General features: G+C 43.1%; 3 protein-coding genes across 5 annotated transcripts in view; 2 read left to right on the plus strand and 1 right to left on the minus strand.

Moving 5' to 3' along the window:
* The window catches only part of POLR2C (RNA polymerase II subunit C), a 12,110-nt gene extending 10,048 nt beyond the window's left edge, over positions 1–2,062 (minus strand). Inside the window, exons 1-2 of the mRNA XM_063312964.1 lie at positions 1,918–2,062; positions 59–108 (exon numbers count right to left, since the gene is read on the minus strand). Coding sequence (XP_063169034.1) covers positions 59–108; positions 1,918–2,003 — 136 coding nt within the window. The 5' untranslated portion in view covers positions 2,004–2,062. The remainder of the gene's footprint in view (positions 1–58; positions 109–1,917) is intronic.
* A 2,104-nt stretch (positions 2,063–4,166) lies between these two features.
* Positions 4,167–89,390, plus strand: NUP93 (nucleoporin 93). 3 transcript variants are annotated; one of them, XM_063312675.1, is made up of 22 exons: positions 4,167–4,283; positions 14,010–14,196; positions 16,166–16,283; positions 55,440–55,502; positions 60,792–60,920; positions 65,927–66,001; positions 67,147–67,236; positions 68,346–68,485; positions 69,274–69,406; positions 71,503–71,660; positions 72,247–72,412; positions 73,611–73,704; positions 74,430–74,621; positions 76,819–76,945; positions 77,049–77,121; positions 79,404–79,448; positions 81,927–82,043; positions 83,452–83,570; positions 85,556–85,673; positions 87,140–87,223; positions 87,540–87,668; positions 89,206–89,390. In XM_063312675.1, exons 2-22 carry the CDS (start codon positions 14,018–14,020, stop codon positions 89,314–89,316), a joined length of 2,460 nt encoding a protein of 819 aa, XP_063168745.1. In that variant the 5' UTR covers positions 4,167–4,283; positions 14,010–14,017; the 3' UTR covers positions 89,317–89,390. The 3 variants fall into 3 exon arrangements, with proteins under 3 accessions (XP_063168745.1, XP_063168744.1, XP_063168743.1); XM_063312674.1 differs by lacking the exon at positions 4,167–4,283 and adding an exon at positions 4,295–4,467 and having other exon boundaries at positions 14,003–14,196; XM_063312673.1 differs by lacking the exon at positions 4,167–4,283 and adding an exon at positions 9,181–9,201 and having other exon boundaries at positions 14,003–14,196.
* Positions 89,391–98,795: 9,405 nt separating this feature from the next.
* SLC12A3 (solute carrier family 12 member 3) lies at positions 98,796–137,832 on the plus strand. The gene is made up of 26 exons (XM_063312672.1): positions 98,796–99,146; positions 102,160–102,300; positions 102,937–103,012; positions 103,767–103,862; positions 104,301–104,440; positions 105,102–105,212; positions 106,057–106,168; positions 106,588–106,718; positions 107,879–107,963; positions 108,627–108,781; positions 110,492–110,599; positions 113,213–113,336; positions 114,550–114,651; positions 115,133–115,288; positions 116,952–117,051; positions 118,028–118,139; positions 120,714–120,854; positions 123,097–123,203; positions 124,592–124,674; positions 125,510–125,575; positions 126,580–126,681; positions 128,608–128,719; positions 131,268–131,354; positions 135,336–135,471; positions 136,467–136,534; positions 137,318–137,832. The coding sequence occupies exons 1-26, from the start codon at positions 98,823–98,825 to the stop codon at positions 137,457–137,459; spliced, it is 3,117 nt and encodes a 1,038-aa protein (XP_063168742.1). The 5' UTR covers positions 98,796–98,822; the 3' UTR covers positions 137,460–137,832.
* Positions 137,833–143,869: the final 6,037 nt, after the last annotated feature.

Here is a 143,869-nt window from a genome sequence, read left to right on the forward strand (position 1 = left end):
ATTAATGCAAAGAGAAAGCAAACGAATGAGAGAATGTAACAAACGCCGGGGACATTACCTATGATGGGAACTTCTGCTATGAACACTCTCCTGATGGAATTTGCGACTCTGGAATTAAAAAAAGCACAGTATTTACAGCACCTAAATGGCATTACCTGAATTGTATTTCTGAGTATTATAACATTATATCGCAACATTGCAGAATATCGTCATTATATAATAATTTCGTATTTCAGAGGTGTCAAAAAAAGCCATCTTCTTTCTCAGCCTGCAGACTAATTACAATTTGTAATTACAATTACAAACTAGAGAGCCAGTTTGGCATAGTGGTGAAGGTGCTGGCCTAGAAACCAGGAGACGGTGAGTTCTAGGCCTCCCTTAGGCATGAAAGCCAGCTGGGTGATTCTGGGCCAGTCCTTCTCTCTGAGCTCAACCCACCTCACAGGGTTGTTGTTGTGGGGGAAAATAGGAGGCATCTACTTTTTAATCTATTCACTATTTTTCTTTCATTTATTTTTTCTCTAAACGTTGTATTGCTTTTACCTAGTCAAAAGTCTCTTTAATAAAAATTATACATATACGTATATCTACACTGAAACCCTGTGAGTAAAATAAACCATCCAACCAATCGACTGCCCGAGCAATTCCCCCCGAGCCCCAAATCAGCCAAACACGTGTCAGCCCCCTGTGCGAACGCTGCCGGACTCCACGCCGTTTCACCCCGGAGCAGAGAGAGCTGTGCTTAGGAGCGCTGCTCTGGCCCTGTTTGAGGCGTAAGACAAGACCCGGTTGGCTCTTAAGGGGAAGACCGGGAGTTCTTGCAGCGTTTTCAATTTCTTTCTTTCTTTAGTGGATTTATTTCCTTATTTATTTACAGGGCTTACGCGGCCACCTATCTCATAGAATGGCTCTAGGCAGCTCACAACAATCCATAAAACACAGTAAGCCCAGGAGTTCTTGCAGCGTTTCCTATTTATTTATTGATCCCACTCATTTAGCATTTCCTATCTATCTATCTATTTATTTACCTCCTTACAGGACTTATATGGCCACCTATCTCGTACAGTGACTCTAGACCTCTCACAACAGTCCATTTTTTTAAAAAACCGTTCAGTTGTGTTGGGTTCTCGGAGACTGCCTGGACATGGTCCTGCAGTTTTCTTGGCCAGGTTTTTCAAAGGTGGTTGGCCATTGCCTCCTTCCTGGGGCTGAGAGAGAGAGAAGTCACGGTCTCCCGGTTTCCAGCCTGGTGCCTTCACCATACAGCAAACCATAAAACATGGTTAAAACCATACCCTTCTCCCAGGCATCAGACCAAATGGCCTCCCAGCTAAACGCCCGCCCCCAGCCCGATGCTTGGGGGAAGAGCCAGGTCTTCACAGCCCTCGGCAGGCTAAAAGGGTAGGGGTCCCTCTGATCGCCGGAGGGAGGCTGTTCCAAAGGACGGGGGTCCCAGCAGGACCCCCCGAGGTCCCATCAAGTGGCAACGTTTAAGGGAGGGGGCCCGGTGCGCACCCACCCTATCTGGCCTAGTGGGACGGGCAGGTACGCCCAGGGAGAGGCGGTCCATCAAGTCACCTGGCCCCGTGCCACGGAGGACCTTAAAGGTGAGGACTAGCGCCTTGAATTGCCCCCGGAGAGCACCTGGAAGCCAGGGCGGCTCGGAGGAACGGCGGGACCCCCCCCCCCAACCGCGCCTCCCCAATCCGCCCTCGGGCTAAAGCCGCCTTGCCTTCCCTTCCCTTCCGCGGAGGAAGGAGCCGGGCGGGCGCCTGTACGCGCCGCAGCCGCAGCGAGGGCCCGGCGGAGCGGCTGGCTCGCTTCTTTCCCCACGCGCGGGGGGCGCCCGCCTGCCCGGGCCCAGAGAGCCGCTCCCCGGGGAAGGGGCGCCCCGCACGGCCCGCGCCCGCTGCTCACGCCAGGTCGGTGTTCTCGATGATGAACTTGACGTTGTCGTCGCTCAGCTCCGTGATGCGCACCGTGGGCTGGTTGGCGTACGGCATGGCCGGGCAGGGGCGCCTCTGCTGCCGCCGCCGCCGCCGCCGCCGCGCCTCCTCGCCAGGGCCGGCCGGCCGGCCTGGCGCGCGCCTGCCGCCCAGCGGCCGGGAGGACCCGGCGCAGCACGCCCGGCCCACCCCGGGGCGCCCTTTCGCCGGCTCGCCCCGGGCGCCAGGGTGCGCGCCGCTTCAGCCGGGCCTTGCCGGTGGCTCTCGCGCCTGGGTGAATCCCCAGCTGGGGTTAGTTAGGAAATGCGTTTCTGTCTTAATTCAGTCGACGGGTGGCCTGGGTCCCCCCGACGCCCTAAGCTTGGGGTGAGAACGGGCAGAAAGTGGGGAGAAGGGAAACCTGCTGTAGAATATGCCAGTGTTTCTCAGCCTTGGCAACTGGAAGAGGGGTGGACTTCATCTCCCAGAATTCCCCAGCCAGCTGGCTGGCTGGGGAGTTCTGGGAGATGAAGTCCACCCCTCTTCCAGTTGCCAAGGCTGAGAAACACTGGAATAGCTGGCTGGGGAGTTCTGGGAGATGAAGTCCACCCCTCTTCCAGTTGCCAAGGCTGAGAAACACTGGAATAGCTGGCTGGGGAGTTCTGGGAGATGAAGTCCACCCCTCTTCCAGTTGCCAAGGTTGAGAAACACTGGAAAATGTCTATAACTGCTGTGAAAATCGGAAGTGGCTTCTTTTGCTGTTTTCTTTCACTCCCCCTACCCCTCTTTATGGCATTAACCTTTTTTTTTTCTTTCTCTTTCCTAGCTCTTTCGTCATATTGTTTTGTGTTTACCGTTTTTAACTTTCTAAAACATTCTTCAATAACAATTATAAAAAGAGAAGAAAATGTATTTATTTATTCCATTGGTGCAGCTGCCCATCGCCCTTAGAGGACTCGGGGAGGCTCCCAAGAAGGAAGGACCCCAGCGACCCAACACAATACAAGCATGAAGAAAGGTAACACACATACAACCTTATGAAACGCGCCACCAAAATGCAATTGCTGTTTGCAGAACTTGTGGGGTCCTGACAGAGAAGACTTCTGAAGGCTTCAGGGGGTGTCTTGGTTCCTCCTGTGCCTGGGTTCCCCCCAAGATGCTGAACCCCAACCTACTAAGTGGCCAATTTTAGTGCAGTTCAGTGTTGAAAGAGGATTCAGGGTTGTGGGAATCCTGCCTAGAGTGGTTTGCAAACCATGGTTTATCATGTAGTAGAGTCAACGATCCCTGCCACTTGGATTTGCCCAACACACCAATCTACAAACAAACCCATGTGGTTAGTTTAGGCATCTATTTCCTGAGGTGTAAACCCGTGTTTCCCAAGCTTGGCAACTTTAAGATGTGTGGACTTCAACTCCCAGAATTCCCCAGCAAGATGGCTGGGGAATTCTGGGAGTCGAAGTCCACACATCTTAAAGTTGCCAAGCTTGAGAAACACTGGATAAACCACGGATAAGCATGTCATTGGATAAAATTTGATAAATTAAATAAATAATAATAATAAATATGAAGTATTATTATTGTTGTTTTGTAGTTAATTAAATGGGTTATGTACACCTACTCTGGGTGGCTTTTTCTTGGCAAAAATGCTTTAATGGTTCCCACTGTCGTCTTTGGGGATTCTTTTTGGATTTCCCACTCTCAGCCACCCTTCTGGGATTTCCCGGTGGTCTCCCATTCAAGGACTAATCAAGCCCAAATTGTTTCCACCTGCTGGGTATTAAAACAAAGGCTACCATTTGTGGCCTAGCAATGATTGTACGGACACATCCTCATTTTTCTTGGCCACATTTCTTGGCTTTTTTTTTTTTAACTCTTGTACAGGTTGGGACTTCCTGGTGGTCTTCCTACCAGTTTACCACCCGGCTCCCCCCCCTCCCCGCGCTTAGATTTTCCGTGGCCAGCCAGTGTTCGAAAGCTGTAGGCCCTCCTGTCTCCATGGCAACGAAGCCTGGCTAGTGGTGATTTAGGGAGGTGTCCCATGGCCGCCACCCAGATTTCATTCCCATTCCATGTGGTGGGAAGGAAAACGCGGAGAGAGAGGAAAGAAAGAACGAAAGAAAAGCAAGTATTTCCCACGTGGGCAACTCTCATTTTTATTTCATATTATTTGTGCACTGCATTTCCGACACGACCCCGCCCTCTCAAGCGCCATGAGGGCGGGGGCGGGGCCAGCTTTGCGCGCCGTCACAAGGGCTGCTGGGAGAAACCTGACTCTCCACCAATCGTTGCGCGCGGCGGGGAGCGGCACGCCGTCGACGTGACAGCGGCGCCGGCGGAACGAGGGAGACGGTAAGTGTGGCCGCGCTGAGGCGGAATTTGCGGCTTCTTTCGCGAGCCGGCTGGATAATCTCCCCCGTGCTTTCCGGAATGCGGCGCCGGAGCTCGAAGTGCCCCCGTGGGTCCGTTTTCCTTCCAGCTGTCCGCAAGCAGCGGTTTTCTTTAAACCCTTTGGACTTCAACTCCCAGAATTCTCTAAGTGGTGAGGCCAATGGCTGAGTGGTGTAGGGAATTCTGGGGGTTGAAGTCTCAATGTATATGGAGGTGGAAGAGGGTATGGGTTAGAGATTTTGCCTACCCGTGAAGATACGAGCTCCGCTTCTAACTTTGCTGGGCCACGACCAACAGGTGTCTGACCCTCCAGAGGCTTGTTTCCCTTACGAGTCTTGGGGCAGGAAAGTGACAGCCCTTTCTCCTTGCTGCATCTGGTAGAGCATCTCTCCTGGCTTTTCTGTCCCGTGGCTAACTAGCCTTTAGAACAGTGTTTCTCAGCCCTGGAAAGTTTACGACAGGTGAACTTCAACTCCCAGAACTTCCGAGCCAGCATTGCTGGGGAATTCTGGGAGTTGAGGTCCACACATCTTAAAGTTGCCAAGCTTGGGAAACACTAATTTAGAAGAAGAGCACTCTGACTGGAAGGGCTATTCAGCTATTACTGATTATTACAGTATTATATTAGAGCCAGTTTGGTGTAGTGGTCAAGGCAAAAGGTCAGAAACCGGGAGGCCGGGAGTTCTAGTCCCTCCTTAGGCACAAAGCCAGCTGGGGAACCTTGGGTCAGTCACACACTCCCAGCCCTAGGAAGGAGGCAATGGCAAACCACTTCTGAAAACCTTGCCAAGAAAATTGCAGGGACTTGTCCAGGCAGTCTCCAAGAATCGGACACAATTGAACAAATTAGAACAACAAAACAGTATTATATGGGAGCTAGTCCCATTAAATTCAGCGGTCCTCCTTTCTGAGCAACATCTGTCGGTTTGTGCGATAGAACCATTAAGTGTACTGTAATTGGTAGACCTCTGCTCCTTGGATCTCAACAAATTCTTACTTAAGCTGCTAGCTCTGTTTGTTTATACCTCACCTTGATTTGTACAAACAAATCAGGGCACTGTGTATAATGCTCCTGCTGCTATCTTCCCTACAACAACAACCCTGGGAGGTCAGTCAGGCTGAGAGAGAAGGCCTGGCCCAAAGTGGCGCCAACTTTACTATCTGGCTTTTCCAGCTTAAAAAGATCAGGTAATTGGTGGTGAATAAACCTTTTCTTGACTCTGAAGAGTGGGACTCAGGACAAGTAAGAATTAGTTGGGAGGGTAGAAGAATTACATGTTCTTGGAATGTGTATCTTTTCTAGTTAGTCTTCATCGGTTTCTTCTGGCTAAATGGGTGTGTGATTTCGCTGTTCGGTTTCAGTCCTAAACGTCTGCAGAATGAGCAGGGCTACGCTGCAGATCCGCAGTCCTCTGTACACTTACTGTTCACTTCTGAACACTTACCTGCTTCTAAGAACATAAGAAAGGCTGGATCAGGGCTAAGCTGCTCCAGCTCAGCATTCTTTTCCCATAGTGGTAAAGCAGAGCCTTGAGGCCTAGAGGTTGCGTTTACACAACAAGTGGAGTCATGACTGATGGAATTACTCCAGTTTCCTGGGTTAACACAATAAAGCGATCCATAAATGAACTATGCAGATTAGGTTTGCATAATAGTTAGCCTTAAATGTGGTTGGCTAATTTGTGGTTTCGTACCTTGTGGGGAATACAGTATACTGAACACGCTAAAGCAATTCAGGTTTTGAACTAGGCCTGGGGAGATAGGTAAAGTTCATCCGTACAATTTGAAGTTTCCCAGTATGATTTTGAGATAGTCATCGTTTACGCTAACCAACTTCAGGATCTGGGATTTTTTGGGGTGGGGGGAAATCAAGGAATTCATACAATGTACAGTATGTAATATTGCTGTCCTCGAGGACATATGTCATAGAAATTGAACTAATAATGATGGTCTCTTTTGTTCTCCCTTCCATGTATGTTTTATTATTTTGGTTGTGCTTCTGCTTCTTTGGAATTCTTTAGTATCCTTTTTTTTAGAATAGCCCATTGTTTTAAGTTTATTAGCAATTTTGGTTTTCCTTTAAAATAACATGTAAGTTTTTAATAAACCACTGCATATATAGAGTTTAAGTTTGAGAAATATGTTAGCAAATCCTATTATGGTGGTAATTTTGTCCTTATTCTCCTGATCCCTCCAATCATATTGTGCTTTTCAACATGTATTTTTTTAAAGAAATCCTACCTTTCCAATGTAAGAGTTGAGGCAGCAAACAATATCAAAAAATGCAAAATTAAAATAATTAAACCTGAAAAACCAAAAAGGTGATCTGTCAGAAAGATACACCTGAAGGCAGCATATAAAAATGGCTAATGAAACAAAATTGTCTTCCCAATATGGTGGAACTTCAAGCATAAATGGATTAATCAGTGACTACTTTATCTTGTCTGGAACGGGTTCAGTGTGGCATATTCCTTTTCTCTGTGGGAGTATCTCAAAGTGTATTAAGCCACTAATTCAATTCTATTCTGTTGCATGTTATGTTACATTACCAAAAATGATAGTCCTTCCCCCCCATCCCTCCTGCTTTCTTCTACTGAACTTCATAAATAATTTTTGCTTAAAAAGGTTTTGTATGCAGTGATGAATTTCAGACAGCTGGAGTAAACAATTCTTTTTCCAATATTTTCATGCCAGTCCTCTCCATGAGAGCTTGCTTGTTTCTGCTCAGATGCCTTTAGTGTCTAACAGTGAATCCCGCACTGTTAATTGGGAAGCTTTTAACATTTGTTTTAGAGCACACTGTTTGAATTTTCTTGGACCATAAGGACTATAGGTTTGCAGATGCAGCTCTTATAATGCTTGAAGATCTCTGTAATTAGGAGATGCGTAGCTTCAGAAAATATTACATAGCACCAATGGACTGTTTTTCTTCTTCCTGTGCACAGGGCTATGCATTCAAGCCACACAGGGCGTTCTTTCTTTCTTTTACTTCTTGGGCTTGTTTGCATTGCAAATATGCATTGACCACTGGCAATTATACATGTTTACCAGGTAGACCTGCATTGCAGAGCTGGATTCTGATGAATCCTAAATTGTGTGGGCAATGCATAGTGCTTATTAGAATGTATACATTCCTTTTTCATCACAGCAAACTGGTTGGCTGCTGTGCATCTTCTCTGTTTTGCTGCGACAGTTCTTTAAGTTGGGAAGTTTGGTATTTCACATGCAACCCACTTCCCAAATATGGATTTGTAAGACCTGTGGCACTATAACTAACATAAACCTTTTGTGAATGACAGGCATGATTCATTTCTTTGTTGGGTTTCATTCAAGAACAGAAGGCAGCAAACTTCGCACTCCCTCCTCGCATTTTCCCCTGCAATAACACTGTGAGTTGGACTGGGCTGAAAGAGAGTGACCTGTTCAAAGTCACCCAGTGAGCTTTCATGGTTGAGTCTGTGGTTGGGTCTTTCACGGGTGAGCTTCTGTGGTTGGGTCTACTGAACACTAGTCTTAACACCTTAACTGCCACAGCATGTCATCTTTCACCTTAACTACAGTGTAACCTCAGTCAGTATAAGCATGCCATGGCTTTATATTGTCTAACTAGTTTTTCCTGTTTCACTGGAGTTTGAGCAGGACCTCCAGAACTGGACCCTCATGCTTTCCCCATATTCAGCTTATTCATGCATTTCTTTTCTGTCTGTCTTTGATGCTCCTTTCCCCCCAGCAATGATTGAGGACTTTGATCTCATACTTGTGTGCCTTTTTCTTTTCTTCCAACATCCTTTTCAGGGTCCAGAACTTTACCAGAGTTGAAAGTACAATGGATTGTGTTGTCTCTCCACATTTGCTTTTACAGATCCTTCACTGGCCCAATAAGAAATAATTTTATCTGACCCATTGTTTCTTTCCATCTCCTTTCTTTTGGCTTAAATTCCAGAAGTGAGTGTGCTAATTAGTAAATAGAACTCAGCTATCTTTCCATTTTCATTTTCAAGAGAGCTGCAATGGATAATTTTGTTCTGGAGGATAATTTGTGGCTTAATTCAGCGACCATTACTGACAGATCATCAAGTTTTTTTTAAAAATGATCTTGCTTACCTGGATTTTGGATTGCTGTTTGATTGGGATTCAAATCCCTCCTCTCTCTCTGATCTGCGCTGCTGCACTTTCCACAGATATCCTGGCCTCATGACTCTGCTAATCTTCCCCATGCTGAGCAGCCACATTAAGAGTCTGTCTGCAGTCTCTTGAATGCAGTAAACTTTCCCCATGTGAAGATTCCATGTCTGTGCACTGATGGTGTGGAAAATATTTGAAAGCTGTCATTTTCAAAGAAAGGCTGTATTTCTTGATCAGTTGGGGGATAAATAGCCATTAGACGACAGAAGCGTGTTCACCAGAAACAATGGAAATTGTGCTCCAATACATTTGCTACTGTTTTTGAATGTTTGATCATTGAATCTGACACTTCTTCACCAGAATCTCCTTCCCCAATTCACTTCTGTCCATTCAAGTCAGCATTAAATCTAAAATGCTATATAATTTGGTACTATGGTGAAGGAGGTTATAATGCTCCTGTTTTTATTTTTATTTTAGTCCTATGTGGGTCTCATACTGATGCATATCAGTATTTTTAAGCCCTACGTAAAATGCATTTTAATATTTCCACATAAAGAAGCCCAGCTGTTTGGACCTTTCCTAACAAATGGATTCTGCTCTTTGATGGGGAGCTGAGACACTTTCAGGTTTTTAATAACATTTATAGTACAGCCATGCAGGCTTGGGCAGTGATTGTTACCCTTACCTAAAGAGTAACATCATTCCCATTTTTACAGGTTGGAAACTAAGGCTAATAATGATACGTGCTACATATAACCAGGTAGATGATATCCAAATCAAGATTTGCACCTTATCTTGTGTTTCAGCATTTTGTTTCTTCCACTGACTTTGCTAGATCAGATGCCTTGAATGAAAACATCCCCAATGTCTGCTGCGTTGATTCCGGTAGCTCCTGATAAACTTGACCTCTTATTCACATCCCATCTTAGCTAGATGTAATTATATACAGTCCTGGGAATATGTTCACCAAACTATGCACAGGTTTATAGTTTAGCTTCTTGGAAGACAGTATGTTACCCTAACATCAAAGAGCCAGTTCAGAAGACACTGTGGTATAGCCCCCCACATAATAAAGTCCTGCTGGATCAGGTCAGGACTTATTGTCGATGGGCATTAGATTTCTCACAGCATCCAGCTGGTGCTCACAAGCAGCAAATCCGGACACACCCTTCTTCCACCATTGTTCCCCTATAATTTATATTTGGAGGGAAGTTGCTACAAACCTGAAAAATTAACACTGTATCTCAAGATTCTGACTTCAGAATGTACAGGAGAAATAGTTTATGTGAAATGTATCCCTTCTAAACTGATCCTCTATGAAGATGTTTGACTGTATTGTACCTTTCTAGCAAATTTTTATTTTGAGAGTACCTGACATACAATACTGAACTCACAAAGAGTTACTTTAAAATACGAGATTGCCTGCTTCCAAATTGGATTAATCTCCAAAACAAAATAAATCTGTTCTATTTATTTATACTGACTTAATCACTTTTCTGTTTCGTTGAGTATGTGTAGCCCGAGCAAGCATCTTAGCATTCTTCGTTTTTAATACGTTTTTAGCCAAAATCTTTGAATGTATTTATCCTACTACCCTGACACTGTCAATTTAATTTTGAATATTTGCACACTGATTTCCTTGTGCTAGTTAATGACTACAATAAAGTTTTTCATTTTATTTCATTTATATTTACAAATTAATTTTACTGTTTTTTTCTCACTGAATCATGTTTACATTCTATAAGTAACGCAGAAGGTTGGATAATTGTAGGATGTGCATAAAATGTTCTGAGGATGTTGATTGTATTGCTGTATCCCATTTTAATTTTGTTTTGTTTTCAAATATAACTGGGGGCGGAGGGGCATTCTGAAATACTAATTTATATCAAAAGTGGGTAACTCAGACTCTTCTGCTCAAGATTATTCTGCTGAAATTTGGTTACAAAGTGCTAAAGAGTGACAACATAATTTTCTGCTAGTTTTCATCAGGCAACAAAATAAAATTTTATACTGTTGTAGAGCTTTTAGATAGGCTCAACACTCCTAAAAGTTGAAGAATAGCTAATTTAAACAGACAAAATGGAGGAAGACAACGATGACCACTCTTTGAATCCTTCTCTCCTAGAAACGTTTTTTTTAAATCCTGACTCCAGCCCCGAACATGGTGTGCTGTTGAGTTAATTTATAATCGTATTTTTATGGAACTGACCTTGCTTGCTAGGAGCACAATGCCTTTTTTTTAAAAAAGATTAATTCAATGTATCCTGTCCCAACTTGGTGTTTTTCATATGTGCTTGGATTAAAGCTCCTGTACTGTGCTTGTTTATTCCACTTCTTATATGCCAAATAATATACTGTTGCCTCAAGGTGGTATATAATGATAGTCCACAGTTAAAATACCCACAATATCGCGCTTGCCAACTTTTATCTTTATGTTTTACAGTATTGCAAATCGAGCAGCATGCAAGTTTAATAAATTATTTTTTGAATTATTATTAAAAGCCCACAATAAAAATTATAGTGTAAAGGCATAAAAAAGAGCACACTCAGCCAATTAATAAAGATAAAGGCAATATGGGTGACTTGTAGTCCCAATTCATTTGAGGGATGACTAGTTGAGGATGGTTAGCTTTGGATATGCTAAATAATTGCTCTGATTTTCTTTGTTTTCTGTCTCTTGCTCTCAGTTGGATAAGCATATAGGCAGCTGAGTAGCCACCCTGTGTCTCGCAACTTCCCCTGAATTTTCTCTGACATTTGCTGGCTTAATCATTCCAGCTTGAACTGCCATTTGTATGATTTGGCTTCCCGGGGGTGCCTTTTTAAAAGTGAGCAAGAAAGTGCCCTTGCAGAAGCAACCCTCAGAGCATGCTTTGCTGTGCCTTCTTTTTTTTTTTTTTTCCCCAGCATTGTCAGTGTACATGAAGTTTGCTGCTGTTGTGCTGATGTGTTTCCAGCATGGTAGTTAATGGAAAAAAGTGAACCAGATCAAAGCAGCATCTGCCATTCTTGCAGTCGTAGCCAGACGCGCTGCTGCTGCTGCTTCTCAAATTGGCAGGCACAGCCTTATCTGCGCGGGAGTGTGACTGCTTTGGTCCCTGTCTGCCAGCAGAGGCTGTTCTTCTTTGCCAGAGGGGAAACGGCTTGCAAGGAGATGCCGAAGCAGCATCCTTACTGCATTGCAGGGCATGAAAATGCTTTTTCTCCATGGCTGTGCTCCCTTCCTGGCACATGCTGTTTATTGGCTTATCCAAGGCTGCTGGTGGTTAGTGCTAAGAGTATGCTGGCTTGTGTTGAGGGAAGATTCATGTGCTCTCTGTTGTTTTGAGCCAACCTGATACTTTGCAGTTTAATGTGTGTGTGACATTCTGGGGAAAAAATACTAGGTTTTGCCTTTCCCTAACAAAATACCTATCATGATGAACAGTGGGCTCACCATGAGAGGCCATGTATGTTCCCACAAAGTCCAGCACCCAGTAAGCAGATTGCAGATTTCTGTAGTCCTTGCCAGGGAGGGCCATGCTACCCAGAGATACAGAGCAATTTTTACATTTATTGCAGTAATATCCCTTGTGTTTAGCAGATGACTTTCTGACCACTCCTATGGCTTGATGTTATACCAGTGAGCTTTTGGCTTCTATGTTCCTGGCCATATATCCGTGTTTTGCAATTCTGCTTCAGAGAGCTGAAGCAAATTACCATTTGCTGATTTTGGAGTCTGAGATACAAATACACTGTAATTCATTTCACACACCACCCTGGTTTGTTTAAGCAGTATTTGCTAAAAAAAAACCAACCCAGTATAGCTATACAGCACACTAAAACCAGACCAATCCAAACCAATCATGTTATGGCTTAATGCACATTTGTTATGAGCCATGGTTTGCACAGTCATGGTTAATTGAATAAAATTGAATAAACCACAGATTCACATGATACATAAAACCATAAATGGCTCAGCTCATATAGTGTACTAAATCGAAACAAATCATCTTATAGTTTAGTATAATGTGCAACCTCAACCCTATATCAAAGTTAAATGAGGGAGGAGTGGGTATGCAAGCACGCAGAGCTTAGATAACACCCAGTGGTGGCTTATATGTTGTGTATCTGCTTGGCTGATCGATAGCGGGGCAAAAGTATTGAGAAGTTTTCTGCCCATACCGACCTCAACTGTTGAGACACCATCCCAGGTCATTCCCATTTCTTGTTCATTTTTGAATGTGAAGGAACGTTGGGAAAGGGAGTTTTATGCAAGTCTCTTACCATTTTGTCTGACTTGTCAAATATGCTCTCAGTTCCTATTCTATTAGTGAAATGTTTTCCTTAACACAATGGAGGAGAGGCTGGCTCAAATGCCTTGAGAATTCTTCAGAATTGCCAAATTAGTCAAACTTCGCATGACAATAAACTATCACAGAGAAGACAGCTGATCGGAAGTGAAAAGTAAATCTACAGTATGAGTCTGGCTTGGTGAATATAAAAGCCTCGTAAATTTGGCTTTTAAAGCACTTAGCAGATTGCTGCTTGTTTTGGCACAACTTCTCTGAGAGTACTCTGAAATGACTCCTACGCAGGAATAGTTGTGAAAAGTGTTAATGCTGGAATGGAAGCCCCTTGCGGATTTTCTGGAAGAAATTGTGATCGGATTACTAAATTTCTGGCCAATCCTTGCCTGCTGGTCTTTCCTCAAAAATCACAACAGTTTTAAGCATAACTGAACTAGCTCTATAGCTGAGGTATGGAGCTTTCGAAATGAGAACCAAGACTAGTATGTGTCTTTCTTCTGCAGAAGCGGTCTGCAAAATTTCTGACCTTCCTGGATTCTTCAGACATGGATGCCTAGAAGCCAATATGAAAAATCCACCTGTCCTGCCTGGTACCAGGTCCCCTCATGTAGAGTAAACTCATCGGCCCCTAGACTTGGGCCCTAAAATAAGAGGCAGGGCCTCATGTTATATCATGCCATATTGGCCTTTAATCTTGGTCTAGTCTTGAATTTGTGTCCTTTTGTAACATGCCACTGCGTCTTAGTTTGGTTTTATGTGGCATCTTTCATACACTTGTATGAAGACCGTTAGCAGGGGATATTTACGAAAGAGAGACCATGGGGTATTTTGAAAAATTAACGATTTAAATGAAAAACGGTGTTTCACTTTGAGCAGCAAGTGGTTTGGGGATGCATGCCTGAAACCTGCCCTTGTATAATATTCCCTCTAAATTTCCAAGAGCGTGATAAGGTGGCCTTCTCTTCGCATTGACTCCTGAGCAGTTCCATTACTAATTTTTAGTTATCCTTCCATTAACCTTTTATTGATGCTAAATCTCTAGGACTGCCGTTCACCGATATATGGCTGCATGCCAGAAAGCAGACTTGCCGGTAAAATTCCTTGCAGTCTAGCAGATAGTTTGATTGATGAAGCCGGTCATGGTCTCCATCGTTTCTGTTCTGTTTCCAGGTGACCATCAGAAACGGTAGATTAGGCAAGTGATTGCCTTTTCAGTCTGACTTGATGATGAGCTTTACTCTTCCTGCTTGCTTCTTCAGGATTTCCACCTAGCGATCAGGCGCGCAGATGGATGCAGAAGGGTTTGGCGAGCTTCTGCAGCAGGCAGAGCAGCTTGCAGCGGAGACAGAAGGCATTGCAGAACTTCCTCACGTTGAACGCAATCTCCAGGAGATCCAACAGGCAGGGGAGCGCTTGCGTTCCCGGACACTAACCCGCACCTCACAAGAGACAGCAGACGTCAAGGCGTAAGTCCCTGAGTTGCTTGAAACCTCTGTCGGTGGCTGCTGGAGCGGCATTGCTGGGGAGTAAACCCCAGTGCGTGTGGGACTACGATGCATAGAGTTCCGCTGTAGGATGGCACAAAGGTCTTCAGCTTCATCATGAAAAGCCCTGTGCTGTCTGGTCTCTACTACGGCTGGATGGGAATGGCCTTTCGAAATTCACCCAGTTCACGTGCAGAAACATTTTATGGATGAGTTTTCCAGTGGAAACAAAAGGCCCCAGCCATGTCCTAACAGCCAGGAACCACGCTGAGACAAGGAATAGGTCTCTAGTGTTTTATTACTGCTACATAAACAGAAAACCCTAACAAACTGAAGAAGCGTGGGAAAAACCCAGACAGATAAACCCCAAAAGTCAAGGTGGGCCCGATCTGTGTCTCTTTGAATGGCTACCTAATTCCTCAGTACTATGCATGCGCTTTACAGCCTGGATAGAGGCCCCTTCCTGCTCGCCATCAGTACTCATGACATCCCACTTCCCAAGGGGAGACCTTGGCTTCAGAGCTGGTACTGAAAATGGCCAGTACGAAGATGCCTTTGGCCCCGTTTGATCTCCTCTTTGGGGATTTGATGGGAGTGTAGGGAGTCAGGGATGTTGCAGGCTTCCAGAGAAAGGATGGTAGAGAGAGACTGAGGGCTCTCCCCACAGCAACATACATAGTCATCAGACTCCTCCTTTTTGGGGTACGTGATGGTATGTGAAATACAAGAGAAGTGTAAGATAATAATGAACAAAAGAAATTAAGAGCAAGTGATAAGAGAAAAGGACATTGAATCTAGTTTGCAGTGTGGCACAGCAGTTCAGGTGTTGGGCTGGCACTGAGGAAACTCCGATTCAAGTCTGCCCTCAGCCATGGAAGTTCCTTGGATGACTGAGGGCTAGTCCCTCTTTCTTTGCCCAGCCTGCTTCTCAGGGTGGTGGTTGTGGGGAAAAATAGGAGGAAGGACTAGCAATGAAAAAGGAAGCTATAGACCAACCAAATAAATAATAAACACCTCTCCTTACTCTTCTACCTTTATAAACCAGCCTTGCTTCCCTCGCACCAGACTCCACATCCTACATTGACTTTTGTTCTTCAAAGTTCTCACCTCTTTTTTTTTTTTTCTCATCAGCTCTATCCAACCACAACTTTTTTTGGTTTTATTCTTCCTCTCAGTCCATTCATTCTTTCATGCTCTATGTATTTGTTGCAATTTAATCTTAATTCACTCTTTCTACATGACTAAACTACCTCGATGTACTTCTTTCATACTGGGTACTGATTTTTGCAATCAATCCGTCACCCATTCATTCTGGAACACATCTCTTCTTGTCTTACCACACATATTTCTTAAGTATACCATTTCTTCTGTGTTCAACTTAATTTTATGTTTTTCCTGTCATCCCCAACTCTCATTTCCATATGATTATTACTATTTATCTCAGTTTATATCCCTTCTTTCTGCCTGTAAGGCATTTTACCATTCATCGATAAAAAAAGCACCAAATTTTTCCCATGGGAATTCCTTGGAAATTCTCTCCTCCGCTGAAATAATTTCTAAAGCAGATTTTCCTTCATCAGATTGAATGAGAATAGTTAGAAGAAAAATGCCAGAGAAAATGGCTGTTGATACATTGACGCACATGTGGGTGTCAAATTCAGATGTGGTCATTTTTTTTGGAACTTGTGCATGCTGTCAGTCAGCAGATACTGAAAAATATTTTAAAAGTCTATCAACACTGTTCTCCTTGATTGATGGCTTTGTCGCTTGATGGGCCATTTGACCAAAAGTTGTCCCATGTTTGTTTGAACAAGTTTTGCGTAAGTTCTAAGATCAGAAGTTAGTAGTGTGCTATTCAGGTCTCTGGAATTAGATTCTATTTTGAAATGGCTGTGTTGCCTTGTTCTGGTATCTCTGTGCTTTTCATCCTCTGTTTTCATCTTTCTTCCAGATCAGTTCTTCTGGGGTCCAGAGGGCTTGATATATCCCACATATCTCAGCGGTTGGAGAGCCTTAGTGCTGCGACAACATTTGAACCTCTAGAGCCTGTAAAAGACACAGATATACAGGTCAGGGCCACGTGTAACAAAAATGGTGTTAAGTTAATCAAAGAAGCACATGTATTTGGCAGTGCTTTATGTATGCATGCACTAGGACGTGTTCACAGTTTCTCATTCAGAGAAAGAATGCAAGGAATGGGGAGAAGGCGCTCATTTGCTAATGAACAATTATTAGCAAACGAGGGCCTTCTCCTCATTGCTTGCATTCTTTCTCTGAATGAGAAGCTGTGAATATTTCCTAGTAAAGGCAAGAGTAAAGGCTTGCATTCTGCATTTAACGTTTAAGTGGCTTGATGTTTCAGATATTGGAATACTCTTCTGTGCATGTAATTGTTTTCAGTGGAGGTGCTGTTGAAAGACTGTTCTATACATTGGCTTGTTTACTCACTAAAATAGCTGGTACATATTCAAAGGGCAACACTGCAGTAATCTCAATTTACAGACTTTCTGTGTTTACTTTAGTTGTTTCTTCTAGCTAAATTTTAAGGGAAGGGCTCTAACGCGGTAATAAACTGCGTATTTCCTTACAACGTAGCCTGAGTTTGATTCCTGGGAACGCTGAGAAAGAATTCTGTCTGCAACCCAGTAAATTTGCTGTCGTTCAGCAACTGGCTTACTTATTTCATTGGCTCACAGTGTGCTTTCTTTCATTTTGAAAGAAGTGAAACCAGTTCTTGTGCTTTGTGAACTAGAGGTTATGGGGTAGTGTGATTTGTGTGGTGCAAAAAAACACTGAACTTAATGGACAACTGGTTTAACTTGATCTAAGGCAGTGTCCTGTATTCCTCTGTTCTGCTATGACAATCCAGTTCCCGCTCCCTAATTTTCAGCATAAAATCTGAGTATTTCATGGGCTGAATTTTGAATATGACTAAAGTACAACCTGTTCTGCTTGTAACATTATGTTCCTTGCTTTGCTGAATCTGACCTTTTCCTTTCTTTTCCTATCTATCCCAGTGGTATATAATGGTAGGTGAGGTGGTTTTATCAGATGGGATTCTAGCCTTTCAGTGCAAGGTGAGCAGTATCATATCCAGGACATCCTTACTTATTTTTGCTTTCCTATATATCAGCAGTGCACAGCCTTGTTTTAAAAATTTAATACAATAACATTATATTTATCCTTATGTAGTTAACTGTTTCATCTTCAGTCATGTTTAGAATTTTTACATTCTAGAAATTGACAATTTTTTTGTGGGGTTCTGAGGGTCTGCAGTTTCAGCTGTGTAGGCTGCAATTTGTGTACTTTTGCTATAGGAACAAGAATTTGAACCCACAAACAATACCTATGTGTTCACTGTCTTTCAACCTTGTTGCCGTTGTGATAATTAGTTGGGTGTCTTTTCTCTGAAACTGTTTTTTTTTAATCTTCAGATTTTAGTGCTGATTAAGGAGGGGCATGCCAATTTACGTCTTAATTTTGTGAATTATTTAGTAGCAATAACACTTAGGTGACAGTTAGAATAAGAGGAAATATATGTCTCCCATTGGATCTTGTAATTGATTCCGGCCCTGGAATGTGTGATTCATGTTATGTTTGGAAAAGAGAATTATCCTCGTTGTATTAGATCAGGATTCATCAGGTCCCCTTCTGGAAGAATTGTAAGGAAGATAGGGATCTTCCTTGAGGGTCTTCTCTGGAAGCCTAAGAGTGGGCATTTTTGAGAGGTTCTTTGGGGATTGTGTGAACATATGTAGAATACTCATAAAATGGCTGCTACAGCAGACATGGTTATTTCATTTATCAGAAGGCAGAAGTGAGAGTGGTCTTCCCTATCTCTCCTTGGTGCCCTTTAGATGTTCTCTCTTCCACCCCCAGGCCCCCCAGCTTAGCTTTGACTCTTTTTCAGACAGACACTCTTTTTTATTTCCTAAGGACACTAGTGGGATTTTGTAAATGAAGATCTTGCTGGAGGTCAGCACTGTGTAGTATATTATTTATCTATTTTATTTATTTATCATATTTTTATGACCGCCCATCTCCCCTGCGCAGGGGACTCTGGGCGGTTCACAATAAAAGCAATTTAAAATTCGATAAAATCATAAATAATACCAGTGGTCAATAAATATATATAAATATATATTAGCTTTCCATTACAGGTAGTCCTTGTTTAGTGATCATAATTGGGACCAGCAACTTGGTCATTAAGCGACGGGGTCGCTAAGTGAAACCACGACTGTGCTTATGATCTTACTTCAGCTTTCCTTTGCTTTACAGGCCTGCAAAGGTTGTAAATGTGAGGATTGGTCACAAAGTTACTTTTTCATCATCATCATAACTGCGAATGGTTACTAAACAAGGACTACTTGTACTTTTTTTAAAATTAAAAATGTTTTTAAAAAAATCCAAGGAGGCTGGTCTGCACATTGACACATCAGGCCAGTCCCTAATTGTGAAGATGAAGTACATGCATCCAAGTATCGTCACTAATATCAGCTTTTGAATTGTCATGTCTATCTCCTCTGTTTCCTTGAAGGTGATTCATTATTTCCATTAAGCAAATATTAAAGAAGCCAACATGTATTTTTTTTTTAAAGCTATTTGCCTCTTGGAAATTGTTTGTTAGTTATTGAGAAGGGAAACAAAGGACCTTTTTCACTTATGAAGTTACTGACAGTAAATGCCATCATGGAACCTAAAGGTTTCATGCAGTATTTCCCAGTCTTGATAACTTCTGGATGTTATACCTCAAGCCCCAAATTCTGCAATCAGCACGGCTGTTGATGAGAATTCTGGCTTCTCCTTGTCCTCAGAGGCTCCACTGTCCAGGACTTGACGCAGGGTCACCAGTTTCTGCCATACATAAAATAATGCATTTTAGGCAGACACACTTTTGAGATTTTAGATGGGAAATGTAGGCAGAAATAAACTGATAAATATATGCTAATATTGAACTGAGTTACGATGGCTGTGTAGCTTACCAGTTTACTGAAAAACAAGAGGGAGTTACCTGCAGGCTCACAGTGGGGAAAATCTATAGATACAGAAAAAAACCTCCAGAAAAAAATGTACAGAGCCCCTCCCCCACCCCCAGCACAGTGCAATTTGAACATGTTTCCTGGGTACACAAAGCTGAATGCTTGTTGGCAATGTGGAAAAAGAATGGAAAACCATCAGCAACAGAGGGTGTGGAGTGCCTAAAAAAAGACATGGCTTGCTGAAAGGTTGAACAAGAATTTATTATTAAATGTATATTCTGCTTTTCTCTGCTGATAAATGCTCAGAGCAGCTTTCAGTAATAAAAACTCATTAATTCTTCACATTCTCAGCCTTGTGATAATGCAAATAGAACCTATGCTTTCTCCAGGGATATTTCAATCTCTGAATGCTTTGAATTTTGTTTTAAAGGCTTGCTGAACAAAAACAATTGGGGAAAAAAAAGATTGCTGAAGCAAGTTTTGCAAATTTGAGATTTTAAGCTTCTAGCTTGCCCCTGATGCTTCTGGAATCTGTAGCGTTAATGAAGAAGAATGCAGTAGTGATTAATGAAGAAAAATACTGCAGTTGTTGGCTACATATTATCTCTTAGCCTTTCCACAGTAATTGTTTTTGCTTGCTTTGGGTTTCATGCACTGGCTAAAGGAGTACATTAAGCATTTTTGTTGTGTGCATTATATCTGAGATCCAGTTTGCTCTGGCTGATTAAAGAGGCACAAGACTTTTGGTGGCAACTAGAAGTGGGTTAAACCGAAAGACTGTTCCATCACTTTGTGCTGATTGCCCAAGATCAGCTTCGTATGTTCTCTGGTGATAGAACTGATTTTGCTACCACTAGGATGCTTAGCCCAACTACCGGATGATTATAAAGCAGTCCTATGCTGTCCAAGAATCATGGGATTTGTAGTGTGAACCATATGGAAGCTATTGGATTGGGAAAGGCTGATCTAAGACCTCATTCGGATGAAATGCTGAAATACAGCTTGGTTTTGGGAAGCCGGTTTGCTTCTCCTCCACTGCCATTGTAAGGAGTTGAGAAACTTTTATTTTAATGTCCAAATCCAAACAAAAGGTGTTAAATTTTAACTATACTTTGTTGAAACAAGATAGCTTTAAACTGTAACTTATGAAGCTTGGGTTGTTGGAGCAAACTGTAATTTAGGCATTGTATGCCTTGTTAATCTATGGCTAATCTAAAGTGGAAGCAAAAGGTTGAGAATATTTGGAGCGTTCTGCTTCCATTCAGATTAATCATAATTTAGCATGCTTTTTGGAAGGCTGATTGAGCCCCATAATCTTGAGGAAGACCTTACCTGATGAGATTCTAGGAAATGCATTGGAATTAACCTCTAGAAGGGCTTCTGATTCACTCTCAGTTCTAGCAAGCTCTGACACTGAAGGCACACACTTAGAGGCCCAGGTTCTAATTCTCCCTTAAGCATGGAAGCCAGCTGGGTGACCTTGGGCCAGTCACTCTTCTTAGCCCTAATCACCATCAAGCTCTGTGACAAAACAGCTAAGGAACAAAACTCCTTGTTGCATTTTATACCGATAGCTTCGCTGTAAAAACTAGGTGAGCGCAGTGCAAGACAAGGAGACCTGGCACTAAGCAGGACAAATGCTAAGAACAAGAACCTCCAGTGAAAGAGGGCCTTCAAAGCCTGGAGAAGTCTGGAGGATGTCTTTGAGAATAATGCACTTCTCCTAATCACTTACACAGAGGTGGACTTGTTCAGACCAGCCTTTAAAAACCTTCAGTTGAAATTGAGTATCTGTTTCCACTTCCAGGAGGTTGGTGTAATCTTGCATCCTGGTTTTCAAGCGTGCTTCTAAAACGTATTACTTGTACTGTAGAATTTGGATGTGGAAAAGCATTCCAAGTAGCAGAGCAAAGAGGCCTTAGCTTTCGCATACTAATGTTTTTTGTCTTGTAATGTTAACTTGATTTTGTACTGTCATCTCTGCTAAATGTTGTGTATTAATCTGTACTGGAAACCATTCCCACTTAATCTTCCTAGCATTCATGATGACACATCCCGTAAACGTGAACGCATCTGTAATAATACGAACAGAGATGTTTTCTGGAGCTGCTTTAGTGATAACAGTGAATCAGCAGTCTTTTCTACTTTGAAGTCTTTAGCTTTAGTATTGCCAATAAGATGATGGGTCTTAATGGCATTATGTAAGATTGGATACCCTGATCTATGCGTTTGGGGGTTATTTCTCTGTAGTTAAATTTGCAAGGAAGCCGCTCTGTTCTCAGAAAGAACCTCTGAACTACAAAATTCTCAAGTATTGTTTTAAACATGCATTCTATTTATTCTCATTCAGTAGAAAGATTGTTTCTGGGGGGGAAAAAAACCCCTAGCTTTCAAACAGTTCTGGTAGGAAATAGTGACCAGATTAATGCATCGCTCTTAGACATGGTTTGTTGAATAAATCATAATTGGCTGGGGTCACACGACATGCTGAGCCATAAAAGCTTGGTTTACAAAGCATGATTGGGTTCACACATTATACCAAGCCACAAACAAGCAAACCATGGCTTGCTTTAGAATCATCTGTGCATCATCATTTCAAGCAGTGGAGAGTAGTCAGTGGTAAGTGTGTATCTGGTTATATATGAGATGGCCAGATACCTGCAAACTGAATCTGGTACACAAGGCAGCACTGTTGCCCCTTGGAAGGACCACAACATTCATTGTGGTAAAACTTTGCTTTTCAAATGCAGTTTCATTGTAATTAACAGAACACATAGCCCTGCACAAATGTTCAGGAAGCACACTGGAAGCCAGTGCCTGATCCCTCCCAGTTCAGTGCCCCTCCATCTGTTAATTGTTTAAGGATCTCTGATTTGTTCCTCTCTTAAAAGGGAGACAATTGAGCAATACATTTCAGCAAGCTGGCCCACTCCTGATAAGCCAGAATTATTATTTTCTGGCTTAGAATGATTTCCAAACCAGATCTCTGCTTGCACCGCAATTTATTTTGCTCTCTGGCTGTCTTTTGCCCACTCTAGGAGCAAAGGAGCAGTGCCAGTTTTGTTCTTGCAGAGAGTTTGGGAAGGATATTTGTTCCTCAACTTATCAGAGCTGTCTGAGAGCTAACACTCACATCCCAAAAGAAGTCAGGGGCAGGAACCTGGAGATTGATTTGCAGGAGTTCTCCCCTGGAACAGTTTGCTGCCTCTGAGTTTAGATGTGCTCCTGAGTGGGTGATGTTTCAGAAAATGATGAAAACAGCCCTCTTTAAGGGAGCGTTCAGACTTTTTTACATTATTTATAGTTTCTAGTTGTTCTATTTATTATTATTGGTTTTATGGATGGATTTTATTAATAGTTTTTCTCACATATTGTAAGTTAGAATTGGAAATGTAGGTGTATATATTCTGCTCAATCGTGCTGGATTCTCAAAGACTGCCTGGACAACTCCCTGCAGTTTTCTTGGCAAGGTTTTTCAGAAGTGGTTTGCCATTGCCTCCTTCCTAGGGCTGGGAGAGAGGGACTGGCCCAAGGTCACCCAGCTAGGTTTGTGCCTAAGGTGGGACTAGGAGTCACGGTCTCCCGGTTTCTAGCCTGATGCCTTAACCACTACACCAAACTGGCTCTCTAGGTGGCATATACATTTCAGTAAATAGATGATACATAAATAAATACCTGTGGTGGGGAGAAAAAGGGTTCAGCCTTGCAGGTAGCAGTGTTGAAAAGCAGTTTTAATTCCCATGCAACCAACCACCCTCTCCCCTTTCTCCATTTCAAGCATAATATAGATTGTTCTACCAGGCCAGCATTTCCGGCTGGGCTATTTTTCAAGGCCATGGAAGGACCAAGTGTTGATCCTGAAAGAGAGAAGTCTGTGTGGCAGCCAATTTAGCTGTCTTAGCAACATCTCAGTCCATCCAGGTTCCTCAATATCACCTTTGGCATTATCCTGACATAATTCGGGCGTGCTTTTGACATATTGTTTATGCAGGTTTTTTTTCCTAAAGTGATTTTTAAAAAAACATAGCTCTTATGGTGTCCAAAGTTCTTTACTGCTATTGAGAGGCATATCTGCAGCATGGAAAGGTTCCAAGGTTTAGAGTTTGGGGAAGAATCCCTCTGCTCTATATAATGATCTGGCCTTGGACTTCCCTGCTGATTTACTCAGGGAGATGTTTCAATCTGAATAATGTAGTAGCACCTTCAAAACTTTAAGCAGTTTGTTCATGAACACTTATGCCCTTGTTTAGTCTTCAAAGTGCTACCAGACTCCATGTCTACTTTTTTAATTGATTAACTTGGATTTTCCCTCCTAGCTCCACTATGAAAGGTTTCAGTCTGAATTACTTTTGAATAGATTCCTTCATAACTAAATATGGTGATCTTCTGGTCCCTTGATGATTTTACCTTTCTCCCCAAGTGATTGTTCAAGCATCATATCTCTTCCTGGGACTAAGAGATTCTTCTTGAAAGAGGTTCCATACTTCTCTTTTGAAAAAAATATTGAACTTTTAGATATTTCCCATATTGATAACCACAGATGATTAAAGAAGGTGGTTCTGATTCTTTTACTTTAGGTTCTTTTGGAAGTCAGTATGCAGGGATGGGATCTTTGGTACACAGGTTGTTTAAAAAAATCAAAGAGATTAAGGAATCAACAATACAATCTGAAAATGTGGTTCACTCTCATGTTATTCCTTTGCAGAAATTTTCTGACAGTGTTGTTTGGCCAGCCTTGTAATTTTCCAGTATCGATGGTTCAATAATTGCTCCTCATTGACTTTGGATTATCCAAGTGATAAATTAAATTTTTAGTCCTAATGCTCTGAGACAGACTCATTCCATTTTGGCCAAGCTGGTGTGTTTATTAAGGCATCAACAGGCTCTGATTTAAATTCCAGTCTTGTTTAGTCCCTTGGTAAGAAAGCCAGTGTTTGGAAATGCCAGTTGATGAAACTGTGGCACCAAACAGTGCTGTTGTCTTACTCGTAAATGCTAATGCTTTTTATTGGGTGGCGGAATGTACGTGCTCAACTTGTTTGAAAGAAAAGCAGCAGCAGTGCCTTCACAGAGAGCCGGCCAAAATTTTGTAGCCATAGCCTCACTACTGCAGGAGGACACAGGGATCGATGTATGCCGCTAGTTTCCTGCTCTTCAGCTTTTCCTGAGAAGAGCTCAGTCTTTCCTATCTGAGCATCCTCAAAGTATGTTGGACTATAACTCCTATCCCTCCCACTCAGATTATTGGAATTATAGGCCTTGTAGTCCAGCACATCTGAAGGGGCCCAGATTAGGGATGGCCACTAAGGTCTTAAATAGTTGCACTAAGCTTTGGCAAGCCCTCTAGCTCACATTCAGATGTGCTGGACTACAAGGCCTGTAATTCCAGTCGTCTGCAGGCCAGTACTAGAATTGGATTACCACCCCAGGAAATAGCTGCTAGTTCCCAGAATGTAAGGATTGGGCCTGAAGCCACTAATTGACACCCTGCAGTTATCTGAAAAGAAGCCAAATGAAGTTAAGATGATCACTGCCCAACGGAAGGGCAGTTAGGAAAAAAAAATTATAAACCTAGACAAAACATTTTTGCAATGCTCTGTTTTTCCCAGCTTGTTATCTGAAAGTTGCCAACTGCAGCTGAAACCAGTCCTGGCAATTCTCCCCTCCCATAACGCGACCATTTGTATATGTGCATATCTGTGTGTGTGACTGCTGGAAGCTCCGTGCCAAAAAATGAATTTGTATTAATTGAACTGATGCAAGTCAACTGAAATTAATTGCCTATAAAAGGATATAGGTGCCTGGACTTGTGCAGTATTGAAACACAATGCCCGTCACTGACCCTCCAGCCCATGCTCCTATGTGCACCCCCTCTCCATCTTGCTTATGCTGGCTAATCTTCGAAGGCACCCATACTTTCAGGAGGAAGCTCTGCAGTCATTTTTTACTTCTTGCCCATTCCTTTTGTTTTAATAGCCTTTTCTATTCTTATCAGGGACTCTCCAAGTGACAGAAAATTACCCGGAGGGGAGAAAACTTCCTTCAAGAACTACTCTGACATTAAAATTTCTTGATACTGTACAGACAGGCTGAGCTCCCAGGCTGCCTTCTCAAAGACAGGACAATTGATGGAGCAGAGAGCTCAGAAGGCCAAATCTGGGAAAACTGGGCTCAGTAGCAATTCAGGCCAGCAGAAATAAGTTATTCTCCCATATCCCAGACAGAATGGCTGATGGCAGCTTATTTTACTTCTGGTATTCCTGAGAGGAAGACCTTTCTTTGTTGTCTTTAAAAGTAGGGAGAGGGAAAAAACATGCATTGAATTTTTATCCTGCTTTTCCATCAAACACTGTGTTTGAGACCATAGGTGTCCAGCACAAATTGTGATGATGTGAAAATAACGAAATACGTGTACTGCAACATCACAATTGGGTATAAGTATATCCACAGCACTCATACCAGCTTCATTGTCAAAGGCCCTTTGGAAGGAAGGGAACCTGCTTAGAAGCCACCATCACAAAGGCTTTCTCTTGCGTTTTCATCACAGCATGCCTGGCTGGGCATAACTATAAAGCTTTATTCTTCTAGAACAGCCTTTCTCAACCTTTTGACCCTGGGGGAACCCTTGAAATATTTTCCAGGCCTTGGGGGACCCCTGCACATCCAGGCTCAAATACAGGCCAGAAATTACAAAGTTGTTATATTCGTTTCATGGGTAGGCCTATATATGTGGATTAATAGTGTTCTTAAGCTAAAAATAAAGAATGAAACTTACCTTTATAATGTGAAGTTGCCCAGATTTGAAATAATTTTTAAAATAAATCATGATCTCCCAGGGAACCCCTAGTGATCTCTTGTGGAACCCTAATTGAGAAACCCTGTTCTAGAAATTTAGCCTTGTATTGAGCCCAGGAAGTTCTAGGACTTATTGCGAGATAGACTGTTTTATTGCAAATAAGAAATAAGTCATATGTAGGGTTACCAGATGTCTGGCAAAGGGAGGCACAGACGTAAAATGAAACAGTGTCTGGCTTTTTGAGTATCTAACAAGCTTTCCGTTCCTGAGCAGCTTTTTTCCCTAGGGCAGGCTTCCCTAATAAGTGGTAACTGCAAGTTAAGAAGCTTTGCTTGGTGACCATAATTAGTTGATTAGGGTTTCTGCCTGAAACTGACAAGACCACAGTGCTGGAGGCTTTTGCCTCCTAACTGGCTCTAGCACATTCCTACCTTGAAAAACCAGTCTTTCTGGTGCTGGAAAAAGTAATTTGATATACATGTAGGCCTAAGTACTCTTTCCTTTTTGCAGTCTTTCACTGTGATTTTTGTTGTGGATGCCATGAAAGTTAGACAGTATGTCCTCCTTTCCCCCCATTTGTCCTCCTTTGCCTGTTCTGATATCTGGTAATTCTAGTCATGTTTACCAGAAGATCTGCTCCATGTTTACACAGTAGTTCTTTCTGCTGTGAGCAGTGCTGGTTCTCTTTCCACCCGGGTTCAGCTTTCCAAAAGCAGAGCTAGGCTGACAGCTTTTTGAAATGCAAGGTAGGGATAGGACTCCGCATTTGTCCAAAAAGTAGGCTTTTGCACACTGAGGTACTTCATTAGGATTTAATGTAATGTTCTTGGCTGACAAGACAACCAGTTTTTTTCAGAGTGATATGTCTCAAGTTTCTTCACCTTGAAATCTTTTTTTTAAAAAAAGAGCTTCTATTTGCTGTCCAGCCAGACGTGTTAAACAGTAGTTCTCTGCTTCTGAATATTTTTGATGGCTGAAGCCATTGTAGGTCATGTCTTCAATAGCTCTTGATACTGTACCTTTGTTCCAGGACAGTTATCCAGCAAAGCAACAACAGTGATACTTCACTGTATTTCTAATTTATAAATTCTAAAATGGAAGAACTGTATGTTGTTCTGGATTCATTTTAACTGTTCTTAATTAGTACATTACAGATAGTCCTTGTGACTGTTCAGTGACATTCAGTGACTGTTTGAAATTATGATGGTGCTGAAAAGTGAAACTTAGAGCTGGTCCTCGAAATTGAGATCATTGCAATGTCCCCACAGTCATGTGATCAAGATTCAGGAGTTTGACAACCAGCTCACATTTATGATGGTCGCAGCGTCCCACAGTCACGTGATCGACATTTGTGACCTTCACTGCCGGCTTCTGACAAGCAAAGTCAGTGGGGAAGTCGGTAGGAAGTCGCAAGCTACGGTCGTGTGACATTGTGTTTAACAACCTGCTGTGATTTGCTTAATGACTGAGCTGGAAGTGATGTCGTAAGATGTCGCAGTCACATGACATCACCCTTAATGAACGTGCCACTTAGCGACGGAGTTGCTGGTTAGTGCGGTCTGTAAGTGAGGACTTCCTGTACCTCTGGTTCCCTCTAGTGTCCAGTGTTCAAATTCCCATCTTACTATGTTTTCTTTGAAGAATTCAAAACAACAGCATTTTCCCACAGGAAGGATTCTTATAATTTCAGAATCTTTTTTCAAATCCATCTGGACCCTTAGTCCATTTATAACTTTTCAAAATCAGCATTCTTATCACCTTTTTGCTGTTCATTAAAAAAAAGATATATATTTTTATGTCCTTAAACTTATCTTTAAAACTTATTTCGCTAAAGATTAAAGGGAACTCACCTGGTGCGTATTATAGAGCTTGTCTATCAAAAGGTTCTTAATAGTTGAAAAGCAGTTAAGCAATTTCCAAAAATGATTAAGAAAGGAGGCTCAGCAGAACTTTGTCTCCATTATATAGGCTACATTGCAGCTGTGAGGTTGGTGGAAATCCTTTGACTCCCAGCCGCTCAACTCATGAGCCAACTGCAGAAACCTCAGTTCCTGCAGTTTGCTCATGAGGAGCAGGAAAATCTCTTTCCTGAGAGATTTCGCTGGCTGGAATTCACCTTCTAGCTGCTGATCTCACCGCAATGCCATCTTCACTCCTTTGGGGATGTCTAGTTCACCATGAATCCTCACTGGAAGTTTGGGACTGCTGGGATTGTCGCTAAGCAATGCAGTCAGGTGATGTTGCGCTTTAAGCCCACATTGCATTACTTTGTGACAGCAATCCTGGTCCCAATTGCCATCGTAACCTGAGGACTACCTGTATGTGCATAGGTAAAGGTAAAGGTTTCCCTTGACGTAAAGTCCAGTCGTGTCCGACTCTAGGGGGCGGTGCTCATCTCCGTTTCTAAGCCTTTAGAGCCGGCATTGTCCATAGGACACTTCCGGGTCATGTGGCCAGCATGACTCACGGAATGCCGTTACCTTCCCGCCGAAGCGGTACCTATTGATCTAGCAATGGGAACTCACCCCGCCACGCGGTTTCGAACCGCCGACCTTCCGATCGACAGCTCAGCGGTTTAACCCGCAACGCCACCGCATCCCTATGTGCATACTTGGGGACAAATAAGTTTTCTGTCTTAGTCTTATTCAGGGAGGATGTAGGCTTGATTTCAGTAAGTCAACAAAGGGCTCTTCCACACAACACCCTTTCTACTCTACAGTTCCTCCCAAGCAGTTTGAAGCCAACCTGCCTTAATCTTTCCTCTTGCTGACCTTGAAATGTTGAGAACACTAGGAGCCAGTCAGTGTTCTCCTTTCAGCTGCTGACCAATGGAAATGTGCACTACATTTATTGGTGGAGCGCTGTGTCCAACCTACTTCTGATCCTGGAGCATCAAAAGTCCTATCGCCTCCTCTCTGCCAAAAAAAAAAAAAAAAAGGAAATGAAACAAATGCTTATGGCCTCCTCTGACTTTAACACATGTTTCACTACTTGTGGTGTTCATTTATCTAGTTACTTACACACACAAAAATCTGAGTGCTCATATGGGATGAAGCTGCATGGCTACCAAACCACCATTTCTCCTGCCTTAAGGATTCCTTTGGGAGTCATGAAGATTATGTGATATCCTGTTATCAGTTTTGCAACTAGGCACTTTTCTCAATGCCTGTTTCAGCGGAGCGGAGCTCCTTATTACTATAATGGCAGTCTCGATGACAGGCTTTCATGTTACCTACAGTAATTCCTTTTTAACCTTTCTGTCCTGTGCCAGACAACATTTTCACTGGTCAGACTCAGGTAAAGTATGAGTGATTCCACCACATCTTGTACAATGAGAGAAAGTCTATACGTCAAGGCCCGGATAGAGAAAACATTGTACATGTCTTATTTGAGTGCCAATCATATGCCCCAACCACAGCCCAGTATTTATAACCCTTACTTGACGAAACGGCCTTTTGGGACCTTAAACAACAGATTGTCCTACCTCCTTCAGGGCACTAATAAATATGTAGCCACAGAACTGCCAAGTTTATAGTCCAAGCTCTTCAGCTGAGAGCTCTCTAGAACAGATCAACGTCACATGTAAAGGTGATGCCTTGATCTGAATATACTTTGTTCTATACTTTGGCATATTTGTATCTATTTTATCCTTTTGTTAGTTGACACTGCATCTTGATACAATCAATTGACTAATCAATAAATTAACTAACTAACTAGCTTAATACTGGCCAGACTCATTGTTTTGCAAATTGATCATTCTTTGTGTGTTGTACATGCATGTAATGACTGGAGGGAGGGTGCTAGGTTCCAAACAAGTACATACTTTTTAAGATGCAGGATTTGAAATTCATAAGGCCACTTTTACATCATCCATCAGCACCATTTTTACTGCACTGGAGTAACTAAAATCTGCTCCATATAAAGGGGATGCTTTGGATGCCTGCTGGTCCCATGTCAAAGAAAGGGGAGAAACAGACAGTTGTCTTGTCAGTTTCATCTCTGCTTCCTTCTTGTGGCTCCTGAGGAAGAGCTGCAAACCCTCCTGCAAGCATTCTCCTTAAAGGACCTGCTAAGGCAGCTGAAGCTTGGGATTTGGGAAGAATCAAGAGTTTCCTCCAGTGGAAAAAGAAATCTAAAAACTCTTCAGGGCTTCACTCTTGCCATAAGATTCCTTCGTGGTTTGGGTTATACTGTACCTAAGCTGGAAGTAACTATCTCAGTACCAGTCTCAGCCAATGCTGTGGGATCACTAAAGCTGTTTTTGAACGTGTACAACGTCCCTGTATAGAAGCGCCTAATGTAAACAGAGCTGTGTTCTTAGGACTTGATTGAATTTGTGTATATCACTTTTTAAAAAACCGTTTTCACACCCCTCAGATTTGGAAATGGCACAGAAACCATGTGTTTTTGCATTTTAGTTTAAGCAGCAGTTTGTTTGTTTTTTTAATAAAAGGGGGCTTCTTGAATTACATGCTTAACCATTTGTCTTTTTTTGTCTACTTGTTGAGCTGCCATGTTACTTCGCTTTTTTTTAAAATACTGTTGTGTTTTTACTCTTTGGCTTGTAGTGTCCATAGGGCACTTGATAAAAAAATGTCCTTTGCAGCAATTAAAGCATTTTGTGGACTAGGAAAATAAATCTGTCTTGATGCCTGTGAAAATAAGTTGAATTTCAGTTTTCCATAGCATTTCTGTTGCTTTGTTTGAAACTCAGGTGGGGTTTTAATGGAGAACAGATTTCAACCGTGAATCATATCTTACAGTAATACTGAAGCATTGATTGTTGCCTTACTCATAGGCATTAACACAAAACTATTTCCTTACTTGTGCCTTGAGCATCCATTAACGTTTTGGCTTTGGGCCAGTATAAGTTGCAGTTTTATAGTTTATATTGTACATTGGCTATCTATCCCAGAGTACTAATGTAGGTTTAATTTTAAAAGTAGATGAAGCCTGCAGTTTCTTTTGTTTTAATATTTATTGCTCTGCCAATATGGGGAAAGAGGGCTCTTTAATGTACTTTACTCAGGGTTGTCCTGTGAAAATAGGCTATCGAGTGGAAGATCAAGGCATCCTATTCCATGCGGTGCAGACCTCCCCAACCCAGGGCTCTCCAGCTATGCACATATATACGGTACATGCATACTCTTGTTCCTTGGGTAAGCAACGTTGTGCAGAGCTTAGAAAAGGTGAAATAGATTGTAAACAAAAGAGATTAAAAGCATGAAATAAAAAGGGAGATCTAACTAACTTTAGTTTGCACCAATCGCATTCTACCTTTCCGTTGTACAGGAGAACCATAACAGCATCCTTCCAGTTCCCAGCCCAGTCTTCGACAACTTGCATAGCCCTTCCATGAGCAAACCACATCCACATTTTAACTATTCAGACCATGGACCGTTGCAGCCTCGTTGTTTTTCAATATTGTCATGGCATTCATGTCTGTTACGATTTTTTCTTGGACGGTAACATTTGTAGCTTTAGGGCTGGTTTTGTCAAGTATCACCGTCTTCCAATTCAGGTCTCTCAAATACTTCTTCTAGTGTTCCCTCACTTCAGTTTCATCCCAAATCATTTATTTTTAGTTCTTTTCACCCTACCGGAGGCGCCTCATTTAGCCTCTTCACCCACGTTGGAATTTTTTTTTAAAATTTCCATCAAAATAACTCTACAAATCTTAATTATTCCTTGCTCTTTTTGACTACATACTTTGCAACAATCTTTTTCTTTTCTAGGCATCATCCAACACCTTCCATCATTTTTTTGCAGCAATAATTCTCAAAGGTGTTTTTCCCCTGTCCACAGGCTCTTTCACATCATGATTTCACCAAGCATCCTTTTTCATCTTTCTTATGGCTATGCCCATATCTATCAGGAGAAACCGGATCCTTAGAGTATGCTTTTTTATGGTGTAAATTTATGTCTGCATGCCAAGCTACTCCAGCCTTTATTTAAAAAATAGCCTGGCAAAACAGATGGATTTTTACGTATGGAACATCTCCTCGCAGACAGAAACCTTAAATGTATTTATTTAATTGCAGAATTTTGCTTTTTACCAACCAGGATGTGCCACATCAGTGTTAATGCAGTGAGATAACGACCTAGTCTGATACTGGCAGCAGCTACATACTTTTGTTGCATTTATTATTTTTCCACTTGCAACCAAGGACTTCTGCATCCACTTCCTTTCATTACTTTGGAAGATTAATCTGCCTTCTAATACTTTTTCATAGAAGACTCATTTTTTCCTCCTGCAGTCAGCTTACTTTTATTCTTGTGACTTTCACTTCTTTGCTTTTCTTTCATATCCATTTTTTCCCACAAGTCTGCTCTTGACGCTGCCCTCGCAAAATGGCCTCATCATGCTTGTACCCTTCACCATTCTTCTTGTTATAAACAAACAACTCAATCACGCTTTTAGGTTTATATTCATTCTTTTGTTGTGGATTTGTATGAATAGACTTATACTTAAGCCAGATATTTGAAACAACTTTCTAAGAAGCTTTAAGTCAAACTTCTAGTTCCTTCTAGGTATCAAAATAGCCTAGTCACTTTCCTGTAGTCTCTCAGACTGAAAATGCTACATAATAATAAACCTCCACACTCTGCTGATCTTCATCATGATGAAGAGTTTTGTCAACTCTAAGAATAATTCATGGAAAACCTTATTCATTCTTAATTAGAAGTTGAACCCTGTTTCTAGCCTTAGTTTGGATTTGGCTGTAAGAGGAAATTGGAAGAGGTGGAGGAAATGTGGACATTTCTAAATGTAATTTGAGGGATTGGGAGAGTGACATCTGTCTTGGCCCTTACATAGAACTCAGTTTCCTTGTCTGTAAGGTACAAATCATAGTTGTCTGTCTTCCCACAATGATAAAGCATTTTCCATTGTAATGAGATTAACGCTGCAGTCCTCATCTTATTTGAATTGTAAAATTATGTGTTTCACTGACTCATTATCAGTTGCCTTTATGCTGGCTTTTCAGAATGACTTACAAGTAGCAGTAAAGATTTTTGAATACTGAAAAGTTGGGATTGTCACCATCTTGCCAAGAGTCTTAGGGTTATGGGATTTCTTTTACAACATTCTAAGGCTTATCTTCATCCACTCCAATTTTTCTTTAATTTTTAAGATTTTATGTCTCTCACTTTGAAAGAAAGTTAATAACCTGCTTGTGGATTTATTTTCAATGGAACCTAAAACAGTTGCTTAGGTTCCCTCTTTGGAAGTTATTTAGCTGCCACATTAAATGAGAATCACCAACATGTAACTAACAAAGAATGCTATAGCATAAGGCAATTTATAGTTTTCATCAGCTACACATTTTTGGTATTTCATTACATTCACCACAGTTTCTTTTCCAATCTTTTCCCCTGCCACTGAATTCAGTCCTCAGTGTGTTGTACTTTTTCCTGATTTTTTTCTCATTGCCCTGAAATTGGTGACACCTCCCTTTTACTTCCAGTAAGCCACCTAACTCAACACTTCAGTGTATAGCAGGGGATGACAGCATTTTCAGTTGCTCATTTCCACTCAATGGCATAGGAACTAAATAAATATTGTCATCTTAGCTTCCAAGATCTAGTGTGATCTTGCATAGGAACCTTACCAGATTTCAGTATTCTTATTTTATCAGATTTTAGCATTCTGCTTAAAATCTTGCAAAACACAGGGGAAATATGCAAATCTTGTGAGATTTGCTGGTTAGTGGCCTTTTGGCCAGTTGAAACAATTTTTATAAGAATTTTAAAAAATCGTACTTAATTTTGCGACCTTGCGTTTACCTTGAGCCTGTGGATGCTATGTTGTTGATCCTCCTATAATATGATTAAAAGTGTGTTTAAAAATGAGATACTTGTACTTTTAAAACAATTAAAGATTAACATATTCTAGGCAATGATCACTTTTGGTGATTAAATTCTTTTATATGTGTGCAATAAATATTTAAATGAAAAAAGGCAGTGTTTTACTTCAGAAGACTGAATTTCTTTTTGGACTGCTTGTAGATGTGATATTTCTTGAATAAAGCATGGAATATAATTTTGTCATCACAGCATATCAGCTGGACAGCACTAACGATAACAGTTCAGAAAAGAAAGCAACTCTTAAAATAACCACAGTGGCAATAATTAAAAAAAAACCTGAATCTGTGCAGCATTGATTTAAACAATACACATAAACTTTCTTAACCCAAAATTGGAACTAAACGGGGGAAAAAAACCCTTAATACACAATAGACTGCACACCGTGCAAAATTGAACTCTCTTTCACAAAAGTAACATGGGATTTTCTATAATTAACCTACTTATAGGCTGGGAGTGCACAATATGCTTAATTTAGTGGTGATTGTTATTAATTTTATTTATACACTGCTCTTCCTCCCAAAGGGAGCCTGAATTGACCCATTTTCAGGATTCCCACAATATGTTCAACCATAGATTAACCTAAATGGGCTAGGTTTATACAATATATTAAACCACAAAAAGGGAACCAAGGTCAATGCTAGTCAAGCTTAGCATGCTTATATATTCATTTGTTAAGAGTTATGAAGTGGTTTTTCTACAGGAACTGTTGTGTCTTTAACTTGCTTAAGCATGTTGCATGAATCAGCCATAGTGTTTGGTAGCCCTGTCTCGTACGTAGTTCTTCCTTCTTCCCAACTCTTGTCTGAATCCCTTCGAGACCTTCACGTCCCAGATAAAATTGCAAGCGCTTCTTCAAACCTCCTATTTCCCCCTGCCTCCCCCCACCAATCTTTTAAAATTATTCTTCAATAGTTGTGTACCTGCATATCTCTCCTTGAGTAGATTCAAGGAGAAGGAAAGTTTGCAACCAGGAGAGCATGTCAGTTCTGTGGAACCATCACATAATATGATTGTGATGCTCTTAGAGTGGATGGAAGTTATTTGGAATATTGGAAAACAGGTCGTGCAAGGAGGATTCAGGATGGTTGCTGCCATCAAATGCAGTGATGGACATCAGCTTAGAAGGAAATTGGATAAATTTATGGGGGGGGTCAAGCTATTGATGGCTCCTATTTTTAACAATTGTAAACCGTCTGGAGAAAACAAGGTACTTTAAATATGAGTTGTTAGAGAGCAACAGAGGAAGAAGGGTCTTTCTTTCATGGTCTTGCTTCCTAAATGTGTCTGGTTGGACACTGTGTAATACAGGGTGTTAGTCTAATAAGGCCCTTGGCTTAGTCCAACTTGGTTTTCCCTTCCTGCAATGACAGAGTACCTTTTGGAGTCAGTATTAAGTGGGTATGGGTGGGCTTCCATAGGATCCATCAATGGCAATTGCTCTCTTCCACTGTTAATTATACAGTATCCCAGCCTTCCCCAAACCCTTTAGTTGCATTGGGCTTCCACTCTTCTCATTCCCAGATGGCATGGCTTAAAAGCATTGTTGGCTCGGAATTATAGGGATTGAAGTCCAATATTTGGAGGGCATTGGGTTGGGGTATGCTGCCACAGCATATAACATGCCAACATATTTCAGCATGGCATAGATTTTAGAAGCTGAAAAAAGGGGGCATTATCATACAGCGTAATAATTTATGCGGTGACCGTGACTATTTATAGACCTAAATAATTACTGTGCCAATTTGGGTCACTCTGCTCTACTTCTTTAGTTATTTGCTGTTGTAAGAGATAATAAACTGACTACAGGAGGGTGAATTAATAGGTATCTCATAGACCTCAGAGGGACAAGAATTTGATTGCATTCCTCAACCCCTTTTTCTGATTAAAATGGATTTCTATTACAGGGGTAGGCATTATTTTATTTTATTTTATTTTATTTTCTATCCCACCTTTATTATTTTTATAAATAACTCAAGGCGGCAAACATACCTAATATTCCTTCCTCCTCCTATTTTCCCCACAACAACCCTGTGAGGTGAGTTGGGCTGAGAGAGAGGTGACTGGCCCAGAGTCACCAACCCTTAGGCCAGTGTTTCTCAACCTTAGCCATTTTAAGGCAGGTGGACAACTTCCAGAATTCCCCAGGCAGCATGCTGCCTGGGGAATTCTGGGAGTTGAAGTCTACCCATCTTAAAATGGCCAAGATTAAGAAACACTGCTTTCAGCATATCCACCCTCCCTTATAGAAACTGATACGTGCCCTTTCCAGCTCAGGTTTACCAAGGTTGGTGGCTTAAGCCTGGAATATGAAAAAGGCGGAAGTACAGCAGGTAGACAGTACTGCTCTGTTGCCTAGCCAGGGCAGAAAGCCAAAGTACTAGAACTTACACCAGGCCTGGCTGATTCTTCTACTACTCAGCCTCAGGTGGCTCATTAGACTATGTCTAAAATCTTTGACACTCAAGGGCAGATATCCAAGTGACAAAACTGACAGGTTAATTTTGGAGGGCAGAAGAGGAGAACCAGGGTGTGAAGACCTTGTGTCTCCTGAGGCAAGAGGTTTAAAACGTCCAGCCTTCCACCTCATGGGCTCAGCTGTGCCACCGCCGTCTTGTGTACAAACACACAGATCTCCATATGGGTTAACACAATCCAGTGCATTGTTGGACCGTGTCTGAGGGATTATTTCAGTGGTAGATTAAGACCATTAACATGCTCTTGCTACCAGTCAGAAGAGTGGAAGGGAGGCTGGCTGGTCTGTCAGCTTCTGCTGCTGTGTGTAGACTCTACCTGACAAGTAATTTGTCATCAATGCTAAGGGAAGTCTTTATAACTATGCTTTAGTGCAGGCCCACCTCTTTGTTTCCCTCAGAAGCAGAGTCCTGAAGAGATGGAGCCACAGCCATCTAAAGTATGTATGTCTGTATTTAACATATTACGCATTAACCAACTCCCATCCATCAACTGTGATGGCTTGGGATGATGGGACTGAAGCAGAACACATATGGAAGGCAGCAGTTTGGGGAAGGCTTAGCTGCCTAAAACACACTGCAGTTTAAGTACACATTAAAACGTAATGTTCCTTTTCGTTGCTTTACCATATTGTAACGAGGCTTATCTTTATTCTGTTCTCTCAGTATCTGTGATGATGCGCCTTAAGATGCTTTTAAGACCGTGCATTGTTAAAGAGGATAGTTGGAATGAAAGTCTGTTCGGCAGTGGAAGTAACATTTGGGGTGTGTGTCATGTGTCTTGTTCTCCACATTAAAAGGATTTAGAATTTGAGCTTCAGGTTTGAATTTCATCCAAAATATCTAACTGCTTGCTTAGCATTGCTTAAAGAGAGATCCCAATTCAATTAGAGGACTTAGCAATTTCATTTGGAATATTGGTATCAGTTGGATTTTATAACTACTGGGATTTAAAAATTGTATGCTGCTTGTAATAAAATACTGTTTACTGAGACAGTTGTGTATGCCTGTGTGTGAGAGAGGAAGTGAGAGTGTGAGTGCATGGAGCCGCAGCAGCAGCATGCAAAAGCCCCTCACTCAAAAGACATAACCTATCGGAACAGTCCGACAACCGTTTTAATGTTTCAGTCACTTGATTTCTACAGGGAGTGCCTAGCCTTGCAGTGAGCCTACATTTTTTTCAAGAGAGATCCTAGTTTGGACATTTCTACCTCTGCAGATATTCTGGAAAAAGTTTATCGACCAGGCTAATTATCTGTATTAAAATACGCCAACGTACTGTAGATGGCATTAAATATTTTCACAGGGGATGTTTGCAGTGAGATTTGATTGGTGGTGCTACGTGTTAGACTTCCCATTTGATCTTATTCTGCATCTGCTAGCTGAGCAATCCCTACTGCATCGTGCTGTGTAGGACACCTCATGGTGAATGTGGCCAGTTGTATCTTGCTTCCTTCTGATGTTGAAGAAACCTGTCCCCCACCAGTATCCTGGTTTGTTTTTAGCCACCCTTGGCAAAAATACTTCTGAGACAAAATGGGACAAAATCTTTCATTGCGTTGGGTGGGAGTAGTCTAGACATTTTGTAAATGCCACACTGTATCGCTGGTTGAATGAAGGATCCAGATTTTAGTTTTCTTTCCTCCCTCCCTCCCCAAAACGCCAGTCTACAGCAGTTACATTTCAAGCCCTCCCATAATTTCCTGCAAGCCAGCCATTTAGTTTGGAGCTGATATTTTTAAAAGTGATCCATCTTCACTTTGTGTAGTTGCAGGAAAGGTTTTGCATATTCACAGCACCTCTTAATTTGGGAGGAAAAAATTCTGCCACCTGACAATTTGCTAGTAAGGCCAATCCTTTAAGAACAATGCCCTTTGGATAATGGACACTTGTTACTCTTTGTTTGATTACATCTCAATTATGACTTGATTGCAAGAGCACAGTTAATATCCTGGGTCGTTTGTTAAAAGGCTTCTAATTAAAACAGGTTCTTGCTTTTGCCTTGTGTGTATAAAAGCCGGCATTCTGTGAGATTGCTGAACTGTGAGCAAGTTCCATTCAGCTTGGGAAATGATACCATTAATTGGTGAGTGGGGTTTTCATGGCAGAGCCGGCAGAGCCCAAGCAAGTGCCAGTCTTTTCAGAGGCTTCCCACGATTCCCTGCTGCTGACAAAAGGGGAAAGCTCTCTCCTTTGATAGGGCTTGTTTATGCTGCAGTCCCCTGCACCACAGTCCTAAAAAATGTTGGTTTCCAGCATTGTCCTTGCCTTTAGACCCGGTCATCATGTCTTGCATGTTTTGCCAGAGACAGAGGGAATGCTCTCCATTCTGATTACGCAGCAATAGACTACTGTAAGCTTGCAAGAAAAAAAAGGCTCCGGGTGCTGATATTGATGTTAACTAGGCTATTTCTCCCCCCCTCGCCCCCGTGCCTCTTGCTTATTCCTCACCTTTTGCATTTAGTGCTGGAACTTCTTTGAACTTTCAACCCAAACGGACTTTGATTAATTTGATTAATTCATTTGGGTTTACAGTGGCTTAAGCAGAAATGTGTTTGGGTTAGCTTTCTGCATTCCAGAACACGTTGCTTATAATAGCTATGTGATGTGGGTGGATTCTTACGTTCCTGCATCTCTAGGTTGTGTTTATGAGCTTGCTGGATTATATGGTCACTGGTCTTTCTGAGCTGGCAATTTGTTTCCCTAGTTTATTAGACATAACTTCTGTGTGGGTTGATTGCTGTTGAAAAGTGTGTTTTATAATTGTGCATGACAACTGCATATTGTTTTTCAGCAGTTCCCGCTCCAGATTTTTTACATGGAGATTTTTTTTAGTTGATCTGTTTTTTTCTTTAAACAGATGCTTAGTCCAGTTTCCATACCAATGGTTGTCTAGTCTGCTGCTCTCCCTCCTGTCTCCCAAGGTCATTCCCACATGCCATTACAGTTCTCCACAGTGACCAATCAGGTGCTTCTGAGATACTGAATTAACAGGGCTTGAAAATTGGAGTCTTCCTGGCATGCTCCTACCTTGGCAATAATAATGTGGAACTGAGTCAAGCTGCTTCCCTTGGTAGCTCAGCGCTATCTGTACCAGTTCATGTTGCTGTCCAGGAATTTGAGTAGAGAGTACCCTGTCCTGATTTTAGAGTTTGAACCTGGGATATATGATAGAAACATAGGAGGCTACCTTGTGCCAGGAGAAATGGTTGGTCCATCCAGCTCTTTTGGTCAGGGCTGTACCACCTGTGATTCCAGGGCTACATGTGGCTCGCAAATAATTCACCAAATCCTCTTCAAAATCTGCTGCTTGCAATTTTTAATTGGAAAAAACAAGGAAATGATTAAATATGGGAGTAATCCATACTAATTGTATTTAATGCATTGCATTTTTATTTTAAGTGCAATTTAAATCAAATTTAGTTTGTATTGTGGCCTTGCCTACTTTTTGGAATAAAGACCTTAGTGTGGTACTCAGAGATCAAGCCTTCTCTCCTGAAATGGTCTGTGGGAATGACCTCGGGAGACAGGAGGAAGAGCCGCAGCCTAGACAGCCGTCATGCAAGAGGTATCTCAGCCCGCAGAAGGAAAAGGGGAGTGGGGAGCATCTCAGAAGGGACCCTCCCTAGTTTTCTGGAGAGTAAAAGTAAAGGAGGGGAGAAGTGCTTTCAGACTTGCATGATTCTGTTACCTGACAATAAAGGTAGTGTTAGTACTCATGGTTTGTGCTTCTTGTTTGGACTATCTTGAAGGGCTGACACCTTCAGAGTTTAAGCAACCAGGAATATCCTTGCTGGCAGCACCTCTCTGGGTTTCAGGCAGGAATTTTCCTCAACCCCATCTGCTGATCTGAGTTTTATAGCAGAAGACCTGACATTCAGCTGTAACGCTTTTCCAGCATAATTGATCTATTCGTTTTTACAAAAATCTTCCTTCTCTCTCTCTATCCCACATGCCTATGGTATTTGGTGTGTATATGTGCTAGATTTCTTACCCAGTAAGTGACGCTCTCTTCATATATGTCTTTTTGCTTGAATTTCCTGCAACCTACTTGCTGTCATATATTGGGCCCCGCAGTCTTGGGGAGAATTGAAATAAATCATGCAAAAAATGCAATGTGTTCATATTTGCTTTGTTTGCATAACTGATTCAGTTATCAAATTGCATAGAGTATAGTTGTCCTTGACACAGAAAACGGATTGTTTTGTGGTTTTTTTAATTGTTTGTTTGTATTACAACTTTTGAGCATGGGTTGATCGACATATACTACGGTAGATTACTAGTTCACTAACTAAATCAATCAGAATAAGAATAAGAAATACTCAGATTTTATTAAAGGAGAAACCTCTCTTCCTTTCTGTACACCAACTGTAACAGGGCAGCGTTTTGTGTTTTTTGGGAAAATGGTACCTAGCAGGATTCTCCTTTCACAAAGATCTGTGTAAGAGATCCACCATTCACCCTTGAGATTGCAAGAATAAGACCTGGCTTCTAAGCATTTTTTTTAATGTAAAATACAAAAGGTTTAAATTCTTGGGCTGATAAAGAGACTTCTTCCTCCAGGATTCTTCTTTATCACAGTAAAATGATGCAAGAATACATTTAAGTTTTGCTAATTTCAGAGGAATAAACTGCTAAGAGACCACTATGATTCAAGAGTCAATCTCAAGCTGGTGATGCCTTCCTTGGGTTTTGAAATGGAAGAAATGTCTATGTTACCAAAAGCATGTTATCACTTTATGATAAATAGGATACATGTTTTGAACATTCTATATTTTAATTTACAAATATGTTACAATCAGATTTAATCCTTTTTGTGTTGCATTAGCCTCCTAATTTGTCACTTTTTTTCTCCATCCCCCAGCATTTACAATTTAAAAACGATGACTTGATCATGAGCCTATATTGAACTTGGAATTGTACTTTGATTTCCAGGTTTAGCATTCTGCCTGCCTGCCTGCCTACTTATTAAGTTATGGCACCATTTATTTTTTTCCTTATAAAGTTGAGTTCCAGTCCCTCACGTTTTTTTCTTGCATGATGTTACATTGGCACTGTGGCATAATACCAGAAGCAGGTCATTATGTATCTGTACTTCATGTTGCAGTGTCTGTATTCACCAGAAGTCCTCAGTTTCCAGTTCCCCAAAATCTGGAAAGCTTTTGTAGAATGCATTTCCAATATGCAAAATGATCAAAATGTATTCACAGATATAGGGAAACCCAACTATACCTGATATTGTGTATATTTGTAAATACTCTTCAGAGGGTCAGGAGTGTTACAGAATAGCTGCTTTTTGCCTGTGTAATACTTGTACAAATGCACTGAAGGTAATTAACCAGCAAAAGGTTAAGTGTAGAATATATTCTGTAGAGCTAAGGAGGCTAGTTTGCTTCCCAAGAAGCATGGACATTAATTTCCCTTAATATTTGTGCAATTTCCCCCTGGCTGGACGTATACAGTATTTCTTTTTCTCTACACTTTCTGAATGCAGAATTCTACCCTATGCGGTATCTTTAGAGATGCTGACCATTTCTCTCTCTCTCTTTTTCTTCTGATGGGCCTTTATACTGGCAGTATGGATGCTAGTACCCACCCCCAGCATTCCATTATATATTTGTTAGTTTATTTATCATATTTATACCTGTCACATCGTAAGATTCTCAGTGGTTAAACCTTAAAGGTTATTGTATTCTAGAAGTAACTTGGAATAGGAAGTGTTTCCAAACTCCTGTGGGAATTAAAAAGAAGAAAAAGAAAGGAACTTCGATATTCATAAAGGAGTGCTAGAGACTGGGGTCCTGTATTGTCAAAATTGGTTGTTCCACCAAATATTTTACCTCCCATTTTTGCTTTAGTCAATTGAGATAATGATATATTGTTATAGCACAAAATCTCCAAGAGATTACTCTTACGGCTGTATGAGAATATTCAGTTCAGCAGATACATGTCCACAAGCCTCCAACGGAGATTGCTTAAAAGTAAGCGTATATTAGGACTCTTTTTTCCATGTCTTCATTAGCCTTATTTAATTCTCTGGAAACCATTTAATATGCTAGTTTTGACCCACTAAGCCTGAACTGGTCTTGATCCTTGTACGTTGTGCCTGCTTTAGTAATCATTTTAATGGAATAAATCCCTCAGTTTTTTTAGACCCGTTCCAGAACAAAGTCTCGTAGCGGTATTTTTGGCGGAAGAATATACGTGTGTGTGTGTGTGCGTGCGTGCGTATCTTTTAGCATAAATCCAGAGCACCGGAATCTGAACAGCTTGATTGGAAATGGCCTCTTTGCAACGGATCAGCCAACTTGTTCCCTGCAAGACAGTCTTGTTGCACAGCCCTTGCCCATCCGTGCCGTATGAAACAAATGAAAGACAATGCCAGCCGATCTTCGGGGCAGGCGAAGAGAGCTGCATCAATTATGAGCCTAATGCATTAATGGAGGACAGGGAGCCATTAGCCATGCTTTGTAAAACGCTTCCCCGTGGCCTTGCATCCGGCAGGTTTGCAGTTGCATCTGTTAACACTTTGGTGCTCCTTGGAGCCGGGGTGAGGCCGGGTGGGAAAGAGGGGGAGCACCCACTTCTCGATTGTTCTCTGGATTTCTGCATTGTCACGATGGTGCCATCACCTGACTCTCAGAACAGGCTGGCCTGACTTGAATCATGGGGTGACTGGCCATTTCAGCTTCTTCCTGGTTCTTTTCCATCCCCCTTCCCTTACGCTCCTGAACAGAAGTTCCTACTAATAACAGTGATAAACGTAGAGGGTTTTTTTTTTTTTCCATTTGTTAACTATCTGTATAACTTCCTCTTTTTTTTTTGGGTTACAGGCATATATTCTCCTTCTGTCCGGACGTTCTGTGTCTGCTGTATGTTACCCATGTGTTCATTTCATGCAGCAGTCTTAACTCCATGTTTTGTAACTATTGTTGCCTCCTATTTATGCTCCGTTCCTTTATGTACTGTATGCCTGAAATGCATGTGTGGGTATGCAAATTGTAAAAGGCAGGCATGCTCAGTACCGTATTTATTATTTGGCGTCGTTAGACCGCTGCTAAATTTGATCATGAATTGACCAACGTCGCATCTACGCCACAGAGAATGCAGACATCTTATTTTAATGAACAAAGGTGCCAATCTGTACACCAGCCATCACTGGGTGAATGTACACATTGTTTCAGGGACTTCTGTGACTCTTAAGATGGCAGAAGTGCTTTGCTATGTAGTATCGAGCGACCTCTTATTCCAGCTTCCTGCGCTGTGCAAAGCAAATTCATGGCGCCCTGTTAAGAGAATAGCTTCGCAAACTGGTGTTACAATCTGTGGCCACAGCCCTGCACCTCCAGTGCAGCAGACGCATTTTCCACATTAACCAAACACGACAGCTGAAATGGTTATTAAGCATGCAAGATGTCGGAAGTCATCAAAAATTCACATCAGAGTAATTGCAGTGGCTGGGGGGTAGTTGGGAGGAATGTAAGTCAAATCTTTCTCCTTGCTTGCGTCTCATCTCCTTTCCTTCTTCCCCCTCCCCACTCTTAAATCTTACATGGTACATTCCGCTGACAATAAAATATCCTTCTGTAACCTATAGACACCCTATTCCGTAACTGGTTTCACAGCAGCCCTGTCCTTGGTCTAGAACGCCCCCGAGCAAATGCCATAGATGCTTGGCTGCCAGTGGTGTTCATCTGTGAGAACAGCTGCCTTCTTATTGTTTTGCTGCCCTCTTTGCTGTCTCAGCTATATCAGAGCTTGAAGGTTTTTTTTTTCCCCCTTGAGAAGAAAAACTGAGCATTCGTACCAGAAGAGTCGAGCTGCCTAAGACCATATATCAGGCATTTAAAATATTGCAGCTGCAATAAAAGGTTTGTTATTTTTCAATTCTGTAATCCTCAAGTTAGTAATTTATTTACTTTTTTAACATTATGTATATTTAAAAGAAATTCTCAGTCTTTAACCGTTCAGCATCTTCCTCGTTACAGTTACAAAGAAACCCATTTAGAAGGTTTTGAAAGAGATTGGAAATTAATATAGAAAAATAGCCAATGGTGTATTTATACAGTCATGATTTTTCTGCTTTTGTTATTTTTTTCTTTTTAAAAGCTGCAGGGTGGGGCATCTGTTGTCTGCTTTTAAAAAAAACCCCACTGGACTTACCTTCTTAAATATCTGCTGCTAATGTTTTTAAAAATCTAGTAGAAGTCAGAAGTATCAAGTTTCTAGGTGATAACTTGCTGCCTTTATTAAAGATACTCCTGTAATTGGCTAAAGGGTGTAGCAAAGAGACATATTTGCAAAATGGGTTTACAACATGAGTTGTGGTAAAATGTGTACCATGTCTTTATTATTAGATAATCTTGCTTTATATTTTCAAAGCGTTGCTTGGAAATGTGAATAGAGGTCTTTAATTTTAAAACGTGAAGTTCATACCTGATCTTGAATTGTTTCTCGGTTTCCAAGAAAAGTAAATTGTCTTTTTCTTGCCTTTTATTAAGCAAAAACTATTTAAATAAATGGATGTGACGCTTGGTGATCAATAATAGTATTGGATGTAGGGCACAAACCAGTACTTTGAACTGTGGACTTCTGAGCCACGTAAAAGGACCAAAGGAATATATTATAAGTGCTGTGACCAGCTGATGTGTATATAGACACTAATTTATGACTGCTGTTGGACCAAGCAAATGTGTAATTTTGTTTCCTCCTTGACCTATTCTATCCTAATGAACAAACTGGACCGAAGGCAGTGTTTCCATTTTACACCTCCCCTGGTAAGATAAAAGACAGATTAGAACTATCACTTCACTGAAGAGATTCTGCTCCAGAGACATGGAAGGGGCAGACTTGAATGTTTTTTATCACCTTTCAGAGCACCTTTCCTTGTTCTGGAAAAAAACGTGACAGCTGGTTTGACAAACAGGTGCTTTGTGACCAAACAGTTTTATAGGTGTGTTTAGCCTGGTGGAAAAGGGCATTTCCAAAGAGGAGCCCCTCAATTTCACCAAAGAGAAAAGACAATGAAATGCACATGCAAAGATGGAGGAACTCCCTGCCACTGTCCCTTACGTGGGAGATGTCTCAGTTATTCCTGCAGCTTTTATGCTGTGTTTCTCCAAATTATTTTCCTTTGTTTGAAGACGGTGGGAAAGCGAATGAGCTTTGGAAACAAATATATGGCAGGGAAATCATGTACTCTCTTTTAGAATCACTGCTAGCAGCTTATTATAAAATCTCAACTGAAGGTCACAAGTGTCATTTTGTGTGTATTTAGCCTATTTCAGTTCGTATTTCTTTGTAATGTATCATGTGCACATTATGGAGGAAGGATTTTTTTAGTTTTGTTTAAGAAGCACATACATAGAGGGGTGTGGAGATGCATACTCTTAAGGGAGAAAATGGAAACCTTTTGTCTTTGGTAAGCTTTTTCCATATTGATCTTAAGTGGAAAAAGTTTAAATCTGCCATTTCATTATAGAAATTACATTTCTTTCCATAAAGCTTTTAGTATGTATATCATATCCTGGTTTGCTTGTATAAATCTTTTTAAAATAGGAATTGATAAAATGTGGGATTACTAGTAAATAAATGTTGTAGACTATTTTAAACAGTGGTATAGTATATTAAATTTCTCTGTACACGTAACAATTTATTCTATATGAAAAAAAGAATGTAATTTAGGAAATATCAGTGGAAGTATATGTACCAGTTTTAGAATTAATACTGTTGGTTTGTGGGTTTTTTTTTTTAAATCTAAGCTGACCACCATCTTTTTAAAACTTTTTTTTGACTGAAAGTGATTTTCCCACTTGATTGGAAGCAGTATTTATTTTACAAGCTATTCAGGTCAGTCTAACAGGCTAACTAATAATTTTCAACAATACTGTTGCAATAATCTATAATTGTTTGAATTTAAATTTTTCTTAGATGGCTTCACTGCAAAGCATGAAATAGCTTAAAATACCGTATTTTTAAAAAAATCTTTAGTGCTTTTGTTCTGGCTGCCTCTTTGTGGTACCTTTATTTCCACTGATCATAGCAGCCTAATAAAATAGATCTTTAGCTTCAAAAGTTTGATTATGCCAGAATCCCCCCAGCCCTTCCAATTTCCCAAAAGAATGCTCCACAAATGACATTGCCAAAAGTGCTGCAGTGGATCTATCTGGGTCCTGCATTTTGCCATCTTCATTTAACTTAGTTATCCCATTCAATGCTAGCAGTCGACGAAGGAGGCTTCACGGAACCAGGCGTTGCCCAGTCAGTGGGCGTTGATGTGTGCAGATGCTCAGCACTTGAGATGTGTGTGGTGGTGGTGGTGATGGGGGGAGCGTGCAAGTCGCCTTTTTCGCAAATATCTTGAGGGCTTCCAAGAAGAGAACTGCAGGCAGGTACACTGGACTCGGGGGGGAAAAGAAACACCATCTTTAAAACATCCATAAGCCTTTAAGCTTAAAGGAACAGAGCTTCTCTGGGCAAAAGGGAATGTAGTGTGGACCAGGAAAAAAACAGTGGGTTTTGAGCATATACGCACAACGTTTTTAAGTGGATGTGGGCTACGTGAAGTTCTTAACCCTGCGTACGTGCAGGAATATGCATGTGATAAAAATCAAGTCTGGGGAATTGATTCTTAAAAGGTGCAAAGTATTCCTCGGAGGACCCGAGGAGCTGGATCTTAAGAAGTGGGAGTGACACAGCAGAGAGTAAAGAGGGATTGCCTTTTAAATCTCAGAAATTGAGTAGGAGGTAGAGTTCTGCTGCAGTATTAATTGCCGGGTGGGTTTCCTAATGAATTAAATAGTAGGATGTTAGACGCCCCTGGACAAATCTGCAACAGTGGAGTGGCAAAGTCATGCCTAGATTCATTGGCTTCAAGGGAATACTATCGAATGCTAAGATTTCCTTAACAGCTAACTTGTTGGCATCTATACTATGAACAAAGAAACAAATGGCAGTAGTAAAATTTGGTACCAGTCTCTCCTGGGAAAGGCAAGAAATGAGAAATCAAGTAAAATGTTTCCATTTTCTTCTGATTAAAGGAATATTATGGTGGCACTGGGGTGGGAGGGAGAGATTCTTCCACTTTCGGTATTGCTGCATGAAGGATGTTCCCACTCATTTTGCCTATGTTTCTAAACCCTACTTGACTGCAGAGAATTAAGGCGGGGTCCTTGTAGTACACACACAGCCATGACTTTCTGTCCTGCAAACTTAACAGACCAGCAGAACTGAATACACTGGAGAAGCTCAAAAAGGAGATGATTTGTTTCAGTTCTTTTTTATTATTATTATTATTATTATTTTATAAAAAAAAACACCCAGGTAACTCTAATACTAAAATGGCAGCACAAAGCCATAAAATGGCATCACAACGACTTACGCTGATTTAGGGCGTTCCCCTGCTCATTTGGAGAAAGATGCTCTTTCTCGTTTGGACCACGTTCGCTCTAGATTCAAAAGAATTCCTTAAAAAAAACCAAAACCCTTTTGAGTATTGTTCAGGAAGGATGATTCTGGGAACCTCTTGAAATTATTACTCTAGTTTTGGCATTTCCCAGTTAATTTTGATTAGCAGCCTTATCAATCAAATTGTTATTATTTCTATCAATATTATCGTTTGGGTGGGGAAAGCTGAAGAAGTGGTAATTATGCCTGTGATTTTGCCCAAGGGTTATATTTTGTGGCCATGCATAAAACATGCGTTTCATTGAAAGTATAATATTAATGTCAAGATAACTAGCCCACAAGATATGAGGCATGTATTGCTTTGCATTTTCTGTTTACAGAGCATAGAGTCTAGAGTTACGAGACCTTTTGCAACCGGTTTAGATCTCCTCAGATTTCTGCATTTATCCCCATTGGGCAAAACTAATTGTAAGTGCTAGAAACATTTAACAGCTCACCTCATAGCAGTTTAATGTATTTCTGTTCAGAAATTTCTGAGCCAGCTTGAAAGCAGCAACTGAAATGGAATAGCATTTGGTTAATTATTTATTTTGTTGCTGATAATAATATATTATGTGGATTTACCCCAAATTTAGTTTTATATTCTATCGCACATTTAGGTCTGGACCATGAATTAAAGTTCAAGTGTGGACTCCAAATCTGTAGCTTTCCAGCCTAACTGTAGCAGATAAAATCTTTTTCTGAATTCCAAGCAACAAACATAAATGACATTTTAAAGCAATACTGTAGTCCTCAAGGACTGGGAAAAGTAGAAATTGGGAACTTTGGCTAAATGTATTTATTTAACTTTTACATAGCTCAACCTTTGAAATAGAAGTCCTTCGGTCTATAATTATAATGTCTCTCAGCCCAAGCTTCTTCACAGGGGTATTGTGGGAGAAAAATGAGGAGGGGGTATTAGTGTTTAAAGCTCACAAACAAAAATAGGATATAAGTCTTACAAATAAATAAAATTATTACTCTTTTTTTTAATCCATTCAATCATATCCGATTCCTGGAGACTGCCTGAACAAGTCCCTGCAGTTTTCTTGGCAAGATTTCAGAAGTGGTTTGCCATTGCTTCCTTCCTAGGGCTGAGAGAGAGAGACTGGCCTAAGGTCACCCAGCTGGCTTTGTGCCCAAGGTGGGACTAGAACTCCCAGTCTCCCGGTTTCTAGCCTGGTGCCTTAACCACTATATTAAACTGGCTCTCTATTATTGTCTGAAGCCGAGTATTAATGCAAAACTAAGCATATTGGAGTAAAATACATTTCCATAAATGGTTCTAAACAAATCCTTAACAGGCATTTGTACGCCCCATTCATGCACTGTGCACATTTATTTATTTATTCATTTATTTATCAAAATCTGTACAAATTCTGACTGAACAAAATTACAAGAGGAGGGAAATAAGATCAGAGACTGAATAATGTTATCAATTTTGCTTAAGTGAGATTAGAGATTTTAATTAGCCAATAAAATAAATCTATTTTATTTACAGCATTCTGATCCTACTTTTATCCAAAAAGGCCTCTTGAGCAGCTTAGATAAAATCAGTGAATAAAGTAAAGGAAATAAAGGTTAAAATGGCTTCATGCCATTGCTTCCACTGTGCCACCTAAGAATGATGCCCGGTGACAATTCAGATTAGTGCCACCTTCCGCTTCTTTTCGCCACACTTTTCCTGCAGTGGACACCCTTTGACATGACTTTATCTTGTGTGCCCAAGCAGTTTGGAGCGGCCGGCTCCATCGCTTTGGGCAGCTCAAGCCCTTCTTGGCTGACACAGACTGGTTGAAGTCTGAACTTAGTACTAGGGTTAAGCCAACGGGTCTTATTAGGTTGTGGCTAAATTTTTCATCTGTATATCTAAGGTCTACATCCAGACCTGACTTTGAATGGGATTTGCACAGGAGGAGTATAGGAGATTATTTCAAATAGGAGGAAGAACATGACTGTGGTGGAGCAACAGCGGCCAGGACCCCAAAGCGCAGAGCCAACGCACTAACTGTTGTTTGCCCTGGCAGCGGTTTCCAAAGCATATCAGCATAGCAGTGGGCAGAACCAAAAGCACGCTTGCTAATTCTTTCAAGGGATCCTGGCGTGCCCTTTGTACCAGTACAATACAAGGAAAGTATCAAAAAACACATCACTGGTACGCTCAAGGCATGAAGCGACAGCTCAACTGCCAAGGGTGAGCCACTGGACGGGCTGTTTTAGGGGTCCAGCCCTCTTTGGGATGTATGTCTCCTTATGGCCTGTCCATTAGTGGACACATTGCAGGATATGTAGTAGCTCAGCATCTGGAAATGAGGTGGGGAAAAAGTGGGAGATCCCCTGCACATCATCCACCCACAGAGAGCAGCTCCTTGTGTAGTGCCTGAGTTGCAGGCTTCCTAGTTTGTGCCTTCTGAAAAATTGGCCCGTTCTTCTGCCTCTTTCTTCCTTAATGGATGTTTTCATGGTTAAGGTTAGAGCCTGATGCAGCAGTAGGAAAACACGGAGTGTATCAGGGACATAGAAATGGTTGGGCCCTTTGTGAATCCTGCAAGGCAAAATAACTGCACAACAAAGAGATTCACCTGGAAGCACCTCAGGTCTTAGCTAAAGCTCTGCTAAAAAGCACATGGAGCGCACTGCATTCGTCCCTGATGGCTTCTGCCTCTTTTCTCTGCAACTTTCTCTCCATTCTCGTACACTTTTCTCCTTCTGTTGAGCTAAGTCCCAACATGTCCTCCCCCTCCAGGCTTCTCCGAAGCTGTTAATTTTAAATCCCCCTTGTTCTTCCACATCACTTGAGCTTCCAACAGAAGAAGCCATGTAATTGGTGAAGCACATTGCTTAGCAGAGAAGTCAAGCCTTGTTTCTCTCTGTGTTACCGAGAGAGGACTGCTGCTTTGTGCGTGCATTTATTATTCCTTTGCAAGCTGGCAGCCCTGCAGCACAGCATACGGAGATGTGGTATAGGGGTAACACCAAAGCATGGCTTGGTATGATGTGATGTGATGTGATCCAGCCTTTGAGGAGCCTTGGGATCATTTTTTAAATATTTTTTTTATCCCACCTTGTTTTTTATAAATCACAAAAGGCGGCTAACATACCTAATACTCCTTCCTCCTCTATTTTCCCCACAACAACAGCCCTGTGTGGTGAGTTGGGCTGAGAGAGAGCGACTGGCCCAAGGTCACCCAGCCAGCATTCACGCCTAAGGCGGGACTGGAACTCTCAGTCTCCTGGATTCTCGCCTGGTGCCATAACCACTAGACCAAACTGGCTCTTTTCTCCCTTCTTTTCTACCCTCACACCGTTCCTTCTCTCCTTTCCTGCTTCAAGGCAAGCCATATTTCCCTGTTTTGACCAACTTAGCCAGCAGTGGCTTTCATTTGTCCACAAACTAGGACAAATCAGTGAATTTAAATAAAGGGTTCCCTTCAGACTATAGCTTGTCAGAAACTGTTAGGGTGGTATGTGCCCAAGGCCCTTTGGAATAATGGGAAGCTACAATTACTCCCGTCCAGTGGCTCACCCTTGGCAGTGCAGCTGTAGCTTCATGTCTTGAGTGTATCAGTGGAATGTTTTTTGATACTTTCCTTGTATTGTACTGGTACAAAGTGCACACCAGGATCCCTTGCAAGAATCGGCAAGCTTGCTTTTGGTTCTGCCCACTGCTACGCTGGTATGCTTTGGAAAATGCTGCCACATCAAATAACAGTTTGTGGGTTGGCGCTACACTTTGAGGTCTTTGCAGCTGTTGTTTCACCACAGTCATGTTGTTCCTCCTATTTAAATAAATCTCCTGCGCATCTACCACCATATCATGGCCCAATGGGTCCAAATGCTGAAAGAATCAGGAGGTTGTAGGCAAATTCTTCATTTTCCATCTAGCTCCATTCAGAGACCAATCCCATTTTCCCTCTGCTGCTTCTGTTAATTCCCCCCCACCCCCTTTATCCTTCTATTATTGTTTTATACTCTTCCATCAGATATATGAGAAGGGCAGAAGTGCTCATGAGTTCATTGTTGCTGCTGTTATTGATTCTGCCTTTTAGAATATTATCAGCTCTTTAGCAAGCAATGCTAATGCTTCTTGTGTGGTATCTAGTGCTTGTATTTTGTACTTGTGAAAGGGCAGATTGAAAAACAATTCACATCTGAATTATCTGCTTGAATGCAGTTCTGAATTTTTCCGACCAAAAGCATTCCAACAGCGGATGTGACAGGCGGATCCTAGCTTCCCTGTGTTGGGAGATGTCCGTTCCCTTCTTTGCTTTACTGTATTTACTGCAGACTATCTGATAACGTGCCTGTCATGTAGAGTGTTAATTGGCTCTCTTCTGACACTTTAAAGGGTATAAATAGGAATGCCCAGAAAATCCTAGCTCTGTTGCAATAAATTAGTATCTTGAAATTGCAAGTTTCACTCCAAACCAGCGGCAGAGAGGAAGGAGACTTAAAGGAGGTTGTAGACTAATCATAAGAGCTGTATGAAAAGGAGAACATGATCAGAGGTGGTTAAAAGAGATATCTAAGTACTGTAAGGAAAAGGATATTTGCCATTGAACAAAGAAACTTTGTAGATGCTGCTTGCATGTTTTGCAAACTAGTGACCTGTTGGGCAGGTTAGATACTTGCTTTGTAAAATGCTGAGCTGCTGGATTCTAAAAACCAGAGAGTGCAGTAACATACAGATTTAAGTCGAGAGGAATGTATGAAACTTGTTCCTGAATTATACAGGCATGCTACTTAGAGCAGGTAAATGGGAAGTGAATCTTTGTGAATTACCAGGACTTGGGGGCGGGGTGGGGGGATACAGGGTGTGCTTGAATGCTTTGCATTTGAGCTTCTGCATGACATCCAGGTTATTGAGGCCAGGCCTCCCAGGTTTGGAACTAGGTGGCCATTTTGGTCCTTTCAACAAATATCCCATTGTGTGCTTCTTCCAAGGAATGGACAGGGTCCCCTGTCAGCAACTGCATATGGTTGCACATTGCAGAGGACTTTGAATTGCCTCAACGGAGTGCGTTCCAAAGAGTCGGTCCTTATTGTTGCAGACTCCCTGAGAAGCTTTTGAGGAACCTTGGGGTACCTCAGAACAGAGATGGAAAGCAACCCTGCTAATTTAAAAAAAAAATCAATCAGGTTGCAAGCTTTAAGTATTTTAAAAGCTTAATGTTGCACTTCCATTCTCAGGTTACTTTTGGTTTTACTGTAGGTGAAGAATGCCATTTACTTTTCTGTTCTTTCCATGTTTTTGCTGTTCCCCTAATGGCTTCCCAATTTCTGAAGCTCTCTGCCTTTCTCTTACATTTAGCTTTCCTCTAAATTTATTTTGTGTCTATTTTATTGCTTTAAAAAAAGAGAGAGACAGAAACAAGCAAAAAAAAAAGCACAAGAAAAGAAACACAGAATTAGGGAATTTACAGTATCTTCTGAATTTTACAGTATCCCCCATAATCCCTAGCTATGCTGGTTAACATTTCATTCAATCATTCAGTCATTCAATCATTCAGTTTATATAACTGCCCACTCCCTAGGTGACTCTGGTGGGTAACAAGGATTAAAACAATCAAATACAAAGGAAAATGGAAAAAAAACCCATAATAAAATAAAACATACTTCACCGGGGGCCAGACACACAATCCATATAGTTACAACTTTCCTCCTTAGTTGCATTATTAATTGGTTTTGTTACATATAAATCCTGCCTTTTCCCCCCATGAAGCTGAAGGCAGTTTATCTAGCAATCTTCATATGCTTATATACCTTCTTTTTTCAATATGGAGTAGAAGGGGGTCAATTATCTCTACACCATCCATTACTTCAGCTAAACCACAATCCCCAACTTGGGCTGGAGAACGCACTGGGATTTTGAGAGCACATTATAAGCACTCTCACACAGTTCCCATTTGGGTAGATTTATTTATTTATTTATTTAATAATTGAATGATTGCATAAATAAATAAGTGAGCCAGTTTGCTCTAGTAGTTAAGGTGCTGGGCTAGATACCAGGAGACTGAGAGTTCTAGTCCCACCTTAGGCATGAAAGCCGGCTGGGTGACCTTGGGCCGGTCCCTCTCTCTCAGCCCAACTCACCTCACAAGGTTGTCGTTGTGGGGAAAATAGGAGGAGGAAGGAGTATTAGGTATGTTCGCCACCTTGAGTTATTTATAAAAATAAAGGTGGGATAAAAATTAAATAAATAAATTTATTCCAATTATTTATTTATTCAATTTGTATGGCCACCCATCTCAAACCAGTGACTCTGGGCGGCTGAATATGTTACCACCACCTGCATCCCAAAAACAGTAGGCTGCAGCCATTCCATCTTCTGATTTACTAAAAATGCCTCTGGCACCTACATGGGTCTCAGAGACATTGTTGGCAATGCAAGCTAGGTTGAAGCAGGCGCTTCATTTTGCAGCATGCACGATTGCCATTCATTTTTTTAAAATTAAGAATTAAATTTGGTATGGCAGGGACCTTGCTGTGTGCCAAGGAACATATTGGTAGGCATATTATCACATCTCCTTGCCACCATATTGGAGCCCTGGTGAGTGAACAGAGAGTTAATGACTTGTCAGTGATCATGAAGGGCCATGTTTCCTACCTGGAATTCGTGTTTTATCTAAAAATCCTTCAGTCAGTGTCTCTCCTAAATCTGCTTCTGAGAGGAATATTGGCATCTTGGTTGCTCTGCTTCAATCAGACTAGCACGTGGGAGATGTGACAAAGGCAGCAAGTGAAAAAGGCTGGGCTCAGAAGAAATTGGCAGCCTCCTAGTTCTTTGCCTTAACCCTCACTTTGAATCTTGGTTTCTTGCATCTGAATTTCAGTACAGCAGCCACTGTGTCATACCAGCTTTGGATCTGAAGCATTTGTTCCATAGTCTGGTAATTGGGCTCTCTTATCCAAGATAAAGAAATAAAATCGATTCTGTTATTCTCCAAGGTGTAGGGCTGCCTCCTTACCTGGTATCGTCCTCTATAACTAAAGTGGAAAAGGAAGTGCATAAAATCAATGGCAAGCCATTTGGCCTTATCTGTAGAATTGGCTTGGGGGCTCAGTCTTTATTAAATTCTTCCAAAAAACGTGATAGTTTAATAACACAGAGCAAGAAAAGCAAAGCAGCTTTGGAGTTTAGCTTGGTAAAATGTTCGTTATGATTGTTTCTAGCTTCAGCAGTATAATCCATCCCCTTGCTGTTTGGCAGTTATATGTTCTGCAGGTAACTGTACGTCTAAGGACCCAGCCCGCTCCTTGGCCGAACCATTCTCTTCCATTTCTAATTAATTTAACATGCTTAGGCAAGCTTATTATCTCTGTTCATCAGCTGCCCTGCTACTTTTCATCAGGGTTCTTATATGTCGATGGAGAGGGGAAGCAGAATCCACGTCCAGAAGTAAGAGACAATGAAGTCAGGACACTGCCAAGAGTTCGTCTGCTTTTGTTTTGTACTTCATTGAAAGGAGATTAATGCATTTTGATGCCCACATACATCTTATTGGCATCTTTCTCTTGGTCTCAAGTGAAATAACATTCTCTTTGAAGCAAACTGAAGCAGAAAGTTGTCTGATCTTAATACAGAAGTTACACCAACTCTCTGGGAAGTGCTAAGCGTCCTTTCCACGTTAAGCTGATTTTTGATGGAAATTGTACTTCTCCCCACAGGGTTTCCTAAAAAATGAAAAGGACAACGCTTTGCTGTCTGCCATTGAGGAGTCCAGGAAACGGGTAAGTATTGAAAGTAATGTAAAATAATATTGAAATTGATGTATGTTAGGACAAAGGAGGGAAGACACCAAGCTTGCAAGGTGTCTTTCTTGTTTTGGAGAAGCTGATGACCCATCAATTGAAATTGGACTCAAATTGACTTGTGCTGAGAATTGGGGATGGGGTGCTTCTTAGTATACGTGGTGTGAAAGGTCCCCTGTGCCAGCACCGAGTCATGTCTGACCCTTTGGGGGGACGCTGCTTTCACAACATTTTCTTGGCAGACTATAGAGCGGGGTGGTTTGCCGTTGCCTTCCCCTGTCGTCCCCTTCCCCAGCGAGCCGGGTGCTCGTTTCACCGACCTCGGAAGGACGGAAGGCTGAGTCGACCTGAGCCGGCCACCCGAGAATCCACGTGGAGCCCGGGCGTTTTGGAGCATGGAACTGGAACTAAGTTCTTTCACACAAAAGATCCCTTTTGGGTTTTCTCCCAAGCATCCTTTTTCAGATCTTATTTGGGAGTTCGGTGTGTTTTTTTGAAGAGGGGTTGTCAGAAGTGCTTGTTGATTTCCTGCAAATCACCCAGATACTTTCCAATGTTTTTCCGTTGGCTTCTGTCTAATCCTGTATTAGATTTTTTTTTCTGGAGGGGTGGCACAACAGAATCTCATAGATTTTTCTCACAGCATATTGCAGAAGTATAAAATGGCTATGCCATGCTCTACAGCAGAGTTGAGTTGAATGTTGATTTAGGTGTCTTTTAAATCTTTGGATGATTTGAAGAAAATCAGGGATTTTGCTATTTCATTATCAATAATACAGGTAGTCCTCGCTTAACGATCATTCCTTTAGTTACGGTTCAGACTTACGACGGTGCTGAAAAATCTGATTTATGACTGGTCCTCTCACTTATGACCATTGCAGCGTCACTGTGGTCACATGATCACGATTTGGATACTTGGGAACTGGTTAGCATTTATGACTGTCGCAGCATCCCATGGTCACGTGTTTGCCATTTTTGACTGCCCTGGCTGGCTTCTGGCAAGCAAAATCAATAGGGAACCATGTGATTCACTTAATGACTATGCAGTTCGCTTAACGCCTGCAGTGATTCACTTAACAACTGCCGCAAAAAAGGCTGTAAAATCGGGTCAGATTTGCTTAATGACCACTTCGCTCAGCATCTGAAATTCCGGTCCCAATTGTGGTCATTAAACGAGGACTACCTGTAATTAAAAAAACCACAGCAGAAAATGATCTTCCTTTCAATGCAAGATTGTAATGCTGAAATGAAGAAAGCTTGTGGTCCCAGGGAATGGAAATTTGTACAGAATGATTAGGAGGGCTGCTTAAATCTGCTATTCAAGATACATTTCAAGAGTTCAGAATCCTTTGCTTCTATTTGGTGGATCTTCAGGTTCTAACAAACCTTGATCTCACAAGCTTGATGTCTTCCTGCCTTTCCTCTACAGCAGGGACAAGCAACCTCTAAGGGGGTTTGGGCCACAACAGAGCCTCCATCCTGCTAGTGATCTGCAAGAGGACTTCCAGTGAAGTGAAATCACCAGAAAAGGCAGGGATGAAAATTTTGGAAAGGAGTTAAGGCAGAGGGAGCATTTCCTCCTTTCGGGGGATGGGGGGGACAGAAAGCGATTGAGCTTTCTTTTAAATTGATTTTTGTTCCCTAAAACCCTTCTTCCAGACCCTAGAAACCTAATTTGGTGGCCTGTGTTACCTCACAGTTTCTGCAAGTTTTGCCCGCATACTTCAAGCATATCTTTGGGGTCATAATGATCAGAAATGTACCTTCCCAACACCCTCTTTATGAATAAAGCAGGCTTAAGCAAAGACAGTTACGGTCAGCACAGAGTGTATCAATGTGGCACAGGTGTTAAGGTGTTAGGATTTGGGAGACCCAGATTCAAGTTCCTCCTCAGTCATGGAAACTTCCTGCATGCTTTGGGCTTGTCACTTTCTCTCTGCCCAGCCTACTCCACAGGGTTGCTGTGGGATAAGATCAGGAGAAATCCCGAGATAAGACTTCCTGAAGTACCGGAGGAAAGGCAAGATCTAAAGCTAGCGAACAAAGCACTATCTAGCACGTTAATCTGCTTTTCAAGCACAAAATGGCATTTTGCCCATAGTGAAGTCAAATGGCCCTTCAGACTGTTGATTTATAATTATAAGAGCAGTTACCTGAAGGGGGGAAAAACAGATACAGTCATCAGTGAATGTGTAATAATAATAAAATTGAGAGGAAGGATGTTAAATACCTTTTTCAGTTGATTGCATGCTTGTGGATAATCTCTCTGAATTGTCCTGGTTGTTTTCTGTATTCCTATTTCGCATTATAGTGCAGTTGGCAATCTCTAAGCACAGCCTTCCCCAAGCTGGTTTGTCCTTGGATTTGTTAGGAGGCAGCTCTCAAAATTTCAGTTCTCAGAGTTTTAGCCTCAGCACCTCTGGAGCTGGTTCTGAGAACATGTGTTCTTATGCTGAGAACATCAAGAGTCTTATCAGTAGCAGGAAGTCTGTGCCTTCCCCGCTGAGAAAGTAACGTAATGTTGGTGGTGAATTTGGGCTCTGAGGATGTATTCTGCATGTAGCATTTCAATGTCAGTGACTTGTGGCTCTTTCAAATAGAGGTCAAATCAGTCATTCACGTACCTTGATGGACGTTACATTAGGCAACATAGATATGCTCATAAATGAGTGAAACTATGCTGGCAAAGTGATTCATGACCAAAAACTAAAGTTACAAAGGATATAAAGTTTTATGATGAGCAGCAGAAAGGGAAAATGCAAAAATTCAAGAGCAAACTACTTTTTAATGTATTTATATTTATTAATTTATATTTCAAGTTTCATCACTGCCCATCTCACTCAAAGAGTGACTCTGGGCAGTTGACAATGAAACTAAAATAAATGCAGGTTAAAATACAATAAAAACAGTATTCTTAAATAACAATATAAATACAAATATAAATATTAAATCCAGGATGGGGATGTTAAACAGTTCTTGATTAAATTCATACAATTCACGGGGGCGTCTTCAAGGTGCTACCCACCCCCGGAATTGGTTACCCCTCCTCCCTCCCCAAGCGAGATGGCAGAGCCAGTTCTTCACCCCTTTCCAGTTATTTTCAAAAAGATGCTAGGTGTCGTAGCCTCACTTCAGTCTTAAATTTGGATTTCAACAAAAAAACGTACACCCTTCACTGAAAACGTAATGAACATGCTGGCTTGAATTTTATTTAGTCAGTAGTAAAATACAACATTTAGAAAGAGATAATGTTGTTTGGGAGAGGTGACATTGCTGAATTTGGACAATGTTTTGTTCCTTTATTTTTTTATAGTATCTGCACAGAAGTCTTTCATTATTTACATAATCATTAAAAGCCTAAAATCAGATAAAGAATGCAATATAAGTAACATTACAGTAGCAGTTTAGATATACCAAATCTGAAACGTAATATTGATTCCTTTTCATTCAAAACAACTCATAGCATTTGGAATGCAAAAGACATCCAGTGGGTGTAAGTTGAGTAAAAGTTAGACATTTTATTAAGGCAACCTCATTCCTCTCCTGATTTTAAGAAATTACATTTAAAATGAGTTTGGAAAAAAGATATAAATGCATCCTGGTCCTTCTTTCTCTCCCTTTTCCCATTCCTTGATCACCCACATTTTTAAACATATGGAGAAATCAGGTCACTTTGAAGACAGAAGACTGTCTAGGATTTGATTATTCATGGGAATGGGCTAAATTGGAAATTTTAAAAAAATCCAGAAGAAGGCAGTGTCAAATTACTACTGTATGTGTTTGAAAAAAAGTATATATTCAGAGGACCTAGTCTCAAAACAAATACGTCAAGAAGTTTAGGAAGAGGATTTGCCCAATCTCCTTGGAACTCTGCATAGTGTAAAGTTCTTTTTAAAGCTATGTTGGCAAATAATCAGGAATTAACTAGAAACATAATTCATAGATGGTACTGTAACTCTTAAAATTGCATTGTATTTTTCTGTATTATTTTCGAAAGGCTGTAATTCCGTTGGTACATATAATCATCATTGCTAGAAACCAGGAGGCCGTGACTTCTAGTCCCGCCTTAGGCACGAAAGCCGGCTGGGTGACCTCGGGCCAGTCCCTCCCTCTCAGCCCAACCCACCTCACAGGGTTGTTGTTGTGGGGAAAATAGAGGAGGAAGGAGTATTAGGTATGTTCGCCGCCTTGAGTTATTTATAAAAATAATGAAGGCGGGATACTTAAATAAATAAATAAATAATGGCGACTTTGCAACAGAGGATGTATAATGAATTCCAAGCTTATAGGGAAAACCATTGGGGTACCACCTTCTTTAAAAACAAAGAAGTGAATGAAACTTCTGATTGGTTGTGGATGACTCCATGCGTCAGAGAAGAATAGGTGTTTTGGGGGCAGTTCTTTTGGTTTCATTCAGTTCACTTGCTGTATGTGAAGTGGGCAAGGTTCAGCCTGCTTTCTTCAGGGCAAAGGATTAGGCAGCCAGTGATGGGAATGACCATCGGAGCCCCCGAGGAGCTCCTGTCTCTCAGAGAGATGACTGTAGTGAAATAGATGAGCATAGACATCTGCCAGAAGTTTAAAACAGGGCTAGACGCTCCATACTTGGAGATAGTGTTTTTTTCTTTTCACCCCACAGAACTTCTTGATCTTCCCTTTGCCTCTCCAGCCCATCGATTCCCACAAGTCTTTGTCCCCCACTTTGGATTTCCTAAATCAGTTCAACATGGTTTTTAAGATAATGAATAGAATTATGGGTGAAAATCATATTTAGTGTAATTCTTCTTTCAGTGGTTTGAAAGTTTGACAGTGTCAGTGCCCAAGAGCCTCGGTTCCTGGGATTCGTCTTAATCCTAAAACTTTTGGGGAAATGGCGTCCAGGATCTGCCGAAGTGCCTGCAGTTCTAGTTTACAGAGAAATTGAGAAAGGAGATGGAGGGTGAAGTCCAAGATGATCATTTTCTAAGTGTAACAGAGATGCAGGGGGCAGGGGAACTTACTTTAGGCTGTGTTGGAACATTGCTCCATCTGTTCTGACAGGCAGTGACTCTTGAAATTAGAGAGGAGATGGGCACATTTGGGAACCTGGATTGGCTCCTTAGCCTCCAATTGCTAGGGCAGATAATTCTTGGCGTTCCTCAGCAGATGACACAGATGTATTTTATAGCCTCTTTGCAACCATTAGAGTTTCGTTATTCGTGACGTAAGGGATGTCTGCCCTCGGAGCTGGGATGATGGTTTGGCCTTTTCTCCATCAATTTCTCCTAGACCTTTGCTATGGCAGAAGAGTATCATCGAGAATCAATGCTGGTCGAGTGGGAACAGGTGAAGCAACGGATCCTTCATACCCTGCTGGCTTCCGGAGAAGACACGCTGGACTTCACCCAGGAAAATGAGGTATCTTTTGCAGTCTGGAGCAGTTACATTCCTAGAATTATTGGCTTTAATTAATTAACCAGCTTTTTGTTTCAGGTTTTTTTTTTAGTAATTTTGTGATTTGCAAGCTTTGTTGTCCTCTCTGAAATAAAATAATGAAATTCTCGGAATTCTACATCAAGAAAAGCTGAATTCTGTCCCTGCCTAACGCTGAGCATATTTTTCTTGACTTATTCTGCAGTTTTCCTTATTTTTGTGTGGCCTGGGGCTTGGCCTGGGAGAAGCCAGTAGCTTTACTTCCCAGCTTCTGAATCTTTTATTCTCTGTCACTTCTCTGCCCCTACGGTTCTAAGAGATCTTTTACGGAAATGCTTCACTCTTGGAAGTTGTTCTGCTGACAACTCACTGTACAGCCGCAGTTTTTTCAGTAATGGGAATGTAGATGAAATGGTGCTGGAAAGTAGGTATGATCACTGCAGTGGCTGAGCTTAATGGACTTGGCAAGCTATTCTGGAAAGCTTTCAGCTACTTCTGGGGGTTGTATGAACTTCGCTTTAACCTTCCTTTCAATCATACAATTCTGAGCTTCCTTCTGAACTGGTCACTTGTAGCTTGTCCTGGATGGTCAAATATTAAAAGGTCCCTTCCCTGCCACACTTGTAGGGATCGCAAAATCTCAGAGAAAGGGGGAAAATGTCATTGAGAAAGTTCCGTCTGTTAGATGCCACAAACGGTTAAAAAGATTGAAACGCGATCTGTCGTTCTGTTCTGTTTTACTCTCTTGTGCCATGCCTGGGATGATATTAGTGTGTCGCCGTGAGAGCATTAGAAACCCTTGATAGGTTGTTTTGTTCTCAGCTTCAGAGTCAAAGGCCTGGGAGGTTTGAAGTGCGTCTGCTGTGTTAAAAGCCGGTTGTTTAATGTCTCCATTGCAGATGGCACTTATTCCCCTTTTCAGCAAAAATGTCTGTGTGAGAGACAGGCTTATCCTTCAAATATAATAGGGCTTTAATTGATACCTTGGATATGGAGAATCAGCGGAAAGGCACAGATCCAAATGCAGCAGGAGGCAAGGTCAGCAAGAGAGCCAATTTCCAAGCTTTGGGCTGTTTTTTTTTTTTTTAGGAAACCCCCCCCCCCCACACACATTACACTTAAATAAAATCAATTACCAGGATGATCTTTGTAGTTCAAAGAAGGCAGCTTACAGATCCCACCTCCTTTGAAGTTTGCACAGCTCACTAAACTGAAGGGCGTACTAGCTGGGTAAAAGGAAAAAATATCAGAGAGTCAGTTTAGCTTTGTAGTCCACGAACGCACAGATCAAGAATCTACTTCTTGGATCCGCTTGCTTGTCTCAACTTCTTCCAATCATCTTCCTGGTTTTCCTCTCTACATTTTTTGTAATACAGGTGGTCCTTGACTTACAACCATTCGTTTAGCGACTGTTAGAAGTTACAATGGTGCTGAAAAGGTGACTTGTGACCGTTCCTCACACTTACGACCGTCACGGTGTCCCCTGCAGTCACGTGATCAAAATTTGGGTGCTTGGCAACTGGCGTGTATTTACAATGGTTGCAGCATCCCAGGGTCACGTGATCACCATTTGTGAGCTCCCCAGCCAGCTTCTGACAAGCAAAATCAATGGGGAACTGCGTGATTCACTTAATGACAGCAGTGATTTGCTTAACGACCACAAAAAATGTCGTGCAGTTGGGTGCAGTCACAGGATGCCTTGCTTAACGACTGCACTGCTTAAGGATGAATTTTCTGGTCCCTGTTGTGGTCGCAAGTCAAGGACTACCTGTAAAGCACAGTCGCGATCTATCCTGTTTCAGCAGCAGCTAAGGAGCAACAGTGTTTTTCTGTGGTGTCCCCAGAAGGTGGTGTCTCCAGTCTTCCTGCCCCTTTTGAGTACACTCAAGCAGAGGGGCTGAGCGAAAGCAGCAAGGGCGGTGTTGGCAGTGCCAATACTTGGCAGTGTTGTTTCTACTCATTTCCAAAAACTTGTGTGGATGGATAACCATGCCACTTGGCAAGGCTGTGGCTGTGCAATGCTTGTATGAATAAGGCATGTTTCGGTTCTTGCAGTGAAGCTAAGTAAAGGAGGGGCAGATGCGTTCTGGGTGGAGACTTTTTCTGCTGCTGAATTCTCCTTCAGTTAGCAGTGGAAAAGCCAACGGGCGAAATAGCTTGTCCCCAAAATTTCTTGTTTCTAAACTCATTTGTGATGGCTGAAAGTGAAGAGGAACTGAGGAGCCTTATGATGAAGGTGAAAGAAGAAAGTGCAAAAGCTGGCTTGCAGCTAAACCTCAAAAAAACCAAGATTATGGCAACCAGCTTGATTGATAACTGGCAAATAGAGGGAGAAAATGTAGAAGCAGTGAAAGACTTTGTATTCCTAGGTGTGAAGATTACTGCGGATGCTGACTGCAGTCAGGAAATCAGAAGACGCTTAATCCTTGGGAGAAGAGCAATGACAAATCTCAGTAAAATAGTTAAGAGCAGAGACATCACACTGACAACAAAGGTCCGCATAGTTAAAGCAATGGTGTTCCCCGTAGTGACATATGGCTGCGAGAGCTGGACCATAAGGAAGGCGGAGAGAAGGAAGATCGATGCTTTTGAACTGTTGTGCTGGAGGAAAATTCTGAGAGTGCCTTGGACTGCCAGAAGATCAAACCAGTCCATCCTCCAGGAAATAAAGCCAGACTGCTCACTTGAGGGAATGATATTAAAGGCAAAACTGAAATACTTTGGCCACATAATGAGAAGACAGGACACCCTGGAGAAGATGCTGATGCTAGGGAGAGTGGAGGGCAAAAGGAAGAGGGGCCGACCAAGGGCAAGGTGGATGGATGATATTCTAGAGGTGACGGACTTGTCCCTGGGGGAGCTGGGGGTGTTGACGACCGACAGGAAGCTCTGGCGTGGGCTGGTCCATGAAGTCACGAAGAGTCGGAAGCGACTAAACGAATAAACAACAACAAACTCATTTGACTACGCTTCAGGCTGTAATGGTTTACAGAATACTGCAACAATTGTCACTCGTGCAAAATCAAACGGCAGGGATATTTTTGCCGTGCTGCGATCTTTTCAATTGCGGGTCGATACGAGGCTGGGGGATGCTTTCATTTTTCATGTTGAGATGTTCGTACCGTGTATCATCGGGTTTGTACTGCGCAGTCCCGGCACATTGCTTAAGCACAGTAGAGCACCTGAGCTGGAACACCTGTGTGACTTAGTGGAGGCAGCTTCCCAGCACTTCTTCAATAGAACCGAAAGTCCTCTGTAATTTGGGCTTCCTTTCATTTGGTTTTCCCCTGGCGCCAATCCGCAGCTCCTGAAATCTTGTACTTTGCCAGGATTGTGCCTCAGCTGTGGAGGGCAAACTCGTGATCCTGGGAAAAGACACAAGTGCTTTAAGGATGTGCAAACAGGTACTATGCGAGCACCCCTGCGTGCCCCAAAGCACCTGTTTGCCTTATTGCATTGCTCCCGAATTATCTGCTTTTTGTTCTAACAAATTAGTGTCCTGTATTTTTTTCATCCTCAAAAACAGCTATATTCAACAAAGGCAATGTTCAGTACAGTTTTTTACGATTTGCATGCTATTTTTATAACTGTATATAGATTTAAAAAAAAAAATTCTAGATGTGATGACTTGAAAGTGTGTTGGATTTGTATGGGCAGAGAAGTAAAAATCGTAGAAGTTATAAAGAATAAAAATTTCAGAAGGCAAGGAAGCAGGATTTCTGGCTGGCCACTGCATAAATACTCGTCTTGTTTCATGTCAGAAATGCAGGAAATAGAAAGGGGGAGAGTATTAATTAAAATTTAAAATAAAATTTAAAATAAATTAAATTAAAATAAATACTGAAAACTGAAGACTGAATCATGTAAAATAAGAAGAGTATGCATAATTTTACCGGTTGCAGAATTCTACTTTTCTTAATTTGGAGATGCTTTGAGAATAAGTAAATGAGGTACTTTATTATGGACAGCATTCATAAATCAGGGTCTAAATATATACAAAATATCCTCCTTTCAGAGATGCACCTGCTGCTGGAGGGCGAGTAGGTACGATTTTTGCTGCTTTTCTAAAAGGAAACTCAGCATGTACTTAAGCTGTCATCAGCATTCTGTATGGAATAATTTGGGCATTTTTTCAACATGGTTCTAACTCAGAATTCCTAGGGGAATGTGTTTCCTCCTGCCCACAGCTGGTTATGTCTGTAACCCCCTTAGGCACTTCCCACAGCAGTCCATCGCAGAAGCCAGTAGCTATATGGGTGAGAAAGGAGTTGCATTAATTCAGCCTTGCCCATCACTGTGCCCAACTGAAGGTTCAAGTTTTGGAGGTACTCAAATTTGTGTACAGGCGGTCCTCGTTTAACAACAACTCGTTCAATGACTGTTCAAACTTACAGTGGTGCTGAACGAGTGGTAGTTACGACTGGTCCTCAAAGTTCCAGCTGTCACAATGCCCCTGCGGTCATGTGATTGTGATTTGTGACCTTCCCTGCTGGCTTCCCACAAGCAAGTCATTGGGGAAGTCAACAGGAAGTTGGAAGTCGCAGTCATTTGAGGTCCTTGCTGAACGATCCATGTGGTCCTTGTTTCCTTGTTTAACGACAGCAGTCAGGACTGCCTGAACTTCTGTCGCTGAGCGATGCAGTCATGTGGTTTTTCGACTTACGACAACATCGCTTAATGATGGAATTTCCAGTCCCAGTTAGTATAGTTAAATGAGGGCTACCTGTGTTGGGGTAGACTGCATTGAAGAATGCAATAATGCATCAGTGTCTGATACAAACCACAGTATGCCATGTGTGTCATGACATCACATAGGTGATGCATATTAATTTGCATCGAGTCACAGTCTCGTGCATTGTGGCATTGTGCTGAAGATGCAGATTACACAATGTATGTCATTTGCAAGACAACATCATGACTTGCATGTCACTCACCGCCTTCCCTGACCAAGAAACCCATGGGTGACCAGCCTTTTTGTCTTCTCTCAACAGCCTAGTTATGTCAGTGAGTTGCCACCACCAGGTCGCAGTTCATTGGATAACACAGAGATGGCATATGCCCGACAAGTGAGTACCCCATCTTTGTTATCTGAATCTCCCACTTTAGCCAAGAGCGGTTTTAGGAATTACTGGGGGTTTTCCTCCAACACAGATCTTTAAAATATGTGCCAATTACAGATTTGTGCCAAATGTAGCATGTATAAGAGAAGGGAAAGGCTTTGACTTCAGGGTTGGGGGCCACTGTCTTGACTTTTTTTACCCTTTCCCTGCAGTCTCCCCAAGTCTTGCTGTAACAAAACTCCTATGGCACCTTAAAGATTTTGTAGGTTTTGCAAAATAAAATCATACACATGTCCAGTCATTTTAAAAGGTCTGACACACTGGTCTGAAGGTCTAATTTCAGCCGGCCAAACTGCGCAAGTGACCCACAGCACTCCAGAAGCCCCATTTTATTTGAAGTTATGGCCATTGTGGATCATCACCATCTATGAATAGGCACTGTGAAATGATATGCTTTTGCGCTTAAGAGTATTTGGGATGTTAGAGTCATCAGAGCCCACAGTCATCCGCTGAAGCTTAATTCCAGTCTCCTTAAGGATATAAAACCTTAAAGATTTTTTCTTTTTCTTTTTTCTAATTTAATAAAATAAAATGCTTTTTGAACAACAGTCCTTGTTGGGGTAACTGCGGCAGGTTCTCCGAAGTTTCTAGATCTCAGGGAAATTAAGGAACTTTTCATCAATGCATTTGTATTATTTCTAGCAAGAAGTGTACAGGTGACACACTGGGGATTCTCTTTATTTTACTGTACTGTATCCCACTTTCAACCTGGCCCTGTAGTTAAAACACTCGTACAGATCCAAGAGTGTTGGGCTGCAGACAACCGCTTGACACTTTGAATTGGGATCACTGTCAGCCAGCAACTTCTCCTCGGTTGTCATTAGATCATCCATTCAAAACAGCAAGCAATACATTCTGTTTGGAATCGATGTGGAGGGGCATCCTGTTCCCTCTTCTTCCCCTGAGCCATCTTAGCTGCAAAATAGTGGGAATGAAGAAATACAGGAAAGCTCCCTCAAGATCATCCAGTGGATGTCTGGATCAAATTATCTTGCATTTAAGCATACAAGCGAGGAGGGTATTATGGGAGGGATGGGACTGATTTGTATTAATGGTATGGTGGAAATCTGCTTAGTGTTGCTCTGTTTTAGATTTATATGTATAATGAGAAGATTGTGAATGGACATCTTCAGCCCAATTTGGTAGACCTTTGTGCCGCTGTGGCCGAATTGGATGATAAGGTATTATTTATAATTTAGCCTGAGAAGTTATTCTGATTCTTTATTTAGTTTTGATTAGCACTCTGCCACTAAGGGCAAAGCTGGTTGGTTTTTAAACGTAAAGACCTGCAATGCAGATACCCTAGATCAAGATAAATTTATTCTGTTTATTAAGCCCTTCAGTAGATCAAAGTTCATGACAAGTCTTTGTTGCTGGATCTGGTGAACCAGCATTCTCGTCCATGACTTCCCCCAAATTCCCAGTTTTGTGAAAATATGCAACAGTCATTAACATAATGAGCCATTTGGACCTTTCATCTTCTGCTCTCTATTACCTTTTCTGACAATTAGCATCCATATGGGGATGGATGCTAAATGTGAACTTGCTTTGAGGAAACCGTATACTTGTGTTTATTCTGAGTATTTCCTGCATTAGGGAAGCCCCATAAATGGCAGGGGCATTAAAAAGCATTTGTAAGCTTTAGCTTTCTCTCAACTATTAATCTGTCAGATATTTTCCAGGCCCAGGCCTGTCTGTGTGTCGCACACACAGCACACACAAAAAACACGCGGAGTTCCAATTGCATCATTGCGGCTGTCATGTTGACTTTACTGAACACACCCTGCAGACACTCTTGGCCACAACAACTGCAGGCCAGTGATAGGACTCCTTAATAGGATGCCCCAGTTCCACCCCACCACTTAAATTCTTGAAGGACAAGAATGAAGCTAACTTGCTGATGGTTCAGAGTTGTAACGTAACCCTGGCTTGCAAAGATGAGGATGGTTAGCATTGTGGTTTTCAACCAGGACTGTGCCTCCTCTGAAAACACTTCGGAAAAGTTGTTTTGGATTGCTTACAAGCCCTGTGCCTTTCTGCTACTCAGTAAAACAACTGCTATTTTGCAGGCTTCCAGGTTAGCCTGAAAAAGGTTGTGTCTCCTTTAAGGAACCAACTCATCAGAGCTATTGCAGCTCAGGGAAGCCATGTGCACAGCCCTGGTTCTGGCCGGCGTGTGTATATGTGATGGAGCCTAGCCATCGCTAGCCCGTATTTTTTAAAAGCCATCCTGTACAGAGCTGTGTAGCCAGGTGGCCGCCTCTCTCATCTTCACTTGCTCTTGTTGTAGAACATTGCTGACTTGTGGGCCATGGTGAAGCAAATGACTGATGTTCTGCTGGTTCCTGCAAGCGATGCATTGAAAATACGGACAAGCATGGAGGTGCAGATGGAATTTGTAAGGCAGGCCTTGCAGTATCTTGAGCAAAGGTACAAGTCCTTAAATGAGGGGGAAAAAAAACCCAAGAATCTGCTATTTGTCTGCCATGACATGCTGCCCATCCTTTTTGAGGATCTGACATCCCTTCCGACTTTCCCTCGTTGGAATGACTGATTAACTCTGTGAATAATCAAAACCATCCAAATCCCTTCTGCATTTCAAAAGGCAGTGCAGTCAGAGGCATACCTTTGTTCCCACAGTGTCTGTTCTCCACCAGCGGTGCTTTCAGAAATTAAAAGCTCAGCAAGACTTTAGATACTCTTTGCGAGGGACCTTAAGCAAATCAGTTTCAGCCTGCGTTCATTCTCCTCTTCCTGAGGTAGCATAAAATGTACAAACGAAGTAAAAAAATGGGTGTTTAAGGTAGTCTGACAGTGACCCAGTCAGGAACGGCACAAAAGTGCACAACGGTGTATCATTCAAATTCCAAAATGCCTTGCCAGCGTACCGGGTATACTACCTTTTATTACACATTTTGGAGCACTGTTCCTCCCCACAAAGCTTAACCGCTTTGGAGACAGAGTTGCCGAAGTAACTCAGTGGCTCAGCTGCCTGGCTGGAGGCTAGGAGAAGCAGTGCTGAAGGCTGCTGAGAGGTGCCACCTGGCCGAGCAGGATCAGACATACTGTGGAAAGTAAAGGATAGCAAGGGACATAAATAACACTCGCAGTGTTGTTATTTTAAGAATTTCTGAGCTCTCTCTGCACATATTTTGAGTGAAACCGGTAAATGGGTGCACAGCCATCTTGACTGATCCTCCATGGCTGATTCCTTGCAGCTACAAGAACTACACCTTGATGACAGTCTTTGGAAATTTGCACCAAGCCCAGCTGGGTGGAGTACCTGGGACCTATCAGTTAGTCCGCAGTTTCTTGAACATCAAACTCCCCGTGTCTGTTCCGGGGCTCCAGGTGAGTGCATCCAGGACACCGTGGTCTTGGCATCCTTGCTTAACAGCGCTTCCTTACTCACTTAGCTGGACAGAAATGCAGTTATCAGGTGGAGAGTTTATGATGTTTGCAAATGTGCACTTTGCATTAGCTTTACAGACATTGCTAGGGGCTCTCTGTTCTTTTAAAAAGCATGCTGAAAATATTAATTGCGGTCTCAAACTCTCTCCCCAGAAGCAGCACTTACACAGCCTAAGATCATTAGAAGTGGATAGTTTTTAGGCCTTGCACGTATTTTTATGTATCATTTTGTTGTTTTTGGTTGTTATCCCTGTTGTGTTTGGTTTTGGTTTTATTCCTTGTTCACTGCTTAGAGTCACTGTACTGCGAGATGGGCAGCTCAAAAAATCGTTTAAATGAATGAATGAATGAATAAGTAAGTAAGTAAGTAAGTAAGTAACTGTTGCACCTTGGTCGCCACTTGTCAAGCTGCTTGTAGAATACCATTTCTAGGTCTGGGTGTCACATTTTAAAAAGACCACCTATGAGACACAAGAGAAACAGCCTGGCATTTTTAAGATGCCAAGGGGGAAAATGAACATTGGATAGGCCCAATACATAAAGAACGTTACCCTGAAAATATATCAGGTTTTTTCCCCTTGGTATCTTCAGAGAAAATCCTAGAATAAATACAGGTAGGCCTCAACTTACAATCACAGTTGGGACTGGAATTTCCATTGTAAGTCGTTGCGGTCATAAGTTGAGTCACTGGACCCGATTTTGTGACTGGACCCAATTTTACAGCCATTTTTACAGTGGTTGTTAAGTGAATTACAGGTCCTTAAGTGAATCACCATGGTTGTTAAGCAAATCCAGCTTCCCCAGTGTGGGTATGTATGTATGTATGTATGTATGTATTTTCTATCCCGCCTTTATTATTTTTATAAATAACTCAAGGCGGCAAACATACCTAATACTCCTTCTTCCTCCTATTTTCCCCACAACAACAACCCTGTGAGGTGGGTTGGGCTGACTGAGAGTGACTGGCCCAAGGTTACCCAGCCAGCTTTCATGCCTAAGGCGGGACTAGAACTCACAGACTCCTGGTTTCTAGCCATTGCCTTAACCACTAGACCAAACTGGCTTTCTGTGGAAATTGTTTTTTTGCTGGAAAATGGCAAAAATCGTTGCGAAACACAATCACATGATTGTAGGATGCTGCAACCAGTCCTAAATGCAAGCCGGTTGCCAAATGCCCCAAATGCAATTGTGACCGTGGGGAGTGCGATGCTTGGAAGTGCTTTACAGGCCGTAAAGCACCCATTCTGAGGCCATCGTAACTTCAGACCGTCATTAAATGAAGGGTCGTAAGTCAAGGACTACCTGTAGGTGGAAACTGCAAGGAACCAGATGTTGACTGAGCATTGGGAGAACATTTGTAAGAATAACATTGGTTTGATGGTGGATACTGTAAATTGTTTGACAAGGTAGTGAGTTTTTCTTCATTGGCAGAATATAAGCAAATGCAGGGAAGATGCTGTATTGAGTAGGCATTTCTGCTGTATAACCTCTAAGGCTTTTCCCAGTGTGATGATTCGGCGATGAAAAACTGCATCAAGAAAACATAATGGATGGTCTCTAGTGGTGTCTTTTCATTCACATAAAGGTATTTCCTGTAGTTAAGCCTTCCACAAATAAGGGAAGGGAGAGACTCTGTTCTCCAATTCCCTTCTGACCTGTATCATCTTCCATACCATTCTGAAGAATTCCCCATCTGTCTGGAGCACAAAGACATCAGTGGAAACGGAAATTTGCTAAAATGGCTCCCCGCATCTTTGGAAGCTCCTGATAGATGAAATTTGCATTCATGAATATGCAGAAATAATTTCTAAAAATATTTGCACATATAAAAGGACCTTTTCAAAGAGACAGCCAGGATTTCAACTTCACCAAGCCTGTTTTGTTTTTTGTCTGCAAGGCTTATTTTTATACAGCGAAACATTCAGTCAATGTACCACTTGCAGTTTAGGCGTATTTTTCCCATCTCTAAATTCAAGGTCTTAGTTACAATAACAAGTAAAATCTTTTCTGAACTTTTGCTGCTTCTGTTTTTTTAGGACGGGGAAGTAGAAGGTCATCCTGTCTGGGCCATCATTTACTATTGCGTGCGATGTGGGGACTTAATGGCAGCAATGCAAGTGGTCAATCTAGCTCAGCACCAGCTGGGAGATTTTAAAACCTGGTTCCAGGAATACATGCACAGCAAAGACAAAAGGTACTTGGGTAATGCCAGAAGAAGCCAGGCAAAAGTATGAGAGTCAGTGGGTGGCAGGAGGCAGAAGAATTAATTCCACAGAAAATCATGATTCTGCTTGGAACTTTAAATCCTGGGGATTTCTGCCCATCCCCTTATTAACTGGAAGAATAGATGGCTTCAAGTTTTCAAGTTGCCCACAAGAAATTTGATACCTTAAATTAATGAGTCGAGGCTCTCAGAAGGAACAGCCATTTGAAAAATGCACTTTATTTTTACTTCAAATGGAATGTATCCGATTTTAAAATTAACCTCTATCTTAACGTAACGCTGCATTATTTTGGTGGGGAAGGCTTTGGATCTGTTCTTTGAATCCATGTGATCACTCTGCTGGGTTACTGAAGTTATATTATTGGTTCTGTTCCTGACATGAGCAGTAGAGTTCAGTCCGCACAGGGGCATCGTGAAAAAAATCTCTCTGCTGCGGGGAAGCCGCTTGGCTTGAGAGACCACATCTGCAGCACGGGCAGCTGCTTCAAGGAGGAGAAAGCTCCGAGTTTGGCTGTTTAAAGATGCTCCATTTCAGCACCCCTTTTTTAAATTGTAGGCTTTCTCCTGTCACCGAGAACAAAGTTCGTCTCCATTACAGACGGGCTCTGCGAAACAACACCGACCCTTACAAAAGAGCCGTGTACTGTATTATAGGCCGGTGTGATATTGCTGATAACCACAGTGAAGTTGCTGATAAGACAGAAGATTATCTTTGGCTGAAGGTAATCAGCGGTCCTTCAAAATTTTTGAGCCGCCATTGTTTGTTGGTATTTATTTTTCTTCCTCCTCGTATAAACTCTAACTGAAGATGGCCATGCTATTGTATCTCCCAAGGTGATGGGTTTTAAACAAAAAAGACATGGGACTGAGCCTGCTCCAAGTGACTTCTGCTGTGTATCACCTGTGCAGTAGAGGTCACTGCTCCTAAAGATCTCCTAGTTGTGCATTTAGGTATTGGATCAAAACTTCCATTTTCCCATTCTGCTGAGTCATTGTAGTTACTTTTATAGGCACATCAGCAGGGTTCAACCATCATTCTAAGCCATGAGGTGATTGGTTTGATTTTGGCTTAATATATTACATGATTTCCCCTCCCCACTTGTGGTTTATAAACCATTTTTATGGTTCCATGTATTCTCTAAACCCTGCCATTTATGAAGTAATCAGAAAAACCTGGTTAATTAAACTAGCCATGGTTTAGGATGATACATGAACTACCGCGTCCATTTAGTTGATCTGTTCCCTGGATCTGTGTGGGTTGAGATGTCCTGACAACTCAAATATTGCTGGATGTGCCCCATACAACCAGTCAAGAGTATAGGTAGCTTGCTGGATGTTAATGCAGCCATTGCATTTTCTGGATTTAGACTCGTCTAATTAGCTCAAGGACAATGATATGAGATAGATTTTTTAGAGATTAAGAGATTTTGTTTTAGTAGCTTCATCTCCAGGGCGAATGGTCAAGTGGATACATCCGTTATTTTCCGCTGACTTAAAACTGACATTCTTGAGCGCAATTTTAATTATTCTATTGATTTCAGTGAAGTTACTCCTGTTTCCTTTATTTGGGTTACCTGGTTAAAAAATGGTAGTTCTGTCTTACAGCAGACTACAGCAACTCAGCGAGGTACAGCCTTATTATTCCTATTTCAAAGATTACAAATGGAGGCTGAAAAAGAACGTTTTGTCCCAGACTATCCTATTCATTTCTGACTGAGGCTAATGTGAGATTCAAGCTCCCCTGTGTATTAGTGGGAAAACATCTCTTTAAAGCTTCATACTTGGGTCTGTCATTGCTGTGGATTGCATCTTTGGTTTTTCCATGCATCCTTGGCTTCTGGAGAGAGGCTACGTATTGCGTGCATCCAGTGGGAAAGGAAAGAGCGATGCAGAAGTTAACTTTTTCCATCTTCTATCTAGCTGAACCAGGTATGCTTTGATGATAACGGTTCCAGTGCACCACAGGACAGGCTGACTTTGTCCCAGTTCCAGAAGCAACTGCTTGAAGATTACGGTAAGTTCATCTAAAGACAGTACCTGGAGGTTTTTTAAAATAAATTCTATTGTGCAAAAAGGTGATCCCAGATCTTGAGTTGCCCTGATGCTGGGACTGTTTAAAATGAGTTTGTCAAATAAGCTGACACGTCATAACAAAGGGAGCATTCTTGTACAAGAACGACATCTCGGCTTCAGTAGATAGTAAAGTCTCGGAAACTGGCAATTCATGACTTTTTCTTCAAAAGCCAGACTGATACCAATATCTAATGTTAGCAGTAATATTTTAAAAAACGTTTATGATTCCATCTGCCTTGAAACATGTTCTGCAGTTTTCCTGTTAAATCTGTCCAGCTATTAAGATGCCCTGTCAGGCTTCCGGAAGAGAGGAGAGATATAAATCAAATAAAGAAAAACTTCCTGCAACTCAGGAGAGGGTCTTCTCCTGCACTGCTCCAAGGTTATGCTGTCGGGAAGTCACAGTCCCTCTGTTACATCCAGTGTAAATTGTTGGAAGATTTTGACACTTGTGTCGCTGTTAATTTCAACCTGAGTTTTAAAGTTCTTCTGTTCTGCTTTTAAATACTGCCAGTTGGCTAGAGTGCTTTCCAGAGTAGAAAAGCAGAATACCAATAAAATAATTAGCAATATTTCTGGTTCCCTAACATGTTGTGACAAGGGAAGTCTGCGTTCCTGAGTATTGGCTGTAAAACATTTTCTCCCTTTTCTTGTGCTTTTCTTCAGGCGAATCGCATTTTGCGGTGAACCAGCAGCCGTTCCTCTACTTCCAAGTCCTGTTCCTGACCGCGCAGTTTGAAGCCGCCATTGCTTTCCTTTTCCGGACTGAACGCTTGCGTTGCCATGCTGTTCATGTGGCCCTGGTTCTTTTTGAACTGAAACTGCTGCTGAAATCTTCTGGGCAGAGTGCACAACTCTGTAAGTTTTGTCCGGCTGTTGGCCATGGTGCTCTTTGAATCCTTCACAGAATAGATGGCAAACCATCTGAACCGTAGACTGTCATATGATAGACATGAAGAAGAGCACAACACTTTTCGGGGATTAGATGGATGAATAGCTTTCTTGTACAGGTAGTCCTCTACTTACGACCACTTGTTTAGCGACTGTTAGAAGTTACAGCTTTGCTGAAAAAGTCATTTACGACTGGTCCTCGCGTTTACAACCACTGCAGTGTCTCCACGGTCACATAATCAAAATTCGGGCACTTGGCAACTGGCATGTATTTACAACGGTTGCTGCATCCTGGCATCACTTGATCACCACTTGCAACCTTCCCAGCTGGTTTCCAGCAAGCAAAATCAATGGGAAACCGTGTGATTCACTTAATGACTGTGTGGTCTGCTTAATGTCCACATAATTCACTTAACAACCACAGTGATTAACTTAATGACCGCCGCAAAAAATGTCATGAAATTGGGTGCGGTCATGTGATGCCTCGCTTAACAGCCGCACCACTTAACGATGAATTTTACGGTCCCTATGGTTGTCGTCAGTTGAGGACTACCTGTAAGTAGACCACTGGCATTCCAGTGGCTGAAAGGGAGATGTTATGGCTTCACAACAGCTGCATAAATTGTGTGGAATGGCTAATTCATAATCTTATAAGGCAGAGGTGAGCAATGGACAGGTGACACATACCTGCCAGAATTCTGCAGGATTGCGCTGCCAACGTTTGGCAGCATATTTAGTTTTCGGTACATAATTTTTTTCATTTTTTCCTAAATAAAATAAAGCTCAACATACCTAATTTGATAAATTAATGAGATTAGGCTTACCATACCTTTTTGAGAGATCAAATAAGGGCTGAAAATTTGGGGGATGTATCCCTTCCAATGATGTCCCTCTCTTATCAGCATTTTTCTTCTTAAGCGGCATGACTCCTGACTTTAAAAAGGAGTGACTCATGGGAGCAATTCATAGATCAAACTAATCCAATATTTTGTTCTTATCCTTGGTTTGCTGAGAGCACCCCTAAGAATTACGATACAGTGGCCTCCTGGTAACAACACTATATTGCCTGTCAAGGAAAGTTTTGTTTCTGGTTTCCTTGGCTCGTTCCATTGACAGCTGTTGCAGCTGTTATAAGTCACCAAGACTGGTGACTGTCACCACATTGTGGCAGAGAGCCAGATGAACAGCTGAGAAAAACAAAAAGAGCTTACTGTCCTGTTTTCACATGCGGGAGCAGATATGAACCTTCACCTAAAATCTTGTGAGCCCTAAATCTAAGAGCAAGAAGTCTAAAGTTGAAAGAACTCGCTTGTCTTCCCGGTAACCATTTTATCAGAAGCTGAAAGTTAGAGTGACATGTCACAACCCAGGCAGTTAGAGGTTGTTGTTACTCTCCTGGTTGTGGGTATTTTTTTCTTACTGTCTTTTTGTTGTTTAAAATCAATGGAATCCCATAAGCTCTGGGAGATGTCTACAGGATCTAGCTGCCTTGCTGCCTCTACTAAATCCTTTTCTGGTTTAGAAATTCTTTTTCTCCTCTACTTCTGTTTGTGGGTACCATGACTAGGTAGAACGTGGAAAAGATACAGGACAGCCACTTGGTTAACCTTTAAACAAGAAACAAATTGATATCTATTTAACTAACTTTAAATGGTTTCCAGACAGTTTCACTTGATTTTACAGTCAGTCAGTACTTGCCTAACCCTATCTCCCTGACAGAGATATTCCTAGCCTAGGACTCTGAGCTGTTTTAGACCTGTCCTTCCAACTACGCCTCCTAAATCCCTCTTCCTCCATCCTTCTGGAATTTAAACTGGAAGGAGGTGCCCCACGTTGCCATGCTTTGATTGGCATTTCAGCTGCCCAATCATCAGAGAGGGATATCTAGGTTTTGTAGAACATGGTGGTAGAAATCCTCCCAGCAAGGTCAGAATCTCTCTCTCACTGTCTTCCCAGTATCTTTTCTCTTCGGAAGTTGTCAAGTTAAGGCCTTTGGGGAGGTCTCCAAGTAGCTTAGGATGACGATATCGTTCTTTGCTTTCTGAGTCTCTGGGAACTGGAACAGGATTCCTTCTAAATGTAGATTTTGCCCTTCTGGGCACCCATCATTCTTCCTTGAGTGACATGGTCCTGTTGCATGACAATTCGTCTCATAATGTTCCAGTGAGCCATGAGGCCGGTGACCCTCCAGCCGTCCGGCGCCTGAATTTCGTTCGACTCCTGATGCTGTACACCCGCAAGTTTGAGTCTACCGATCCCCGTGAAGCTCTGCAGTACTTCTATTTTCTCAGGTTGGGTCTTGCACTCCGTAAGCAAAAGGTTGTCTCTGATTTGGACGACTGCAGCGGCAAAGTGGAATCCGCAGTACTGACTTCCTTGTGGTCTTTGCTTCAGGAACGAGAAGGACAGCCAAGGTGAAAACATGTTCCTGCGCTGTGTGAGCGAGCTGGTGATTGAAAGCCGAGAGGTATGCAGAGATAATCTGGTTGCTTTCCTCCCGTGGGTTGGAGTTCCTGCTGCTTCGCAAGAGAGTCACAAGAGAGTCTTCTTTGCAAGAGAATCTCACGCTGTGCTCTAGGGCAGGGTTCCTCAAGCTTGGCAACTCTAAGCTGTGCGGACTTCAACTCCCAGCAAAGCTGGCTGGGGAATTCTGGGAGTTGAAGTCCGCACAGCTTAGAGTTGCCAAGCTTGAGGAACCCTGCCCTAGGGAACCCTGATGTTCCTTACTAGAAGGGCCTCTGGGGCGAATCAGTACTGGCACATCATCTTCTCGGAAAGGCAGCTTCCCGTTGTCGCTGCCACTCATTCTAGCCTTAGGAGCCATGCTGCAAGGCTTTGCTGATCCATTCTTGTGTGGGGATTTCCTTTGAGGGTGGGAACAGAGTCCCTCATATATCAATACGCAGAAGATCCCTGAAGGTACAGCACCTGAGCATCCTGTTTTCTGTAACCTGAAAGTTGCATGTAGTGACCTTTTTTTTCATTCCCTATCTAGAATGCATGTTGAGAGATGGGTCATACAGGTTGTCCTCGCTTAACAACCACAATTGGGACTGGACTTTTGGTGCTAAGTGAAGTGGTCATTAAGTGAATCTGACCCAATTTTATGACCTTTTTGTGATGGTCGTTAAGTGAATCACCACATGTTAAGAGAACCATGTTGTTTTTAAGCAAATCACGCGGTTCCTCGTTGATTTTGCTTGCCAGAAGCCATCTGGGAAAGTTGAAAATGACAGTCATGTGACCATGGGACACTGCAACGGTCATAAATGTGAACTGGTTGCCAAGCACCCAAATTGTGATCACGTGACCGCAGGGGCTCTGTGACAGTCGTAAATGTGAGGACCGGTCGTAAGTAGGTTTTTTTCAGTCCTAAGTCTGAACGCGGTGGCCCTGCGGGTTAAACCGCTGAGCTGTCGATCGGAAGGTCGGTGGTTCGAAACCGCGCGGCGGGGTGAGCTCCCGTTGCTCGTCCCAGCTCCTGCTCACCTAGCAGTTCGAAAACATGCAAATGTGAGTAGATCAATAGGTACCGCTTCGGCGGGAAGGTAACGGTGTTCCGTGTCGTCATGCTGGCCACATGACCCGGAAGTGTCTATGACAACGCCGGCTCCAAGGCTTAGAAACGGAGATGAGCACCGCCCCCTAGAGTCGGACTCGACTGGACTTTACGTCAAGGGAAACCTTTACCTTTACCTTTAAGTCTGAACTGTCACTAAATGAATGATTGTTAAGCGAGGACTACCTGTACTTGCCCAGGCCTTTAGTGAGGGTGACTGAAGCCCCCTTTGGGTTGTACAGGTCCATTTCTTTTTCGTTTCTGTCCAGTTTTTGTCATCTTTACCATATTTTATTCTTGTCTATTCTAGTTTTTTATTTTGCTTCCGAACTCTCCAAAGTCATTGAGTCTCCAAAGTCATTGAGTCGGGGGTATATAAATTTATTACATACATCCGTTCATTTAAAAGAGCCACATGTTTTCCTTTTCAAGGCAGAAACAAGAGAAGGGAAGTGGCAAGGAAGATCATGTTTCTCTTCCTACACCTTTCTTGGTGAAGCCCAGCATTTTCCACGCTAAACATCCTTCCTAAAAATGTCTTCCTACAAGGGGAAGGTTGTATGAAGCTGAAAGGAGTGACGTTCCTCAGACCTTTGTTAGACAAAAAGTCTGCCCTGCAGAAATTCTCCATTTAAGCACTCTGAATATGGCCATTTGCAAAATCTTCCATTTTTCTGCAAATGGCACAGACTCACAGGATCCAGCTAGGAGTTAAAACAAATGCCTGCTTGCTGTGTGTGCGTGTGCATGTATACATGTAAATATTAATGGATATGCAAACATAATTATATGCAGACATACGCTCACCTGCACAGCTGTGATCCAATAAACAGCCACAGTAGCACTGTGCTTGTCTCTATATAGTCATCTGGGGTTGAGCTGGAATGGAGGATGTTTTTGTGGTTTTACTGGGTATGTGATTCCTAGTGAGAGAAACTGTAGGTAAAAAAGTGACTGATAATTTAAAAAAAAAATCCTTTTCATTAAATTTTACAACCATGAGTAGTAACCCTGGTTTTCAAAGTTGTTAAAGTTGTCTCCTGAACTCCTGTGTTGTAATGTGAGCCTTTTAAAGAAAGGTTAGTACAGTATGCAGCTGGTCTTACTAAACTCTTCGTCAGTCTTCGTCAGTCTTGGGAGTACTGGAATATCTTTCCTAACTCTGTTTTTGTTTTCACTTGCATGGATAGTTTGACATGATTCTCGGAAAACTGGAAAATGATGGCAGTAGAAAGGTAAGTTCATGTATGGATCTCCTGCCTCCACTTGTTTTGAACAGCCAGATGAAATTGAATGTTGAGCATAAGGCCAAAATATTAATTGAATTGTATCTCAGAAATGAAAGACTACACAGTGGACTTTCTGCTGCCAGTTTAAAAACAGTTTTAAAAAAAAGCTTCTAGTCCTCATGATCTACTGAGGTATTTAAGAATTTGCAATACTATTTGTTACTATCTCTCTTCCTAATTCTGTGCTACTTCACTGCAAAGAAAAAAGTTAAAAATTCAGATTTCAGCTTCAAACCTAATTGCAAAGACAGTTTTCATAAATACAGTTTAATAGATTATTTGAATGCAAAATGGAAGTTGGTTGCATTGGTGTACTGTGGGAACACCTGCACTCTTGAGCTCGGCAGAGCGTACTACCCTGAATTTCCTAAGTGCAAAAGATGGGAAGATTGAGATGGGCAGATCCAGCCCTTTTCTTCTTGAGAATGAATTCACATTTCAAACTTTATTGTGATTAAGGCTGGTCAGGATTCTTATGACGACTTGTTGAACTCTGCAGTGCTTCGGATTCAGTTTGGAAAAGATGCTTGGAAATATACAGGACCACAAACGTGCCTGTTTGCGAATTGTTAAATCAGATTCATTTGTTTCTAGGATTGGGAGGCTACAGCTGAAATTTCCCACGGCAGTTGTGTGGTCCTGGAAACAGATGCAGCTGCTTTAATGATAGATATGTGCGCAGAATGGAAATTCTGTTTTGCTTTGGACTCAGCACAAGCCATTGCATTCCAGAAATTCTGCCAAATCATTTCAGCAAAAACCACAATTCGGAAAAAACAAAACCTAGAACGTTTTGGTTGTTTTGGGTGTCAAATCAAACAAAATCCTGAGTAATCATAGAGAGACCCTGGAGTGAGTTTACAAGTGTGAAGGACAATGTTGTTGTGTATCATCCTTCCTTCCCTCAACAGCTCCCAACTTAGCACATCCCACCCATCCATCTGCCCCCTAATTCTCCCAGCACATTGCCCTTCTTCCCTCCCCCCATCCCCATCCCCATCCCCACCAGGCACCACTGCACTTTTGCTTGGAACAAGTATGCTTCCTTCCATATTTGGACCAAAACTGTCCCATTTCATTCCACGTACGAATCAAAACAACCTAAACATGTATGTTTCAGTTTTGACCCCAGTGGTCTGTGCACGGCACATTTTGCACTTCCCTGTTTAATCAGTTGCAGATAGGTCCTGCCATCCTGTTCCCATGCCTTTTGGGGCACTTCTTCTGAATCAGACCTGAAGCCTTGCGTAGCTCTACATTTTGCATTCTGAGAAGCATTTTAAATCACTGGTTAAGGAGGATGCAGTTCTTGCTGTGACAGTTCCAGGTCATCTGGGGAAGGGCAGGAAGAGAGGATCAGAAAGGGTTGGGGGATGAAATTGGCTGTGCTTTTCTTGTGTTCAGGCTAGGATTCAGTAGGCTTTCAGCTGAATCATATAATTAGAAATCTGAAGGGAAACCCATAAGTGTTCTTATTTAAGTTGTAGAGTTGTAGGGTGTTGTAGGGCTCTGCTAATATTCCCCACAGTGGAACACAGTGGAGCTCCATACAATATGACGTTATATGCCATCCTGCAGGTGAGGAGGCCAGGTGGTGGGGGGCAAGACAACAGAGTTGGACCTTTTGAACCCAAGCCAGTCTGTTCAAAAAGAAAAGGTCAGGAATGGAATGAGAAGGTAATGGGGGAGAACTAGGCTGCTGGAGTGAGGATCTCCTTAAACTCTGAGGTCTGGCAGAGACCTCTGCCTCTTTTTCTGAACTCAGTGGAAGTGGACAACCAAGACGTCCAGCTGGTGGCAGTATAGCCATTTATGTCATGAAGAAACATCCTGCTGTTTTGTTTTGTTTTTTTCTTCTTCCTGTCAATTTTGATGATAATTACTTTTGGAGTCTCTGATGAAGAGCATTTCTGAGATATCTTCATGGCTGAAGTCTGGCACTTAAGACCAAGTGTATGTGTGAATGTCCTTCACTCTGAAATCATCTCCAACAGCCCGTTCACCCACATTTTCATTCAGTCCCAAGGGACAAGATCAAGGTGGTTTCCCCCCTGGCACTTTCTCACATTTTATTTAACTCCAGCATTATCTGCTACTTGTAGGACCTAGAGACTGTGTATCAGAGATTCATATCTTTACTGTGTTTTTGTACTTCCTCAGTAGTTTTATTTTAATAGGTCATAAATCGTTTTGTCCTATCATCTCAGTATATCTTCATTGCAGTCGTATCTAGATGTGTGTACAACCTATCAATTAGAGATGGAAGACTAATAACAGGAGTTAGGTATACCTGCATCACCACCATGCTAGAGAATTTTTGTGTTTTTACACCAAGATCTGCTAATTGACGAACTGGTTCAGGAATTGGTCACTATTCAGTTATCCAAATATTTTATCTCACATTTTTTTGTCATCTTTCTCCAGCCTGGAGTGATTGACAAATTTACTAGAGACACCAAACCAATTATTAATAAAGTGGCCTCGGTGGCAGAAAGCAAAGGGCTGTTTGAAGAAGCTGCCAAGCTTTATGATCTTGCCAAGGTAAGCGGGCTCTCAGCCTGGGCAAAGAAACCAATTTAATGTTTAGACTGGTCAGGATTACAGGTGTTTCATCTCTAGGAATATTACGTTAATTATGCAACACCAGGACTAACTTGATCCTTTTAATCTAGCCATGCTACTTTTTAAATTGATTATGATTATGATTATATGGACTGATATCACATTAGTATCAACTCTTAGCAAACACACTGATAGATGTTCTCCAGGACCCTCTGTCCCCAGCTTAGTCCTTCAGGTCTTCCAGCCATGCACCCATTGCCACTGCATCTGATGCTTTAGGGCCTCTTTCAGGAGTGTTCATATTTGAGCCATCAAATAGTGGTATTTATGGTTAAGAATATTTGTAAATTATCATCCGTGAATCAGGACAAACTGGGGAACAATGGAGCTATTCATCAGGTTTTATAGCACTAGTATGAACTTACTGGGACATTGTTAACCCAAAGTATAATACATGTTTGCTATGAAAACAGCCCTGGAACATACAGTAAATGTTAGGGCTGTGAAGCACCCTGGATGTGATCTCAGAAAGATACTTTGGAGCACAAACATAGCATAGTACCCAGGGAGGTTGGAGGGCATTTTCAATAAAATAGATGTTTGATCTGTCTCCAACTCTTTAAACTAAACATACCTTTCCCAAAAGTGCGTTGTTGCCACAACCTTAAGACATGGCTGCTTTAAAGAGCTGCAAAGCGGTGTTATGTTTGCACACCAAAGCACCTTTTGGGGATCAAATCTGAAGCCCTGCCCATCCTTAGTAAATATTTAACACTGAAAATAATTCTGTCAATTTCATTTAGTTCCTTATGATCCTGGAACGCTGCTCAGACTGTTTCAGTGTTTTATTAATATGAATATTTAAGTGTCACGTTTGTGTGTTGCTCAGTGGCTATTTTCTTTTCTTTTGTGGTAGTTAATTTTAGCACAAGTCACAAAAATTATAGCTAGCCATTAGGGGAAAAATATGTATTTTTATTGCCATTAGGGTAAAGTTAGGCTTAGGGTTTCAGCTCCTTAAAATCCTTGGGATTCCTTAAGTAGGAGTAACATATTTATTGAGAATAAATAGAGATTTCATGGAGGCTGAATAGTCAGAAGAAATATGCTGGGTGGACGTGTGTGTGTGTGTATTTATGTGCAGCTCTTAAATTCACAAGCATGGTTGAGAAGTCTATCAGGTATCTTTCTTAAGGCTTCTCTTACCTTCTCACTGGCTTTGCTCGCTGCTGCCAATCTCAGTTTATCAGGAGAGTTCCTAGGGTCTACCCACAGGCCCTTCCTTCTCCCCTTCCTCCCCTAAGATTGCTGCTTTGCTTTCTCCTTTTCAAAAGGCCTTCTCACTGAGTTCCACCATGCCTCCTTTCCCTGTTTGTGCATTCCTCAGAATCCTGACAAAGTCCTTGAGCTGATGAACAAGTTGCTAAGCCCTGTAGTGTCCCAAGTCAGCGCTCCCCAGTCCAACAAGGAGAGGCTGAAGAACATGGCACACGCCATTGCCGAGAGGTAGGAGAATCGCCTGGGGGCAGGGGGCTTGAGAATTCCTGCCCGGGCCAGATCAACAAGCTTTCTTTGACCTTGTCCACTGAAGCTTGGGAGAGGCCTTTAATTGTGAGTTCAGAGAACATACACAGGGCTAGAATAGCAGACGTGCTGCTTTTGAGGGCTGGATCTCATAAGGCTACCAGATCTGGCCTGTAGACCGACAGAGAACCACTAGAAAGCAACAAGAGGTTATGGGTTTTCCCTGTCCTTGCTGCCATCCAGTGGTCATTTGGCTTGTGCAGCCCGGATATGCCAGTCCTTCCACGGGCACAACTGGAGGACAAAAAATAATTGGTACATGGGGAAGAGATGTAACCTGCATAGCTGATGTGTAACTAAGTCGCTCAGCCCTGCGCTGAGAAAGAAATTGATTAAAGGCTCCCATGAATCCAGAGAAGACATCCAGAAAGAGGAAGCTGCTGCCACATGGCCCAGTAAAAACCGCCTTTTCCACTGAATGTTGCTTGCTGGACTTGCCTCTTCTCTTCCATAGGCAGAAAATGGACACAGGAGCCTTCTGGTGGGAAGGGCCCGCTTTGCTCAGTTTTGGTTCCTGTTTGCATCACAACCTCTGGCTGTCAGCTCAGAAAAGAAATAAGGACAGGAGGCGATTTTTTTTTTTTTTTGCAGCCAAGGGCTCAACTCTTGTTCTTTTTAACCAGCTTCTGAAGGCTGCACAAAGTTATGAGCAGATGCAAGGCTGTGTTTTAAGGCTTCCTTCCAAGAAACATAACAAAGGTAGAAAATTGCACAGCCATTATTTGAAGGCTTACTGCCAGATTTTAGAAGATTCATAAAAAGGCTCGGGAGGGGGCATTCTGACCTAGAGTCATCTTGCCCTGTAAAATGCAGTGCTTAAAATCTGCACTTCAGAGTCCCAAGGTCCATTGCAGTTTTAGTCAACTTGAAAGGCCTCTTTTGGCCAGAGATCCTGGAGATCAGCTTTCCAGATGAACTGGGAATTCCCAGCCTTCAGCATGAGTGAAGGCTAGGAATGAGGGGCATTTCAATCCCACCACTTCTGGAGGGTGCCCGAGGGAGGAAAGTTGCCCTGGAGAGAGACTGATTAGGTTTGTGCAATGTGCTTAATTGGATCATTACATTAATCTGTACCTTGGGCACTGAACCATACACTGACTCATCAGGATGGGCTGGCACAATATGCCAAGCCTCGAAGAGTTAAACCCTGGTTAAAACTAAGAAAGTGTAGCCCGTACTGCTCGTGCAGCCATTAGGGCTTTGATTGGCTGGCTGAGTATGTTGTGTGGACGCAGCTGAAACTAGGATAGCCCAAATGGTAAAGGGAGCTGCTTAGGATTCCCTCTTCTTTGCACCCCCTTGACCGGTGTCATGGAAGCTGGATTCTCCTTAGTTTTCTTTATTGAGTTTGTGAATTGATAGGCAGGTTGCCAGCAAGTCGTGACTCCAGTACTGTAGAGGCTGGAATGGGAAGAAGGTTGCAGCCGATATAATGGAAGGAGGGATGCCAACAGCCAGATGGCCACAGAGCAAGTTTGACTCACACACACACCCCTTTGCTGGCACACGAATTGCCTCAGTCATGGACTTGTACCATAGCTTTCAGCATCAGCTCCTCCCTCCCACTTTCATGGGGAGGAAAGTGGGACTCAACTTGCCTTGCTGGGCTAATCGTAAGCCAGCCTTCCCACTCTGGGGGGCTTTGGGACCCTGAACTCTCAGAATTCACAGCCAGGGCGAATAACAGCCACAGTAGCTGGGACTTCTGGAGTTGTAGCTGCAGCATGTCGGGAGGGAATCCAGTGAGAAAAGGTTGCTTGTGATGATTCGTCCAGTCTGCGAAGCCCTGAGCAAAAACTAAAGGGATTTCCCTGTGCTTGGGGTCTGTCCCTTTTCCTAACTGCTGGATTGCCCAAGAACTTCAAGTTGTGCAGCCTCCCCAAAGACCTGCTTCCAATTTCTTGCAGATATAAAGCACAAGGGATAAGTACCAAGAAGCCTGTGGACTCCACGTTCTACCTTCTGTTAGACCTGATCACTTTTTTTGACGAGTATCATGCTGGCCACATCGATAGGGCCTTTGACGTAAGCTTCATCCCCTTTTTCTCTGAAAAGAATTTAGTAGACTTTGAGACTGAGCCTAATACTTTGCCTCCAAAAAGGAACAACCAGGGCTTTCTCTGAAATTTACATTGGAGAAAGCCGCTGCTTATTAACTGTCCTTGTCTTGATCTTGACTGAGGCAGCCTGTGTAAGCTGACTGGGTAACCATAAAATGGCATAAAGGCATGCCGGGGAGGCGGGGGGCGTGGTGTTGGCAGAATTGTCCTGACTGTTCCTCTGCTTAATAAGTTGGTTTTACTTTAGTTTTGAATGTTTAGATTCTTGGCTTACATACAATGGCATTGCAATTTTTTTAAAGTTTTGATTTGATTATGTAATTGACAGGGTTGTGTTGATTTTTGTCTAGTTCTTCGTTTTTAACCAAAGTTACAGATTTGGGGGGTTACAGAATGTGGTACCCAGAGTCAGGTGATTGGAGGGACCTCTCAGCCCTGGGGAAAAAAAATAAATAAATTGCCATGCCTGGAGAGGATTCAGTGGGCCAAAAACAAGGAGGCTGGAGAAAAGATTTAACACACAAGACCCCATATATTTAAGCCTGACTTGGAAGTATTGATAACATTGTTTTAGGATGGGGACTCTACTGGCCCACCCAGAATGCTTGTGATAGTGGTAGGGCCGGCCCTTTTTCCCATTCAACGTAGGGCTTTAACCTTGTTCCCCTCTCTAGCAATTCTACACTGCATGAGGATTTTCCCACTGGCATTTTCTTTTTTAATTGTATGGCATAGCAGTTCGGTTTTCTTGCTGGCAAATCCCTATGAGGTCCAGCAGCCAGATGTGTAGACTATTTAGCCGTGACAAGTCACATTGCCCGGGGTGCACAACGAGGGGGCTAGTCTACATTGCACCAAGCTGAGCTGAGAGGAAATGACTGGCCCAAGGCCACCCAGCCAGCTTTCGTGCCTAAGGCGGGACTAGAACTCACAGTCTCCCGGTTTCCAGCCCAGCGCCTTAACCACTAGACCAAACTGGCTCTCTCCCACTGGCATGATTTGGGGGCACAGAGGCCACAGGGAAGGGAGCTGCAGATCGCTCCGTTCTGCTCTAACAGAGAACTAGTCAGCAGCTTGGATCACAACAGTTACTTTGGAGTCTGGAGGGGATGTGTTTACAGCAGGTTTTCCAACTTCTGATGCCTGGTGATTGCTGTTCCATTTGTAGCCAAAACCAATAGGTTGAACTCACATAGCTCCGTGAGGTTGGTCCCAGCAGTAATAACCTGGAGAAGTAGTGTGTGGATCTGTGGCACTTCCTGGGGTAACAGTCCTTGTTTTAAACTTAACTGGATCTGTAGGTGCTAAGGAGAGCTTTCATCTGTACATAAAAGGAGGTGAACGTAGAAGCGGGTATTCTACCAGCCGTTTTGCCAATGCGTTCTTTCCATGTTTGTTTATTGTGGCTTGTTTATGCGTCTTTCACTGCAGATCATTGAACAGCTAAAATTAGTCCCACTGAGCCAAGAGTATGTGGAAGAGCGAGTGGCGGCCTTCAGGCATTTCAGTGATGAAGTAAGCGAGTGGCACCTTCTGCCGTTCCACGTTGGGCCTTTGTGGGGACTTGGTTTGTTAAGGGGGGAATGGAGGTAGGAGACCAGAGTTGGCATGATCTCGGGGTTCAGCAGGCCATCTGAAGCCCTCCCCTGACATAAACTATGACCCAGAACCTGCCACAGATGGATCCCCCCCATTCCTGAACTAGTTGCCACCAAGTGGAGCCTGCAGAACAATTTGACACCCACCTCGATCTCTAGGATCATCCAGTATGGCCTTTGGCTCTCATTTTTTTCTTTCATTCTGTTCCTCTTTTCCCTCTTACTTTCCTTAGATTAGACACAATTTGTCAGAGGTCCTCCTTGCCGCAATGAATATCTTGTTTACCCAGTATAAGAGGTTAAAATGTGCCAGCCCAGCCACACCTGCTAGGCCCACCCGTGTCATTGAAGACCGAGATTCGGTAAGTTTTCTTCCTTAGTAGGCAAAGCCACCTTTTCAGCTCAGCAGTGACCGTCTTCACAGTAGCGATAATAGGGTCCTATTCCTTTTGCTGCTGCGTAAAGCTGTGCTAAGAAATCACTTGATCAGAGATCCTTATTCTCCTGAGGAGAATGAGTCTGAGAAAGATTTTTGCCCAAGGCTATCCCAGGAATTAACGGCTGGGAAGAAATTTGGGGTCCAGTGACTAGGTGCTCCCTATCTTCTTTCTGCAGATACATTTCTCAACAGGACTTGACTTTCAAGAGGTGTGCTTTGAATATTTCTTTGTCACATGCATTTTAATGCATGCATGCATACAAACACACGCACACACAGGCAGTCAGAAACAGACCTGAGTCTTCCCTTTCTATTAATCTACAGGAAAACTGGCCCCCTTCAGTTGAGTGCAGTTGACAGGATTCAGGTCATCAGGAACCATGTTCCTAAAGGAATCTCCTTATTGTGCAAAGCGTTTTAACCAGGTTCAGCTTCAGTATGGTTAAGTGTGGCTAAGTATGGTTAAGGTGGCAGGCCCCAGGGTAGCATTTGTTCTTCATTTTGTAGGATACGTTCGTAAAAGGATGTCAGGGAAGAGTGCGAGAGGAGAGAGGGACAGAATGTGCGGAGGGAGACTAGGAAAACTTAGCACTGATCTCATGCAAACGCTTCCGTCATCCATGTGTGAATCTGATCTGCCAGATCTTAGATCAGGAAGATGTCAGGACACCAGGGCTGGGCCAGGGAAGGCAGTTCTAGACGAAAACAACTCCAGCAGTTCCAAGATTGCTTCAGGTCATGCTCTCCTGTGATTTTAGCTGGAGCTGAAGGGCATTCTTGTGCTGCTTGAGAGCAGGAGGAGAAAGTAATTGGCCCTGAAACGGCCAGGGAATTGTGTGTGTGTCTGTGTTCCTGCTTTCTGTCTTTGATTAAGTTATTACAGTGAATGGAACACCTGCAGCTCGAGGGTGGCTTTAACCTCTGGGGTGGGTGCAAGAGTGGTTCGGTTTAAGCTGTGCTGATAGTCAAGGAAGAGGGGCCTCACCGGCCAGGCCAGTCTGAGCACTTGCCATGGGGTAAGAGAGGAGGGGTGCATCAAACAAGCTACTAGAGTTTGAATTCATCATTTGGAGCCTCTGATAAAAGCATTAATGTGCTGTCAGGTTTGTTGAAAGTGTTTTGCAGGTGAACATCTCAGCAAAAATAGGGAGGAAGCTCCCTGTTTTCTAGCATACTTTTAGGAAAGGACAGAGATCAATGAAAATCAGTGGGGGGGAAAATGGTTTTCTGAAGCGAGAAAGACATAACCGTAAGGGCATATCCTAGTAGCTCTAAAAAGCCGCAAGGGAACAAGGTTCAAACAAGTCCATTGCCTTGTTAGCTTACCACCTACCTGAGTTTGCTTCTGATGCACATTAAATACAGATGAGGTTTTTGTTCCCTTCTGATGAGCCTACCCCGCCCCGTATCTCTCTCCAGACCTGGCTAATTTTTGTTTTCCCTCTTTTGATGCCCCTTAGCAACTCCGGTCTCAAGCTCGGGCACTCATCACCTTCGCCGGGATGATCCCCTACAGAACATCCGGGGACACCAACGCTCGGCTAGTGCAGATGGAGGTCCTCATGAACTAGCTGGGCGGGGAGGCCGGCCGGTGGTGGTTCTTTTGTGTGCTCATTGAAGGGGGAGGTCCAGTTTGATTTTTGTTCGGTTTTGTTTTATTTCTTTGTAGCGTACCTTTTTGTCAACCACAATAAATTTCTTTGGATTTATACATTTGTTTTATTGATACCTTATTTTACTTTCAACATTTTTCTTACGTTCTCTCATTTATTTGTTTCCCTTTTCAAAATATGTCTTCTTTTGGAGGAGAATGGGGAAGATCCTTTAAGTTAAGACCACAGGAGGCAGGTACTATGTCCTTATTTTACTCCCTAGAAGATTAATGGACCCTTGCGACTGTTTTGCCCCCACCCCAAGTCATTGGCAGTCGACACTTGGTTGTCAAATTCAACCCAAGGTAATGCACATAACCGCTGGGTTTGCCCAATTTGCTGGACTACATGAAAATGAAGTTGGGTTATTTATTTATTTATCAAATTTGTCACCGCCCATCTCCTCCCACTGGAGGGACTCTGGGCGGTTTACAACAAAATAATTATAATAATAAATAAATATATAATAAAATTCCAACATAAAAGTGCACTATAAAACGATTTCACATAGCTACTAAATATAAATAAAGTCCAGATGGCTGTGATCTCATTCAGTCCTTGCGTAGGAGGGGCACTTCAGGGCACTAGCCAAGTATGACTATTCTCCTCCCTGCCCCAAGCCTGGTGGCAGAGCCAGGTCTTCAGATTACTCTGGAAGGCTAGGAGTGATGGGGCTAACCTCACCTCCGGGGGCAAGATGTTCCAGAGGGCAGGCGCTACTGCAGAGAAGGCCCCTCTCCTGGACCCTGCCAGATGGAATTCTCTTACCGACGGGGTCTGCAGCATGTCCTCTCTGTATGATTGGGTGGGATGGGCCGATGAAGCAGGGAAGAGGCGGTCCCTCAGGTAGCCTGGTCCCATGCCATGTAGGGCTTTAAAGGTGATAACCAACACCTTGAATTGGACCCGGAAGAAAACTGGCACCCAGTGCAACTTGCGCAGCAAAGGTGTTATGTGCACCCTTCTGGGGGCGCCAAAAATAGCCCGCACGGCTGCATTCTGGACCGGCTGAAGCTTCCGGATACTCTTCAAGGGTAGCCCCATGTAGCATGCATTGCAATAGTCTATATGGGAGATAACAAGGGCATGAGTGACTGTTTGAAGGGCAGTCACATTAATTTATGGATTAATTGTGTTGTGGGAACCCAGCAATTGCCTTAGCATATTGGGGGAACCAGACTGTTCTACTAAACAATTAGTTGGTTCATTGGGGCATCAGATACAAGGGGAACACAGTAATTTCATTCTCTTAACATGCTTGCTGTTAAAAATGATCAGCCAAGATGGAGTACCACAATGTTCCCTGCATTGTCTTTCACATCCTGGTGGATCAGGAGCTCTTAAAGGATCCCTGTTTCTTGGACTTCCCTATATTGTCATTTTTTGTGCATGGAATATTCATATTCATTAATGAGGGTTATGATGAGGAAAAATGACATTAACTTGATACTTATTACGATATTTGTTTCCAGCTTTCTTCCAAAATGCTCAGATTTCCTGCACTCACTGAGAATAGGGGCAATGAAGAGATGCAAGGGGCTAGGGAATCCTAGCTGGAGGGGAGGCACTGAATCCCCAGCTTTATCCTGCACTAAGCAGGGGGCCAAACTGTCCAGCTTCTTCTCTAGGAATCACATGCATCCAGGGGTTTTCCTGCCCTATGCACTTCTGGTGTGGCTGTCTTTTAAGGCATGCCAATAAAACCATCTTCAGGGACTCCTCCTTCCTGAAAGGACTGCCAGGGTGTTGGGTCACAATCTACAACCCACATTGCATGGGGTGGCGGATGAATGGGCCCAGTCTGTGTATAACGTTAAAGGGGGTGTTGTCAGCCTTGCAAGGTAGTCCAGGCAAGAAGCACCAACCAGGAGTACTAGCTCTATTTTTATTATAAGGTTACATTAACAGAATCCAGTGCAGACACAACATGCCGGCGAGAGCTCAGAAGGCAAATGATGGAATACACTCTGCATGCTAAGGCTCTTCTCTGTAAATCAATCACTTGATAAGAGAATTAAGCAAAATGGATGATCCAGTGAAGAACTGCTCTTGAAAGACCACCGTTTTTGATCATTTTTCTTTCCTCTAGGCAGCCTCAAGTCCTAGGGTGCACTCTGACATTGACAGTAGACTCTGACATTGTGGAGGAGACTGAATTTTCAACCTGATTTTGGGGAGTATAATTCCCCCTTCCCCCCACTGTGTTTACTTCCTTGTTTTTAAGAAGCACACAGATCAGGGAAAATTATACTGGATTTATTCAGGGTTGGCTGCTGAATTTCAGTATGATCCTGGGGGGAGCTGTGACATATTAATAAGATTGCCCCTCTGGAAACTGAAAACAAATTGCCCAGAATTGCTGTGGGTTGGGTGGCATATAATTCATAATAATAATAATAAATCTTAGACTCCATCCAGTGAAATGCTTCTCCAATCTGGTTGGGAAAAAAACAGGCACAACTGGAACCAAGTCTTCAAACAGTATTTTCCTGCAGTTACCAAGTTAACAGTGCTATTTGATTCTCTAAATATTACAGTTAATAATAAGTATTAAACATTGCTATACACTTGGGATGAGTAGAGAATAAAGTTGGTTTGTAGTGTCTCTTTGTTTGTTTAAGAGATTTATGGCTCAGACTGTACATTCCCCTAAGGATGAGCCTTGGTTTATGCTGCAACAAAGAAGCATAATATCACCAATCAAAAAAATCAATATATAAAAAATACAAGCAATACTAAGTACCATTTTCCTTTAATTGTCATACTAGTTATTTCAAGATGCAAGTATTGCTACACAGCAATATGGAGATGTTGTTTTTAGGATCAAAGATTATTTCTAGGTTAACTCTAATTTAGTGGGTTGTGTGAACTTTCATGGGAAGGAAAAAATAATTAGCAAATAAATATATTCCCTTTTTTTAAAAAAAGTGTCATGGTTCTCCATTTTTAGGGGAAACAAGTTACTCAGTAGATGGCAAACAGGAGGAGGAAGGAACTAGTCAGCTTTTATATTGATTGATTGATTGATTGATCAAATTTATATTAAAATTATATAATATTAATTTTTATTAATTTTTATTTATCAAATTTTTATCACTGCCCATCTCCCCCAGACGGGGGACCCTGGGCGGTTCACAATAAAAACAATAAAAAAATATTAATAGAGATGATAGCGCATAAGCAAATACAAATCAAACCAGGCAGCTTTACTTCCTTTATTTCTCTCTTGGGTCTTTTCTCTGTAATATTGAGGCTTTAGGCATTATTTTTCCCAGCTCAGTACTGAGGCCACATGTGTGTTCCTTGGCTATTCCAAATACATCACCCCCTTTAACACAATGCATGTAAAAAAAGGGGTGGGGCTTCAATTGCACAGCCATGAATCAACTTTTTGGAGCCCTCCTGTGGACCCCCACTTACCCTAGCTTCCACCAGCCTGCTGCCCTCCAACTGTGTGGAGCCCCAACTTAGAGAATTTCCAGCTGGTCTGACCAATTCATCTGGAGGCTCTTGATGGGGGAGCATTTCTGTTGCATTAAGAGAAAGAAGGAAAGGTAATGTTCAAGACTGATTCCTTCAGTATCTAAAAATTAATATATTGAGAGTTTAGGAGTATTTATTTCTATTATATTTCATTAATAGTTGGTTAAAAGTCAGCAGTCTTGCAAATGAAGTAGTCCTGTTGGCTGTTGGCTTCAGTACCTGATAGGCATCAGTTCATCTGTTCCCTTTCTGCTGTTTTCCCAAGACTGAGAAGAATCTAGCTTTGAGTAGGGAGGTGGTGCAGCTGATAGATCAAACCATCACAGGGAAATGGTTGATCTGGGAAGAATTATTATTATTATTATTATTATTATTATTATTATTATTATTATTATTATTAATGCAATTTATCCTGAAACAACCTCAAGAAGCAGTTCTCCAAAGTGGACGAGAAGCCAGAAGCCCCAGGCCAATGTCATGGTATTGTTGCTGCAGCTGGTGTTGTGAATCAGGCCGACAAAAAGTGCATCTTACTATCCGGCTATTTCACTACACCAGGGTCGCATCATACCACTCGCCTTCCCTGCACGACCTACCACTGAGTTGCAGCTGATTCGCTCCAAGGTCATCTCTTTATTTGGGTTTTGGTTTTTGCCACGGGATCTCTCCTGAGTGCAGCCACCGGTGGGTCTGGAAAACAACGGCCTTCCTTCCCTGCTCTTCTGAGTCCGAAGACGTCGGCTGCTTTATATCCAGTCCAGATGTTGCAGAACGATTGGGCGACGAAAGCAAGAAAGCTCCACCCTTTCACCCTCCATTCAGAACGATACCTCCCAAATTAGGGGATCTCTAACTTGCAGTAAATTCCACTGAAATTGTTTTGCATGTCTTGGATAGTTGGGGTGGTGGGGTTGGCGAGAGAGAGAAATTGAGGGGTTCAGCTGATTGTTGTGATACTCAAAATGCACTATTGGTTTATACCAGTATTTCTCAGCCTCAGCAACTTTAAGATGTGTGGACTTCAACTCCCAGAATTCCCCAGCCAGCATGGCTGGCTGGGGAATTCTGGGAGTTGAAGTCCACACATCTTCAAGCTGCCAAGGTTGAAAAACACTGTTTTATACTGTACAATGTGGGCCATTTGGTGCTCTGTGTGTGTATGTTTTTTTTTCCCCGGACAAAAAGCTATGTTGCATACTAAATTTATTCTGGAAGGCTCAACAGGTTTTGTGGTCGCTCATGTTGTTTTGAAGTATATGACAGTGGTTTGGAAACTAGCAGGAAAATGGCAATGGGATACGTCAGCACTGTGATGATTGCAATAAATACATAAAAATAAAGCTACAAAGCTAGAAGGATATACATTCTCTGCCGTTTATGCGTGGTCCAAAAATGTTCTACGTTTGAATAAATATTTTAATTGCTAAAATTGTACCCTTAAAGCAGAGGTTTCGCTCAAAAAGTTTGCCTTTGTTTTTGTTCTCCAGTAAGTACTGCCAAAATGATAAACAAGCAGCTGAGGTTTTGAACAACTTTGGGTTTTTCAGATAACTCCAGTCACAAAGGCAAGTAGTTGTGTGAAATAGGCCAGGTGGATCATAACCCAGGTAACTGTCCACGTAACAAGCAATGCCCAAGCATATAAGCCATCTTGGAGTCTAACACGATAACCTGGTTCACTTTGTGTGATGTCAGCTCCACTAGGTAGACCAGATCAGGAAATCCAGTCCGCAGGATGGCTAAAACTCCTTTTATTGAGATTGGCTATAATCGCAGAATCTTGCAAGTCTGATTTTGCTGGTCCTCCCCCCGCTTCTTATACTCAAGTGAATCAGGGAGGTGTCTGCCTGAGGCTCTTCTGAATGCTATTTGAGGTGGATTTAAGATGTGTTTTACCCCTTGTCACTTTGGTAACAGAGCATTCATCTCTCCATCAATCTTCCTTACTCTTTACACATGTGAAGACAGTGGCTGGATTCCCACAACATGCTGAACCACAAACTGCCCCCTGGCTCCAGGCCAGCTTCTCCTGTGAATGTAGCCACACAGTTGCAGAATCTCCCTGTTATTTTCATGGCACCCTTTTCCATCTAATTGTGAGCATTCATGCCTGAAGGGAGAGAGGGTCCGTTTGCGGTAATGTAGTTGGTTTAGTTTTGGCTGAGTATAGCTAACCAGCGACCGGTTTGCAAACCATGGAAAATGTGCTGTGTTGTGCAAACTCAGCCAATTGTTTATTCAGCCACTTATGGTTAAATGGACCATGGCTTTCCAAAACAGGCTAATCCACCCTCTGTGGCTTTTTCACCACATGGGTGCTGGCCTTGTGAAGACCAAGGAGGAGAGGAATGGGGCTGTTGGCAAAGAACCTTCTTTATATATGATGGAGGCTTAGGTTGAGGATGGAGACAATGAACTAGAATAAACAAGATGAACACAAATGACCCAAGTTGATCTGCATATGCACTGCAGCCAACTTAAGGAGTCATGAGAGAATAAAACGTTTACTGCAGCTTTCTAAAGTTTGAGCCTGGCCATTTGGGTCTTGAGTGGGAACTCTGGGTTGATTTGTTCAGTGGTCCATGTGTTTGTTTTCCTGGCTGTCCACCATATTCTCAGGAGACAGAAAAGACTGGTTGTAATTTGCAGATTTAGAACAGCTTTCATCAGTTGGTCACCCTCCAGAAGTGTTAGAATTTGAGGTTCTTAGCGTCTCTGGAGCTCTACTGGTCTTTCGATTTGAAGAGGAGAAGGGAGCCATGCCATCAAGAGCAGTACTTGGAGCCAAAGATTCACAACAAAACCCAAAACCCGCCACAATGCAGTGGCTAAAATAAATCTTAATTTATTGTGCACTCACTCAGCAGGCACCCTTACAGCCCAGCAGAAATCTGGCTTGGTTTCACATTAGCTGGCAAAAAAGAGCAGCGGTGCTGAACTCCAAATGCTTTTTCCAGCTCATTATCTCCCTGTGCTTGAAAGTTGCTATGTGACTTGGCAAACCAACAACCCAATGGCAGACAGCAATCAGCCCAGCTACAGCATTCTGGACATGGGGCGTGGTTATTCCAACAGGGTTCCCAACTGTGAGCCAATATTTGTACAATGGCATTTATAGCCATCCATACAATGTCATTAGGCCTCTCCACTCCACATTATCCTCCCAGCAATTTTGTGAGGTTGGCTAGGATGGGACTGCCTGTCTAAAGTCATCCAAGGACCTAAGTGAATGGAGTGTGATTCAAACCTGGATCTTATGAGTTCCATCAAGCCAAAATTAATTCCTTAAATTTTCCACTGTGGATTTTCATACCAAATGTTTCCAGCTATTCTCTAAACGCTGAATATCTCATGTTTGATGCATGGTTTTGAAATCCCAGACCCTATTTTTCTGACATGCAGGTATTTGAAAACGGCTGAGTTCGTTGCTAATTTGTTGAGGTTTCCTTTTTGTGAGATATACAGCAATCCTTTTTTATTTATTTATGTTTCAATCTTAGTCACTGCCCATCTCACTCATCCTGTGAGACAGATCAGCTGCGAGGGATTGACACCAAATCCCTTGTGAAATCCCTCCCTGGTGAGCTTCCGTAGCTGAGGATGGATTTGCACTTCAGCCTCCCCAGTTCTAATCCAACACCTAAACTGGTACATCACAAAGATGACTTCTATCTTTTCTCCTGTTCTGCCAGTAGAAATGCAGATTCAGGTCAGGATGGGGAAAAGCAGACTCTGATTCAACCCAAGCAACATGGAAGCTTCAGAAGACTGGCTGTAGAGCCACAGGAACCTACAGTAGATGTACTTACATATGGGTTTATGCATCTCCGTAATAAATGAGATCACCATCATAATAACTCTTAGTCTCTGTAGGAAGCATTTTAAGAGTGCATATACAAAATATGCATTACAACACTCTAAAAACAGGTGGAGCTTCAATGAGGGACACCACGTTGACTTTTTTAGAACTTTCCTATGGACGCTTTTGACCCTAATCATAGTTCAAGGCCATCCTTGAATGTTTTAATTGGGAATCTGTAGCATTTTGGTTTCAAAGGCGAAAGGGGCTTCAAGGCGGGTGGGTGGGAGGGTGGGAAGATGGATGCTCAGCTCCTTAAAGAAGCTGCACCACCATTTCTCGGTCTCCCAACCTGAGTGCATCTATTCTTGCAAAAACTGGGCTGCCAGGCTTCCTGCCCCTGCTCCCAATTTTTTACATTAAAAGATAGTCAAATCTAATAACTTTTAAAATGCTTTAAATCATGATTTTTTTTCAAATTCAAAAGTTTTGGAAAGGGAAAGATCAAATGCCAGTCCTCAGACACCGTACTTGATTTTCAAGAATGCTTCTGTGGCTCCCCTAAGCTTTGAAAATAGCATAGTTAGCAGCTACAGCTCAGTGCTTTTCTGGGGCAAAGGTAGGAATACAGTAAATTCAGACTTTGCAATAGATTTTCTTTCCATCTCACCTCTTTCCTGAGTGGGCAAGAACTCTAAATGTGCCCACCAGCCAGAGAAGGACAGAAGGCTGTTTTATGCCACCTGGCTAACTGATCTGATTTTAGCTCGATTTGATTCCAGTTCATGTTGAATGCATGATCTCTCCTCAATTCTCTAGATTCCCAGGGCAGTCTGATTTATTTTACTTACATTACCTGTTAGATAACAAAGACAATTTTGTGTCCTTGAATGTTGTCAAGTTTTGTTATCCTGTGGATAAACTCTGCCCTGCTATGAGTTATAATGGCTAACGGTGGTTATGCAATGCTTTATTTTGGCAGTCTTTTCTTTTTTTGGTCTATGACTGTAATAAAGTCCATCCATCCATCCATCCATTGCATCTCTTTGACCATCTTTGACCATCTCACCAAGCAACATATTCAGATCTAGTCCTGCCTTACAAAAACATTTCATCAACCATCCCCAGGACACTTATCAGACCCAACCTTGTTTAGCTTCCCCCTGGTCTTGACCTCTAATGCCCCTTGCCCTCTAAGTGACAATTTTTTTTTATCCGTTCAATTGTGTCCAATTCTTGGAGACTGCCTGGACAAGTCCCTGCAGTTTTCTTGGCAAGATTTCAGAAGTGGTTTGCCATTGCTTCCTTCCTAGGGCTGAGAGAGAGTGACTGGCCCAAGGCCACCCAGCTGGCTTCGTGCCTAAGGAGGCACTAGAACTCACAGTCTCCCAGTTTCTAGCCTGGCACCTTAACCACTACACCACACTGGCTCTCTAGTGACAATATAAAATCTAGAAATCTCTCTCCCCATGTTTTTATCCTTCAGGAGCTACGCCATCCCATGGCCTGTTGGTTGGAACTCTGTTACCATATATGAATCAGAAGAGATAACAGTGGGAGGGTAATTTTTATTAAAATGTAATTGCTATTGATTATTGGAAAGGGAAGATATTCATCTGGAAGAAAGCACTATTTAATTGGCTTTGATGCTCGTGTGCCTTCAGCTTTGAATATTTTTTTTCAATATCAAAAGTTTTCTGAATGAGTATAGCTTAGGAAAAGTCAGAGGGACAATAGACCAGTTCATGTAAAATTATCAATAAGTTGTTTCCCAATTCATTCCCAGCCGTAGTCTGACCTAACTGCAAAATAAGGGAAACAGAATGTACCCAGACAAAATGAATCACAGCAATGCCCTTATTCCAGCCTTCTGTTTAGGTGTCTTTTTCATCCGTTTTGTCCTTAGGACTTAATACCAAATCTGTTATCATAGTCCTGATCAAGAACTGGAATTGGTGAGTGGCTGTTGCGATATTCCTCGAGGCTACTATTTTCAGCCACGAGCTCAGGAGGCTTTGAGCCCATTATTTTATGCCAGCTTGTTCCGGTTTTGTGGAATATAAAATCCCCAGGCATCTGACATGTTGCATTGCAGACCCCAATCTGCGCACTCCCCTTCCCTGTGATTTCAGGGGGAATTGAGATGAAGAGGGGAGGCCATGAAAGGGGGGAGCTGCCAGGGACCAGACGAGGGGAAGACCAGGAGCGTTTGAATGGCCGCTTCACCATTAGCACCCTGGTCAGCACCGAAGGCGGGGGCAGCAGCCACTACGGCCAAGCTGATGCAGCTCCCTATGACGCGGCCCAAGCCAGCCACTGTACCCATAACAGCACCTTCTATATGCAGACCTTTGGATATAACACCATTGATGTTGTGCCCAACTATGAAAACTACGCCAACACCAAGATCCCTAGTGAAATCAAGAAGCCAAGGCCAACGCTTGCTGATCTGCACTCCTTCCTTAAGGTACACTCCAACTAATTCTCCCTAAGGTATATTCCAGCAGGGCCCTTCCCTCCTCCTCCCTTCCCTTCCCTTCCCTTCCGTTCCCTTCCCTTCCCTTCCCTAAACTTTATTACTTCAGTTTGGATTCAACACGTTAGATGAACCTCACTCTTTATTATCTGGTTTATGACTTAGCTTTGTATGTATACTTATTATGTGCATATTTATTTATTTGCAATATTTATAACTCAACCCAATTCTGAAGGATTCTGAGAGGCATCCAGGAACACAAAAACCAGACTGGAGAACCAATGTAACACTAAAAATCCTCTAAACCATTAACTGATGTCCTCATCCAGATCACCTGGGTCAAAGGGTTTGAAAGAGCATAGCTTTTACTAACAGGGTAGGGGCCACATGTGTCTCTAGGTAAAGGATGTTCCAAAGAGTAGGGTAGGGGCCTACCATGGGGTCTACCACCAAATACTTTTTCATGAGATGTAGATTCTCAGCTGCAAAGAGAACCAACTGATTGATCTGGGACAGAATTAAGCTGATCATTCCCTTGAGGGGTTGTTCAGCAAATAGAAACTTATATACTTTGGGTGCATCACACAAGCAGATGATATGCTTGGCAAGGCCAAGGGAACAGAAGGTAGAAGAATGAGATCAAAGAAATAATTGGAATGTCCTGGAAAGACTTGCAAGACCAGCTGATGTGGTGAGCATTTGTCCACATAGTCACAAGGAGTTGAGCCCAACCTGATGGCACCTTAATAAATTATATGCAATCATTAAGAAATAGGAAGATTGTCATTTATAGTTGAACAAGAAACTCAAATGATGCTATGCCAGTCAGTCAGCCAAATCAATGTGCTCAAGTGTTTCACCAGAACTGGAGGATAGAGATGGGTGAGTAAGTAGGAATGGAGAAAATTATTTCAGGTTTTGCAACAACAACAACAACAACAACAACAAGGAATTTTGCCTATTTCTGCCCAATTATTTGGTGCAACCTTATATATGCCAACGTTTTTGAATGAGAGAGCAGCAGAGATGCCATCATCAAAACCATATGGATGTCTAATCAATGAAGTCAATTTGTCCATCTCAGCAAGTTCTGTAAATTTCACCAACCATTTCTCCATGGTGGGTAATGCTGAACCCTTCCATCTTTGTGCGCATAGTAATGTCGCCTTAATTGACTTCTTTGATTAGAGAATGGACAATATCTACATTTATTGGTGACTGGAAACCCCTTATGGACCTTTTGCATGAAAATGAAAAAAAATGAACTTGTGATTTATAGTTTTGATGATTAGACAGGATAGTTTATAGAAAGAAGAGTGTCATGATGTAACTTTAGAGGGAGAGTTAAAATGTATTTGTACTTATAACTGCTGTGAAGAATATCAGAAGCCACTTCTTTATACCTTTATATCCTTCTTTATATCTTTCTCTTTTTTTCCTACTTCCTTCTACTTTTTTTTCTTATTGCAGTTTTAGCTTTTTCTGTTTTTCCTTTTCCTTTCCTCTGTTCTATTTTAGTTTGTATTAGTTCTTATTAGGGCTCTTTGAAAACTGTCAATAAAAATTACATATATAAAAAAAGAACCATATGGATGCCCACCATTTTACAAAATAATTTTAGAGGATTTGTTTTGGGAAGAAGACAGAAATTGGCAGGGATCCCCACAGCAGCAAGGGGAACTGTAAATGACTAAAGTATGGGCTGAGGTGAAAAAAACCCATTTAGAATTCATCATTGTAGGACAGGAAGATACGAGCTCTGCGTGGAGCATGATGTTCTTGCATAGTTTCAGTAATGAAATGGCCAAGGGTATATAGGTGTCTAAGTGTCCTGTCTTCTATAATGCGGTCCTGTTTTATGGTTCAGCCCTCTTCTGCAGCAGAACATGATACACATACAAAAGGGTCAGAGTTTGCATTGCTGTGGCATGATGTTTATTGCTGTTGGAAGTCCTAGCAAATCCAGCATGCCTCATTAGCATGTGAATTAGCACGTAAATTGAGTTGTCCCACAATGCAACTCTAAGAAAGCTGTTTGTTGTGGAGAATGTTAATCAAGGACAGTTGAAGCATGGATGGATGTTAACAGTAGACCCTAATAAAGAGGACTGTTTTACAACAGGCAAGAAAACAAGACACAAAGAAAAATATGAGCTTGTAAACATTATAGGCACTGTGGAGTCCTTGGTGCTTTCTGAGCTTGGTTGTTTGCTTGCAGACATTTTGTAACATCATCAATGCTGGGTGTGAGTGTGGGGTTTGCTCTCTATTTATATATAGTAGCCTGCCCTGCCAGTGTTGGCAGGGGTGTGGTTTCCCTCTTGGTGGTTCCTTGATTAGGGTATTGTTTTCTGCTTGATTGTTCAGAAAAACCACACCATCTCACAAGAGATGATGAAGGTTGGGTAGGTTCAGCAGATCTGGGCTGCAAAAACCTGGACCACCCCTAGATGGCAGCCAAAATGGCAGACCCTACTGACTGTCTAAACCAGTGTTTCTCAACCTTGGCAACTTGAAGATGTGTGGACTTCAACTCCCAGGCTGAGAAACACTGGCCTAAAGTGACCACCAGAGGCAAACAATTCCAGTCTGTAGCATCAGTGGGTGAAAGGTCACTCTTATATACTGACCTTGATGACTCTCATGTTGACCCAGCGATTAGCTTGCCCTTTGGGGGATCATGTCCTTTAAGACCAGGGCTGCTGCTGCTGCTGTCTTTTCCCAATGGAAGTTCTGCTCAGCCCTTTCCTTCCTAAAACTGAAGCTATCAATCTGCAGTCTTCTCCTGAGCCTGCTCATGTGTTCTTTCTGTTTTTAGAGTGAAGTCCCCCAAGGGAGACACATTGAGATAATCACCCCATTGTTCCTGATGCTTCTCAAGAATATTGAAACCCCCACATTCTCCAAGGTTTTTTCAGCCTGGTATCTGTCCTGCTTTTCTTCCCCCTTAGCAAACTGTTGTTAAAAAGTTGCTCTTATGATCTGTGTCCATGTGTTTTTCCAGCAGGAAAATAGCCATCGGCACCCCCCAGGATATGAGCCCCACAGAAGTAATAGCTCCTCAGAAGAAGTGGCAGAAGAAGAGGCTGCTGAGGAGAAGCCCAAAGGGGAGCCTGTCCGATTTGGATGGGTCAAAGGAGTGATGGTAAGTAGCTTTCATAGACCCATTTGAACCTCACAGGAGCCTTTCCCACCCTCTCTGTGTTTTAGACTACAGTTTCCACCATCCTGAACCAGCTTGGTCCCTTTTAAAGGACAACAGGCTTATTTATTGATCGGATCAATTACCTGCTTCTCATTATATAATTTTAACGGTCCCAAAGCAGGGGTACAAATTCAACTTACATCTCCAAAGCCACAACATTACAGTTTTTTCAAGCCACAACACAACACGACACCAAAACAACCAGAACAAAAGACATCATAGTGGAGAGAAATTGCGTTACTTTTTATAAATGTTAAGAATATCCGTACGGCCAGAATATTCAAAGAAGAAAGGAAAAAACACAAAATAGGTACACAGAGAGACGCTCTTTCCCTAATGTTCTGTTTTCAAAATAGATACTTAGATTTCCCCCCCCCTCTCTCTCTCGTTCCAAAAGCAATTGATTCTGCAGATTATTCAAAACAAACAGAGAAAACTATTCCCTGGTGGTGCAGCAGTCAAGCAGATACTGTAAGGTAGTTCATTATTCAGCTAACTGAACTGAACGTTGGCCTTTCTTGAAGGCCTTTCTTCTGTGGTCCTCCCCATTTACCAGCTGCTGCTCCTGCCTTCTAGATCCGTTGCATGCTTAACATCTGGGGTGTGATTCTGTACCTCCGGCTACCTTGGATCACTGCACAAGCAGGGATAGGTAAGTCCTATCAAATTCTTTTGCCCCCGTTCTCCTGTCCTAATTCCATGAACAATCCTTTGCATCCTCAGTAACTGGGTTGGTTGATCTGGCACTTGGGGAATTCTTTCTCCCTCTTCCAGAGGAGAAGAACAGAGGCTGGTCTGGTAGGACGCTGACCCAGGAACTTTGTGTTTTAAATCAAAATGCACAATAGCCTTGTGCAAGCAATTTCACAAATTGTTCTAGGTAGCAGCAATGCCCTTGTGCTGGGGAGGGAAACCTCAAGAGTCTCTTGACTTCTCATCCCTTTCTGTGATCTTTGAAGGCCCCTTTACTCATGAGTGCTGATGGCTGAGATACCAATGTCCCACCATTTCTCATTGGGAAACCCTTGAAAATTGCAGGGCAACTTCTAACTTCAGCAGATTACAAGGTTTTCCATATCCTAGGACTTCTCACTGGGCAGTCCCAAGCTCTACCTCTCCCACCAGTTGTGTAGCTCATGGCTCTCCAAAAGGTGCTTCACACTGATTTGCAAGTTACCTTGCATGGAAGACAGGAGAGCCTCTCCAGAAGTAGAGCTTTGATTCACCAGATATGAAAGGGAAATCACTGACATGGTAGCCCAGGAAAGTAAAGGGGGTGAAGCGAATTCTAAAAATATGGGAATGCTTCAGGATAGAGAAGGAAAGGGGAGTAGAAACCGGAGAGCCTCAGGTGAGTAAATGCCTTCTGGCCCACGGTAATTGAGATGACTTGTTTCACTTTGCAGCGCTGACGTGGCTGATCATTCTGATGTCTGTGACTGTGACCACCATCACAGGACTGTCCATTTCTGCCATTTCCACCAACGGCAAAGTCAAATCAGGTAGTAATTTATCCAGCAATCAAAGAACAAGCAAAACCACTGGGGTGTGCACAGGGTGCCCTCCCAGATATTTGGACCACCTCTCTCATAATCCTTGGGTGGTGGGCCATCTTAGCTATCATGGCTGAGTGGGTTCACACAATAGGCTTAACCTGGCCCGTTAAAGATTCAGCAGCTGCATTTACAGTACGTATCAGGCATCACCCAACAGCGTTCACACAGACCTCATTGGGCCCTTGTGTCTCTAAATAAGAACAAGAGCATCACAGACCACCCATGAGAAATTCACCAACATTTCCCCCCTCTCCCCTTGAAGACAGCAAATTCTTCTCATCAAACTGAAGGATAATTGGAATGAGGAAAACATGCAGGTAAATTTCCCTGCCTGGTGATGGTCTGAAAAGGGAGTGTGCCAATTGCACTGTTCCCATCTCTTAGGTGGGACTTACTTCCTCATTTCAAGAAGCCTTGGGCCAGAGCTGGGCGGCTCCATTGGTCTCATCTTTGCTTTTGCCAATGCTGTGGCTGTGGCTATGCATACCGTGGGCTTTGCAGAAACGGTGCGGGACCTGTTGCAGGTAAGGTGGGCCCACAATGGGAGGGACTGTTGGGAAGGGCTCTTTCCAGTCAGCTGGGGGAGGTGACTGCCTCACTTGACTGGTTCAGGTTTCCATTGCTCCTGCACTTCATGTCATGGGAGATAGCACCCAGCCAAGGCTGATCTTGAAAAAGCAGGTTAGTGTTTGGGTGGGAGATCTCCATATACCTCAGAGCTATAGACTAGGCAGGATTGGGAAGTCAAAAAGACATCCAGAAGAAGCAATATCTGTCAGCCCTTCAAGGTTGTCCAAATTAGGAAACCAGCTCCACAAGAATGACACTTGATGAAGATAGGCTATTGTAACCAAATCTTGCAAGTCTGATGTGTTTTCCCTCCCCTCCCCCTTAAACCCCATTGAGTCAGGGAGGAGCAAACCTGAGCCTCTTCCTAATCTTATCTCCCTTCCCAGGGCTCAAGGAATGCTTTTGCCTTCTAGGATTTACGCGGCTGGAATATCTGTTCCGCTATTGAGCATTTCTATTCAGGTGTTGGCTTTTCAACTCTCTTTCCCTGGACCTTCTAGGAGTCTGTCAGGCCCTTCTGCTTTCTTTAATCTTGAGTTCCAGCTGTAGGGTTGTGGACAGTCCCTTGGCCCAAAGATTTGCAGGTGACTGATGCTTGGGTTTTTCTCTCCAAAGGAATATAACTCAAGCCTGGTGGACCCTACCAATGACATCCGCATCATTGGGGTCGTCACTGTGACGGTGCTGCTTGGAGTTTCCTTGGCTGGGATGGAGTGGGAAGCTAAGGTAGGTGTGTTATTGTGGGAAATGGGGAAGATTAGGGTGATTTGGGAAGAAGCATCTGTAGAGGGGGTTGCAAGTCAGGAATGGGCAAAGTCAACTCCCCTAAGAGTGGGACCAGACCTACAGATGGGGGAGGTCACCCATGTTCAACCTCTTTTGGAAACCCCTACCCTCTCCCTCTTCCACTGCCACTACAAATTGGGGAAAAGGAGCTTGCTCTGGGTAGAGGTCTGAACTGAGATTTTGCAGGTAGCTTTTCAAAAACAGGTGGAGGGCAATATTGTGTAGATTCAGTTTTCATAGACTGGCATTCTTCAGATATATTGGCCGAGACTGGCAAAGGATTTGGGGAATTACATCCCAGCCACCTCTGGATGGTCTCAAATTGGGGAAGGCTGGTAAATGAAGAGCAGTTGCAAAATTCCCCCACCCCAGATTGGAGCAGCCGTTCCCCTCCTCACCAGCTCCTTTCCCTTTTGTTGAATCCTGAGTTAAATAAACCCAAGTTGAGAGCATTGTGCCATGCTGGCTGAGGAGGATGGAAGTTTAAAAATGATTAAGCTGGAGGGAATCAAGAGGGAAGAAGTTGGCTGCCATGTTGGTGAAGGATGTCCAACCTTTCTGAAGAGCTCCCAAGTGGATGGCGAGAATGAGTGCTGTCAGCAAACAGATCTAGATGGTCACTCAGGTTAGGCATGATGGGGTTTGTAGTCCAACACCCAGAGAGGGTACTGAGTTGGGGGAAGGCACTGGCCATCTAAGCTAGTGATGAAGGAGACCAGATTCGAGCAGGTTGATCTAAACTCTACAAACTGCCTTTCACGCATTGTTTGCTTGGTCTTGCAAGGCTCAAGTTCTCTTTTTCGTTGTGATCATGATTTCCTTTGTCAACTACATCGTGGGGACAATTATTCCAGCCACCAAGGAGAAGCAGGCCAAAGGATTTTTCAGCTACCGAGGTGAGTGGGAGGGACGGGGGCTGAAGGAGGGACAGCTGGCAGCTGAAAAGCTCCAAGGCCCTTTGCTTTGGTGCAAGGGGCGGGCAGAGAGACTTGTCTTCTCTGATTAGCAGCCCCTTTCCCAGGTTTTGGACCAGACATTTTTTAAACTTGCATTTAGAGCTGCCAGCTTTGATGGATGAATAAACGACTAATACTTTAAAGGGAGTGCAAGCAGGCGCAGCAGCAGGGAGGGTCAACAAATCAATGGCAGCCCCAAATACATGGTGGAAGCTGTGCCCCTTCAATTTGTGTGCAAGAGGCAGCACATGGACACGGCTGTCCCTTTAACTTTTTTGCCCTGCCCCCCGTCCATGGACATCCCTAAGTGCAAGCATAACATTACACACCTGATCACTCTATTTTTATTTTGCCTTCAGCCAACATTTTTGCTCAGAACTTTGTTCCCAGCTGGCGAGGGCCTGATGGCAGCTTCTTCGGCTTGTTTTCCATCTTTTTCCCATCAGCCACCGGCATCTTGGCAGGAGCCAACATTTCAGGTGATTTGAAGGTAGGCCTGGTCGGCTGGGGCCACAGGGAGGTGAAGGGGTAGCTGGCCGGATGGGGCACCCTGGATTAGCTGGTGTCATCTGCATGCCTCAATATCTGTATTCACACTATCAAGAAAAAGAGAATGTCAAGAACCTCATGGGCTGTCCTAGGAATGGATGGAGCCATTATTTAATCAGGGGTGCCTAGTTTTAGGAGAACTAAGGCTTATTTGCTTAGTGACTGTAACTGTTTGCAACCTGCCAAGGATTTGAAACCTAGTTTGGACGGGAGTCATTTAGTAGTTTCAATTTCCCAGTCAATGAATGACAGATTTACTTGTAATCTTTCTAACCACTTGCATCCCCTACCAACATCTTTTTCTGCCATGACCCCAAGATGTTGCCTGCATCTGGACTCCAAGCCTGTGAGTGAGACAGCCTTAAATCAACTTTAGCTGTAATTAGTTAATGCCAATTCCCTCCCTTTATTTCAACACATCCAAGGGCGCCTCAAGCATATGAAATTTGTTAGACTTGGTCATCCCAGACTCTGGAGTGTAGTGATGGTGAAGATAAGCAGCCAAGACAGGAGAAGAATCAGCAATGAAGTCCGCAGAGTTCATGTTGGTTTGGTTTTCATGACTCCAGGGTAGTGCAGAGCAGTAGGGAGGAACTGCACTGTGACCCAAATAAATTCTATTATATTTAGGTATTGCATTAATATCTTGCTTTGTCTTGGGGAGCTGAAGACAGCAACTTTGCAATGTCCCCCATTTTAAACATGCAACAAACCAGCATCACCCTCCAAGGTACTCTGGGCTGAGAAGGATTGTCCCAAAGTTACCTTCTGAGCTCCACAGTCATGTAGAGGCTTGTAGCTGGGTTACCCTGCTCTCAGGAGCACCCACAGGGAGTGGAGTGTCAAAAAGGTCAAGATGGTGGCCACGGCCATGCAGTCAATCAAAGCTCCACCCCATTTTTAATTGCATCGCAGAGATAGGGCTTCAGGTGCATGCTCACCATCTTGACTTCCTGATCATCACCTCCCCAGACACTTCTGCCTGGTCCAAGCCCAGTAACTTGACTACTAAATTTTAAAGTATTGTATAGAATATTTTGGGGTGTGTGGGTAGTGTCAGTAGAAGTGAGTTGTCAAATTGTCATTTATTCCCTTGGCCAGGATCCCGCTGTGGCAATTCCTAAAGGAACCCTCATGGCTATTTTTTGGACAACCGTGTCATATCTGGTTCTTTCAGCTACAATTGGTATGTTTACGGATAGGGAGAACTAAACATAGTAAGACAAAATTGGTATGGGGTGAACTCAGGAGCACCAAGTAGCTTACAAAGCTTTTGTCATTTTTCTAATTCACTAGCAGGCAAAATAGCTGAATGAGGCTAGGGACAGGGGGTGGGAAGAAAGCGACAGGGGTCTGCATTTGGTTATCCTTCTAAGAGGAAACACGAGCAGAATTTACAAGTATTTAGATATGCAGATGCTTTTCAGGTTGAATTCTAGACTCTCCAAAATGATGAAACAAGTGGGGACTTGAACATTTCAACCCAGTTGTTGCACCAAGCAGAACTATGTCACACATCCAGTGCTGTTTTTCTTGGATTTCTACTTTGTTTGGTGATATAAAAGTCTTAATGTCCATCTCTTCCTCCTCCCACGAGTCTTGATCTCCCTTGATCTTGGTTCTGCGGTGTCTTCTAAAAAGCTGGAAGTGCTTCACTAAGGGCAGGGAGCAACCAGAGAATACGGTGGGAACGTTGGTTCCACTGGCTGGGAGTGTCTTCTGCCTCTTTAGATGGTCAGTACTAGCTGTGGTGAATGATGCACAAAGTTACAGGGATCCTCACAGGAGTATGCACTGGAAACACGGAACGGAAAAGAGGTAGGAGATTAACCTTAATGGTTCTTCCCAGGTTCGTGTGTTGTCCGTGATGCGTCTGGGAGTGTTAATGACACTGTCCTCGCTGGTTCTGTGGCCTGTGAAGGCATTGCTTGTGACTACGGATGGAATTTCACAGGGTGTGCTCAGAGTCACAGCTGTCAATATGGGCTCATCAATTATTACCAGGTACAGAATCATGGAGCTGTAGTGTGTGGGTTGGAAGGAGGTCACCTAGTCCAACTCCCTCCTGAGGGCTGGAATCCATTGCTACATCACTAGAGCTTTTCCACTGCTAAAGGTATGAGTTTGATCACTCTTCGGGAGGAAGAGAAGTTGCATTTCCTATATTGTGTTTGAAACCCTGGTGATTTTGGAGTCAGATATGGTATCTCTTTTCTGCATGCAACTTTTCCAAACTATAATCCAAACCTACCAATTTGGGAGTGGAATCTTCAGAGGGCCCCAGATGCTTTGTCTGAATCTGTCACTCTGGAAAGATTCGAGACAGTATTAGACAAGAGTATCGTACTTACTGGTGGAAGGAAGCCAGAATCAGCCTCCTTAGATGGTAGTGACATGCAAGGCCATTGAAGCACTGATCTCTGCCTTCTCCAACTTGGCACGCCAAGATATATTTGGACTACTATACTCATCATCCCAAACGAGTGTGGCTGGCTGGGAAATCACCGGAGCTGTGAACTGACCAGATGCTCCTTTTTCCAGACAGAGGATCTCACTTGGTGTGGTGGAGGTCAAAATAATGCATGGACCCAGGACAAAGAAGTACATAGGCCGGGTCAGCATTTAAATTTGATTAAATTAAAATAATTTAATAAATATAATTACTCCCCATGCATTTATTTATTCTCCTCTGGGTTGCCTTCTAAATAACATTTTAGTGCCAATGTTTGGAGTTCTATAGCCCCCACGGAGTGCAATACACTCTGGATTCACTGGAATCCCCAAGAAATCTCATTCACCCATAGTCCTCTATATCTAAATGCGCTAGTCAGACTTCTGGTTCCCATAGCCCAACAGAGTGCACCATTTTCCAGCCTTTCAGGAAGAAGCTTTTTCTAAACTCCGTTGGGATTGACAACTTGGTCGTTAAGCAAAGTGGTCGCTAAGTGAAACCTCAACTGTACTTATGACCTTACTTCAACTTTCCTTTGCATTACAGACCTGCAAAGGTCATAAATGCAAGAATTGGTCACAAAGTTACTTTTTCATCACCATGGTAACGGTGAATGGTCGCTGTATGAGGCAGTCACTAAATGAGGACTACCTGTATATTGCTTTCAATGGCACAAAGCTAAGCAGCGAACAATGAAGCAATATAACAGTCTTAATCAACCTAAATAAAAACCATAATAAAATAAAGAATATTCCAGTGACACAAAAACTATCTGAGGCCATCATGAATAGCATTATCTGAGCAAGAACGTGAGCAGCGGATGCTGGAACACAGGGGTCAATGGTAAAAAAACCTGCTTGCCTTGGAGAAAGTCTCCATGACAACTGGGGTTTGTCCCAGTGGATACACTAAGCCAAATGGACTTCATCTAGGCCAACTCTTTTACTGACAATTAGTGGTTGGTTGCAATTATCTTTGATGACAGAAAATAAAAACCAAGACTGGGTGCAAAGCTGGCACCTGAAATATCCCATCACAATCATTGCTCTGTGGCCATTCTCTGTTTCTGCACAATCCTATAAGAAAAGGTAAAAGACAGTAATTGAGGGCATCATTGTCCTGGAAGTGACCCTTGACTTCCAAAACTAAGTGTTCTTGCATCCATTAGTACCACAATGGGGGGAGGGAAGACTTCTGTGCCTTTTTCTGTATGCGCAATGCACATTTCAGATGGGATTGTCCACCTTCTGCTTGTCCCATAGTCCATGAGCATGGTTTCTGGCTTTCCCCCTCTCATCACCGCTGGAATATTTGGGGCCACCCTCTCTTCAGCTTTGGCCTGCCTCGTCTCAGCCCCCAAAGTCTTCCAGGTGAGGCGCATTATTGATCTTGCTTAAGACAATAAAACTCTCCCCTCTTTGCCCAGGGTCAGGTTGCCAATTTGGCCACAGAATCTGAGAGTTGGAAGGCTCCAGTGCAGGAACTCAGGCAGAAGCTTGCTAGAAACATGGTGGCCCAGGTTCTGCTCGAACGCCCCTAGCAAGGAGGAGCCCACCAACTCTCTAAACTGGATGGACGTAGAACTTAATGAAGTAGGTGTTCTTACAGGAGGGAGCTTCAGCTCCTAACACAACTGTCCAGGCCTCCAGAAGCGTTACCTAATGACAGCTAGTTATGTCATTCTGCAATATGGGAAGACATAGGATTTTCCTCATGGTGTTCTGAAGATGAGATAAGGATTGTCCAACTTTTCATACATCTCACAGCTAGTATTCTACTTTTTCTGGCCTCAACCCAACCTACCTAGGCTGAGTTGTCACAGAGATAAATGTACCCCCTCATTAATTCCTGGGAAAGGTGGCATATAAATTGAACAAATAAATGTTCATAAAAAATTTAAAAAATCATGAATATGGATCTGTGACATGCTTTTGGCATGTCTTCTGCTTGAGAGGAATTATTCAGAGGACCTTTAGTAAACCAAAAGGAGAATGAATGGAATTTGGCCATTGAGGATGCAGAGCAAAGGGTCAAGAGCAGAAACCAGGGAGAGGAGCAAAGGTCTGTCAAAACCAGAAGCCACAATTTCTTATGCTGATCATCCTTGCCCAACTGCTGCCCTCCAGAGATGCCCTGCAGTTCCTTGTTTGTTGTTTATTCGTTTAGTCGCTTCCGACTCTTCGTGACTTCGTGGACCAGCCCACGCCAGAGCTTCCTGTCGGTCGTCAACACCCCCAGCTCCCCCAGGGACGAGTCCGTCACCTCTAGAATATCATCCATCCACCTTGCCCTTGGTCGGCCCCTCTTCCTTTTGCCCTCCACTCTCCCCAGCATCAGCTTCTTCTCCAGGGTGTCATCCCCAATTAGCCACCCTTGCCTTGCTGACTGGAATGATGGGAGGTATAGTCCCACCTTCTGGAAGGCACAAGCCTGAATAAGATTGTCATGCGCTGCCTACCTCTGAATAATGCTCAGACACTGGCTCGGTGGAACAGGCTCTGGTTTATTCATAGCGTAGGTACAGCATCGGGAAAAAAGCTGAGAGTGACAGGAGCGCACCGGTGCGGGGTTTAAATACCCCGCGCCGGTCAGCGCCCCCTCACTCGCGGTCACGTCACCCCCCTTTGTCCATTACGTTGACCTGCCGGTGGGTGAGGGGTTGCGAGGCCCCGCTGGCGTTCCGGGATCGCCCATCATCGGTTTCTCTATTCCTCCGGTGATTGCTTTCAGCTGGGCGATCTCCGCTGTATTAGCGCTGATGGCTTGGGTGTGCTCCGTGATCCGTTTAGCTATTGTTTCTTGACCGTTAGTCGTTGCGGGTTGATGGCTACTTATCTTGAGCCCCTTCCCCTGTTTCCTTGCTATTGTCATGTGTGCCATTGCGCTGATGACTTCAGCTCAACGGCACTCATGACAAAGATGGACACAGCTTCCTGGTCACTGCAGCCAGAGTTTTCCAGAGTAGAGGAGAAAATACTTCCAAGTCAGGCTCAACTCTTGGTACGTAGAAGCACTGCCTTGGTGACTGCATCTGAGCAGGGTTCTCGGCAGCAATACAGGTAGTCCTTGCTTAGTGACCACAACTGGAACCAGAATTTTGGTTGCTAAGCAAAGCGGTCATTAAGTGAATCCGACCTGATTTCATGACCTTTTTTGCAGCCCACCATGGGTGATAAGTGAACCATGTGGTCATTAAGTGAATCACATGGTTGCCGATTGATCTTGCTTGCCAGAAGGTCAAAAATGGCAATCACATGACCGCAGGACGCTGGGACAGTCATAAATGTGAACCGGTTGCCAAGCACCCAAATCGTGGTCATGTGCCCGTGGTGATGCTGCAACAGTCGTAAGTGTGAGGATAGTTGTAAGTCAGTTTTTTTCCAGCACTGTCATAAGTCCAAACCATCACTAAACAAATGGTTGTTAAGCGAGGGCTACCTGTACAGAAGTGGTTTGAATTCTTCCAGGATTCTTTTTCCCATTAGGTAGCACTAGAATTTATTTATTTATTTATGTCTCAAATTTGTACTACTGCCCATCTCCCCCCAAGGAGGGACTCTGAGCTGTTCTCTGGAAATTCCCAGAGATTCCCCCACCCAAATACTAAGCCCAGTTGACCTTACTTAGCTTCTGAGATTAGCCACTGTCATCTGGCGGTTGCTTTACAAAACAGCAATATAGAAAAACAGAGAGCAGCCAACAGCCATTAGGACAATGCTATCAGCATATGTTTAAGCTAAAAAGGAGACTTGATTAAAAGCTAAAGAGAAGAGAGAGCCGCTGTGATTCTATAGCCCAGATTCTGATGTACAAATAAAAGAACCAGGCACACCCTTTAGTGTGCTAACTCTCAAAGCTGGGCGTTGCCACTGAGGAAACTCCGATCTTCCCTTCCCTAGCCAATTTTCTGCACTAGGAAAGTCTTAATGGTTGTGGGAATTCATGAGCGCTTGGCGTGAACTGTTGCTCTCATCTCCCAACAGTGTCTTTGCAAGGATCAGCTCTATCCAGCCATTGGCTTTTTTGGAAAGGGCTATGGAAAAAATAATGAGCCGATCCGGGGTTACATGCTGACGTACCTCATTGCAGTTGGCTTCATTCTTATTGGTAAGATTTGCAACGGTCGTACGAAGAATCTGATCTGCCTGGGGAAGAGGTGTCAGTTCCTTTGGCCGTTGCCTGAAATGAAAGTCATTCCTTTTCAAGCATGATTCTCAGAGTTCTCTTTAGCAAGATTTATTGAGAAGAAAAGGACGGAGTTACAAGAACTCCATCAACTGAACTATTTCCCATCTAAAGCAAGAATCCCCAAAAGTACATTGGGCAGAGAAAGTTCTTTATTCTAAGTGTGAACCAGTGGATCTTTTCACTGATAATGCAGGACAATGATCTCCTGAATCTTTGTCAGTTTGAGAACATTATAGTAGGGCTTTATGAATTCCTAATCCTTTGCATTTTTAATACAGCCTTCCATATAGAGGAAGGGCGGGGTGGGGGGGAGAGTGCCATGTCTCAGTGTTATGGCATGAACCCAGGAAATGAATCCGTTCAATAACCAAGTAAGTGTGGGATGCAGGCTCAGTATTCGGAATTCAACTTTTGATCGAGAACCTAGAATCAAAAATTCAGAGAAAGATGTAGTCCACATTTAGCAACCCTAATTGGGACTGGCAACTTGGTCATTAAGCGAAGCGCTCGCTAAGTGAAAATCACGTTACTGTGCTTACGATTTTACTTCAGTTTTCCTTTGCTTCTTGCTATTTCCCTCAGCTGAGCTTCCTCTTTCTCTGAGGACATCTTGGTATGGGGTGAATAAGCAAGTGAAAATAAGAGCAGAGAGATGCTGCAAAGGTCATAAATGCAAGGACTGGTGGCTGAGTTGTTTTTTTAGCACTGTCATAACTTCGAATGGTCACTAAACAAGGCAGTCACTAAGGGAGGACTACCAAGGGCCCCACTCCTTGAAACAAGCTTTTACAGGACTTTGCTTTCAGACAGTGCCCACAACCTGTTTGGATGGAAGATATAAAGAATTACCAATTACACACCATTCATGCATTTTTGATCATTCACAGGTAGAAGATCTGACCCGTTACTTATTACGTTGCAATCCAATGAATATCTAGGTTCCGATGTTCTTATTAGTCTAGGAAATGTCGATCCGTCAACTTAAAATTGCAGACAGACAAAATTCTATCCCATCTTAAGCCAAGGGTTGTGAATTCTATGCTGCAATCTCTTGTCTTGTGTTGCCAAGTTTCTGTATTTTGAACAATATGCACAGATGAACCCACCACCTCTCTTTCCACCATTCTTGCAGCGGAACTGAATGCCATCGCTCCCATCATCTCCAACTTCTTTCTGTGCTCCTATGCTCTCATCAATTTCAGCTGTTTCCATGCCTCCATTACCAACTCACCAGGTGAGGACTTTCATCACACAGCTTAACCATAAAGGTAACCCACCAAGTTGGGTCCAGGATAGTCTTCAGAACCTCCCTTCTGGGAAGCCCGTTCTAATATGAACAGATCTAATGTGTTTTGTATGCAATTCCTGAAGAACAAGTGGTGAATCGTTCAATGGGCAGAAGGCCTAATCCTCATCGTGGGTTGATGTGACAAGCAGGCTTAGGTCCACAAAGCCAACCACAATTTTGGATGACGGGCCTCTGCACCAATCTAATTTTGCTTCCCTGGGACTCTGTTGTCATTATTTTTACAAAATTAACCCAGTGTTAATTGACATTATTCTGATATAAGCATTAGATCTCCTAATCAAAGGTAATCATGCTGACCGACCATTCTGCTGTAACAGGACTTTGTATTTATAGCATTTGGAGAGTTACTTAAACGTGCCTTATGAATAGCTTCGTATCAAGTATCATTTCTGCCATCTCCCTGCAGGTTGGAGACCCTCCTTTAGGTACTACAGCAAGTGGGCAGCTCTGTTGGGTGCCATTATTTCTGTCGTCATCATGTTCCTGCTAACGTGGTGGGCTGCCCTCATCGCTATTGGAATTGTGGTTTTCTTGCATGGATATGTTCTTTACAAGAAGCCTGGTATGTAGCTCCTGTGTTAGAAGAGGACATAGAAGGGGAAAATGTTCCCCCTGCAACAATGAGAGGGCTGGGGTATGCAGTAGTGGATGACTTCCAGGGGCACCTGCAGAGGGATCCCAAAGGTCAAGATGCGGCCTCCATCTTCACTTCTTCGACTTCCACCTAGCAGATGCTCCTGTTGATTTCCAACTACTAAGTATCCCCAAAAATGGAAAAACGTGGCACAAAATACGAGAAGTATTTATTGACGAAGGGGAGAAAAATGGGTATAACTGAAAGGTTTTGGAAAAGAGGGAGTCTGTTATGATAAAGGGGGAGATGAATTGTTTGGAACTGGAGAAGCCTCATCCAGATATGAAGTTCTGGAAAGTCAGATTCTGCTTGAATGTTAAGAAGGATCTTCTTCCCTCCCTCCCTCCCTCTGCCCTGTGTCTGTCTTCCTTCCTTCCTTCCTTCCTTCCTTCCTTCCTTCCTTCCTTCCTTCCTTCCTTCCTTCCTTCCTTCCTTCCTCCTTCCCTCCCTCCCTCCCTCCCTCCCTCCCTCTGCCCTGTGTCTTCCTTCCTTCCTTCCTTCCTTCCTCCCTCCCTCCCTCCCTCCCTCCCTCCCTCCCTCCCTCCCTCCCTCCCTTCCTCTGCCCTGTGTCTTCCTTCCTTCCTTCCTTCCTTCCTTCCTTCCTTCCTTCCTTCCTTCCTTCCTTCCTTCCTTCCTCCCTCCCTCCCTCCCTCCCTCCCTCCCTCCCTCCCTCTGCCCTGTGTCTTCCTTCCTTCCTTCCTTCCTTCCTTCCTTCCTTCCTTCCTTCCTTCCTTCCTTCCTTCCTTCCTTCCTTCCTTCCTTCCTTCCTTCTGTTAGTTAAATTTATACACCACCCATCTCACTATGGAAGTGATTCTGGGCAGCTTACAAATAAAATGTCATAAAACCCACTATAAACGTAGAAAAAAAATACAAGAAATAAAAGACAATTAAAAGAGAAAAACTGAAAGGCGGAGAGAGCATCCTCAACCCACCAACCACCCCCAGGGGATGAGTGAGGGATTTAGGAGTAAGACATCCCAAAGACAATCCACACCTCCATGGCACAATTAACAAGCCCTTCAGGTGTAGGGAGTTTGGTTTCAACCAAAAAGAAAGAAATCCAGTTGCCGTGACTCAACCTATAGACCCTTTGATGTATTGTTTTCCTTTTACTTCCTTGACAGAAGTAAAAGTTGAATTACTCACAGGGAGGCAGAGACACTGGGCAGCAGGTGGGAAGGTGGCGAGATCTCTAAAACTAAAAATCAAGGTACATTTTTTAAAGTGGCCTATGAGCAGAAATCCTATGCAATTCACACGTAAAAACAGTATTATTCATCCATTCATTCCATCTGTACATCACCAAATCAACTCCAGACTCTTGGCAGTTTACAATAATAATCAGTAATTGAATCATCCCATCTACAGTGCAAGATCCAAATTAAAACATGTGGTAAAGATATGGAATAAAAAGAGAAAGAGCTGAAATACTTAATAAATGTGTATTATAAATACACAATAATAATGATGATGATGATAATAATAATACATTTTACAAGGCTAACAAAGTAAATAAATTGAAGTAACATAAATTAAAATACCATTTAATAAAACCATGAACTGATCCAAGGAAACTGTTTTTGTCCAGGGGTAAACTGGGGCTCATCAGTGCAAGCTGGTTCCTACAACATGGCCCTGAATTATTCTGTGAGTCTCAATGAGGTGGATGAGCATATTAAAAATTACAGGTAAGGTTTCATCAGCCACTGGGTTTCAACCAAAGACTGCCAGTGGGGTCCAGGTGCCATGTTCTCTGAGACACTTGATAGTGTGCAAGCCTAATGGCGATTAGCCCAATTCCAGAGGTGTACAAGGTCACTATTTCATATGGCTGGAATATGGAACTAAGTTGGGGAAAACTGATGTAGAGTGAGCTAGGTGAATGAATCCCAGTGTAACGTAGTGGTGAGGTGTTGGACTAGGAGCAAGGAAGTTCTAGTTCTACCTCAGGCATGGAAGCTCCCTGGGGGACTTTGGGCCAGTCCTCCCCTCTCAGGTCCAGAACCAGAGTGATGTAGTGCTGGAGGTGCTGGACAAGGAAAGGGGGACCCAGGTCCAAATCTACCCTCAGCCCCAGAAGCTCCTTTGGAGGAGTCCGGGCCAATCCTTCCTTCTCAGCCCAACCTACCTTAGCAAGAGGAAGAGCTAGGCATGCTGCCTGGAGCTCCCAAATGAAAGGTGGGATATGAATCTAACAAATAAAAAGAAATGTATAAATATATAAATTGCCTGACAGAGTATAAGGCCAGTTTCCTATGAGCTTCTCAAGATGACATTTGTACTGTAGGTATATCTCCCCTGATCTGCAAAGGTTTGCACAAATCAGGGTTCCCCTCCAGGAATTTTGGTGCTTAGCAGAAATTCTGAACTCCCTTTTTCCCTTCCATTATGTGCATATGATTTTCCCCTGGCTCAGCCCATCAGGAATGTCCATGTCACAAATTTGAATGCAACAATGTGAAGGAGGACAAAGACAAGAGCAAAGAGGGACTGATGAGCTTCTGCCATGCCCTTCATACAGGAAAACCTGGGCATTTGTGGACCATTAGCAGCTGCTTGTTGTGACTGTCCTTCTTTTGCCCTCTCTGGAACCCAGCAGTGGTCACACAAAAGGTCTTATGAGTGGGCTGGTAAAGTCCTGATATCTCCTTGTTCTACCTTCAGGCCTCAATGCCTCGTCCTGACTGGTCCTCCTAACTTCCGGCCAGCACTGGTGGATTTTGTGGGCACTTTCACAAAAAAATTGAGTCTGATGATTTGCGGGAATGTCTTGATTGTGAGTATTTATTCTTACCATGTAGCTAAGAAATTGCAGCTGTCTGCTGTCTTTACCTAATTTCCATTGTCTACCTACCTATTTCTCTCTCTCTCTCTCTCTATCTACAGTACCTTCTATATCTATCAATCATCATCATCATCATCATCTCCATTCTTAAAGATGTTTGTATCAGATCATAAGAGAGACAGGATACCATCTCATTTTTTGTTTTTTAGCTGCATTCCCTATTCATCTGAAGGCCACCACATTGGAGAAGTCTAGAGGGACCCCTTTCCCCCCCACTGAGGTCTCAAACTCCAGTGATGGGAGGATTGTGGCCTTTGGCTTCCTCCAATTCTATGCTGGTCTATAAGGAAAGGAAACAGCAGCTTTAATCTCAGCTGGGGCAAAATGCTCCCTTTGCTAAGGACCTGAAATGGAGCTGCAGCCTTCAGCCCAGCAGGCTTTAAGTAACACAAAGCTGCTGCTTCTGGATGTCACGTGTCCATTTCAGCCGCTTTGGTGGCTCACCTCCAAGCAAGACCCTTTGCCATCCAAAAGGCAGGTCCCCAGCCATCCAAATCCTTGGCTTCCACCATTTGTACCCTCAAATGTCAAAAATCAAGAGGAGTTTGGCTGTGAAAATATATGATTTTAATAAAATTGGTTAGTGCTACCAGACTTCAGATTGGGGGCTGCAATAGATTAACACAGCTCTCCTCCTACAATACTATCAAATGCATAGCCCTAAGTACTTCCTCTTGGCTTTCATGCTTACTTAAGAGGAATACACAGGATCACTGCGAAGTGTGACAACAAAGGCAGCACTTGGCTTTAAACATTTATTCCTCTGGAACAATCCCCAGCTAATTTAGCAGGAATGAATGAATGAATGAATGAATGCTTGAGGGCAGGATGGTAGGGGTAGATCAGCTTCCATCTGCAGTTTAACTGCCAGGACAACAACAGGAGACAATTTTGGAGAAAAAATACAGTCTTTGTAGGACATTCTGCTCTGGAGATGCTCCACTATTAATCAATCTCTCTTTTCTTTCTTTCCTGGAAAGGAGAATTTCAGTAGGAAAATGTTTGATCCCTTTATATAATTAGGCTATGAAGTTTTTTAAAAAAAAATATCAAGTAGCCGAGAGGGGCTTACAGATCCTTAGTACCATGGGAAAGACAGTCTGAACATACTCAGCAGAGCTGTGTTCATCTTCTAGGTTGGGCCATTGCTGTATAAATCAAAGGCTGATGTTGGCGTTTTGAAGAAGAAAAGTCTGCCTTCCCCCAATCTGCTTAATATAATTTCAGAATTAATTGGTCCTCTTTGTTGTGCTATAAAAAAGAGACAACCTACTGTTGTTGTTTATTCGTTTAGTCGCTTCCGACTCTTCGTGACTTCATGGACCAGCCCACGCCAGAGCTTCCTGTCGGTCGTCAACACCCCCAGCTCCCCCAGGGACGAGTCCGTCACCTCTAGAATATCATCCATCCATCTTGCCCTTGGTCGGCCCCTCTTCCTTTTGCCTTCCACTCTCCCTAGCATCAGCATCTTCTCCAGGGTGTCCTGTCTTCTCATTATGTGGCCAAAGTATTTCAGTTTTGCCTTTAATATCATTCCCTCAAGTGAGCAGTCTGGCTTGATTTCCTGGAGGATGGACTGGTTTGATCTTCTTGCAGTCCAAGGCACTCTCAGAATTTTCCTCCAACACCACAGTTCAAAAGCAGACAACCTACTAAGCCACAGCAAAACTTATCATGGGTAGCAATTAAGCAAGCTTAGCATGTTGGCCCACCTTTTTATGCATGTCGTATGAACACAGCCAATGAGGCATGGATTCTTTCTCTTGGACTCAGTGCTTGGGTCTGTACATTGTACCAAGCCACAGTTTGCTTAGTAATAACTTATTACATACACCACAACTGACTGACTAAACGAATTGATAAATGATGGCTTACAACAGCCTTTCTCAACCTTTCGATCCTGGAGGAACCCTTGAAATATTTTTCAGGCCTCGGGGAACCCCTGCCCGTTCAGGCTCAAATATAGGCCAGAAGTTACAAAATTATTATATTCGTTTCATGTGTGGGCCTGTATATAGGCATTAACAGTGTTCTTCAACTAAAAATAAAGAATGAAGCTTACCTCTTGAATGTGAAGTTGCTTGAATTTGAAAGAATGCTTTAAATAAATCGTGACCTCCCAGGGAACCCCTTATGACTTCTCACGGAACCCAAGGGCGCCACGGAACCCTGGTCGAGAAACCCTGCTTTACAAACTACAATTACTGGGTTGAAGCAAAACACTAAACCAAATCTGAACCCTGTTCAGTCTAAGCTTTAAATTAAATGCTCAGCTTGGTAGTAGCACCTAACCAGCCTTGGCTGATAAAAAACAGCTAAACAGGGTTGAACCTGAAATTAATAGCTGGATTTTACGTGTGATGCACATAAAGAAGAGGGTTCCTTTGCGTGTTTGTGGCCACTACCTTGACTCTTTGACCCCTCACCTGTAGATGGTCCTGCATAGCTCATACTTCTTCCAGACTTCCTGTGATTCTGACCCCTTCTTATGCTGCTTTCGCACAGGGGCCCTGCAAACAGGTGAAGGCTGAATTGGGACTAGCTTCCAAAGGCCACATCAAGTGGCTGATCAAGAGAAAGATCAAAGCTTTCTATACAGACATCTTAGCAGAGGACTTGAGAACTGGAGTGCGGGTCCTTATGCAGGTAAAATCAAGGTTGGGGTCTTCAACCGCTGATGACTGGCAGGGCCCCCTGATCTGCAAGTGCTCAACTGAGGAATTCTTACGTGTATCTCATACAACTTTGCTCTAATTGTCCATAGTAATTCTTGGGTCTTCCTACCCTTGTTTGCACAACCTGCCAAGCCATCGTATTATTTATTTATTTGCTTGTTGGTTCAATGTTATTACAGTATAGCCGCCCACTCCCATAGGCTTTGGATGGCTCACAAATACAGGCACAAAACAATAAAATGGGTCAAAAACATATAACACCACAGGCAGTCTGGACTAAAACCATCAAGCCATAATAAATCAAACCCACAAACACATCAAGCTCAGGGCTGAGACCAAGGCCAGACCTTTTGTTTTTATAAGAGCTTTATAAGTTTTCAAAGTGTAGCTAAAATACAAAATAGGAAATATAAAAAAGGTAGAACTAAAGAAGAAAGAAAAAACGATAGAAGTGCAAATAGACAGGAAGCGAGACCTGAAAGTGACTTCCGACTTTCTCCAATGCAGATATAGATGAATTTACACAAGTAGTCTCTTACCATTAGTTAAACTGTAGTCACATTATTTCTATCAAAACAAACCATTTATCACTAAAACCCAAAATCAAAACTTCTTAAGTGTTTTTCGGGGCCGTAGGAGAGAGGGTGCTGTGCATATCTGGGTTGGTGCCAGCTTTGCATTTTGGACCAGTCTGGCCAAATGCAGCTTATTCAAAAAGCTATTATTAAGCATATCATGACGCGGTGGCGCTGCGGGTTAAACCGCTGAGCTGTCGATCGGAAGGTCGGCAGTTCGAAACCGCGCGGCGGGGTGAGCTCCTGTTGCTCGTCCCAGCTTCTGCACACCAAGCAGTTCGAAAACATGCAAATGTGAGTAGATTAATTGGTACCGCTTCGGCGGGAAGGTAACGGCGTTCCGTGAGTCATGCTGGCCACATGACCCGGAAGTGTCCCTATGGACAACGCCGGCTCCAAGGCTTTGAAACGGAGATGAGCACCGCCCCCTAGAGTTGGACACGACTGGACTTTACGTCAAGGGAAACCTTTACCTTTACCTAAGCATATCATGGCTTAGCTCGACCAGTGACCCTTGCCTCTGTCATTTGGGGCATGGCTGCTTTATGTTCTGGATGCAAGGAGATTTGCAGTACTTTGACTTAAACTGTACTTACGCACAACTTTCAGGCAGGAACCCTTTTCTGAGATATAAAAGCACATGGGAAGCCTTTATCCAAGAGAGGGCAATTGACAGCCACTCTTTTTTGCCTGGGCTAGAAGTCAGGGCAAAAATGTGGACTGCCACCTTTGTCACTTGATTCTGGTTCTGAAGCAATGCTTGGTAATCAATATAATGACTCCTGTGTAACATGTAAAGAATTTACTTTTCTAGATGTGTGATAATGTAAGTTCCTTTATGTGGTTTGAAAAGGCTCCGTGCTCAGAACTGACTTGAATCTATCTACAGTTCACTGTTCATATAGGTAGTCCTTGACTTACGACCATTCATTTAATGACCGTTTGAAGTTACAATGGTGCTGAAAAAAGTGACTCACACTTACAACTGTTACAGCATCCCTGCAGTTGCATGATCAAAATTTGGGCGCTTGGCAACCAGCATGCATTTACGACTGCTGCAGCATCCCAGGGTCACGTGATTGCCATTTTCAACCTTCCCAGGGGGCTTCCGACAAACAAAGTCAATGGGGGAAGCCAGATTTGTTTAATGACCACAGCAAAAAAAGTTGTAAAATTGGGCATGACTCACTTAATGACCACATCATTTAGCAATGGAAATTCCGGTCCCAATTGTGGTTGTAAGTCAAGGACTACCTGTATATAACCCAGATACAAGTAGGGCTGCTGAGTCTCAAACTCTGTAAGAGGCTTGGCCCCAAAAGCAATTAAGGAGGGAAATCCATTACCCAACTCATCTATATCCTTGCTTTTTTTCTTTGCTCCCGGAAGTAGAAATGATCATCAGAAAGTCATTTCAGAGCAAGGGTCCTTAACTCTACAACTCTGAGGCCCAATGAAAACCGATGTGCTCTCATGTATGCTGCCAGTGAGTTGGGCTTCTGTCAATAAAATTCCCCTGGCCTCATTTTCTCCTAGCCTATGAATAGAGAGTAAAGTGTGCAGGAAGGTGGGTAATAATGGGTGTGGACAAATAGTTTTACCTTAAAAGAAAAAAGTCCATCTATTTCTTTGACAAAGGCCGCAGGTCTTGGGAGAATGAAACCTAATGTGCTTGTGATTGGATACAAGAAGAACTGGCAGGCAGCTCATCCCCAGACAGTGGAAGAATATATTGGAATTCTGCAGTGAGTACAATTAAACGTCTTCTAAGCCCTATTTCCCAAATCTGGTCTTCTCAAGATGTCTTGAAATCCAAGATTGGCTTCAGGAAGGTGTTGAAAATCAGCTGCAGCTGTTTTCAGTTGCATTCTCCCTATCTAGACGACTTACTGGAATTGTGCATGCATTCAGACTTAAATACTGACTGGATTTTGCACCTCTCCAAAAAATCGCCTCACAGTTTTTAGTTCTTTAAATAAATCAAAATACATTCAGGCATGAGTCTTTTGAGAGAAGATGCTTTTAGAAATGCATATTCAGATGTTTATTTGGCTGCAGATGTTCTTTTGAAAAAATCACACAGTTGTAGTAAAAACGGGTAGGATGGGCGTAAGAGCGCCTTCCTTGGGGACAATGGTACAGGGACAGGCCGACATCAGGGTGCTCCTCCAGATGAAACAACTCCGTTCACAAAACCAACCAACATGCTGGGCAAGTAAATGGACCATACAAGACCATTTGTGTGAGTAGAAAGTACAAAAGGTACCCATTCCAGATGTGTTGGATTGAAGCTATGTTCTGGAGCTTCTGGTCAAAAAGTAGAGTTCCAAGTTCAGAAGTCAACAAGTCATAAATAAAACCATTAATTGTTGTTGGGCAGAGAACTTTTCAACTTGGAAAACTTTGAAGGCATAAGCCACGATCTCTAGTCTAGCTTGAGACAGCCAAGTGAGAAGTCATTCATGATCGATTATAGATTGCATATTTGATCCTACTTCTCACATAAAGCATTTGTCTTTTCCATTCTTGATATATCAAAGAATTTTAAAATGCACACTTATTTATTTTAACCTTCCCCAATTGGACGCCCTCCAGATTTGTTGGGGGCAACCAGGATTTCTGATGTTGCTGGCACTGGATCCTGGGAGCTGCTGTTCCAATGCATCTGCAGAGCATCCTGCTGGAGAATGGAGATGGATGATGTGATGAAGTTGCCATGTGGATTTTAGCACAACCGTAATAGGCCCTGCAAAACATTCAAAGGTGTTGGCCTCCGCCCATGCGTGACTTTCCTCAAAGCATTAAAGCTGCAAAAAGGCCAGGAAGAAGAGATCCCAAATGTTCAGAGACTCCACCTTAAGAACTCATTAATAAATGAGGGTTGGAGTTTCTCAAAACAATTTCCAAGAATCTGTTCTTTGCTCCTAATTCTTGCATGAAAACTCCTTACTGATGTCTGTCTGTCTTCTGGAAGGCTGTCTCCCGCTGTGGGTCTGAGCATGCACGCACATGTAAAATTTCCACGAAAACTTCCAGCAAAGTGAGGCATGTATGCACATTCCCCTAGACAGCCCACCTCTGGAAAATCTCCTTCATGCTGACATTGCTTTTGCTTTTTTTCTTTCCATTCCAGCGATGCTTTTGACTTCAAATATGGAGTGTGTGTGATGCGTGTGAAGGAGGGACTCAATATTTCCCAGATAATGCAGGCTCACAGTGAGTTCCACTAGTACACTTCTCCAGGGATTGTGCAGGGAAGAGGGGGCTTGAACTGATTCTGGTGCAGGCGCAAACTACCCTAGAAAGAGGCCCTTTTATACATCTATTTAATTTTTATGCTGCTTTATAAGAGAAATTGCATTCAGAGGAGTTGTGTCGAATGACTCAGATTTCAAAATAGCAAAATACCTTATGTACTAATTTTAGCAAAGGCAACTGTGTTGTGCACGTACAAAAAGGGCAGGATTTTGATTGCACAGCCACAGACACCATCCTAACTTTTTTGTGGATGCTCGTATTTTGGATAATAAAGATAATGCAGGAAGACAATGCTTTGCTTTGCCGCAAGTCCTTATTTTTTATTTTTGAATGTAAAAGGTTATATGGGGCAGAATGTCTGCTGGGCACCAAAGGAGATGTCTTCAACCAGATTGAGGTCCCTGGTCCATGGGGGAAACCCCAAGACTAAGCCATAATGTGGTTAGTTTGGTTTGTATGAACCTGCAACTTGTTCAAGAAACCATGGGTAAGCAAACTATGGTTTGCCAAATGCATTAATCAACTCCATGCAGTGGTGTTTGTGGCAGGATTAGCACACTGCACTAGTCTAAACTCAGTTTAACTTAGTGATGAAATCACAACGGACTGGGTTTGCATATCATGCTAAGCCATATGGTTTACAAAATACAATGGCTAGGTTCACGCAACACCCTAAGCTTAGATGAAGCAACCTTCATTATACAGTAACTTGATATGCTGTGTGGATGCAGGCAACTGTTCATTGCAGGATATCTTGATTTTGCCTTGTTTATTGTATTTTTTCTGTCCCCAGTTAATCCAGTTTTTGATCCAGCAGACGTTCCTCAGAAGGGTGAAGCACCTGCTTTAAGAGGCACATGTCAGTTTCAAGAAGGTTCTTGACCTCCTTACCCACCAATCTATTTCCTGGGTTCATCTAATGTATGGAATCCTTATGTTTGCCAAATGGGGTAGATTTAGGGCACACTTAACCAAGTCTTACCAACAAAGTCACAATCCAGCCAGTGGGGTGAGAAGAGCCTGGGTCAAACAGATATCAATGGTCAGGGGAAATGCCACTGCAAGGCCATGAATGAGGCTTCAGAAACCAGACTGGGTTTGATCCTCTTTGAGTGTAAACAGTGGTCTGTGCTCTCACTGGAGGAGAATCAGGGCTTCAACTTCTGCAATCCCATCATAGCACTGGCATTGTTAGGAAGATGACAACATGCCAGCAAAGACAAAATGAGTTTGTCACCAAGACAGGAACAGAAATGTAAAGGGAACCCTGGGCATTTATTACCTTTTATTTTTGGGAAGGGAAGGGGGTCCAAAGGGGGTGGGAGAGGCCATTTGGTTATGGTTGGGCAAGTAAACCCTGTTTCAAGATTTGGCTGAGTGCTGTCTGTGCCCAGCTAATGGGCAAGGGCAAGGGCTGGCTGGCTGGCGGGACTTTGCAGGCTCTAGGCTTGTCCCTCTAGAAATGTGCCTGTGATTATATCATCTTGATGACCAAAGATATCTCAGGTCAGTCCTGGGGGCATTAAACTGCATTTGGAAGAATTCGGATGTGTCAAGGCTGGTTGTCTGGAAGAGTCTCATATCATGCCCACGGGGGCAGAAATACCAGTTTAGGGGCAAATCCAGACATTCCCAGTTTTGAGGTGGTTGGTTTTAATGGAAAGAAACCTTGCAATTATGCTGTAACTTTGGTAGCAAAATAGGAAGGGATTATAAATAAGCATTCCTTTCCTTTTCTTCCTTTCCCTTCCTTCTCTCTTCCTTCCCTTCCTTCCTTCCCTTCCTTCTTCTCTCTCTCTCTCCCTTCCCTTCCCTTCCCTCCCATTCTTTTCTTCCTCTCTTCCTCCCCTTCTCCTTCTCTAGTGGATCCTGGTGCCTTAGTGGCAGAACAACAGGCGAGCACCGTTTTTCAGATGGATCAAGGCAAGAAAACTATTGACATCTACTGGCTGTTTGATGATGGAGGTAATGTTGGCTCCCCCTTCCCATGTAGGGCTCAAGAAAGGAAGGAACGCTTTGGGCTGACAAATGGACCCTTCTTAACTGGAGCTTTTCCTGGGCAGTGCGATTCAGGAAGAGATGGTTTTCCATCACCATCCACTCTCCTCAAACCCAGAATCACTGGAGTGAGCACCCAAATCCTTGTTCTTAGCCAGTTTGGGTTCTCATGTAGGAATTTGATGGAACAGGCTAAGATTCTACTTCTGCACCCAAAAATTCTTTCACATATTTTTAACCCATCTCATTCAGTTTAATGGGAGGAAAAGTTTCCCCTTTCTCCCCCAAAGAAGAACATTTTGATGACATTTTTATAGCTATGGATTAAGTTTTCCAAAAAGGCATTTTCTGGAGCTCAGAAACTAGCCCTTTATTTGTTCACTCATTCACCATCATGGCAGCTCCCCTCCCAGGTAAGTATGCCCTATAAGTCTCTGATTCCGATTTGCAAACAGATTCTAGTTAATGCCCACTCTAATGGAATATCAAATACAGTAATCAGTATAAATGCCAGAAAGCAAAAAGAGATCTTGTGGTTACTTTTAGGGATTATAAACAAGACTATAAATACCCTTTATTCAAGGGTATTGTTCCAGAAGAAACATTACAAGGCCATAATCTCTATAAAAAAAAAACAGGCTGCTCATGGAGTGTGGACACCATTCATTCATTCATTCATTCATTCATTCATTCATTCATTCATTCATTCATTCATTCAGTGCCCTCTCACCAAACAACTCTGAGCAGCTAGCAGAAGATTAAAAACATCAAAATATATAAAGAAGGGTTAAATGAAAAACAGACACAACGCCAGGAACAGTAACTTACATACCCAACTTGAAGTCTGGCTCAGATATCATCCTGGCCCGGTGCCTGAAGGAAGAACTGGATCTCCAGGGCTTCATGAAGGCCAAGGCCAAGGCTGTTCCACAGGGCAGGAGCAGTGACAGGGATGGCATGCCTCCTGGGTCCCATCTGATGACATGGTTTAATAGATGGGGCCTGGATCATGCCTACCCTGTCCAATCTTATTGGATGGGCAGAGATGTTTGCAGACAGAGCACTTGCAAGTATCCAGGTCTTGTATGACACAGCTCTGGCTTCTTCAGTTTGGATGTAGGTTATGGTGCAACAAATAGGAAAAGAAACCTATCCCTTTTCCCCAGTGCCTTTATTCTCCTAAATGCATACCCAGCTATTTCCTTGTCATTGGCTGGGTTCAACGATCCTGGTAATCCATGGTTTGTTTAGTGATGGTTTGCCAGATAAACCATAATTGCCTGGATTGATGCTTTGCACTAAGCTAAAAACTTAAAGCTCACATTACGAAGCACTGACTTGCATGCCATCTAGCAAGAATGCCTCTGGAACAGTTTTGTTTGTAAGACACGCTTGGACTAGATTCACATGTGTTTCACTTACTCATTGAATTATGCCATGGGGTGGGGGGCACAATATATTGAATTATAAGCCTACTCAAAAGGGATAGGTTTGTATGAGATACTAAGCTACCAAAATATGTACAACAGTTAAAACTAAGCAAGTTTTGCATGTTATGTGAAAATACCTGTTAGATCTCTAACTAACCTGATTGAGTATGCTGTGTGAACCCAACCTTGGAGTCATGGCGTCCCAGCTAATCTTCTCTCTCCTGAACTCTGATTTCCTTTTCCAAAAATGCCAGTGGCTTCTTCGTGGCATTGCTTGGTTCCAGGAAGTGGTCTGAGAACCATAATCCAGCCCCCTTACTGAAACTAAGGTGGGAGCTCCTGGGAAACCATCATCTTATCTTGGCTTGAGCCCCATTGTGGAAGAAAAGCAGGATATCAATGCAATCAGGAGGAAAAGGGGGTGCTGGTTATTCAGATTCCTCTGTGGTTTTCGATCCACCAGGTCTGACTCTTCTCATCCCATATCTCCTTGGCCGCAAAAAGAGATGGGGGAAGTGCAAGATCCGAGTGTTTGTTGGTGGGCAGATCAACCGAATGGACGAAGAGCGGAAGGCGTAAGTCCAGCCTGCAGAATTCAGGGCCTCTTGTGCCCTCTTTGCCAGGGGCACATGATTGAGCTCTATTTTGACAATACCCTATGGTCACCCCTTGCTAGGCAGGGGTGTCCACAGGGTATTGTCAGAATAGCCAAGATGGTGCCCACAATGTGGCGATCGAAGTTCTGCCTGTTTCCTTCAATTTCTCTTCAAGGGATGACTTTTTAGATGTCTGATCATCTTCGCTGTCCTTCTCTAACCCTGCTCTGATTTCTTGGAACTCACAATGCCCCAGACTGGGCACAGACATTGGGGGCTATCCAAAACAAAATAAAGTGGAATGAAGATTACTTCCTGGGATTTGAAGACTATACTTCCTATTGATGCACCCTAAAATTGTATTTGCCTCTTTGTTCTCTGGGTTTCGTAATATTCCTCCTTAGTGATATGATTCATTAACAGTGTGGCAACTTCTAGATAGCACTGAGGTTACCTCCCAGGAGTGTGGGGGGGCGGGTTTGTGTGTGTGAACTGGGCTGCAGGTTATGTGCCTAGTCTACATCTTGATATATGACGAACTATCTCTATATAATCACCAGTCTGGCATAGTGGTTAAGGCAACGGGCTAGAAACCAGGAGACTGAGAGTTCCAGTCCCGCCTTGGGCATGAAAACCAGCTGGGTGACCTTGGGCCAGTCGCTCTCTCTCAGCCCAAGAGCCAATCAGGTGTGGTAGGAGAGTTCTAGTCCCACCTTAGGCGTGAAGGCCGGCTGGGTGACCTTGGGCCAGTCCCTCTCTCTCAGCCCAAGAGCCAATCAGGTGTGGTAGGAGAATACTAGTCCCACCTTAGGCACGAAAGCTGGCTGGGTGCCCTTGGGCCAGTCCCTCTCTCTCAGCCCAAGAGCCAATCAGGTGTGGTAGGAGAGTTCTAGTCCCACCTTAGGCGTGAAGGCCGGCTGGGTGACCTTGGGCCAGTCCCTATCTCTCAGCCCAAGAGCCAACCAGGCGTGGTAGGAGAGTTCTAGTCCCGCCTTGGGCACGAAAGCCGGCTGGGTGACCTTGGGCTAGTCCCTCTCTCTCAGCCCAAGAGCCAACCAGGTGTGGTAGGAGAGTTCTAGTCCCGCCTTGGGCACGAAAGCCGGCTGGGTGACCTTGGGCTAGTCCCTCTCTCTCAGCCCAAGAGCCAATCAGGTGTGGTAGGAGAGTTCTAGTCCCGCCTTGGGCACGAAAGCCGGCTGGGTGACCTTGGGCTAGTCCCTCTCTCTCAGCCCAAGAGCCAACCAGGTGTGGTAGGAGAGTTCTAGTCCCGCCTTGGGCACGAAAGCCGGCTGGGTGACCTTGGGCCAGTCCCTCTCTCTCAGCCCAAGAGCCAACCAGGCGTGGTAGGAGAGTTCTAGTCCCGCCTTGGGCACGAAAGCTGGCTGGGTGACCTTGGGCTAGTCCCTCTCTCTCAGCCCAAGAGCCAATCAGGTGTGGTAGGAGAGTTCTAGTCCCGCCTTGGGCACGAAAGCCGGCTGGGTGACCTTGGGCCAGTCCCTCTCTCTCAGCCCAAGAGCCAATCAGGTGTGGTAGGAGAGTTCTAGTCCCGCCTTGGGCACGAAAGCCGGCTGGGTGACCTTGGGCTGGTCCCTCTCTCTCAGCCCAAGAGCCAACCAGGCGTGGTAGGAGAGTTCTAGTCCCGCCTTGGGCACGAAAGCCGGCTGGGTGACCTTGGGCTAGTCCCTCTCTCTCAGCCCAAGAGCCAACCAGGTGTGGTAGGAGAGTTCTAGTCCCGCCTTGGGCACGAAAGCCGGCTGGGTGACCTTGGGCCAGTCCCTCTCTCTCAGCCCAAGAGCCAACCAGGTGTGGTAGGAGAGTTCTAGTCCCGCCTTGGGCACGAAAGCCGGCTGGGTGACCTTGGGCCAGTCCCTCTCTCTCAGCCCAAGAGCCAACCAGGCGTGGTAGGAGAGTTCTAGTCCCGCCTTGGGCACGAAAGCTGGCTGGGTGACCTTGGGCTAGTCCCTCTCTCTCAGCCCAAGAGCCAATCAGGTGTGGTAGGAGAGTTCTAGTCCCGCCTTGGGCACGAAAGCCGGCTGGGTGACCTTGGGCCAGTCCCTCTCTCTCAGCCCAAGAGCCAATCAGGTGTGGTAGGAGAGTTCTAGTCCTGCCTTAGGCGTGAAAGCCGGCTGGGTGACCTTGGGCTGGTCCCTCTCTCTCAGCCCAACCCACCTCACAGGGTTGTTGTTGTGGGGAAAATAGGAGGAGGAAGGAGTCTTAGGTATGTTCCCTGCCTTGAGTTATTTATAAAAGTAATAAAGGTGGGATAAAAATATCTCTCTCTCTCTCTCTCTCCAGTGTATGTATGTATGTATGTGTATATATATATATATATTCCTGTCTTGATGGTCCCCAACTCCATTTCCCTATAATCTGTAGGGGAAGTTTCTCTCTTCATACAAGTATTTGGTTGTGTTTATAACTGGATATTTTCTAGAAAGCATGGACACCCATGTCTTAGGGCTGATCTGATTACAAAGACTATTGACATCTCTTTTTTCCACTTCTTGACCTTTTTTTCTTCCTGTAGGATTGTCTCTTTATTAAGCAAGTTCCGGCTTGGATTTCATGAGGTTCACATCCTTCCGGACATTAACCAGAAGCCCCGACCTGAACAGTAAAGCATTATTACTATGATGATGATGATGATGATGTATTAATTTATGGACCAAGGCCAAACTATCCAACATTAAAACATACACCAGTTAAAAAATACATTTATAGAAATTACACAGAAGCCCAAACCCATCAAAACTCTGAGGAAGGCACCAAATGATTTCAACAAGCGAAAGTTACAGATAACCGTTTCGCTACCTCCCTTGATGTATTTCAAAATTGGTCACTTAAAAGGAAAGTGGCAATCTCTTTGTCAAGAGGGAGATTAAACTTTCTAATACATGTAGTTCTTGACTTACAACCACAACTGGGAGCAGAACTTCTGTTGCTAAGCAATGCAGTCATTAAGTGAGTTGCACCTGATTTTACAACCTTTTTTGCTGTGGTCATTAAGTGAATCGCACAGTTCTTTGATTTTGCTTGTTGGGAGCTGGCTGAGAAGGTCGCAGATAGTAATCATGTGACTATGGGGAGGCTGTTGTTGTTTATTTGTTTAGTCGCTTCCGACTCTTCGTGACTTCATGGACCAGCCCACGCCAGAGCTTCCTGTCGGTCGTCAACACCCCCAGCTCCCCCAGGGACGAGTCCGTCACCTCTAGAATATCATCCATCCACCTTGCCCTTGGTCGGCCCCTCTTCCTTTTGCCTTCCACTCTCCCTAGCATCAGCATCTTCTCCAGGGTGTCCTGTCTTCTCATGATGTGGCCAAAGTATTTCAGTTTTGCCTTGAATATCATTCCCTCAAGTGAGCAGTCTGGCTTTATTTCCTGGAGGATGGACTGGTTTGATCTTCTGGCAGTCCAAGGCACTCTCAGAATTTTCCTCCAACACCACAGTTCAAAAGCATCGATCTTCCTTCGCTCAGCCTTCCTTATGGTCCAGCTCTCGCAGCCATATGTCACTACGGGGAACACCATTGCTTTAACTATGCGGACCTTTGTTGTCAGTGTGATGTCTCTGCTCTTAACTATTTTATCGAGATTTGTCATTGCTCTTCTCCCAAGGATTAAGCGTCTTCTGATTTCCTGACTGCAGTCAGCATCTGCAGTAATCTTCGCACCTAGAAATACAAAGTCTTTCACTGCTTCTACATTTTCTCCCTCTATTTGCCAGTTATCAATCAAGCTGGTTGCCATAATCTTGGTTTTTTTGAGGTTTAGCTGCAAGCCAGCTTTTGCACTTTCTTCTTTCACCTTCATCATAAGGCTCCTCAGTTCCTCTTCGCTTTCAGCCATCAAAGTGGTATCATCTGCATATCCGAGATTGTTAATGTTTCCTCCAGCAATTTTAACTCCAGCCTTGGATTCCTCAAGCCCAGCATGTTGCATGATGTGTTCTGCGTACAAGTTGAATAGGTAGGGTGAGAGTATACAGCCCTGCCGTACTCCTTTCCCAATCTTAAACCAGTCCGTTGTTCCGTGGTCTGTTCTTACTGTTGCTACTTGGTCGTTATACAGATTCTTCAGGAGGCATACAAGATGACTTGGTATCCCCATACCGCTAAGAACTTGCCACAATTTGTTATGGTCCACACAGTCAAAGGCTTTCGAATAGTCAATAAAACAGAAATAGATGTTTTTCTGAAACTCCCTGGCTTTTTCCATTATCCAGCGGATATTGGCAATTTGGTCCCTAGTTCCTCTGCCTTTTCTAAACCCAGCTTGTACATCTGGCAATTCTCGCTCCATGAACTGCTGAAGTCTACCTTGCAGGATCTTGAGCATTACCTTACTGGCATGTGAAAGGAGTGCCACTGTTCGATAGTTTGAACATTCTTTAGTGTTTCCCTTTTTTGGTATGGGGATATAAGTTGATTTTTTCCAGTCTGATGGCCATTCTTGTGTTTTCCAAATTTGCTGGCATATAGCATGCATTACCTTGACAGCAGCATGTTGCAAGATTTTGAACAGTTCAGCTGGGATGCCGTCATCTCCTGCTGCCTTGTTATTAGCAATGCTTCTTAAGGCCCACTCAACCTCACTCTTCAGGATGTCTGGCTCTAGCTCACTGACCACACTGTCAAAGCTATCCCCAATATTGTTATCCTTCCTATACAGGTCTTCTGTATATTCTTGTCACCTTTTCTTGATCTCTTCTTCTTCTGTTAGGTCCTTGCCATCTTTGTTTTTGATCATACCCATTTTTGCCTGGAATTTACCTCCAATGTTTCTAATTTTTTGGAAGAGGTCTCTTGTCCTTCCTATTCTACTGTCTTCTTCCACTTGCACGCATTGCTTGTTTAAAAATAATTCCTTATCTCTTCTGGCTAACCTCTGGAATTTTGCATTTAATTGGGCATATCTCCCCCTATCACTGTTGCCTTTTGCTTTCCTTCTTTCTTGGGCTACTTCTAGTGTCTCAGCAGACAGCCATTTTGCCTTCTTGGTTTTCTCTTTCTTTGGGATGTATTTTGTTGCCGCCTCCTGAACAATGTTGCGAACTTCTGTCCAGAGTTCTTCCGGGACCCTATCTACTAAGTCCAGTCCCTTAAATCGATTCTTTACCTCCACTGCATATTCCTTAGAGATATTAGTGAGCTCATATCTAGCTGATCTGTGGGTATTCCCTAATCTCTTTAGTCTGATCCTAAATTGTGCAATAAGAAGTTCATGATCAGAACTACAGTCAGCTCCAGGTCTTGTTTTTACCGACTGTATAGATGTCCGCCACCTTTGGCTGCAAAGGATGTAGTCAATCTGATTTCGATGGGGAGGCTATGACAATCATAAGTGCGAGGACCAGTCACAAGTCATTTTTTCAGCACCATTGTAACTTCAAATGGTTGTTAAACAAATGGTCATAAGTTGAGGACTACTATCCTATCTAAGGATAGATGAACCATGCTGAGACGGTATCTTCGGTCTCTAGTGTTTATTGTCCTACTCTAGTAGATAGAAAATCCTGCCAAACTGAAAGACCGTGAGAAACACACACAGATAAACCCAAAACTCAAGGCAGGTCTGCTCTGAGTTTCTTCAAAGGACAGTTCAAAGCCTCTAAACTACGCATGCGTTTTTCCCCCTGGATAGGGGCCGCCTCCTGCTCAACATCAGTACTCATGACAACTACCTGTAACTGGAGTTAAGAGTTCTGCTTGCCATTATATATAGGCTGGAGACTTGAAAAGGACCTGGGGTACAGATTCAACCTCAGTATTTGAACATACACAAATACAATTTTCGTATGGGAGGTTGAAATATCTTCCAGTAGTCATCCTGATGGGTAGTGCATTGATCTGGGCCAGAAAAAAACCTTCTATGTGGAGGGTGCATGGTCTTAAAAAAATTAGATAGGGAGAGTCCAGGAGGGTGGGGTAATTCTAGCATAAGAAGGATGGGACACTTTGGTGCTAACTGACTGACTATAATTACTACTATATAGTTTTCTTTTTCTTTTGCTCATTCATTTTCTTCACTAGATTTAGCTTCTTCCATGTTTGTTCACGGTCTTCTATCCTGCCTTTCTATGGAGGAAAAAAATAGTCCTACAAGATCACTTTAAAAACACCAAGATGACAAATACAACATAAGGAGATAAATTTGATCTGAAATATGAAAAAGTATTGTCAACATAGCAGCAGCTAATCCTCCTAATCCACACCAGGTCTCATGTTAGTCCGAAGACCAGCAGGAATGCCTGTTCTTCCCACCTCTTCCATGGTGTTTCAGCTGTCCAGTTGAGGTGGGGCTAACATCTTTGGGGCCATTCCAGAAAAGGCCATGCTCCCCAGCATTTGCCATTCAGAGGGTCTACCTTAGGGCTATTAGACCTGGCTGCAAAGAGCAGATGAGATGAGATGCAGAAAGCTAGCCACAGAGAAGAAGCCAAGGCCCTGGTATTTTTTGGTGTTCCTGGATGGCCAGGAATTACTTCTTAAAATTGGCCTGGCTCCTTTCTCTAAGCAGGTGTCCCTTTTGGGGCTAAGACCAGGGCACAGAAGAGCTTGGTTGCTCATGGAAACTCATGGTGGTTTTGTTCCCAGTGTGAAGAGATTTGATGACTTAATTGCTCCGTTCAGACTGAATGACTGTTTCAAAGATGATGCCGTGGTGAACGAGATGCGACATGGATGCCCATGGAAAATTTCCGATGAAGAGGTTGCAAAAAACAAAGCTAAGGTTCGGGGGACCTTGCCAGGGATGGATATCAGATGTTGCCAGCAAGAAAATGGGGAAATAGAAAGATTGGAGCCATCACTGTTTCATCTCTTTTCTGACTCCAGTTCTTTGAATCTAACACCTTTGGTCATCCTGGCTAAGCGGTCAGGGAAGTTGAGAATGTCTTTTACATTCCTCTTGAGGGTGTGTTCAAGCCTACTTTCTTATGGGAAGAATGGCTGCACAAAGTTTTGATCTGGAAATTCAATAGCAATTCTATCAAAGTTCTGAACCGAATCACCTTTCCAAACTGAATCGAAGATTCAGACCAAATTATTGAAGTTGGGCCCTTTTCTCAAGCCCGTTTGAATCAGTCAATAGAATCAAAGTGACTTGCTTTAATGCATCAAGCTGAGGCTTTGGACTTGATTTTCGAAACAGAACCAACAGCTTGGAGCAGAGTAGTCAACATGTTCCTGGTTGTTGGTGGTGTGGAGGCATAGGTGTTTGTGGGGAGGGAAAAGTGGCAGGGGTGGGCAAGTCAGAAAATGTGCATTGTGAGGTCACAATGCCAACGCTTAATTCATGCATCATGGACCCAAACTGGCAGAGCCATAATGGGCTTCTGGACCCCTGTCTGGGCATGTCCCAAGCCTTTCACCTTGTGATCCTGGTGAATCTGGCTTGGCTTCTGGCTTGCACTGTTGCAGCTCAAGGTAGAAAAGAGTCACTGTGCTTCTATCTTACTTGTGAGTTTTCTGGATGCACCTGGTTGGCTGCCACGTGGCCCAGAATGCTAGATTTGAATTTTGGCCTGATCCTGCAGAGTTCTTCTTGGGTTTTTATATAGAACCTCCAAACTCATTAGCAGCATACTTTTTCCAGGGCCATTTGCTAAATGCTGTAGCAGGGAGTGGATTTTTGTCTTCATTCGTGGTGGGCTTCCAAAAAACCTTGGGTTGCTTTATGTCTACCTGGACCTCTGCACTGAGCCTTTTCTACCCTCTCTTTCACAGTCGCTTCGACAAGTGAGAATGAATGAAATTTTGCTGGATTACTCTCAGGATGCTGCCCTTATTTTTATGTAAGTAAGAGAAATCACCAATGAACAGAATGTAAACCTACTCACCCAAAGACTGGGTGCAATCTTTGTAGGAGAAGCCATTAGAGCAGTGTTTCTCAACCTAGGCAGCTTGAAGATGGGTAGACTTCAACTCCCAGGATTCCCAGCCAGACTTGCTGGCTGGGAATGCTGGGAGTTGAAGTCCACCCATCTTCAACTTGCCAAGGTTGAGAAACACTGCCTGACAGACCCGTGAAGGTTATCAATATGAGGATTGGTCGCAAAGTTACTTTTTCATCACCATTGTAACTGCAAATGAGGACTACCTTATTGTGTCCAAACTTGAATAAGGATTCAGACAAGCTGAAAAATGTGTGCAAAGAAGATCAGTAAGACGGATTGGGGGCTGAAATAAATATTTTCAGGAGAAATTGAGGCCCTCTTAGTATATGAAGGGAGCTCTTCCAATGCAGGAGGGGACAGCACGCAGAAGAAGGCCAGACGCTGTTCTCTATCATCCCAGAGTGCAGGGCCCAGAGTAACCATCCTAACTTTCAGGAAGGCAGATTCTGGTTGACCGTAGGGAAAACACCCTAATAGTAAGAGCATTTTGAACGTGGAGCCCATTTCTCAAAGATGTGGTGAATTCTTCCTTGCTGCTCATATTGGGGAAGCTTTAATCCAGAGTCCTGCACCAAAGACAGGTCAGACATGTTGGGCCCAACAGTCCTTTCCAGTGCCAGGAGTCTATGATGGACACACACTGACTTGTTTTCTTTCTCCCGTTCCTTGTAACTTTCTCAGAACCATGCCGGTTGGCCGAAAGGGGAGATGTCCCAGTAGTCTGTACATGGCTTGGCTGGAAACCCTCTCGCAAGATCTGAGATCTCCTGTGATCCTGATCAGAGGCAACCAGGAAAATGTCTTGACTTTTTACTGCCAGTAGTTCTTCTTGGGCCAGTGAGCATTGGAGAAAGAAGGAAATCCCAGCAGGATCCTGCTTTGCAGCTGAACTACCAAGAGGCTCCATTTCAGTGATGAAGGCCAACAATAAAAGGCTGATGGTGGAAAACAAAATTTGTTGGGCTGTAAGAATCCTCTCCTTCAGAACTGTCCATGTTATAGCATATGGGTTGAATCATGGTTTGTTTAATCATGGTTGTAAAAGTAAGCCACAGTTGGCGGGGTTTACACAAATGTTATGTTATAAACTCCAGATGGTAGTTTTGGTAGACTCCCAAAACAAGCCAGGACGACTGTGTCTGAGTCGATTTCATTTGCATTTACACTGAATTAAAATTAAATATGATTATATACAGTAGCTGGAAAGTAATTATACTAGTGAATAATTTTAGGCCATGTTCATATCTGTTCACACATACCGTACCTTTATCTTGAATACTGAATTAACCCATTTTCTAGACTCATAAAATAACTGAGTGGGCTGGGTTCGCCCACCAGGTAAGCCACCCCCAAAATAATCATGATTAAAATGAACCAAAGTTAGCCTACTGTATGTATACAGCAGTTAGTTCTTGTTAGATCTGACCTGTTAAGCCTGTGGTGCCTAAAAATTACAAGTTGATAGCAATTTTTAGAACTTAGAGGGGCCAGGGCTTTTGAGCCTCTAGCTGCATTCCTCTGCATTAAGCTAATACACCACATGAATTTTCGTGCAGCATGTGAACCCAGCTGGGCTAAGCAGCTTCCAGGGTTTCTGGCAGAATGGAGCACCCCAGAGCTTTAGATGGGGCTAGACAACCCTGTGACCCGTTGGGTCATCCTTTGAGAGAAAGGCAGAACAGTCTGATGTGACCAGAATGAACATTAAATTTTAGGCTGACCATATTTTCCTCCCACAACACTGGACAGTCCTGTGATAATCTAATAAGGGTATATTTCAAAACTGAAAAATAATTTTAGTGGCAAATGAACATCAGGAATAAGTCAACATTTACTTACCTAAACAGAGAAACAGAATGACCACGTGCAGGCAAAGTAGCCGTGGGAGAAGGACCAACTTCTGATTTCCTGCTGGCTTCCCCATGGACTTCGCTTGTGGGAAGCCTGCAGGGAGCGTCGGAAATCACGATCACGTGACTGCGGGGATGCTGCAACTGCCACAGCTTTGCGAATAAAACTAGTCTGAACATCGTGGAAATTTCAATTCCATGGGAATAATGGGTCCCAGATTTTTCACACATTCTTTAAGTTAGTTGATTTTAGGTACCTTGATTCAAAAATTGTTGCGGTATAATGCACCGTTTGGGCTAACTGGAGGGTACAAACAGAGAGACAGAGAAACACAGTGAGCGTTTTAGTAGAATATAGAGTTGAGGCTGAGATCTTCACTCATTAAGCACTGCCTCTGATCTACAACACACGGTAGCTTCTGTTATATTGCCCTATTTTTCCCCTTGGGTCTGCAATTCCTTAGTGAGACACCAGGGGGGCAGCAGGTCCTGGAGGTTCAATACATTTTTCCATATTCCCCATTATTACCCAGGTTGGCCACCAGGTGACAGTATGGACATACTTGAAATGGCTTATCCTGTTTCCCCATTAAGACATTAATACCTGGGCCACCAGATATTGGCCACCAGGGGGCACTATGTCCTATACTACATTTGAAATGCATTGCTCTATTTCCCTATTGAGCTTTTAATACCCAAGATGGCCACTGGGGGCAGTATTCCCTTAGCCTAAGTGCATTGCAGTATTTTCTCTCTTCAGTAGAGAAGTTTATACCCAAGTGGGCCACCAGGGGCAGTATATCCTATGGGTTAAATGCATTGGCCTATTAGTTACTCTCAAATATATAGGATTACCTAATCATATTGCTGCATTTTGCCTACAATTTGATTCCAGTGAAATCATTCCATCCAAAAATGAAAGTAAAGGTAAGAAATGTAGTTACCTAGGCTTCAGTAAATTTCTAAGAACTGCTAACAGTGGTAGAGTGCCCCCCCCAAGTGAAATATAGGAAAATGATTACAGTTGGATAACATAGTGCCCCTGGTGGCTTATCTGGGTACTGAAGCCCACCAGTGAAATAGGGAATGTTTTCACAGAGGAGGATATATTGCCCCTGGTGGCTGTATGGTGAATTGCAGGTTCAATGTGTAATGTAGAGAACTGTATCGAACCCATAGGACATGCTGCTCCCTGGTGGCTCATCTGAGTATTTCAGGCTCCAAAGCTCAGTTTGGGTAAGGTATTTATCATATGGGACATAGGACCCTGCTGGTTCAAATGGGTATTGCAGGCTTCATAGCAAAAAAAGGGCAATATGGTTATCATAAAGGACATACTGCCTCCTTGTGACTGGGTTTTGGAGGTTTAATTGGAAAGAGAACAGTAGATCTCTTCTATAGCTCATAATGTCCTCTGCTGGCTTCCTCTGGTATTGTAAAGTGGAAAATAGGTCAAACTACTAAACCTATTGTACACAGGTTCCTGGTGGCTCACTTTGGTATTTCATGCAATTATTGCATAAAGCCCTTCTCCCCAGAACAGTATTGGGTATTCCAGATTATTGTCCTGTATCAAGTGGGCCACCAGGTTCAGTATGACCTATAGATCTCATATATTGCCCAATATACACGGAAGAGCTTGTAACACCCCACTCAGCCACCAGGGGGCAATATTTCTTATAGATTCCATTATATTGCCCCATTTCCCCCATAGAGCTTGTAATACATTATTGAGCCACCAGGGGCCGAATTTCCTATAGATTCCAATTGTTGAAATAGGGCAATATAATGGAATCTATAAGAAACACTGCCCCTGGTGGCTAAATGAAGTATTGTGGTCCAAATGCTGTATGGAAAATTGCTACAAATTCCATTATATTGCCCTATTTTCCCCATGGAGCCTGCAATGACTCATTGAGCCACCAAGCAGCACTATTTTCAATGGGTTGCATTATATTGCCATACTGTATTTTCCGTATTGAGACTGCAATACCTCATTAAGCCACCAGGGGGCAGTACTTCCAACACATTCCATTGTAATACCCTATTTCCGTGAGCTATTTTAGTCTCAATATGGAAAGCAAGACAATATACTACATAATAGAATCACTAGGAAATGCTGCCTCCTGGTGGCTCAAATGAGATATTGCAGTCTCACTCATTGCACCAAATGACCAGGTTCAAACTATCCTACTTTGGACATATTATGCGAAGACCTAGCAGCTCTCTGGAGAAGGCTCTGATGCTGGGAAAGGTGGAAGGAAAGAGTAGAAGAGGATGGGGGGTGGACTCAGTTGCAATGTTATGAAGTGAATGAAATGTTAGCAAATCCAGCGTGCCTCATTAGCATGTGCATTAGCATGTAAATTGAGTTCATCCCAAGATGCAACTCTGAGGAAGCTGTTTGTTGCCACTCCCACTTCCTCTCTCTTTCTTCCTCCTTCTTCCACTGAGGGAGAAGCAAGCATGCTGCTCTGCTCTCTGTTCATTGGGGCCATGTGCTCGGGCCTTGATGAAGGATTCTGCCCTTTTCTTCCACGCAGTTCATGGCAGCAACTAGGGCTGAGAGTTTAGGGCAAATTAAATTTAGAAAGTATAGAAGATAAAAGGAACTTCATTTTCCACCAAAGATGAATGTAATTGGACCAAAGAATAGAGTCAGTAAGACCCGTTTTACTTGCCTTTAAAACTACTATGTCTAAGCGTGTGATTCTTTATGCTTGGGAGGGCTCAGTATGTAAGATACACCTGTGTTTCTCTGGCGTGCTCATTACAGCTATTTTAAGATAATATTCTTTTTCTGTGCCAGCTTCTCAGCTGTGTTAAGCTCTGCTCCATTTCAGTGGTTCTAGCAGGCCACTAAATGGCTTCACAATGGGGATGGGGCACCTTTGGAAGACCTGGAGGACTGTGTTAGGGGCAGATCATCATGGAAAAAAATCTTTGTGGTCACTAAGTGAACACCAACTTGATGGGATATAATCAATCAATCAATCAATCAAGAGATGCCTTGGTAGGGAGGAAAGTCCTCCCTTAGAGCTCCCCCTGCTGGTGGAAACTTTGCAGCAGGTTTAACGAAAGCAAGTTCTGCCCCAGCCGGAAGAGATTCCGCTTGGGAAGTCTCTGCAGGAAGCAGCTGATCCAGTCAGGACCAGCTCGGGCGTCGGAACTGGGCCGACATTTTGTTATCCTTGCTCACACAGCATACCCCACTCCTGTTTCTTATCTGACACGATCCTCGTGTTTGAAGAGAAAAACCTCAGAAGTAGCACTATAAGTAATCCTTGCTTAACAACCCTAATTGGGACCAGCAACTGCCATTAAGCAAAGCGGTCGCTAAGTAGGAAATCACTTGACCACAACTCTGCTTTCTGGCTGGAAAGAGACAAGACTACGCCTTTGTTTGCCTCCTAGCCATTCCCCCTCCCACCCTCTGGCTTACTGTCTTGTGCACACCGAAAGCAATGCGATCCTGCCGCAGCCTTGGGCTGGAAGCTGTGGGCGCGCTTTGCAAACAGCTTTTAGTACTCACCTGAAATTTTTCCAGACATAAAATACTAATCCTTTCGACTCTGACACTTCTGGTTGCCAAGCCTTTCTGTTAAACGTCACAGGAATACAATTTAGGCTAAATGTGGAGCAGATAAAAACTTGCAAACTTAGCATACAACCGACATTGCGTGACCAGGCTCTGCAAATGGTAGATTTGGTTTTTGTAGTCTGGGGGGTGGGGGTGGAGGGGAAGGAATGTGAACTACATTGGGTATGCAAAGAATGCAAAATGTATGAAGCCACAGCAGAGGTACAATCAGGGCCAGGGTTTCCTATTTTTCGGGTCTCTTTATTTTGCTATAGCATCAGGGATGTCCTTGTGCCTTCTAAAAGTTGCCCGGAGCCTGTAGCCATGCAGGAGTCAGTTCACAGGGGGGCTAAGCCTTAGGAATCCATTTTTCCTTCCTTCACAACCTTTCCATTACGTCTCACTTTGGCTTGTATTCTTTCACCCACCCAGCGTTTGAAATAAAGTATGTGAGGAGGGTTGGGTCACAGCAGGACCCCACTGGCTGTGGGGAAGGAAAAATGGGTGGATTTAACTTGCAAAGATTTGTGAGAGCCTCTCCACCTTTTGTGCATTACATATGGGCTTAGACAGTCCTCTTTGGTTGCCTTATTTCTTCAGATTCCGTCCCATCCTATGTTTTCCCCAGGAACTCAAGGCACGTTAGGGTATTTCTTAATATGGTACGGAATGCAGACACAAAGACTGTGTTTGGTTTTCCCACACAAAACTGTTTTATTGTACAAAGCTAAACTCCTATCTTATTCTACTATCTTCCTATTACAATACACTTACAACTATTTCTATTCTTATTTAACTTACAAATGTTTGTCTAAAGAAATATACAAATATACATCCCTATACAAAGAGGGAGCAAACTGCACACTCACCAGCACTGATGATGTTACCTAGTCGGGTCAGGAAATGTCTGCAAGCAAACAGCCAAGCTCAGAGAGCACCAAGGACTTCACGATAAATTTCTATCTCTATGTTCTATTTCTACGTATGTTCCTATGCCTATGTTTGTTTTTTAATCTGTTCAATCGTGTCCGATTCTCGGAGACTGCCTGGACAAGTCCCTACAGTTTCCTTGGCAAGATTGCAGAAGTGGTTTGCCATTGCCGCCTTCCTAGGGCTGAGAGAGAGGGACTGGCCCAAGGTCACCCAGCTGGCTTTGTGCCCAAGGCGGGACTAGAACTCCCGGTCTCCCAGTTTCTAGACTGTGCCTTCCCCACTACACCAAACTGGCTTTATCTTTCCTTACCTTGGCTATTTCATAACTCTTTAAATCTTTCCTTTCCCCCCCAGGTCTTCAGCTCTTGAAGCCAATCTCAGTCCATCTGCATGTGAAAACCCTTTTCGCTCCTTTATAGACTTGTGAATGGTCTTTTCTCTCCCCCACTCCCAGGACTCACAGTCCTGTTTCTGGAGCTGGTTTGTAGCGCTCTGCACCTGGGGGGCTGCAGGCAGCCGGTTTACAGACCCTGTTCAGGCTCTTTTCATCCCTCCCAGTCTCTCAGCTCTGCCTCTCAGCTGGTCTTGCAGCTCCAGAATGGAAGTTTTCTCTTGCAGTCTGAAGACCACAGCAGAGGGGCTTGCGCCTTCTCTTTCCCAAGCCTCTGCTGTCTTCCTGGCTTAATGCCTTGCTTCATTCATTCGCCCACTTACTTGCATTCAGTTTCCTTTTTATAAACAAACTCTCCAATGAAGGAGAGGGGGAAGCTGTTTTAACCCCCGTTCCCCATCCCAGGCAGTCTGTCAAAGTCTGGGTCTCAGGGAGGAGAAATGGCTGCTGGCTCCAAGGGGTGAGTTCACTGTTCCACA

This window comes from Candoia aspera, chromosome 11, assembly GCF_035149785.1.
Source record: "Candoia aspera isolate rCanAsp1 chromosome 11, rCanAsp1.hap2, whole genome shotgun sequence".
In the NCBI taxonomy this organism is placed as follows: domain Eukaryota; kingdom Metazoa; phylum Chordata; class Lepidosauria; order Squamata; family Boidae; genus Candoia; species Candoia aspera.

Bases quoted from the DNA above. Each gene is read 5' to 3' on its own strand.
- SLC12A3 (XM_063312672.1), top strand. From the start codon at position 98,823: ATGAAGAGGGGAGGCCATGAAAGGGGGGAGCTGCCAGGGACCAGACGA. The intron at 102,301-102,936 runs GTAAGTAGCTTT...CCTGCCTTCTAG, and splicing joins GATGGGTCAAAGGAGTGATG to ATCCGTTGCATGCTTAACAT. The intron at 123,204-124,591 runs GTGAGTACAATT...TTTCCATTCCAG, and splicing joins GAATATATTGGAATTCTGCA to CGATGCTTTTGACTTCAAAT.
- NUP93 (XM_063312675.1), top strand. From the start codon at position 14,018: ATGGATGCAGAAGGGTTTGGCGAGCTTCTGCAGCAGGCAGAGCAGCTT. The intron at 74,622-76,818 runs GTAAGTTTTGTC...ATAATGTTCCAG, and splicing joins TGGGCAGAGTGCACAACTCT to TGAGCCATGAGGCCGGTGAC. The intron at 76,946-77,048 runs GTTGGGTCTTGC...TCTTTGCTTCAG, and splicing joins CAGTACTTCTATTTTCTCAG to GAACGAGAAGGACAGCCAAG.